This window comes from Oncorhynchus kisutch, linkage group LG10 (genome assembly GCF_002021735.2).
Source record: "Oncorhynchus kisutch isolate 150728-3 linkage group LG10, Okis_V2, whole genome shotgun sequence".
NCBI lineage: Eukaryota > Metazoa > Chordata > Actinopteri > Salmoniformes > Salmonidae > Oncorhynchus > Oncorhynchus kisutch.
Genome location: NC_034183.2, coordinates 56,104,105 through 56,248,283, shown reverse-complemented (window position 1 = coordinate 56,248,283; position 144,179 = coordinate 56,104,105). Strand labels below are relative to the sequence as shown.

Below are 144,179 nucleotides of genomic sequence, written 5' to 3'. Positions count from 1 at the left end.
AAAGACAAGAGCAGAGAGCAAGTGTAGAAAATTCAGTCCAGGGTCAGAGGTCATGTGCTGTATAAGCACTCCTGGTGAGGGAAGATCATAAACCATGGGGTGTTAAATCGATTTTCAGAGTTCCTGTGTGGCCCGTGGCTGAAACAGTGGGGGATAGAAATGTCCGTCATCTTTATGTGTACGTTTATAGTGCCTATGAGAAAGTGTGACCATCTAGACCAAGTAAAAATAGTACAGTAGTTGACTTTCAGTAGACTGAGCCGAATAACAACATTTTGTCTTTGCCATACGGCTATGAGAAAAATAAAGACAGCGATTGTAATGCACTGTAATCATGAAATAGATTTATGAAATTAATGAATATCTAAAATGAATCTTGTGTCTTACCGTCATAACAGAAGAATGATCAAGTAGATTATGGATCGTTGTGACATTGTCATCATGTTGGCTTAGTTTAATCACAGTGAAATCCAATGCCATAGCCGTACCCCAAATGACCTTTTCACATATGCCGAGATGTTCATTGGGTTGTGCTTCACATGAAGGTACAGAAAGGTCAGCGTGGGATTGAGGGTAAAACACGGTAATCCCTGATTTTATGGGATTTCAATGGAAATGAGCTTTGTCTTTCATCCCATAATCAAAATAACAGTGGATTTTTTTCAGCGATTGACTGGCTTCTGTGGCGCATCCCTCCAACCATGCATGCCTCATTGTTTAGTAAGACAGAATGAGATCAAGAATTCAAGCTCAGATTCGGGCTAATTGAGTTTGTGTATTCAAATAAATGCAGGTAGTGGTCTTTGTAGCCCAAGGCTATTGCCACTACTGCCCATGATTGACTTCAATTATAGGCTTTGGGGATTAGGTTGACCCAGGGTGGAAGTAAATCGTCTGGCTCTGCATACATAAATGAGTGATTATCAATTCTTGATCTGTGGGTAGCATCCCAACGCAATTCGCTGAGTGCGTCAATAGAAATGCTGTCACTTTTATAGAGCTATTAAATGTTAGGACTTATTTTCCTGCCTTAGAGCCGAACCGTCAGACTGGGTTTCATACACCACCGTTACTATGCCGTCATCGTTTTCCATCCGTCACCCCTACAAGTGTCCTCCTTTAATGCCCTTTCATAGCAAGACATCAGATGTTATGTCATTAGAAATCGTGTTCAGAAGTCATTAGGATTGCCTGTGCATAAGCGCTAAGTATAGGTATGAACCACATTGCCTCAGTGATCACACAGCTTGGACAGATTCCAAGACTCACTTGCTGCCTACTAAGCAGTCATGGATGGGTGCAGTGACCAAGGATTGGGTTTTACCCAGGACAACCTTTGACTACAGGAAACCTCTTGCACTGCTGCTATTATGGACTTCTGAAACAGGTCTCAGTTCATTTGATATTTCACTTTTGATGTATACCTGAAAGAGGAAAGGATTAGCAGGCTTCAACGGATATAGATCTCTGTGTAAAGCTTTGATCCAAGACAGACGTGAACATAATCTACGATTTGCAGATTCAACACAAAGATATGTTATCTGCCCTTTATGAGTCATTTGGAATGATTTGGACGTTCTCACCTCATGTTTGAAGTCACCATTGGTTGGATCTCAGGTATCTCCACTAGAAGTGCACTTGTATACCATCTTAACCAGCAGGGAGGATAGACATGGTTGCAGGATCTCTGCACTAATTACACAAAGCCTGCATGTTGCATGCAGATATCCAGATGTCTTTATCTCCTCTCCATCAGAGCCTGAATGGAGTTATAGAATGCGGAGGAGCCAGTGCGGGGTCAGTGACGGCAAGTGCAGCTGCACATGTGTCATGAAGTTAATGGAGGCGCCACTGTAACAGATTACAGCAGCTCTGTCAGAGGAAGAGGGGAGGCATTGCCTGCGGCACATCCATCACTGGGCCCTGTCTATGTGCATCCTCAGTCTCCCTAAGCCGTGTGATAAAGGTGCATGTCAGCTCCCCTCTGCTGCTCAACTGCATCCAATCCCTGCAGAATCCACACAGATGCTCAACACTGGATAGGCTGGTACTGTACTGTACCTGCAGCCTGCTATGTGCACAACAGGACAGAAACATATAGGCTTGAGCTCTCACCAGTGCTATTTCCTTCTTCTTTCTTTGGTCCTTAAGATACCTCAGACTCAGACCCTCTGTCCAGATTCATTCCTGCATATTACACGGTTCTCACTGTTACCAAAGGCAATTATAAAGGGTTGAGCTTATTGTGTGGCAAATCCCCATTCGGCTTGTCTGCACAGGGGACTCTAGAATTAATCCTGTCTGAGGGAGAGAGGGAGAGTAGAGAGAGAAGAGAGGGAATAGCAATAGTAGAGAGAGTAAAGAGAGAGAGAGTGAGAGAGAGAGAAGGCACACCGTGTTTTCATGTCATTAGTGTCATGCTAGCAATGTGTTAAGAATACTTTGTTCGGGTTGTCTCTCTCTGCTCAAGATTTCAACATCAGACATTCTTTAGTCCATTAGCGGCACAAGCTTATGTTTCTTTTAGACATGCTTGTGTAGGCCGCTGAGAAGTTGATTCATTTCTCAATCATATCGTTTCAGAGGAGGATAGTATGGAGTTGAAAAACACCAAAAATACATTTTTGCTAATATTCGTTATGACACTACACTGTCTGGACCCTAATGACAGTCATTACCAGCTCAGATGTATGTTTATAGCACAAATACCAATAATACTAGGGAATTCTACTGGTGATATTTCATACCTACTGTAGAGGCTAATGATGATACTCTGTGTTATGTAGATTGGTACAGTGGGCAGGCTTATAGACTCATCTGCACTGAACTCAGATGCCTCTGTAACACACTGATGTGGCATATCACCATTCATTGGAAATGCACCAATGCAATAAGCATTTTGTACAGCTCACAGCTCCTAATATTGTAGCAGCTTTTACAGTTGAATACATGATTACAAATACATTCACAATGCATTACAGGTGGTTTCTCTATGCCGTTACTTACCGATGCATTGAAAACACTCTCAAAAACAGATGACTTATTTCTCTCAAACTCTGCTTGTCAGATATCACTAGTCTTCCTTGACTCCAGGAATACTACATTTATTTTCGCTTGCCTGGCATGGGTTTTTCTGAGAGAGGAGCACATGTTATTTTCTGGAATTCTCAAAGCAAATGGTTTAGTTCAGTGTGTAGGGGCGTAGATTGCACGTACACTGTTTTAAGGAGTTAAGATCAATCATGTTAAATATCTGGCCTTCAAAAGTTTGTGTTCCTTCCACAATTAACAAAAAAAATATATTTCCTTTTTACATGAAATGGGAGGGACAGCTGGAGCTCTACCAAAGCTGTGTGCTGGGAACGGACAGCAAACTTCACCAGTTCAATTAGACCTTGTCGCCGCCAATATCTATTGATAATGTGATGTGAACATGTATCACAAGGCATACCTTTGATCATCAGAAATGAAGGAGATAGCACATCTGCCAGTTACCATCAAACACGGCGTATCTTTAAAGAATAAAGTTTCAACTGGGTCACAGAGAAGCCTTTAGTATTCAGTAAGCCAACTACTCGATGTGGACAGAACAAAGATGACAACTGCCAGGGCTGAATGTCAGCTACAAACATAAGAGCAGTCATAGATTTGAGCTTTTGTTGAATGAACTGCACCGACTTTACTGAGAAGCCTGATGGAAATCTCATAAATCGGAATAAACTGTGTTGCACATTCAAAATGAAGGTATTTGTACAGGAGGTTATATTATTGATTTCGATAAAAAAAAATTATGATGGAATTATATATTTTTTATGACGGTGAAATAGAAGAGGTTGTTTTGATTGACATTACTGTGGACGTGTGTCCAGCGGAGTTATTTATTTTCAGAGAGAATGTCGTCCTGGACGTGTATACATCTCAGTATCAGTCGGTCTGAATTTATATTCCGCGGACGTGTTTTATAAACAGCTTTATTGCGTTAGGAAATGTGCGGTTATAGGCAACAGATGTATGGTCATAAACAACATGGCGTCTGTATACTTTTTGGTGAATATGGATTTTATGTGGCCTCAACGTTATGGTTTTGTCTCTCTCAATAATCCCCAAATGATACATCTGACTACAGCATTGCCACGAGGATATTAATATCCATCCATCCACTATCACGTACCTTCCCATGTATATTTACCTTCCTGACTGACTTAAAAGCCACAATAATTCAAGAATATGAGATATACTGCAATTATCCATTTCCCCTGACAATTTGAATTCTTTTCTGTTTTGATTAAATACGTAGAACACTAACCAATACAGTCATGATTTTCTGTCTAAAAATGTAGTACTCTCAATTATGAAGCATAATTTCCTCCGAGGTTTATAACAACCCGGGCCTCAATTTAATACGAGATGACCAATGTGCTGCAAACCTTTTTCAGATAGCTTTTTAAATGCACCTATTTGTTTTAATCTCCAATCTCTGCCCTACCATTAGGGTTTCCCATTAAGCCCTGAAAGACAGGCAGGAACCTGGCACATCACAGGAGCAAGAGTCCTAAACAGACATCTGTGTGCCACTCAGCCATGCCTTAAATACAGCAAGGCCGTAAATACATTGAATTGAATTAGTTAACATAAAGAATGAAACTTTCCCTCTAATTGGATTAAGTGATGGATGCCCCACTAGCATAGGGACAGATGTATAAAAACATCACTGATTGTTTCCATGGATTTTTGCTGAGGATAAGAGGAAGGCTGGGATATGGATTGGCTTTGTCTCATAATGCAACCTGGTCTCAGAGCATTTCTTATTATTCTGTATTTAAATTCGAGATACTCCATTTAGTATGATATCTAATGTTCGTATGATATGTATTCATTTGTGGATGTCCATCACCCGTTTTGTATGACATCACCCGTTTTGCGTATTATGTGTTACAAATGCACAATATGTTACGAATTTGATAAACTTATGACGTGTACGAATTCTAGCTAGGTGGCTAACGTTAGCTAGGCCAGGGGTGTAACGGCGTTCTTCGTTTGTTGAAAGAGAGGACCGAAATGCAGCGTGGTGGTTAATCATGATATTTTAATGAGAAAAATGACGATACATGAAATAACTATTAAATACAAAACAACAAACGGAACGTGAAACCTAACTACAGCCTATCTGGTGAAACTACACAGAGACAGGAACAATCACCCACGAAATACAAAGTGAAACTCAGGCTACCTAAATACGGTTCCCAATCCGAGACAACGAGAATCACCTGACTCAGATTGAGAACCGCCTCAGGCAGCCAAGCCTAACTAGACACACCCCTAATCATTAGCAATCCCAAATCCTATAAAACCCCAATACGAAACACAACACATAAACCCATGTCACACCCCGGCCTGACCAAAATATATAACGAAAACACAAAACACTATGACCAAGGCGTGACAGAACCCCCCCCCTAAGGTGCGGACTCCCAGACGCACCTCAAAACCATAGGGAGGGTCCGGGTGGGCGTCTGTCCATGGTGGCGGCTCCGGCTCGGGACGTGGGCCCCACTTCATTAATGTCCTAGTTCCTCCCCTTCGCGTCCTGGGATAATCCACCCTCGCCGCCGACCATGGCCTAATAGTCCTCACCCAGAACCCCACAGAACTGAGGAGCAGCTCGTGACTGAGGGGCATCTCGGGACTGAGGGACAGCTCGGGACTGAGGGACAGCTCGGGACTGAGGGGCAGCTCGGGACTGAGGGGCAGCTCGGGACTGAGGGGCAGCTCGGGACTGAGGGGCAGCTCGGGACTGAGGGGCAGCTCGGGACTGAGGGGCAGCCCGGAACTGAGGGGCAGCCCGGAACTGAGGGGCAGCCCGGAACTGAGGAGCAGCCCGGAACTGAGGGGCAGCCCGGAACTGAGGGGCAGCCCGGAACTGAGGGGCAGCCCAGTACTGAGAGGAAGCCCAGTACTGAGAGGAAGCCCAGTACTGAGAGGAAGCCCAGTACTGAGATGAAGCTCAGGTAGGTAGTAGGCTCCGGTAGATCCTGGCTGGCTGGCGGATCTGGAAGATTCTGGTTGACTAGCAGATCTGGAAGATTCTGGTTGACTAGCAGATCTGGAAGATTCTGGTTGACTAGCAGATCTGGAAGATTCTGGTTGACTAGCAGATCTGGAAGATTCTGGTTGACTGGCAGATCTGGAAGATTCTGGTTGACTGGCAGATCTGGAAGATTCTGGTTGACTGGCAGATCTGGAAGATTCTGGTTGACTGGCAGATCTGGAAGAGACTGGCTGACTGGCAGATCTGGAAGAGTCTGGCAGATCTGGAAGAGTCTGGCTGACTGGCAGATCTGGAAGAGTCTGGCTGACTGGCAGATCTGGAAGAGTCTGGCTGACTGGCAGATCTGGAAGAATCTGGCTGACTGGCGGATCTGGAAGAGTCTGGCTGACTGGCGGATCTGGAAGAGTCTGGCTGACTGGCGGATCTGGAAGAGTCTGGCTGACTGGCGGATCTGGAAGAGTCTGGCTGACTGGCGGATCTGGAAGAGTCTGGCTGACTGGCGGATCTGGAAGAGTCTGGCTGACTGGCGGATCTGGAAGAGTCTGGTTGACTGGCGGATCTGGAAGAGTCTGGCTGACTGGCGGATCTGGAAGATTCTGGCTGACTGGCGGATCTGGAAGAGTCTGGCTGACTGGCAGATCCTGGCCGATCCTGGCTGACTGGCACTTCTGGTGGATCCTGGCAGACTGGTGGATCCTGGCTGACTGGTGGATCTAACTGATCCTGACAGACTGGCGATGCTGGGCAGACTGGCGGCGCTGGGCAGACTGGCGATGCTGGGCAGACTGGCGACGCTGGGCAGACTGGGGGCACTGGCGGCGCTGGGCAGACTGGCGGCACTGGCGGCGCTGGGCAGACTGGCGGCACTGGCGGCGCTGGGCAGACTGGCGGCGCTGGGCAGACTGGCGGCACTGGCGGCGCTGGGCAGACTGGCGGCACTGGCTGCTCCATATAAGCTGACAGCTCTGGCGGCTTCTTACAGACTTACAGCTCCTTGCAGACTGACAGCTCCGTGCAGACTGACAGCTCCTTGCAGACTGACAGCTCCTTGCAGACTGACAGCTCCTTGCAGACTGACAGCTCCTTGCAGACTGGCAGCTCCTTGCAGACTGACAGCTCCTTGCAGACTGACAGCTCGGGCTGCTTCATGCAGACTGACAGCTCGGGCTGCTCCATGCAGACTGACAGCTCTGGCTGCTCCATGCAGGCTGACAGCTCTGGCTTCTCCATGCAGGCTGGCAGCTCCAGCTGCTCCATGCAGGCTGGCAGCTCCAGCTGCTCCATGCAGGCTGGCAGCTCCAGCTGCTCCATGCAGACTGACAGCTCTGGCTGCTCCATGCAGGCTGACAGCTCTTGTGGCTTCTTACAGACTGACAGCTCTGGCTGCTCCATATAGGCTGGCAGCTCTGGCTTCTCCATGCAGGCTGGCAGCTCCAGCTGCTCCCTGCAGGCTGGCAGCTCCAGCTGCTCCCTGCAGGCTGGCAGCTCCAGCTGCTCCCTGCAGGCTGGCAGCTCTGTCTGCGCTGAACAGGCGGGAGACTCCGGCAGCGCAGGAGAGGAGAGAGGCTCTGGCTGCGCTGAACAGGCGGGAGACTCCGGCAGCGCTGTAGAGGAGAAAAGCGCTGGCTGCGCTAAACAGGCGGGAGACTCCGGCAGCGCAGGAGAGGAGAAAGGCTCTAGCTGCGCTAAACAGGCGGGAGACTCCAGCAGCGCAGGAGAGGAGAAAAGCGCTGGCTGCGCTGAACAGGCGAGAGACTCCGACAGCGCAGGAGAGGCGAGGCGCACTGTAGGCCTGATGCGTGGTGCTGGAACTGGTGGTACTGGATCGAGGACACGCACAGGAAGCCTGGTGCGGGGAGCTGCTACCGGCGGACTGGAGTGTGGAGGTGGCACAGGATGGGCTAGACCGTGAAGGCGTACTGGAGATCTTGAGAGCAGTGTTGGCACAGGACGTGCAAGGCTAGGGATGTGCACAGGAGGCCTGGTGCGTGAGGCTGGCACCAACTTCACCAGCCGACTAACACGCACCTCAGGACGAGTATGGAGCGCTAACCCAGGTGCCATCAAATCCCCAACACGTTCCGTCGGGCGAATTCCATGCAAAAAGCACCAACACAGCAACTCCCTCATTTCTCTCTCCTCCAATTTCCCCATTAACTCCTTCACAGTCTCTGTTTCGCTCACCTCCAACACTGGCTTTGGTTCTGGTCTCCTCCTTGGCTCCTCACGATAAACAGGGAGAGTTGGCTCAGGTCTATCTCCTGACTCAGCCACTCTCCTTCTGAGCCCCCCCCCCCCCAATACATTTTTGGGGCTGCTTTTCGGTTTTCGCTCTGCGCCTCCGTGACTTTCTTTTCGACTCCATTCGTCTATAGCCCTCTTCGCACTGTTCCAGCGAATCCCAGGCGGGCTCAGGCACTCTCTCTGGGTCGGCCGCCCACCTGTCTATTTCTTCCCACGTCGTATACTCAAAGCCTCTGCTGTCCATAACGTCCTCCCTTCGCTGCTGCCTGTTAACACGCTGCTCGGTCCGAGTGTGGTGGGTGATTCTGTAACGGCGTTCTTCGTTTGTTGAAAGAGAGGACCGAAATGCAGCGTGGTGGTTGATCATGATATTTTAATGAGAAAAATGACGATACATTAAATAACTATTAAATACAAAACAACAAACGGAACGTGAAACCTATCTTTTTTTTATAAAAAATAATTTATTATCTTCAATACCATTCATTCTTTACAACTCATAATTTTCATACATACTCAAATAATGGTATTTTAATTTAACTAATTTAACTAAACATAAACCCCAAACAAAACCTCAGGGGAGCATCTTCCCTCCCGTCACCCTACAAAATACCTTTCCCTATCTCCCCATCCCTAATCTATCCCCTTACAAATCTAAATGACACCCAGCCCTAAACCCCCCTTCCACCTCTCCCGAGCAGCATGCTGCCCCCACTTCCTCTCCTCCCTCTTCATCCTCCCCCTCAAATCTCCTTCCACCCTCCTCACTATCCCTTCCACCCCCCAATCTCTCCCTGTCTTCACCATGTTCTGCCTGGCTTCCCACAGCCCCCGTTTAAAGAGACTCATGAGAAGCCAGAGCAGAAACCTGTCCCTATCCGTCCCTCTCGCTCTCCCTACACCTCTCTCTAACCTGGCCCACGTCAATACAAAATCCCCCCTTACCAAACCTAACAACACCCGTGCCCTAGACCATACTACTCCGGCAAAGGCACAGTCCCAAAAGACATGGCGCACAGTCTCCTCCCTGCCACAAGAGGATCTTGGACAGGTGGGGGATTGCACCAAACTATACCGGTACATGATGGAACGTACCGGCAAGCACCTATGGAGGCTCAACCAATTCAGGTCCTTGAGCCTGTTGTCCAGACCCCGCGTCTGCACTCCCTCCCAGACCACTTCCGAGATGCCCACTACAGGCACCGGACTCCCTGCCTTTCTGGCCTCCTCGTACAGGTGCCTGTGATCTAAACCTACTCGGGCAACTTCAACCTCAGGGTGCGCACGCAGCCACTTGGCCGCATGACCAAAGTGCCACGGCAGCTGTTCTGCCCGAGGACCCGTGTTAGACCACACCATTATGCTTCTCGCCTGATATGAGAAGAACACCCGCAGGAGGTAACCGGATGGGTGTATCACTGGATGAGCAAGCTCCGTTAACAAGAAAGAAACAAAAATTGTGTCCAGCTTGAGGGGGAAATGTGGTACCCCCCTACCTCCCTCCCCGATGGGACAGATCATGCGCGCCCTGGCGACCCACTCGCACCTGCCACTCCACATGAACTGAAACACAAGCCTCACTAGAGGCCTCCTCAGACAAGCCGGCAATGGGTAGATGTACGCCAAATACAAAAGAGACGGCAACACATCCACCTTTAGGACCAGGACTTTGCCCATAAAAGACAAATACCTAGCCTTCCACATTGCTAGCTTCCTCTGTACCACTGCGATACGCATGTTCCAGTTCAGCGTCGCTGAGCCGGAGGTCTCAAAATGGACTCCGAGAATCCTCAGGGCCCCCTCACAGAGAGATAACCCCCCGGGCACATCCGTTCTACCGCGCCATCTACCGAAAAACTTGACGGAAGACTTTGCATGGTTCAGAACCGCTCCCGACGCTCGGGTGAAATCCCCAAAGATGGCAAGGGACCTTGTCAGGCACGAGTCCTTGCACAGCAGCAAGGAAGTGTCGTCGGCGTACTGCGTCATCTTAACACGCAGCCCACCACTTCCAGGGATCAACAAGCCTTCCACCCCTGTGTCTGCCCTAATGGCAGCCCCCAGAGGCTCCATGTACAGAACGAAGAGGAGAGCCGAGAGTGGGCACCCCTGCCTGACCCCAGACGAGAGGTCAAAAACGTCACCCAAGTGACTATTTACACTAACTCGGCACCCCGCTCCGACATATAATGTACGAATCCATCCTATGAACTTCTCCCCAAATCCTAATCGACCTAACACTCTGAATAAAAAGGATCTATTCACGCGATCAAAGGCTTTCGCCTGATCTAGCGCTGCTACCATTAAAGGCAGTCCTCTATCTTCAACCCAAGCGATGGAGTCCCTGATTAACTGTAGGTTCCATCTAATAGAGCGGCCCTCTACCCCGCACTTCTGATCCTCATGAACGACGTAGGGAAGGGCTGTGCGCAACCGGTCTGCTAAAACCTTTGCAAGTAGCTTGTAATCTACGCACAGCATGGTCAATGGCCGCCAGTTGCCAAGGTCTGTTACTTCCCCCTTCTTATATAAAAGTGACAGCACACCAACAGCCATTGATCCCCCCGGGACCCCCGTCTCAAGGATGGCCTTCAAGACTTCGAGGACCACTGGTCCAAGTATACCCCAAAACTTGAGATAAAACTCAGCCGGCAGCCCATCCATCCCAGGCACCTTCCCTTTTCCCATCCTCCTAAGAGCGCTCTCAACCTCTTCTAGTGAAATCTGGGCCTCCATCACTTCTCTAATGTCCTCCGGCAACCGCCTGGACAAGTGTTCTAAAAACACATTTCCCTGCTCTACATCTATTTCCCTTTCCTTAAATAAACCTTGGAAATGATCAGTTGTCACCCTGACCATATCCTCTGGTTCTCTAACTATACTACCATTTTCTTCCCTAATGCCATGCATTACCTTCCTACTCTGTCTGGCCCTAACCGACTTAAAGAACATAGCGGAACAAGTCTCATTGTGTTCTAGAAAGCCACTATGCGCACGCTCCAGGAAAGCTCGAGCCTTCCGCTCCTGCACCTCCCTGAGCTGCGCCTTTAGGGTAGCGGATCTCTCCCAGTCAAACGACCCGCCGAGGTTGCCTGCCTCATACTCGAGTTCAATTAACCTTTGGATACGATCCACCTCCCTCCTCTCCTCCCTTTTTTTCCTCTTGCAATACCCTATTATAAAAGCCCTAATCCTCACCTTAACTAATTCCCACCACTCTAACACCCCCTCGCACATGGACCGGAGGCCTTCAAGCCTCCAAAAGAAATCATAAAACCTGTCAACAAAAGCCTGCTCCTCCAGCACATCCCGATCTAACTTCCAGTACCCCCTACCAAAGAGGCAGACTGGAGACCCCACCTGCAGGAGCACCCCGTCGTGATCCGAAAAGAAAACAGGCAACAGCCGCCCAGACAACTTACCCAAAGACCTGGGTACAAAAATATAGTCGAGCCTCCGCTCAACCCCCCTGGAGTTGCGCCATGTAGGACCGGCCATTTTCGGAGTAGTGTGCAGACCACCATCAACCAGACCATGGCAAGCCATTAGCCTGGTAATGGCGCCTGCACTGCTATCCCCCCCTATTCCTAAATCTGTATTAAAATCCCCCCCTATCACTAATTTCCTATTTGTGACACACAGGGGCGTCAGACAGTCCACCATCTCCCTCCTGTCTGCCACCACCTGTGGCCCATACACCACCACTAATCTAAATTTACAATCCCTTATCGTGACATCCACCCCTATAACCCTCCCCTGCATTACCACAAAAGAATCCTCCACTTTTACCTCCCTGTGCCCACACAAAATCCCTACCCCCGATGAGTGCACCCCCCCAATACCCCAAACCGACTCCCCCTTGTCCCACTCCCTCTTAAACCTACTAACATCCCCTCCATCCCTCAGGTGAACCTCCTGTAAAAAACAAAAATCAAACCCCACACCCTCCAAATAACTAAAAACCGCCCTCCTCTTAACAAAATCCCTTAAACCCCTTACATTTAAAGTAACAAAAGTAAAATTAGACCCCATGAAAGAATCAAATAAAAACATGTAATACACTCAAATTCTAAACCCAGACAGAAAAAAAATCTAAAACAGGAGACTCACCCGATGCTCCCCTGCTCCATATCTACCGGTGAAAACACCATCCGTACTCCCGACATCCCCCCCACTTCCTCCATCTCACCAACCCAGGATGCAGGAATAGTGTTTGGCTCCGGGGTGCCCTGCACCCTGGGTCTACCCCCACAATCCTCCCCCTCCCCAGTGCTGCAGCTGGATTGGAAAAAAATCGGGGAGGCTGAGTCCCCAAACAAAAAACTCCCCACCTCCTGCTGTACCCAGTCCTGAGTCTTGTTAGGTGTGTCCCCACCCAACAGAAGTTGAGGGCCTGGGGAAACCAGCAGCAACCCAGAGGTTTCTCCCACCCCCATCACTCTCTTGGCCATCCCCTCCCTCTCACTGTCGGCCAATCGCACCCTCCTCTTCATTCTCTTCTTTGGTGATGGCGGTAGTGGAGAGATACCACCCTCCCCCCCCACCAGCTCCTCCACCATACCCCTCATCTCTTCCACCAGGGCACTTTCCCCCCAGTCCACTTGCTCTTCCACCGTCTCCTTCTCCAACACTCCTCCCTCGCTTTCTTCTCTCTCATGCTCCTCCACTCGGTTGCCTTCTTCCGCCGCTTTTCCTGGTTCTCCTACTCCCGTGCCTTCCGTTTCCTTCTCTCTTCCATCCGCCGCTTCTTGCTCCTCCTCCTTCCTTGCGGCCTTCCCCTCTGGACCTGTACTCTGGTCATGAGGCTTGCTTCCTTCCCCCCCTCTTCTTCCCCCATCCCCCGCTCCTGCTCCCCCCCCAGCCGCAGACGCATATGACCTCTGACGAGCCGGGCACCCCCGCCACAGGTGTGCTGACGAGCCACACCCGTGGCACGCCTTAGGCTTGTCACAATCCTTCGCCTCGTGTTCCTCAGATCCACAAAATCTGCATTTTCTTGTGCTGCACGAGGCGAATATGTGGCCGTAGGCCATACAGCGCCTGCAAAATGGGGGCTGACGTGTATAAAACAACGTCCCCCTGTCAGCCCCTAGGGAGAACATAGCAGGAGGATGGAGGTAGCCACCATGTCCCTTTGGGTCCTCTCTGAGGAGGGCCTGGAAGCCTCTCCTCCCATTCCAAAACCCAAGGGAGTCTTTGAGGTGCCTTGCTGAGGAGACATTATCCATGTATCTCCCCAGAAAGGCCCTCACCTCTTCATCCTTAACGTATGGGTTGTAAATGTTGACAGTTACAACCCTAAAGTTATTCTTCGCCAGGCTTGTTATTTCATAGTGGCTCATCGGCCTCTCGCCTCCCACTGCTCTTGCCCTTCTCAGGATATCATCGTGTTTCTCCTCTGTATATAGTGCCACATCGTATGCTCCCTCCAACGAGTTGCCTTGGAAACAAAACACGTCCTTCACCGTCAGCTTTAGAATCCCCATCAATATTATCCTTCCAAAAGTTTCCCGTCCTAAAGGCTCCAACTCCTTTTCCTTCCAAGCAAAACGAATCGTGTTGGCCAGCCCAATCCCAGGGACCGACCGTGTTGATGTATTTAGCACCATCTCCGCAAGGAGAATGGCGCTCGTTCTCTTCTCTTCCAAAACAATGAAAAAAGAAAAACCAAAGTGACTGAGGCTATCTGGTGCAAACAAACACAGAGACAGGAACAATCACCCACGAAATACAAAGTGAAACTCAGGCTATCTAAATACGGTTCCCAATCCGAGACAACGAGAATCACCTGACTCAGATTGAGAACCGCCTCAGGCAGCCAAGCCTAACTAGACACACCCCTAATCATTAGCAATCCCAAATCCTATAAAACCCCAATACGAAACACAACACATAAACCCATGTCACACCCTGGCCTGACCAAAATATATAACGAAAACACAAAACACTATGACCAAGGCGTGACAAGGCGTGACAAGGGGATAGGGTTAAGGTTAGGGTTAAGTTTAAGTTCAGGAGTTAGGTTAAAGGGTTAAGGTTAGTGTTAGGGAAAGGGAAAGGGTTAGTTAAATGGGTTAAGGCTAGGGTTAGAGGAAGGGTTAGCAAACATGCTAAGTAGTTGAAAAGTAGCTAAAAAGTAGTAAGTAGTTGAACAGTTGCTAAATAGCTAACATGCTAAAGATGTCCATGATGAGATTTGAACTCACAACCTTTGATTTTCGTTCTACATTCCATTTCGCTTCACTTCTTTGTCCTGGATCATCTGAACTTGAGGGTGTGTTAAGGGAAATGTTCCCTCAGAGCACCTAGGTGTTATGAAGTGAACCATGGTCAGGGCCTGGGCTCATTCTGCTAAGGAAGATCCCTCCTAAGCTCAATGACTTCACGCAAGGAGGGTGCTCTCGGTAATAACACTGCTAGATGATATCTAATCCAGGTACTTGAAGTCTATCTGCACTCGCAGTTGGTGTGTTTTTTTCTCCATTTCCCATCTCCCAACAACACACGGGTCTACGAACTGCAGTACATATCAATGATAGCAAGGGCAATAGAAACATTATTAATGTGTTCATTTACAGGACAGGCGAGGTGACTCAGGAGACTGCAGTTTTTGGGACCGAAGGGGATAAAGCTGGAGGAAACGATTTCTATGATGATGGGGGATCAAATAGGAAATATGAATTATTAATCACAAGCGTTTTGTCCCTAATGCCCCCGAGGAAAGAGACTGCTGCTAACACAATCCCCCATGCCATTTATTTTTATGGAAAAGTTATTAAAGTATGTACTTGAGATCAAATGGTTAGCACAAGAGGAAACAATGAAAATAATGAATGTCATCGCCCGGGTCCGAACATTTGGAGGCTTTTAACAAGCGATCAGACATTTGCTGCCGTCCAGCAATAAATTATGACCTAGAGAGAACTTAAAAACCTCCCTATTTATTTAAGTATTTATCTAAGAGTTCCTTTTCAGAAGACAACGGTTGGTTGCCAAGTGACCGAGACCTCTCTGAGGGATTAGGAGAGTACATACAAAATGATCCAGTCTATTTGGCCCTCATTAAACCAACCTGCCTCAGCTCAGCCATAGTTTCCAGATATACCTAGCCACACCCCATTCGTCTCAATGTAACCAAATGTACAGTATTACAATATTCTGCTGCAAAGCATACACACCATGATGCATTATTTAAAACTCCCTAGCATAGAATTCCATTACAGAAAAATGATCGCTCTACAGTGCCAAATGATAATTAACCTGCTTGAGTGCAACTTTGTCGACTCAGGGTTGTGCTTACAATGGTAATCACAGTAATCTTATGTGAAATATTAAGCAGCAGTAGAGAAATTCAATCAGTGTTGCCTATACAGCAAAAAAAAAGCATGTGTCACATTGCATGGTTCAGAATACATCTCAAATCAAATACAATTTTCTTAATCACATGCACCGATTACAACTGGTGTAGACTTTACAGTGAAATTTCTTATGAGCCTTTCCCAACAATGCAGAGTTTAAACATAATAATACAAATAAAATAGGAACTAACACAAAATACACGAGAATGGAGCTACACTCTATATAGGGAGTACCAGTACCAGATCAATGTGCGGAGGAGGTATGAGGTACTTGAAGTAGATTTGTACCTGAATGCAGGGCAAAGTGACTAGGCATTCGGATAGATAAGAGTCAAAGAATACAGTAGCACCAGCAAATGATGATTGTAAAAGTGTGTGAGTGTGCATCTGCGTATGTACAGTGCCTTGCGAAAGTATTCGGCCCCCTTGAACTTTGCGACCTTTTGCCACATTTCAGGCTTCAAACATAAAGATATAAAACCGTATTTTTTTGTGAAGAATCAACAACAAGTGGGACACAATCATGAAGTGGAACGACATTTATTGGATATTTCAAACTTTTTTAACAAATCAAAAACTGAAAAATTGGGCCTGCAAAATTATTCAGCCCCTTTACTTTCAGTGCAGCAAACTCTCTCCAGAAGTTCAGTGAGGATCTCTGAATGATCCAATGTTGACCTAAATGACTAATGATGATAAATACAATCCACGTGTGTGTAATCAAGTCTCCGTATAAATGCACCTGCACTGTGATAGTCTCAGAGGTCGTTAAAAGCGCAGAGAGCATCATGAAGAACAAGGAACACACCAGGCAGGTCCGAGATACTGTTGTGAAGATGTTTAAAGCCGGATTTGGATACAAAAAGATTTCCCAAGCTTTAAACATCCCAAGGAGCACTGTGCAAGCGATAATATTGAAATGGAAGGAGTATCAGACCACTGCAAATCTACCAAGACCTGGCCGTCCCTCTAAACTTTCAGCTCATACAAGGAGAAGACTGATCAGAGATGCAGCCAAGAGGCCCATGATCACTCTGGATGAACTGCAGAGATCTACAGCTGAGGTGGGAGACTCTGTCCATAGGACAACAATCAGTCGTATATTGCACAAATCTGGCAAGAAGAAAGCCATTTCTTAAAGATATCCATAAAAAGTGTTGTTTAAAGTTTGCCACAAGCCACCTGGGAGACACACCAAACATGTGGAAGAAGGTGCTCTGGTCAGATGAAACCAAAATTGAACTTTTTGGCAACAATGCAAAACGTTATGTTTGGCGTAAAAGCAACACAGCCCATCGCCCTGAACACACCATCCCCACTGTCAAACATGGTGGTGGCAGCATCATGGTTTGGGCCTGCTTTTCTTCAGCAGGGACAGCGAAGATGGTTAAAATTGATGGGAAGATGGATGGAGCCAAATACAGGACCATTCTGGAAGAAAACCTGATGGAGTCTGCAAAAGACCTGAGACTGGGACGGAGATTTGTCTTCCAACAAGACAATGATCCAAAACATAAAGCAAAATCTACAATGGAATGGTTCAAAAATAAACATATCCAGGTGTTAGAATGGCCAAGTGAAAGTCCAGGCCTGAATCCAATCGAGAATCTGTGGAAAGAACTGAAAACTGCTGTTCACAAATGCTCTCCATCCAACCTCACTGAGCTCGAGCTGTTTTGCAAGGAGGAATGGGAAAACATTTCGGACATACCCCAAGCGACTTACAGCTGTAATCGCAGCAAAAGGTGGCGCTACAAAGTATTAACTTAAGGGGGCTGAATAATTTTGCACGCCCAATTTTTCAGTTTTTGGATTTGTTAAAAAAGTTTGAAATATCCAATAAATGTCGTTCCACTTCATGATTGTGTCCCACTTGTTGTTGATTCTTCACAACAAAATACAGTTTTATATCTTTATGTTTGAAGCCTGAAATGTGGCAAAAGGTCGCAAAGTTCAAGGGGGCCGAATACTTTCGCAAGGCACTGTATGTGTGTTTGTCTTGTGTCGATATATGTATGTGTGTTATGTGTGTGTGTGCGTATATAGGGCTTGTGAATTTACGAGGGTTTTGTGTCAGTGTAACAGTGTAGTGTGTGTGAGTGAGTGTGTATATGGTGTGTATATAAAGTCTAGTGAGTGTGTATATGGTGTGTATATAAAGTCTAGTGAGTGTGTATATGGTGTGTATATAAAGTCTAGTGAGTGTGTATATGGTGTGTATATAAAGTCTAGTGTGCGTAGGGTCAGTGCAAATAGTTTGGGTGCCATTAATGGACTATTTAGCAGTCTGGCTATTTAGCAGTCTTATGGCTTTGGGGGACAAAGCTGTCTCGGAGCCTGTTGGTCCAAGAGCCGATGCTCTGGTACCATTTGCCGGACGGTAGCAGAGTGAGCACATTTTTTGAGGGGGGCAATTTTTTGGGGCTTCCTCTGACACCGCCTGATATAGAGGTCCTGAATGGAAGGGAGCTCGGCCCCAGTGATATACTGGGCTGTCCACACCACTCTTTGTGGTCAAGGGCGGTGCAATTGCCATACCAAGTGATGATGCAGCCAGTCAAGTTGCTCTCGATGGTGCAGCTGTAGAACTTTTTGAGGATCTTAGGGCCCATGTCAAATCTTTTCAGCCTCCTGAGGGGGAAGAGGCGCTGCCGTGCCCTCTTCAAGACTGCGCGGTTGACCATGGTAAGTCCTTAGTGGGCACCAAGGAATTTGAAGCTCTGGCCCCCTCCAGAACAGCTCCGTCAAGCTACCAGGCAAAGTAAGTAACTTTCAGTTAAAGTGTCACTTGTAATTTTCCCCCCTAATTTCATAGCATACACTGAGTGTATGAAACATTAGGAACACCGGCTCTTTCCACAACATAGACTGACCAGGTGAAACCAAGTGAAAGCTTTGATCCCTTATTGATGTCACCTGTTTTATGTTTTTTTTAAACCTTTGTTTAACTAGGCAAGTCAGTTAAGAACTCCTGAAACGCACTCAAATACACAAACTACAACACAGAAACTGGGGAACGTAACACGCCCACCACGAAATTGCAAACATACAGTTTGTAATAACAAAAACCATATCGCATCCCCAGTTACTAAACTCGTGATAGAGCGTCGGCAACCACGTTTGCAGAGCCCTTCACATAGGCTATCTTTACATTATATCCTTGTACAATCAGAGCCCACCGCATAAGGCGGCGGTTCTGATTGTACATTTGCTTCAAGAACACCAATGGATTATGGTCCGTGAAGACCATTACAGGCAAGGAACTGGAGCCCACATATACCTCAAAGAACTGTAAGGCTAGCAATAAAGCCAGCGTTTCTTGTTCAATTATAGAGTACCTTGACTGACACGAGTTGAACTTACGAGAGAAGAAACTGACAGGCCGATCCACTCTGTCTTCAACTTCCTGTAAGAGAACTGCACCCACCCCCACTATACTAGCATCTACCTCCAACTTAAAAGGCTTGTCAAAGTTGGGGGCGGCAAGCACTGGGGCACTACAAAGTAGCGCTTTAGCGGACTCAAAAGCATAGTTACAGTCCTTGGACCACTTAAATGGTACCTTGGGACTAAGCAGAGATGAAAGGGGAGCTACTACCGTTGAGAAATTCTTACAGAATGTACGATAGTACCCTACCATCCCTAGGACTCTGCGCAACTGGCGGCGAGTCGTGGGAGCAGGAAAAGCAACAATTGCTTCCACTTTGCCAGATACTGGGCGCACTTGAACGTTTCCCACTTGTTTCCCTAAGTAAGTCACAGTAGCCTTCCCAAACTCACACTTGGCCAAATTGAGGGTTAAAGAAGCATTCTCCAACCGCTGAAACACACTTCTCAAAGTGGAGAGATGATCAGACCAAGTAGACGAATGTATAACCACATTGTCAAGGTAAGCAGTACAATTTGGCACATCTGCAAACACAATGTTAACTAGCCGCTGAAAAGTAGCAGGTGCATAACACATGCCAAAGGGCATCACAGTGTATTGTATGAAGTGTGTCAAGAACTGCACCTGATTCCCGTGTGTATCAAGAATGGTCCACCACCCAAAGGACAAAGGAGTCTGACACAAATTGTGCAGAGCAACAGACGGGCTACAGTTAGTCAACTGACAGGTCCAGTACAGCATTAGTGCCCAAAGACCCTGGAAAAGAATGAACTCGTCGTACCTTGACACGAATGGGGTATGGCAGCCGACGACCTTACAGAGTTCCACTTCTTTCAGGAAGAAACTGCAGTTGCAGTGGGCTAAGGAACGAAAAACACTGGACACTGAAGAATTGGAAAAACATTGCCTGGTCTGGTGAATCCTGGTTCCTGCTGTTTCAAGCTGACAGGAGGACTAGGGTATGGAGAAAACCACATGAGTACATGCATCCATCATGGTGATGGTGTGATGGTGTGGGGTTTGTTGTCATGACTCACATTGGGCCCCTTGATAAAAATGGAGCAACGTTTGAATGCCACAGGATATCTGAACATCATTGCCAATCAGGTGAATCCCTTCATGGCAGCAGTGTATCTATCTGTGAATATATTTTTTCAGCAGGATAAAGCCCCATGCCACAAGGCTAGGATTGTCCAGGAATGGTTCCACGAACATGACTGTGAATTCAGCTTACTGCAGTGGCCTGCCCAGTCACCAGATCTCAATCCAATTGAGCATCTGTGCGATGAGATGGAATGAGCTATTTGAAGTAGAGATTCACTACCAGCCAACTTGACAACTGTGAGAAGCATTGGAGTCAACATGGGCCAGCATCCCTGCAGAACACTTTCAACACCTTGTAGAGTCCATGCCCCGACGAATTGAGGCTGTTCTGAGGGGAAAAGGGGGGTGCAACTCAATATTAGGAAGGTGTTCATAATGTTTTGTACACTCAGTGTATATTCATCATACTGCACGAGAACACAGTATTTCTTGAGGCAAAGATCGCTGAAACAAATCAATGTTTTTTGGGGTCAGTGGAATCCAATCAATCACGTATGGTACTTTGGGCTGTGTCTGTGTTGACCAGGGTGTGCTCATATGCAGTACTGATGTGATGTGGATGACTTCAGCTCTCAGCCTTCCTCTGTGGTTGTCCAGGGGAAGCTAGCTGATGAAGAAGTAGAGAGCCATGGCCACCTGTCAGCAGGGTTTATGACTAGTGTCAACACGCCCGAAAGACTTCCCAGTGGATCATTTATACACTCTCACAGCGAGCGGCACCTGCCCAGGGGGATGCGGTCGCCTGTGGAGGAATGGCGAATTGTTTCCCATGTTTCCTTCATGCCTAAGGAAGCTTGGCATGTATTATGAATGTGTAGAGAATGTTTCTTTCTGAATGTGAAACACATGAAACAACTTTGTACATAACAATATTTTGGACCATTTTACCAGTATCTACTGTTGCTGGATTGTATTTACTGTGCTTTTCACTAATTCTCCATTGAATTAACTTTCCATCTACCACCAATGTAAATCTCCCACCAAAATGTGGCTTACCTCATATCACAGTGGAGAGTTGAGGAATGATTGCACCAATTGAATCTGGAGATGATTAGATGACCATGAAAATTGGAGGAGCCAGGTTGGGCATTTAGCCAGCACACCAGAGTCAACACCTTTATGTTTACAATAAGTGCCATGGTATTTTGTCACCACAGTGCCAGAACTGTGGATCAAATGTCCAATCTCATACAATCCCCTAGATCGTAACTCACATGGAATTTAATGGGTTGCCAACTAAACATTGACAGTGGGAATTCCATGGACGTATGAGGATACAGACCACTCTGGCTTACTTACTTACAATGCATTCGGAAAGTATTATGAGGTATTGTGCGTAGATTGATGAGGATTTATTTGATTGAATCCATGTTAGAATAAGACTGTAACGTAACAAAATGTGGAAAAAGTGAAGGGGTCTGAATACTTTCCGAATGCACAGTACCTACCTACTTACTTACCATGATGACATCCAAAAATTAACACCGTGCTCTGAGATGGGCCTCTTCGTCTATTCATTAATTTTGCAAACTCACATATTACCAAGCGTATTGGGGTAGATCTTTGTTGATCTTTGAAAGTTTGAAGGACAGCACCCTTTGCAGGGCAGTATTCCAATCAGTGCCCTTGGCTACTATGGCCTCCGATGTATGCTGCTTTCTAATGTATGTTACTTTATAATGTACACCACTTTTCTTTCCCTGATATTGCTGTTAATCATAAAAGAATGGAAGAACACACCTACAGGTCCCTGAGGCTTTGTGACAGAGCAGGATCATTTTCATTCATGAAAGCCATCTTTAATTGAAATCTTCGTTTGTCATTTGGAGTATCTTCCACAGTATAAAACAGTCTCTGACATAAGCAGTGCATTGGAATTATTATATCATTAGTAATTAAATAGGTAATACACTCTGATCTTGACTCTGGGGACACTTACATTCTCACATTTCTATCACATTTCTCTTTTGAATGACACATTTTTGTTCTTGCAAAGCACAGATAAGGCTAATTGGACAGTTGAGAGGCTCATGAATTGATGATATGGCTTGTGTTTCTTTCCATTCAGGACGTGGATGGAATTAATGAATGAAAGGTCTTTCTCAGGTTCCTTGAGTTCTGTGTGACCTTGGGGATGTTTATGGAATATTTCTTAGTTTTTTCTTCTCTTTTCCTTTTCTCCTTTTGACAATGACAAAAGAGGCTTTATATGCATACCAATCTGACGCGTGGATGGAATATGGTGACTCCCTGAATGTGAATACTCTGAACGATTTGAGTCATTGCTAAAGTAGTCATTAGTGGTCAAATCAATGCCAATATAAAGACTGCAGTAAGAGGAAGCAGTACATTGTTCTTTAATAAGTCCCATCCTGTCTCTGCCATAATGATGCTTTCTAAAAGTATGAATCTTTTGTCATCCTTGAAAGCCTTGTCCAGACATGAAATGCAAGTTTTAATACATAGTGGATAAGCATTATGGAGGGTTTATTCTGTCATTAAAGTTGGCTGTTAATAAACTGTGTGTAGAACAGCTTGGCAATGCCTGTTCTATTTATGTTGTTGTGAACCAATGTTTCCATGAATCAATCAGCGGCTCACATTGCCAAAATGCCCAACTTGCTCTCACAGTCTCACGTCTGAATGAGATGTTTATCCATGTTTATCAAATGTCACATTTCTAAGTTGTTGGTTAAGGTTAAGTTTAGGCTTAAAACAAAAATCAAAAAAAAAAAAAAATCTTTATATAACTAGAATCAAACTTGCAACCTTTGGAATCAGAGGCATATGCTTATGCCCATCCACTATCCCAGTACACAATGCCATTGCAAAACCGAAACCTACTTGAAGGTGAAAGCGCTCACTGTTGCTCCTCGTGCCAGTTTCCACGTCATCTCCCAACGTCCTCAGACATGGATGGTCATCTCCCAATGTCTTCAGACATGGATGGTCATCTCCCAACGTCTTCAGACATGGATGGTCATCTCCCAACGTCCTCAGACATGGATGGTCATCTCCCAATGTCTTCAGACATGGATGGTCATCTCCCAACGTCTTCAGACATGGATGGTCATCTCCCAACGTCCTCAGACATGGATGGTCATCTCCCAACGTCTTCAGACATGGATGGTCATCTCCCAACGTCTTCAGACATGGATGGTCATCTCCCAACGTCTTCAGACATGGATGGTCATCTCCCAACGTCTTCAGACATGGATGGTCATCTCCCAACGTCTTCAGACATGGATGGTCATCTCCCAACGTCTTCAGACATGGATGGTCATCTCCCAACGTCTTCAGACATGGATGGTCATCTCCCAACGTCTTCAGACATGGATGGTCATCTCCTAACCTCTTCAGAGATGGATGGTCATCTCCCAATGTCCTCAGACATGGATGGTCATCTCCTAACGTCCTCAGACATGGATGGATGTCGAATACTGACTTGTATCACGGGTGACCTGGCTGAAAACGTCATGGTCCAGTATAGTATCACAGCCCCAATACAGTCTCCATTCTTCCATGCCATATCCAATGACCATCAGCAATAGGCTGTAACTCCTAAAGCAGAGCAATCAAAGGGAATCGACAGGCAGTGGAAGCATTATGCCACTTGTTATTGTGTTTCTTCTCAGTAAAGGGATTATGCCTGATGTTGTTGGCCAGAGGGAGGAGTGGGTGTTACCTGAACTGCTCAATAGGAAACTCTAATAATTGCTTTTTTTTTTCAAAACAGAGATGTAGCTTTTTGAGTACTCACAATAGGATCACCAAACAACATTCTTTGAATAATCATAAATATAAAAGGGTTGTTTGGTTCCTGGATGCTGATTGGTTGACAACAACTCCCACACAATATCATCATGTCCCGCAGCCCAGGCAGGAAATTAATCTCCATCTGGAAAAAAACATCTACACATGATTTTTCAATGTTAGTATTTGGTTTGCAACAGTTGGGGGTTGTATAAACCTATCTTTCTGCCTCTACAACCTGTGCAATAATGTATAAATTGACTAATGCGATCTCTCCCATACCAGCAAAGAAGAGGCAAGCACTGGCTGTCACCAACCAGCTCCCGGACCATGGACAGGTCTTACACTCATGTGCCATCAACGGAAACGTTACTTTTAACATCACTAACTAGCTTGGTTAGCTCTGACTCGCCAACCATTATAGTTGTTGCCTATTTAGGCCGATTAGATATTTATAAAATTATTATTTATTGAGGTTCTTGTCTCTCGTCGTCATTGAATCTCTGCTAGCCAGCGACATAATGATTTGTTTAGCAATGTCGAATGAATAGAATTAAGAATTATAAGAATTAACGACTAGGACAAAAAATGAGGAAGTAGCTAACGACCAGCCTGTCTGGGTAGCAACATCAGAATGCAAAAACACATTTACTCATTAAAATCATATTTGTCATGAATATTTGTATAAATATGTTGGCAACCATTTTATAAAAGCCCTCAGGCATTATTGCTTAAATAGTCTTTTATCTTTGTGTTTAGAATAACTGTCTGGTCTTTGGTAAATTGGTTGCTAAAACCGTTTTTTCTTCATCACAAAATGTCACACTTCAACGATAAGAATGCAAAGTATTCTGGGTAGAACTGGAAAAACTAAAGCTTAATCTTTATATATTTTCTCGCAACACAGTGGATAAACTCACCACCTCCGTCCATATGTTATCCAACTCCTGTGGGCAAGATCCTATTTCTTAGTTCGCCATCTGGAAATGTGTATCTTCCCACTCGCCTGGTATACAACGGCTCTATATAAAAAGGTACTGTCATGACGTTGGCCGTGGGTAAGGTTTATGACCCCCCCATAAATACCTTTCTCCCTTCCCTCTCTCTCTCTGACTCTACTGAAGGACTCTTGAACATAGAAAGTCTGGGAACATCAAACAAGTGGGGGCAAGGAACCATATTTCGGTAATAGAACCAGTTGAAAATATGCGTTGGTACTTAATGAATATGATGTCAGTTCAGTTGTCATCTGAGGCATTATGACTAATGACAGGACGACATAAACTGTATCTGGGAAAGTCTACACATTCTAGTTAACAGATTTGCATGGAATTGTTGTGCAATTTAAATGTTTAAATATGACACTATTTGTGAAAAGATTAAATGTAATTTTAGCTTCCAAATGAGAGATTTGGGTTTTCATAAAGTTAGAGCTCTGCTCAATCAGTGGCCCGCCCCTGTGAAGAGACATGGGTTATATCCCTCCACTATATAAGACCTTGACGAAAATGTAACCTTCTGTTCCGAGGACAATAGGACGATAGTCCATACATTGAAAAGGACTAACATGTCAACTACAGAACTAAGCCAACCTCAGCGTGAGCTTTGGTTGTGAATGGTATAAACTTTGACCTCTTATTCACTAAAGAAGTAAGACATCCTAGCCGTTGAGTTAGCAACAGCAGCTGTAAACGTGGGCTAGGAAAGGACGGATAACGTATTCAGTCTAACACACAACGACGATACTATAACGTATCCAATTTACCACCAGTGACATTCATCCGAGGATAGGAAGATCTCTGTTGGCCAACACGACCAGCATCTACGACCAACCTACCAAAGCGACGCTCAGAGTAAATATTTATTGCATTTTCCTTTTTAAAATGGGCGGTAATTTAGAATGCATAAGATACTGTATTTACGATAGCAGAGCTTCTCCCTTTGTTCCTCAGTCTTCCCGCTCTTTCACTCAAACCCAACCCCCTTTTCTTTGTGTAACCAGCTGTCATATCTGTTCCGTCCCCTAGGGCCGTTTTCCTTTATGACATAATTTGTAATCAAGGTATGATTCATTCTGTGTATATGTAATTCTGTGTGATTAGTTAGGTATTTAGTAAATAAATAATTAAACCCAATTTTGTATTGCTGATTCAACTTGCTAGCCAGGGTTCATGAAGATAACCAAGAATTCTACGATGTTCAGATGAGACTGAAATAAGGTGACAATTAATATTGACTGCTAATTGATGTAAAATATTACTAGGTCTTTCAGAGTTTATTGGGAAGATAACAGCTCTATAAACACTCTTCCGTGGTGCCCCGACTTTCTAGTTAATTACATTTACATGATTAGCTAAATCAGGTAATATTAATTACAAAGATAGGATTTTATAGAATAGCATGTCATATCACTTAAGACACGACAGTACTCTATCTCTGTATGCTTAGTGTTTGATGAAAAGCCCCTTGTACATCACATGTCTTATCCATACTAAATACTTAAACAGGGACCACAATGTTCTGTTTCCCTGGAAGTCAAAGAGAATTACGCTCATGGAATTCTGTAGCATATGATACGTAATGCTTTAAATTTGCGCCTGAACGCATCTGCTCTACTGAAGAAATAAAACGTTCTGTGTCTCGTTGTCATCAGGACCCTGCTGATCCCTTTAAGGTCACAGAGATAATTTGCCTGTAAAAAATGGCTTAACACCGACTGCAAATGATCACTGCTAGAGAATGATAAAGCTGATGATCTCTGGTTTCGATTCTCTGGGTGGTTCAGGACGATAAATCTTCCTCACCAAGAAAAACTTGTTCACCTTGTAGTTCTAAGATAACATGAGAAATGATAAAAAGGCCAGGTGGAACTCACCATTTTATAGGACTCCTAGCCTGGGGTCCTGAAAGGGCCACAGATGCCCAATGAATCATACACCTCCATACATTCTGCAGCCCACTACTCCCCCTCTAAAAGAATGCTGTGGCCTACTGAGGCTGTGTAAATGACATAGACTGGAGAACCACAGTGGACATGGCTCAGTGCTCCCTATCTGAGGGGAGAAACGAGACTGGCATCGTGTTTCTGATAAATAAGACACATTCAGAGAGGATGGTAGTTGTCAGAGGCCATGCTCTGGAAGTTCAAAGTGAAGCGCTTCATGGAGTTCTGCAAAGGGTCTGTTGGGAATATCGCCCGCAAAAAAAGATATATCACAGTGCCCTTATACCACACATATTGTGATGCATAGATATAAAGCATAGCCTCCAGACACTGGTGAATCTTTCAACTTCACACATACAAACAGTACAAATTCTGTAACATATGTAAATATGAAATTCTACACACAAGCTGCTCAGTTGCTATTTTCTCTCCTGCTACAAAGAGTCTTTGTAATAACATCACATGCATGAGATGTATACTACACGCATGTGATGGAAGATCATCTTTTTGGTGTATAGCTAATTGTAACAGCCAATTATCCCATGTTGTCATTATACTGGCTCGACAATTTGAGGGTCATATTCCGATTTTCCTGCTGCGTATGGAGAGAGCAAACAAGCTGTGATTTTTTTGTTGTTGTGCAGTAGCATGCCAAGTTTTTGATGTGCGTATTTGTTTATGTCTTGGAGAAATATTGTGAGTATGTATATTTTTAATTGGTAGTGGGGGTGGTGGGAGGCAGGCAGGGGAAGCGGGTTTTATTCAGTTTTTCTGCTGTATGCTTGTGTGTGGCTGCTGCTTTTCACTCCAGCTTGCTGTATGTTCACCCTGATATGCACCCTCAGGCAGTGTGCCTTTCATTATTTCTTTTGAAACTTTCATCTGAATTCTCAGAGGGATTAGCCCTCTTGATTCCTGACACAGTCAATGAAAAACAAGCCTCGTACACTGGGAGGCTTACAGCCGGCAAAGCCGTGCTCAACCCTCCCTCCTTGCCTTCCCTGTGCTGTGTGTGTTGGAGCTGGGATGATTCACACAACGAGTGGATGCTCTTTTTCTCTGCTGTTTTGTTTCACGTCAAAACTGGGGTCATCTTCAGATTTCACTGAAATTCGTCAAAGCTTCAGAGCTAGAGGTCAATTCAGTGGAAAATATGAGCCATTTTCCAATTCATATGAAATAAGAATAATTTGTACAAGTCAGGATTTGTTGCAATAGCAGGTCCAACCCTCACCCTATATTGTTGGTATATGAATCAACTCTCAATATGAAAATAATGAGGGGTGTTTGAAAGGATGGAATTGATGACGTTGAAGAAATAGATTTGGTGGCACTCACACCAAAATGTGACTAAATTAATGTAAGCCAATTGAATTGATCTTGAGTGAGTGAATTGAATGCAAGCAATTATCTGGGGGATTTGAATGTGAGTTGTCGGAATCGACCCTTACTTATCCCTCATGATTAGTATTCAATTCGCATTGTAGCTCTGAGCAACACTGTGCAATTGGTCTTTTGAGCACTGCCATGCTCCATTCTTCTTTAATGAGGGGTACCCATACAGGCTGCAGAGCACCTTGGAGATCTGTATGTGAGATACACTGTTCACTTCATGTCTGAGAATAATAATTAGCCTGTCTTACCTCCGGTGCTCCCAAACCAAGCATGTTCATTAAGAATAGACAGGGCGATATGATCACCTTCTGCGCCTGCAAGAATAATGTTAAGCCTGTTTATGTGATATTCCTGGTAAAATGTTGCAGTCCAGATTCCTACTGAGTCGTGGATTATTAAATAGTGTCTCTGAATCCTTTGGGGTTTTAAATGTTGTGTGTTGTTGACACCCTCCCTCCTCCCAGTTCTCCTTTGTAACTTTTCTTTGTCAGCAGTTTTATTACTTTGCAATGCGCTACTAAGCAGGTGGAGTTAATCTATCTTGTTTGCCCTTCAGTTATGGTTTACTGTCCGGGGGACTGGACACAAGTGTCTCCAATAATCCCTTAATTAGGCGATGATGGACTGTTCATTTAGTATGCAAAGCTGAAGATCTGCCTCTCCACTGATCGGGGAGTGCCTCTGCAGTGGTACGGCAGGCCAGCGCTAATGACCTCAGCAAGTGGCAGCAATCCATTGCAGCGCTGCAGCGAGGACACATTAATCTTGCAGGTGATCTGGTTGATGAATGACCCCGGCCCAGAAGCCCTGGCAGATCCCACCTTAATTATGCTGAGGGAGCCACATCTGGGAGGCACTGGGTTGCACCGCACCCGTGGGGACGTCATGCAGATTCAGGGATGGCTGACTGGCTGGGACTCAGGAGGAGTGGAGCCATTGCAGCACCTTACAGGTTGTTCTCGTCTCACCACAGCATAATGCTGGACGAGGAAGTAGAAGCTCCAAAGCGCCCTGGAAGAGATTAGTGTTTCCTGATGCCACCACTCCAGGGAAGAAATGATGTGTGGGACATGATCCCCAGGTGGGACTTAGCGGAAAGGGCAAATAGAAAGTCATCAATCCCAGACGTCACAATGATAGGTCATTAGGAGCAAAGTGATTTCATGGGGTCTTCTCTCTGAATATGAGACTCTTTGAAGGAGCTTTTTTTTTCTTGTGATGTGCCTTTGAACGGTGCGGTGAGTTTTCATCTGAACATTTCCAGATGAACCTTATTTCTCTGAAAATAACTATAACCATTCCAAAAAAAGTCCATGTTAAGTGACACATGAAGTGGATCAAGAGACCAAATGAGTCTAAAGATCTCTGGTCCATTGTTTTTTTTTGTTTTTTTGTTTTTTTCCGCCTTTATTTAACCAGGTAGGCTAGTTGAGAACAAGTTCTCATTTACAACTGCGACCTGGCCAAGATAAAGCATAGCAGTGTGAGCATACAACAAAGAGTTACACATGGAGTAAACAATTAACAAGTCAATAACACAGTAGAAAACAAAGGGGGGGTCTATATACAATGTGTGCAAAAGGCATGAGGAGGTAGGCAAATAATTACAATTTTGCAGATTAACACTGGAGTGATAAATGATCAGATGGTCATGTACAGGTAGAGATATTGGTGTGCAAAAGAGCAGAAAAGTAAATAAATAAAAACAGTATGGGGATGAGGTAGGTGAAAAGGGTGGGCTATTTACCAATAGACTATGTACAGCTGCAGCGATCGGTTAGCTGCTCAGATAGCTGATGTTTGAAGTTGGTGAGGTGAGGTGTTGGCTTTAGGGATGATCAGTGAGATACACCTGCTGGAGCGCGTGCTACGGATGGGTGTTGCCATCGTGACCAGTGAGCTGAGATAAGGCGGAGCTTTACCTAGCATAGACTTGTAGATGACCTGGAGCCAGTGGGTCTGGCGACGAATATGTAGCGAGGGCCAGCCGACTAGAGCATACAAGTCGCAGTGGTGGGTGGTATAAGGTGCTTTAGTGACAAAACGGATGGCACTGTGATAGACTGCATCCAGTTTGCTGAGTAGAGTGTTGGAAGCCATTTTGTAGATGACATCGCCGAAGTCGAGGATCGGTAGGATAGTCAGTTTTACTAGGGTAAGCTTGGCGGCGTGAGTGAAGGAGGCTTTGTTGCGGAATAGAAAGCCGACTCTTGATTTGATTTTCGATTGGAGATGTTTGATATGAGTCTGGAAGGAGAGTTTGCAGTCTAGCCAGACACCTAGGTACTTATAGACGTCCACATATTCTAGGTCGGAACAATCCAGGGTGGTGATGCTAGTCGGGCATGCAGGTGCAGGCAGCGACCGGTTGAAAAGCATGCATTTGGTTTTACTAGCGTTTAAGAGCAGTTGGAGGCCACGGAAGGAGTGTTGTATGGCATTGAAGCTTGGTTGGAGGTTAGATAGCACAGTGTCCAAAGACGGGCCGAAAGTATATAGAATGGTGTCGTCTGCGTAGAGGTGGATCAGGGAATCGCCCGCAGCAAGAGCAACATCATTGATATACACAGAATTGAACCCTGTGGCACCCCCATAGAGACTGCCAGAGGACCGGACAGCATGCCCTCCGATTTGACACACTGAACTCTGTCTGCAAAGTAATTGGTGAACCAGGCAAGGCAGTCATCCGAAAAACCGAGGCTACTGAGTCTGCCGATAAGAATATGGTGATTGACAGAGTCGAAAGCCTTGGCAAGGTCGATGAAGACGGCTGCACAGTACTGTCTTTTATCGATGGCGGTTATGATATCGTTTAGTACCTTGAGTGTGGCTGAGGTGCACCCATGACCGGCTCGGAAACCAGATTGCACAGCGGAGAAGGTACGGTGGGATTCGAGATGGTCTCTTTCAACATTCTTCTTGATCCTCTCCTGCTGTTTTACCAATGTGCCAGACCCTTAATACTGTAAAGGTATGCTTGTGTTTAGGGATGGTATTATGTTTATGTCTCTCAAAGACAGATTGACCATACAGAATGTATTTCAAATGGCCATGAAGTCTGTCAGGCAGAAACAATATGATAAAGTACAACCCATAGCATAGTCCTTAATGAAGCAAGAGCTGGGATAAAAGTTCTGCCCCCCAAGGACCTGCTGATGTTGGCCCTACGGTGATCCAGTGGGAGAGGCCTAATACAGGTAACTGCCAAAATAAAGGAAACACTTGAGGGATACAAAGTATATTGAAAGCAAATGCTTCACACAGGCGGGGTTCCTGAGTTAATTAAGCAATTAAAATCCCATCATGCTTAGGGTCATGTATAAAAATGCTGGACATTATTTTGGCTACCATTGCTATGCCCCCATAGGATGACATGTATAAAATTACCCAGTTGCCCATTAGTTTGGCTACCATGGCTAGAAGAAGTATTAGGCGGAGCGAAAAAGGGGAACCCAAGAGCAGACTTGGGAAACAGGGATGAACGAACCAAAATATTTCTTGTTACACAGGGAGATATGGAGTGCAGATCTGGGGAAGCTCAGATGAGTTGCAGAAAAACCAAATGTGGAGACTGAGGTTGGAGTTAGCTGAGTAGAACAGGGTAAACAGGTCCTGAGGGGAAACCAAGGTAGTGGTGGTGAGTAAAATCTAGAGCAAGGTAGTTGGGTGCTGAGATGTGGAACAGGAGCCAGAGACAGAGTGGTAACTGCAATGAGAGGATAAACAGTGTCAGGCAGGGAAACAGACACAGCAGAGTAACAGGATCTTGAATAATAATAAATGGCTAGAATAATGAACTGACTGAGCAGAGATTACGATCTGGCATAGTGGAAGTGGCAGGACTGAGTATTTGTAGAGGTCTTGATTATGGAACGAGTTGCAGCTGGTAGGGATCTGCTCTGACTCCAGCACACCTGTCTCCAACCACACAATCACACAGAGAGGGAGAGAGAGAGAGTGTACAGGGGGAGTAACAGCAGGTCAGGAAGACATCGGATGAACACCAGAGGGCGTAGCAGGAGCAGATGTGACAAGAAGAGATCTCAATTACTTTGAAAGAGGGTTCTCAAAGTGTGTGTGTGTGTGTGTGTGTGTGTGTGTGTGTGTGTGTGTGTGTGTGTGTGTGTGTGTGTGTGTGTGTGTGTGTGTGTGTGTGTGTGTGCGCACGTGCATGTGTGTGTGCATGTGTGTGTGTGCGTGCGTGCGTGTGTGTGTGTCTCAGTCACCAGATCTCAACCCAATTTAACACTTATGAGAGATTCTGGACACTTGTACAATCTATACCAAGGTGCATTGAAGCTAGTTCTGGCTCTATTAAGACACTTTATGTTGGTGTTTCCTTTATTTTGGCAGTTAAATGTACATCTCAACTCTGGTGCTTCGTGAGTATCAGACCGCCTCTGTCCTCCCTCTAGGTTTGGTCTCTTGGTCTTCACTGGTTGCTATATCGAACATACAGTATGACCCATTCTGAGGTTATTGGATTATTTCGCCCAACAAACTCCACTGTGGATAATTTATCCCTTTTCTTGCAGTCCTAGACGGAGAGTTTTTTATCAGGGCAAATTTGTGAAACCTCATTATCTTGTGCGTTTGAAATGAGGATCAATAGAGATTTATCTTTTGTTGTATTTATTACAATGGAATAGAGGAAAATACCCATTGTCCATTTTCCAACTGCTTTCCATGTAGGACGTTGCCTTATATTTACACATTTAATTGTTCTGCTGTCTTCCGTGGGCTTTTCAAGCACAGAGAGGCCACTCTTATCCGGCCACAACCTTGGAGCCAACTGCTGCATTGCAAACATCCAACAAATTGATTTAATTGCATTCACATACAATAAAGTGGGGATTTAAAAGGTCAGCAAGAAATGATGATCCAAAGCCCAAAGGAGGTTGTTTTAATGGGCCAGCTGAATTTAATTCACATCCATCACTTTTTATCATCTAATTAGTTCACAGAATGGCAGGCTGGTCAACATTATCGATCACATAAAGGCCTGATATCTATCACTTCACCTTCGCATTGACAGACTCCAGCCATCTTCTAACCATGGGAGTCTTATGTGGCTTCAGCAAAGTGTTCTGAGCATCTCACTGAAGTGACGCTTAGCCAGACAGCATGTCTCTACAGCCCGGTGCGGACATCCTCTTGTGATAGTTTACAATAAATACTGTGTTTACTGACATTAGCTAATTATTTATATCATCGATTGATTTCAATCAAAGAATGACCTTTGGTCTTGGACATGGCTGCTGCCATTGCATTTCTTTTGCATACTGCATCTGTGACTGTGTGACTATGTGGTGCTTTTGTGGTGCAACACATCAGCTCATTATGTCAGTGTGAGGCTAAAACATGCAGGGAGTTGTTTAATGTAAACCACCTGTATCGATGGGAAATTATGTAAATTCCAGTAAGCTCATAATGACTTCAAATAAGGATTTGCCACATCGATGAGTTGAGGTTACGACCCTGTACAGCAAGTATTTTTCTCTAATGAATGCATAGATATCATTTGGTAAGACGGGAACTAAAAATGAACTGTTCATTTTGAAATATGGACTCCATTTTATGCCAATTTTGAAGAATGCAACCCAAATGGATTTACTGTAAAAAAATCTCTCCCTAATCTTAAAACACAGACATTCTGAGACAGACTGTCTTCCTCCAGAAAAAGAAAAAGCACCCAGGAGACAATGAGTCCTGGATATGGTGATCCCCTTAGGCCGGCTCCAACTACCTCCACATTCCACAACCCACACTGTAACCAAAGAACTTGAGAACATTTCATACACATCTCCTGTTGATGCCAATACATGCATTATGCACAATGGATGATTTCAAGTTAGGTGTTATCAACCAGTTGTTATATATAATGTTGACTTACATTACCAATCAATAATTATTATGTCAACAGTTATTAGAACTTCTAGACAACCAAATGTCTCGTATGTGTGTGGACTGCAGGATCCCTTATACAGTACTTTAATGGCAGTGGATATACAGATGACTGACAAAATAAAGGAAACACCATCATAAAGCGTCTCAATAGGGCGTTGGGACACCACAAGCCAGAACCCCTCCTGTCTCAGCCTCCCCTATTTATGCTGCAATAGTTTGTGTCGGGGGACTAGGGCCAGTCTGTTATATCTGGAGTATTCCTCCTGTCTTATCCGGTGTCCTATGTGAATTTAAGTATTCTTTCTCTCTCTCTCTCTCTCTCTCTCTCTCTCTCTCTCTCTCTCTCTCTCTCTCTCTCTCTCTCTCTCTCTCTCTCTCTCTCTAATCTCTCTCTCACTCACTCTCACTCATGAAGGAATGTAAAGTGTTAGTTCAACCAACAATCAACCAGTTGTCTAAATTGCTCAAAGGTGCATCTCATGAAGAATCAATTGGTAAGCATATATAGACAGACCACAACACAGAGTTGCAATTTTCCAATAATGGATGGACCAGGAAACGAACAGGGTCAACAGCCAAGAGGAGGAAGAAGAGGAGCAAGGATGCGTGGTGGAAGGCAAAACAGAGGAAGAGGCAGAAGAGGACATAGGCGCATATCTGATGACATAAGGGCCACTATTGTAGACTATGTTGTCAATCATGGCCTTACACTGGCTGAGGTGGGTCGAAGGGTGCAGCCGAATATTGGGAGATCAACCGTATCCTCAATAGTTCAAACATTTCGAAGAGAGAACAGGTATCTCCACCAATGTACAGTGCACTGTTACTGTATATAAGCAGTATACTGTATACTTCCTACAATGCTTCATATTACAGTAGTCCACTTGTATTTCACAGCATAAAGAAATATACTCTATACACATACATACTGCACCTTACATGCACCCACATGTATGTTTTACAGTAAAATGTGTGTTCGCATAGTTTTTGTCTATGTGAAAGTGTACTGCATTTTTCCCCACATAGGACTGCAAGATTACCTCAAACCGGTGGCAGAGGACGCCTTTTCACACCTCAACAGGAGGAGGCTATTTGCACCATGGTCTGAGCAAACAATGCCATGAGACTCAGGGAAACACAAAGGACCATTATAGAAGACAACAATGTCTTTGAAAACATCCATACGGTTAGCATCTCAACCATCGACAGGGTGCTGCATAGAAACCAGATGAGTATGAAACAGCTGTACCAAAGGACAGAGTTAAGGAGCTACGGTACCAGTATGTACAGGTAAAACATATATCTATGTAACTACTTTACAGCAACAATTTATAGTGATACATAGTACAGTAAGCATAAACTGCATACATGTCCATTGCTGTGGAAGGAACATGCAATATATGTACATTTTATGTCACTCTTCCTTACCAAAACAAATTCAACTGTGTGTACTTGGTATACGTGGATGAGGCTGGCTTCAACCTGACCAAATGCAAAAGGCGGGGTCGGAATATCATCGTTCACAGCTACTGTGGATTTGCCAGGCCAACGGGGAGGAAATATCACCATGTGTGCTGCTATTTCGGAGTATGGTGTCCTAACCCATATCCCCCTTATAGGGCCATACAACACCCAGCATCTACTCAACTATTTAGAGACTCTCTACAGGGCTCTCATCCCTGATGATGAGAGGGGTCTGTTTAGAGATAATTTGCCAAAGTATGTGGTCATTTGTGATAATGTGAGTTTCCATCGATCAAACATCATAAGGCAATGGTTTGTGACCCACCCGAGGATGCTCATAGAATTCCTCCCACCTTATTCACCATTCCTTAACCCAAGTGAGGAGTTAATTTCAGCATGGAGGTGGAAGGTGTACGATCGTCAGCCACACACACAGATGACCTTGCTGGCTGCAATGGATGCAGCATGTGAGGACATCACAGTAGACACCTGCAGAGGATGGATAAGGCATTCCAAAAGATTCTTTCCACGTTGCATTGGAAGGGAAAATATCCGGTGTGATGTGGATGAGAATATGTGGGCCGACAGACAGGAATGTCTGAATGTGTAGAGACAGCACAACAGTGCTGCGGGCAAAGTTGTGCCTTAGGGGTGGTTTCCTGTGTTTCTTTCTAATTTAGTTTTTTTTCCTTTGTGCCCCTTGGGTTGTCCAGTCTCTTTCAATCAATAACCCACATACAGTAATATGTAAATAGTACTGTTGAAATTGATATATGCCATAGAAGTGCAGCCGTGTGCATTTTCAAGACAGTAACTGTCACCCAAACTGCAGCCTAAGTTTACAGGTAATACTGTCAAAGTACACAGTTACATTGACAACATGCCTAAACATTTTGAAGACCTTGTTCGTGAACAATGACTCAATGACTTATCATTCTGATGACACTGACATGATCATTGGCATGAATATTCACTTTTAAGAGATGTACTAAGGATTTTTAGTGACTGACTAGCTTTAGAAACATATCTATTGTATATTGCAGTTTGTACAAATTGTTCTGAGAAATGCACTTATTATTTTGCACGTTAGGGATGATGTGAAAAATGCACCAAAGCGACTGAGAAAAACTGTAACAGTACTGACTGCTCAATAGATTTTGACTGGTTGCAGGTTCATATCAACAAAGAACAAGAATTACAGTATCACAGAGACAAAGGACAAGTTTGTGAGATGCAGGGTACAGTACTGTAAAAATAGGGGTACAAGGAGGAGGAAAAACAAAACACAAAATTGCAAAGAGCAAAACAGAGTAGTAATTTCTGATAAATGTTGTGCTACTATGATAGAACATGTTTTCATTCATCAAAGACAATTACGGAAAAATATGAATATTTTTTTAAATAAAAAATATACTTCTCCCTGAGAATTGTATGTTTTGAACAATGTGTTTTCTATTTTTCAGTGTATTGTTTACTGACTGCTTGAGAGTGTATATCATTTCTATCACTTTGTTTATGATTTGAGAGAAGTGTTTGATTTTGAACACAGGTAAAACTGTTTTGAGGCGAATGTTTCATTTTGCAAGAGGGGTCAGAGGTTATGTAAATAGTGCTTGAAGATGAGGTTTTGTGTTGAATGTTTTCAGGAAATGGAGCAACTTTCAGAAATTGTGTTTTAGCAATTGAGAAAAACGGTATTATCTGACCCTGCTGGTCATCTATGAACATTTGAACATCTTGGTCATGTTCTGTTATAATCTCCACCCGGCACAGCCAGAAGAGGACTGGCCACCCCTCATAGCCTGGTTCCTCTCTAGGTTTCCTCCTAGGTTTTGACCTTTCTAGGGAGTTTTTTCCCTAGTCACTGTGCTTCTACACCTGCATTGCTTGCTGTTTGGGGTTTATGCTGGGTTTCTGTTCAGCACTTTGTGACATCAGCTGATGATTATAAATTAATTTGATTGATTGAATGAGAACAGTTTTAATGCTGCACCTTGGCATAGATTTGACACGTTTCTGAAACTTTATTGGAGGGACACCATTCTCTCACAATAAATTCCATAATTTGGTGTTTTGTTGAAAACAGTTCGAAAACGCTGTCCAAGGTGCTGCTCATACTCATCAAGCCATTCAGTGGCCACTCGTACCCTGTGGATGGGTGCATTGTCATCCTATGGGGGCATAGCAATGGTAGCCAAAATAATGGCCAGTCCAGCATATTTATACATGACCCTAAGCATGATGGGATGTTAATTGCTTAATTAACTCAGGAACCACACCTGTGTGGAAGCACCTGCTTTCAATAGACTTTGTATCCCTCGTTTACTCAAGTGTTTCCATTATTTTTGGCAGTTACCTTTACATAACGATACTATAACAAAACATACTTGTATGCTGAAGTGGCTGTACAGTATGTACCACAGCTGCTAAGAAAAAAAAGGAAGGGTGTGATTTATCTGCCTTTCTCTGTTGTAAGAGATGTCCTATTGGATTGTTCAGCATTTCCTGTCCTGTGGGAGGCCATGGGTCTAACACAAAAGAGCCGTACTTTGATTTTTTTTGTTCACTACTCCAGGATTATTGCGTTTTGGCAATAAAATATCTTTGGTCTAACTTTTTTTCCTCCTTGCTCAGTAATTTCAGCCACTGTTTGATTTGCCAAACTGCTGGTTACACGATCTTAGAGATGTGATGGGAAGAGAAATCTGGCCAAATAAGCATATTCTCTCATACTTCCAGATGCTGTAAAATGACCCCTGACATTCTGCTTTGAGAGCGATGAGCCCTCCATTTATTGTTGTCCAGGCATTGCTGTGGCACAGATATTTTGGGTGTGTTTGAGGAGTATGATGAATGAGACTCTCTAATAAAAGGAGACATATCTCAGTGGTTCAACATCTAGAATCTCTTACTTTACCTCCCAAGAGGGCATAAGTCAAATTTGTCAACATTTTTCAATTCAGAGAACAATACTGACTGTCACCTTGTGTAATACATGTGGTACAGATATTTTCTCCCTACATAAGTATCTTCAATGCAAAATACCTCAGTAAGGCTACACAGCCTAGTGTCCATTCCAGCTCACTTACATTGCACTCTCTAGCACTGTCATGTAACCCTCCTTTGTATCAGGCCAGCATGCACGAGAAGCAACAACCTCTTTGATATGAATTGGTGGAGTGAAAGGACGATTTTTATCACACATAATTTCCATCGAAAAAAAATATTGATATATTCTTCAACCACCCCACCTACCTTCTTGTGTAAAATCTCCCAAGATCACGGTTACAATTATTGCAATGTTCCAGAGAACACCAGTAGGGAGCAGCCATGAGCTGCTTGTATAATATTTATTTAGTAGTAGTAGTAGTAGTAGTAGTAGTCGTAGAATAATAATAATAATAATTATTATTATTATTATGACACATTTTATTCAGTAAATAATTTGAGGCAAGTCAGATGTAGCCTACATTAGTTGGGCAAATTATCTTTAAGATGTATTCTTAAGTGCATACAGGGCACTACTTTTCCCTACTCACCCTTACATTCATCCAGCAACATCTTTGCTAATCATAAGGCATAGAAAAAGGAGGAGGAGGAACAGTCATCCCGCCTTCCCAATGCCATCTCAGTGCTATCTGGCTGTCGTATCTGACGTCTCATTGGGTTTCCTACACTCTGGCACCGATTGCGAAAAGTGGGTGTTCACTTACTGAGCTTGTGGTGCTCCTACTAATATAATAGTGCTTCGGTGCGGGAGAGCTCACACAGTTGATGCGCACATCGTATCTACCAATCAACAGAAGGCATTAGGACAGCAAGCAACATTCCTGGCCACTGAGAGAGCGGAGTCAATTAATATTTATGCAAAGGTTGTTCACTTTCTACTTCACAAAGTTAGCAGTGAGAGGTCCAATGTGTGGCAGTTTTTTCACCCTTGTTGGGAAGATCCACCGGATTTGTAATTGGCCGTCAGTGTGTCGGGATGAAGACGTGCTTTGCACACTACTTCAAACACTTTGGCGTTCCCTTTTTTCTTACCGAGACTTCGTCCATCACACTCTGCCCATTTCAAACCAGGCTGCTGGTTTCAAACCAGGCTGCTCATTTGGAAGGACGCCAGACCGCAGGCTTTCTAATCTGCAAATTCAGTCCAATAAATGGTGACATTGGCTGTCAGCGTTGGAATAAGAAATCGATAGGCTACTCAAAAAAGGGACGCGATATTCTTTCGGAATTTTAACGATCTATTTCCTGTATCCTTATAACCATGCGAATTGGGGGTATGCTGGAGTGGTTCAACTACTCACATTTTCAAATGGAGCAATGCTGATAGTGACAGATTATTGTTGTTGAGTGTCCATGCAAGTATTGGGGTGGAAACATGTCTGGCCACTTCTTTGAGAGGATCACTGCTATCAGAGATGGCATTTTGGTCCAGCACTTCGGTTTTTACCTCTAAAGTGCCCAGGAAAATTTTATTCATGTTCACCCTCTCTCTTTCTGTCACCTACTTGTTCTATAGCTTGATGAGCTGTTACAACTCGTTACAGTTCCCCTTGCAAGAGAACTACGTGTACCAAGGGAGGCTGGTGACGGAGGAGACAACTTTCGTAACATTAAGGGAGAAACTTTATTCCACTTCACCCCAGGGCTATTTGGACGAGGAGCTGATAGAGGTTACTGCCGCCGCCGAGCAAACGGTTGCAATTTCCACTGTCAAAGATAATGTGGAGACCGAGCAAAGAACATTGGATTGGGTTAGGAATCAGGCGGCTCCGACTAAAACTGCCGCGGTGTATCAATCTCCCGCTCTGGAGAGGGAGCACCAGGAATTCAGCACCACGGACAACGAACTCAGGGTGAACTGCACCTCGGATTATGGGGTGAAAAAATTACCCCAAGCCATTATAATTGGGGTGAAGAAAGGAGGCACCAGGGCTCTGCTCGAAGCTTTGAGGGTCCATCCCGATATCAGAGCCGTTGGGAATGAGCCGCATTTCTTCGACAGGAACTACGAGAAAGGGCTGGATTGGTACAGGTGCGCGCATCCACTCTCACTTAATAACCCTATCTGGTTCAGAGGTCTCATTACCCCACATAACATAAACCATATGTTGGTAGATAGTCTAGATTTGTTCATATTTCAAATCCATTAGATTACCACTAATAATAAGTCGGCCTATACCACTATCAATGTCATTATTCATTATAATCATAATAATCATAATCATAATCAAAATATCAACTGCTTAAAAAATTGCCTACCTATTAGATTGGATATCTGCCAAGTAATTCGGCTTAAAAATGTTTCTAGTCTAGTAAAATATCCCCCACTTGTTTTACATCCAACAATACAAAACAGTTGATCAGTGCTTCTGAAGTAGGGTGAACCTAGTTTTACAATAATATACCGTGTTTTATCACAGTATGCATGTTTATGAACATAGCATGCAGCAATAGCCAAACTATTCAGTCGACCAGGTGTTCATGCGAGTGCATTCATTGGAACAATACTCAGATCCCACCTACAGTTGTGGTATTACCTTTCTATAGTGTTCAGAACTGCCCCTGTGCAACAGGCCTGGTACTTTAGCAGTGTACTCTGGGTTTGGGATGTGATGTCGAGTTAGTATTCATACTGTACCACATGTTCTGATAGTGTCACAAATATAGACAATCTTGTCTCATTTAGACAAAATGTATTTCCAAGTGTATTTCCATCTGATAATAGCTTGTTTCCAACTATGGAATATTGAGTTTATTTAGCAAATGCTTTGTAATATCCACCATTTTTTTTCCCACCATTGCAGAAAAAAAGTCCCGTAGCTTGATAACAAAATGAAAACATTCTGCGCTCACCAAGATCCATATCGGATTCAGAATATATTGGAGGAATTGTGAAAAAGTGGTAATTTTAAAGCTATTTAATCTGACACAGAGCTGAAACCAAATGCATGTAGCTAAAGGCCTATTTAAGTCCATCTATCTAAAAGCCATATTGCCAGGCTTTTGCTGTATGACTGCATGGGGGTAGAGAGATCATCATTTTGATCAACTAATCCAGATGTTTTTCTACTGATCCTGAGTGTTGTGCCATCCATGTCTTCTCACATGCAATACATTCAAGGTAAAGATTCCCCCAGTCAGGTTCATCACCCAGTCAGGTTTTTTTTCTATTTGTTTTCCAACACTGCACATCTCACGGCCTCCTTTGTGAATTTATTCTTCCTGTTTATTAAAAGATAAACAATCATGGCATTAAACCACAGTCTGTTTGAGGGTTCGTCCGTCCCTCCGTTTGACAGTGGCACTCGCTCAATAAAGTGGCAGCATCTAGCAAGATGATGGTCTGACCAACCAAGGGAATGCTGGATTTCAAATGGACTCGGTGAGCAGATAATGAAAATGAAGCCAGCCAATAGTACACAGAGTCCCTGACTCCATGCTTGTGCCCAGAGGGATGAGGTGCTGTGCCTGTGAACCCAGTCTAGTACAGTGGCTTGGGGCTTTGGGTATACAGGGGACCATCTGCCTCAACTCATTGCAGTGTGGATGGGAGCTATGCTCTCCTCTGTCCTCAGCTGTTGGCTGTTCATTTAGCCCGTGTTAATGTGAGACGTTTCATTACGCTTTCGGTGTCAGGCTCGTTAGACGACAAGATGACAGGCTTACATAAATAACACCAAAGTGTGCTTGTGTGTTTTAGTGCCCCTGAGCCAACCAAATCCCTTAAGCGCTCTTAACATTTATTTCCGCGTTTCGTCCTCTGAGTAATGTTAACCTCAGGATGACGTATGCAGAAATGTAAGTATCGGGTAGCGGTGTTTTTTACACCCATGGGGACGATATAGCAATGTGTCTATTCTGTCTGCCAAATTTGAACAGTGTTGTAGTGTGACAAGGGAAAAAAAAGTTCCACTCAGAGCTATGTGATCTGCCCACGTCCTGATGCCACAGACAAAGCATGTCATTTTTGTGGATTTTTTTCTGTTAAAAAAAATATATACTACATCACGTCTGTGTGCAGGCCTACTGTGTAGGCTGTGTGCCTAATCCTATGACTGAAATCATGATCACAACCATATAACGTTGGCTTCCGAGGTTGAGTCTGATAATGTCATCACACGCGCTGAATCAATTTGGTTGTGCAGCGGTGGCCAGTTTCATACTTTGTTATGGCTTGGAGAGTTAGACACTGGCAGAGGATGAATGTGGTACCGTTGTAAAAGATTTAAAAGAATCCCGTACAAATGCACAGCCTGAAGAGGTGTGCACTGAGAGAGCTTTTCTGTGCTTGCCACAGTTATACGGTGCTCCAGAATCCCGGTACGCATACAGAATTCATCTGGTAGAAAATATCAAGTGAAAACATATTTTTATACCCCATCCGCTGGGCATATATTTCACAGGGAGTAAGTTCATCTTCTTGTTCATGAAATATGATGCAGCACCTCGTTGACATCTGTTTTACCTGGGTTACACATCTGGTTACACAATGTTTAAAAGGCTTGCCAGGGAGGAACTTATGCCTTGTTAAACTCCTTACCGCTTGTGAAAGGAAGCTATCGTCTTTAACCAGCAGGTCATTCTTTCTGTGTGTCGGGTCATAATAGCTCTACCATCATTAGAAGAATCACGCCGTTGCCTGGAAGCCTATCTCGGGTTTAAATAGGTGCTGCAAAACAGCAGACGATTCATTGAGCTGGTATTTAGGAACAACTCTATTGCTTGTGATGCAATTGATTTCCCCAGGAAGATTATCTGGGTTGTACTACTATGCTGATCATATTGTGTGAGTTGTCAATGAGATGCATAGCTCTAAGGTCTCCGAGCACTTTATCATTGTGTTGGGAGAATGACACTTGGACCTTGTAAGTGATAAAAGCTGAGGCAATGGGACTGTAAATCTTTTCAGCTGTTTTGTACCTTTGCAAGGCTATGGCCCTGTGTTGCACAAGATGACAAACAATAATGTGAAATTACAGGGGTGCTTATAACATGCAGAATGGTGTTTGAATGTGCTCTCCTTCCCCAAGCTATTTCACCTCAGGCGGAGGTCTTAGTTGCTGCCTGCTGGCTTTTATATGAGGTGGCCTTTAAAAAAGATGCCAAAGAATCAGCCTTGCCATCACCAAGGACTTTCTCTCTTTGTGTGAGTTGTAATGCATTCTGATCAATAGGGACCTACACAGCTCAGAAGCCCACACAGTGCAGGCTCTACGCTCTGCCAAGGCCTTGCAATGAAGTGCTCTCATTCTTTTATCTACTTTTTCATCGAGGCTCTGTTTCCCACTGAATGGTGGACAAAGCTTAACGAAAGAATTTCCAGTTTGCTGCTTCTTCTTTTTCAGCAAATACGAAATGCTAGTAGTGTAGAGACCATGTCAGAGCACCATGTCTTTGCACTGCTGCAGGCCCGGGGGGACTCTGAGGAGAATAGCATGAATTCCAGCCCCAGCTTTATCCGCACCCTTCAGTGTAGTAAGACAGGACCCTCTGACAGGAAGTGTGTGTCGGAGACAGCGATCTACTGCTGAGAGTAGCGTCAGAGAGTCTAAATCCTGTGTTTATCCCTTGTTTACCCCTCCGCTCCCACCTCAGCATGCCGCTCCACGGCTCAGCTCCCTGAGTCTTGCCACCAGACTAGGGGTCCGTGACTCCAGTCAGCGGGGAGATGGGATGGAGGGAGGTGGGCCTGATCCCTGAGCAGCAGGCTGGATGCCATCCCTCCATCTTCCAGCTGGGCCTGTGTTGCTGCTCCTGCAGCGCCTCCACGTCCTCCGCTCCTCCCCGGCAAGCCGAAATCTGTCTATGTCTGATAAGATGGCGCCAAGGCTCGCAAGGACGCACCTCTGGGTACTTGGTTGCCAACGCGGCAGTCGTGGAATTAAACTTTTTAATTAGTAGCATGCCCTAGTGCCTGTCAAGAGAGTGGACCGCTGCAGTCAGGTTGGTCTCAACATCCCCCCTCCCCTTTTCCACTTGATTAAACTCCCAAGCACCACAGAGCACAGAGATTCCACCAGTGTCCTCAACAGAAACATATTTATTTCCCATTCCAATAACTTTGACTGGATGCAGACATGGCACAGCGCTATGACACAGACGGTACCTTCCTGCCAGAAAGCCTTTGTGTCATCTCTGTCTGGCTGTTAAACATGAGTTTATGAAGGAGAATAATCAGAACCTTCAGATTGCTGCACCACCAATTACTGTCAGTCTGTATAAATATGGATATTGGATCACACTTAAAAAGCCAAATGTAACTCACTCTGTAGCAAGTTCCTACAACTGTGAATGGCAGGTTTGTGTAGCCATTTACTCGTGTATAATCACATGCACGATACAGTTGAAGTCGGGAAGTTTACATACACTCATTAAAAGTAATTTTTCAACTCCGCCAAAACTATAGTTTGTTCACAAGAAATTTGTGGAAAGTTGGTTAGGACATCTACTTTGTGCATGACACAAGTCATTTAAAAAAAAAATGTTTACAGACAGATTATTTCACTTATAATTAATTCACTGTATCACAATTCCAATGGGCCAGTTTACATACACTAATTTGATTGTGCCTTTAAACATCTTGGAAAATTCCAGAAAATGATGTCATGGCTTTAGAAGCTTCTAATAGGCTTATTGACATAATTTGAGTCAATTGGAGGTGTACCTGTGGATGTATTTCAAGGCCTACCTTCAAACTCAGTGGCTCTTTGCTTGACATCATGGGAAAATCAAAAGAAATCAGCCAAGATCTCAGAAAAAAATAGTAGACTTCCACAAGTCTGGTTCATCCTTGGGAACAATTTCCAAACGACTGAAGGTACCACATCTGTACAAACAATAGTACGCAAGTATAAACACCATGGGACCACGCAGCCGTCATACCTCTCAGGAAGGAGACGCGTTCTGTCTCCTAGAGATGAACGTACTTTGGTGCGAAAAGTGCTAAATCAATCCCAGAACAATAGCAAAGGACCTTGTGAAGATGCTGGAGGAAACAAGTACAAAAGTATCTATATCCACAGTAAAACAAGTCTTATATCGGCATAACCTGAAAGGCTGCTCAGCAAGGAAGAAGCCACGGCTCCAAAACCACCATGAAAATGCCAGACTAGAGTTTGTAACTGCACATGGGGACAAAGATTGTACTTTTTGGGGAAATATCCTCTGGTCTGATGAAACAAAAATAGAACTGTTCGGCCATAATGACCATCGTTATGTTTGGAGGAGAATGGGGGAGGCTTGTAAGCCGAAGAACACCATCCCAACCGTGAAGCACGGGGGTGGCAGCATCGTGTTGTGGGGGTGCTTTGCCGCAGGAGGGACTGGTGCACTTCACAAAATAGATGGCATCATGAGGAGGAAAATGATGTGGATAAATTGAAGCAACATCTCAAGACATCAGTCAGGAAGTTAAAGCTTGGTCACAAAGGGGTCTTCCAAATAGACAATGACCCAAAGCATACTTCCAAAGTTGTGGCAAAATGGCTTAAGGACAGCAAAGACCTCAATCTGAAAAAGCCTGTGTGAGCAAGGAGGCCTACAAACCTGACTCAGTTACACCAGCTCTGTCAGGAGGAATGGGCCAAAATTCACCCAGCTTATTGTGGGAAGCTTGTGGAAGGCTACCTGAAACATTTTACCCAAGTTAAACAATTTAAAGGCAATGCTACCAAATACTATTTGAATGTATGCAAACTTCTGGCCCACTGGGAATGTGATGAAAGAAATACAAGCTGAAATAAATAATTCTCTCAACTATTATTCTGACATTTCACATTCTTAAAATAAAGTGGTGATCCTAACTGACCTAAGACAGGGCATTTTTACTAGGATTAAATGTCAGGAATTGTGGAAAAACTGAGTTTAAATGTATTTGGCTAAGGTGTATGTTAACTTCTGACTTCAACTGTACCTTGGGTGTGAGCTAGGTAGCTAGCTAGCTAAATGTCTACTAGCTAGATATTTAGGTGTGTATAGCTATCTTATGTGTATGTCTTTACAGCGGAACTGTGGGAACAATTCACAACACTTTATCTTTCCAGTTAAACAATATCAGCAGGTATTATCAAAATAAGTTTAGTCATGAACACCATCCACACAGTATTGCACTGCCTGGTATTTTTTTTCTGCAATGGAATCAGTGTTTTCTGTTGGGAGAATGTGGATTCAATTTGTTTTGTGTTACTCTAGGGTCAGCCTTGGGGGGTTATCTGGGTCTATTTCTATTGTGACACTAGAATTATGAAAGAAGTAATACTGCTGCATCCTTTGTGGCTTAGAGAGAGGACAAATCACTCTGGCAGACATTTTCATTCTACCCCAGCTTCTTCTTGCTATTCACATGCAATACCTTACCCTCTCTCTTTGACATTCATTTCCTATTCTGTGTCATGGACAAAGCTACACCCAAACACCTAAAGTGATCATTCTCCAATTCCAGTAAAGTTGACTTTACTTGAGCTTAGAATTTAATTTGCTGATTCAATTTGCCAACACAATCAATTGGCATTGGGGCATGGTTGCCATCAAGACTCGGCCTCCCTTTAGGTTTGTGTCTGTCAAAATAGAACTGGATGGAATTCTTCCTTGCGTTCTTTTCCATTCCATCGCCAATGGGAAAACAGGGAATTCTTAGACCCCTATTTCAGTTCCATGTCATAGATGGATTGCCTGAAAATGACAGCCCCAGTCTCGCCTGTTAAATGATTTATTTTGGACCAAAAATAAAGTATAAGCACAAGTCATTTTAAGCTTGAAAGGATTCCTATCTCCCAGGGATTATTTACTTGCCGCAGAATTGCCGCGATGTGCTTCTAGTCAGAAGGAACAATGATTCCATTTGGCAAGAATGCTGCTTTACAGCCATCTTTAAATCTCTCTGAATAAGACTTCCTTTTGGGACAAATAAGCATGTCAATCTTACTGGTCAAGATTCCAATTTTCCTTTCGTCTCTCCTGGAGCACTTGGTGCTGTGCATACATGCCCCTTATCGGTTGTGAGTGATGCAGTCTCATGACACAAACCCAAAAGCAAGCTGATGCATTGGTTCAGTCAGAGCAGGGTTCTCTCTGACAGGGCTGGCCATGGAGCCAAGACGTCACGCAAGGGCTGTTGGGAGCATGTTTCAAATATGTGGCCGTGACCTGACATGTACTCCAGGAGTGTGTTAAGCTGAGGGATGTGGGGAGAGTGGAAATCATAACTTCTCCCTCCATGCTCCACCAGTAGCATTATTCCGCCTGAATGCCCATGACATGTTACACACAGAGCTTATTCATAGGAAATACATCAGCTTGGCTGTATCAAGATGTAGGAATTACCTTGAGATATAGTCTGGGATGACATGGAAAGCAATTGTCATTTCTTTTCAAGGACTTGCCAAAGAACAGAGCAGAATGAAAAGGCAGTTCTAGCTCTAGAAATATACAGGTGTCCTGTGAGCCCACGTGCACCTCACGCCACTGACGCCATCCACAGCTCACAACAATCTTGACAGGCTTAATTCAATTATGGCAGTGCGATGTGCTGAGACTCCGGAGGTGTGAGCTAATTCCTCTGTTTACACCCCTGAGTCACTGTCACAAACAAAGACAAACACATTCATTGGCTTCCAGGAGCTTGTTTGCTGCGATTGCCCCATTGCCTTTGAAGTTTCTCATCGCTTTATGTTGTTTATTTATTCATGCTCTTTCTTTGCCTGAAATCACCATGGGGTATTCCGCTAGAATATTTTAGCACAGTGTGAAACAATGAAGGAGCTGAGTATTAGACGTGTAAACTACGCACAACACAGTCCTTACATTGAGATGGTACTCTGATTCAGAGGGGATGGGTTAAATGGGGAAGACACATTTCAGTTGAATGCATTCAGTTGTACAACTGACTAGGTATCCCCCTTTCCCTTTCCATGTTGATTGGGACTTTCAAGTAGGAGATCTTCATTGGGAGTTGTGTTTATAGAAACCCTTTTATAAGTATTTAGGTTTTCGAGTTTCAACCATCTGTATCAAGAAGACTTTATTAATCAGACCTCCACCGTGAGAATGCTGTCCTCCTATTCTCTGTATAGGCTGGTGGAAGTGATTTTAATATAGAGGCTGTGGCATTGTGCCAAGCTCCTTTGAGACTTGGTCTAAGCCGATGAAATGCAAAAGTCTGCTTTTAGGGATTATGCTAATTACTAATTGGTGTATAAGAAGGTGATTGTTTTTCCTTGGATAATTTGGATTATTGGGATTAGAGATTTAGTTGCAAGTTAACGTGCTCTTCCTGTTTTAATGGGGCAATTAGCTCCTCCCAACCATGTGAAGCCAACTCTTAGCTAATGTGGCTGAGAGTTTTTCTTTATGCCTGTAACATGCTCAGCCACACACGTGTGCAGGGCAACACACGAGGAAATGTGTTTCATTGAAATCACGTTTAAAGATGCTTGTGTGTTGAAAAGAAAAGTTACATATCCCATAATCCTCTATGTATGGGGGTACAAAGGGGTACACAGTCAGACATCACAGGTACAATCATGTTTCCCCATGGTCTTGTTTTTCTGTAGAATGTCAGGATTTAGCTTTGTATTTAGCTTTGTATCGTTCCAAAAAAAGATAGATGCCAAACTGTAGTTACAGTGTATATATATATATATATATATATATATATATATATTGTTTTTCACCTTTATTTAACCAGGTAGGCTAGTTGAGAACAAGTTCTCATTTGCAACTGCGACCTGGCCAAGATAAAGCATAGCAGTGTGAACAGACAACACAGAGTTACACAAGGAGTAAACAATTAACAAGTCAATAACATAGTAGAAAAAAAAGAGAGTATATATACATTGTGTGCAAAAGGCATGAGGAGGTAGGCGAATAATTACAATTTTGCAGATTAACACTGGAGTGATAAATGATCAGATGGTCATGTACAGGTAGAGATATTGGTGTGCAAAGAGCAGAAAAGTAAATAAATAAAAACAGTATGGGGATGAGGTAGGTAAAATTGGGTGGGCTATTTACCGATAGACTATGTACAGCTGCAGCGATCGGTTAGCTATTCACAAGATATGTTTCAGAGCAGGAAGAAAAGATAGGAGTGAAAACATGCCAACCCATACCCAGGGCTATAGCAGGATTAGACTCTCTTTTTGTCTGAGGTTTATCTTTGGATATGTGAGCTACACTTGGTTATTCATCCCGTTCATTTTCAGTATGCCTGGGATGACTCTACTCACGGTCTCCTTCCACTCCCATCGACCTCCAGTTTGTTTCACATCTGCATGACTCGAGGAGGGAGAATGTTAAGTATGAATTGATTTTTAAATAAGCATACATTTACCTTCAGACACCTGCGACCATATTGGGCTCGTCCTGTATTGCAAAACAGGCTGTTTTAATTGATCTTTGTGATGAACATTGAGGACAGACCACCCTGTCTTTGCAGTCAAGGTGACTTTGGCATCACAATCCTATACCGAGTCCCTTGTTTTTTTTCATGATGGGACAACTTACCATGAAAGCGCATCTGGGCAGAGGTGAGAAGGTAACAGTGCTGTAACTAATGGGTTTATTTAATTTAATTTACTGGCTGTGGCCCCCAGGTCATTGGAGGCATGCTGGCCACAGTGAGATTTGAGGTTGCAGTGGGAAAGAAAGAAAGATTAACCCTCTTTTCAAAAGGGCAAATTTCACTCATGTCATGCTGGATTTTCTTGCCGAGATAGCAGGCCAGTATAAATCTGCAGAACTAAATGAATACAGGTTTGTGGTGAAATGGGCCTCTCAAGCTTATTTCGTACAAGCCACCTAATCAACGTCACGCTGGGGCCATGCTCGCTGGGCTGGGGAATCGGTCATAAATGAAAGCTTTGTCAACATGTCCTCAGATGGATGCAAGGGAGCATTTGCAATAACAATTGCTTCTTGATTCGAAACGTTGACGTGCCAACGGAAGGTTAATTGGGCATATCTATCCCGACTGAAGTTTATTTGGGGGGATAGTTGTGAGGGCTAGTATTTTCCTAATGATTAAAGGTATATAATTCTGTAGAACAGCATGGTAGGGTTGTTGCTGTCATCACTAACACCGGCTTTTAGCTAAATATTATCTTTGATGCCATTGTTGTAGTCACATGTCTCTCCGTATCTATTTCTGGCCACATTGTCTCCAATTAACAGTCTCACAATTTTCTGATGCAATCAGTGGAATATAAATGAAGCAATCCCAGCAGCCTCTGGCTCTGCGTCGTCTCAGCCTCACGCTGAATCACTCGCTGTTAGATCTGTGCTGTAATAAACCCACTTTTTACAGGGCTAAACACGTACTCACTGCACCTTGGGTAAACTCAACAAACGCTTCAGGGTTTCAAAATTAATGTGGCATAATAATTTGTTAACCAACAGTGCGATGCAAGAGGAAGGAATTTACACCTTGTGTTTAATAACAGATAGTTAAATTTGTCTTGCTACTAATGTTGCATGTGTTTCTTCATGCTATTTAATAGTTGGGACTCACTTAGCTGGCTCCTTCCCTCCACAAAGATGGATCTGCACAAACACACCCATTTGATGTTTTTCCTTTCAGTAGATTTTTGGTTTGTGGTGGCAAGACAGTGTAAAACACTGAAAACTGCCTACAAACCACTGATGGTTGCTCATGGCGGAATCCGATCGAAACAAAGACGCTGTGTTTGGTTAGTTCACTCAGCCAGCTATTGGCTGCTTGATGGGTCGATCTGCATTCTAGTGGATGTTATTGAAGTAAATTTTTTAGAACTGAGGCATTTTCTCTTATAGGCTACTCCAGGTGTAATATGATCACTCTCCTTCTCGCCTGTCTGTTGGCCTAACCCAATTCTAAAGCTGTGAGAGGGGTGTGTGTTGTTGTGCGTTCGAGACGAGTGAATGTCCAAAGTCAAACCAAAAAGGCGATAGACATCCCACGGTACCACCCGATGAAGAGACTAACACTCTTAAAAGCCTAGTGCAGTCAAAAGTGTGATTTTACAGTGTTTTATATACACTGCTCAAAAAAATTAAGGGAACACTTAAACAACACAATGTAACTCCAAGTCAATCACACTTCTGTGAAATCAAACTGTCCACTTAGGAAGCAACACTGATTGACAATACATTTCACATGCAAATGGATTAGACAACAGGTGGAAATTATAGGCAATTAGCAGGGCACCCCCAATAAAGGAGTGGTTCTGCAGGTGGTAACCATAGGCCACTTCTCAGTTCCTGTGCTTCCTGGCTGATGTTTTGGTCACTTTTGAATGCTGGCGGTGCTTTCACTCTAGTGGTAGCATGAGACGGAGTCTACAACCCACACAAGTGGCTCAGGTAGTGCAGCTCATCCAGGATGGCACATCAATGCGAGCTGTGGCAAGAATATTTGCTGTGTCTGTCAGCGTAGTGCCCAGAGCATGGAGGCGCTACCAGGAGACAGGCCAGGACATCAGGAGACGTGGAGGAGGCCGTAGGAGGGCAACAACCCAGCAGCAGGACCGCTACCTCCGTCTTTGTGCAAGGAGGAGCAGGAGGAGCACTGCCAGAGCCCTGCAAAATGACCTCCAGCAGGCCACAAATGTGCATGTGTCTGCTCAAACGGTCAGAAACAGACTCCATGAGGGTGGTATGAGGGCCCGACATCCACAGGTGGGGGTTGTACTTACAGCCCAACACCGTGCAGGACGTTTGGCATTTGCCAGAGAACACCAAGATTGGCAAAGTCGCCACTGGTGCCCTGTGCTCTTCACAGATGAAAGCAGGTTCACACTAAGCACATGTGACAGATGTGACAGAGTCTGGAGATGCCGTGGAGAACGTTCTGCTGCCTGCAACATCCTCCAGCATGACTGGTTTGGCGGTGGGTCAGTCATGGTGTGGTGTGGCATTTCTTTGGGGGGCCGCACAGCCCTCCATGTGCTCGCCAGAGGTAGCTTGACTGCCATTAGGTACCGAGATGAGATCCTCAGACCCCTTGTGAGACCATATGCTGGTGCGGTTGGCCCTGGGTTCCTCCTAATGCAAGACAATGCTAGACCTCATGTGGCTGGAGTGTCTCAGCAGTTCCTGAAAGAGGAAGGCATTGATGGACTGGCCCGCCCGTTCCCCAGACCTGAATCCAATTGAGCACATCTGGGACATCATGTCTCGCTCCATCCACCAACAGGTTGCACCACAGACTGTCCAGCAGTTGGCAGATGCTTTAGTCCAGGTCTGGGGGAGATCCCTCAGGAGACCATCCGCCACCTCATCAGGAGCATGCCCAGGCATTGTAGGGAGGTCATACAGGCACGTGGAGGCCACACACACTACTGAGCCTCATTTTGACTTGTTTTAAGGACATTACATCAAAGTTGGATGAGCCTGTAGTGTGGTTTTCCACTTTAATTTTGAGTGTCACTCCAAATCCAGACCTCCATGGGTTGAGAAATTTGATTTCCATTGATAATATTTGTGTGATTTTGTTGTCAGCACATTCAACTATGTAAAGAAAAAAATATTTAATAAGAATATTTCATTCATTCAGATCTAGGATGTGTTATTTTAGTGTTCCCTTTATTTTTTTGAGCAGTGTATATTACCACACTATGAGTGACTTAAAAAATAAATAATTATAACAGATTATTTTCCCTTTCATGCGATATAGACAGTGGTTTGCATCATCTCTTGTTTTGTAGCTTTTTTTTGTGCGCTTTCCTATAAATATTGTGAAGCGGAAAATGTCTTTGTAGATCTCATTAAATGTTCCATGAATTTTTCCATACAGTATGGCATTTGGTTCAACTTGAATGATAACTGCATTTGTTCCCCAATTGTCTTCATTTTACTACGTTCTAGTTATCCGTATTCAAGTGTTTCATCATCAGTGCATGATGGGAAGTTTTTAGTTTGTAGTTTTAACGTAACTGCTCCGTTGGACTACAGCTCTCACCGGGAGCCTTCACACTCAGATTAGCCACACCGTGTTTCTAAATTGTTCTGACAGGTGATTTGCCCATAGTCTTTTGATGAGTTGTTCACATTCTGATATAGCAAAGTTTCTGTGCATAAAAATTCCACCGTAAATGCGATTCACAATTGAATCATAGATGTCTTTGCTTGACTGAGTGCACCAGTTTATTTGTAAATGTCTCAGCTTTTTGGTATAATCGCCTTAGGTATGGTTGAAATACTGGATGCTGCTTCTTGCTCCCAAACCAGTTCACCCAGGCCACCGTCAGACTGCAGCTGAAGTGTAGGTTGAGTTTAGGTTATTGTAGTGTAAGTCAAAATGATCTGTACCCCGTATCCTCACGAGTTTGAACAGGAAAAGAGAAGGTAGGTAAGGTTTCATATTGCGACAGCGTCTTTAGAAAGGCAAAATTCAAAAACTAGCCCTAGTAATACAGGAGTATGGTAATGAATATCAGTGAAAAACAGTATAGTGTTCAGACAAACCTTGACATTGAAAGGGCATGCCCCCCCCAACTCAAATAAATGGTGCCCCACAGAGCCAGACATGGCCCTGGCATTCCCCGATTTTAGTTCCTTTTGTTTAACGAGTCAAGGGCCTTTTTCTATCAGACTTGTCCATTATCTGAGTCTGAAAGACACAGCAAAGTCCACCACATGGTCTGTCAATTTGTGAACCTCACCAGAGCAGTCCTGGTGTGATAATGAATGTAATTTCTTTCCTCCTATGGCACAGACCCAAGTATTTAAAATGCAGTCAGGCCTGTGGACCTGTGCATGTGGGGAAGTGTAAGATACACCAAATAGTCATCTTCACCCACTCCTAGATGAAAATAATTGTCAATGATAATGTATTTGTTTATTATAAGGAAAGTAAATGTTTTAATACAGAAACATGTTCCAGTAGGGCTTCAATAGGGACAGGAATATTTCCTAATAATGTCACGTGGCTAGGAAAACTCCTGGCCCCAGCATCAACCATGCATTTCTTAACATTCTACAATGCTGCCCGCTGTGCTGGTTCATCTATTTGGCTTGCACCCGACCAGAACTGACAACCCACTGGATTGACTGACTGTCACCAAGGCACCCCCTATAAAACCGTATCAGCCCAACCTGAGGTTGTGATCCCAGCCTCGTGTTATGTTTGTTTTGGAGAGAGCACTCTGCCTTCCTTGGCTGTCCTCTTTATTGCAGCGGCCCCTAATAGCTTGATTTAATGCACTCTCAGAGGTCAGATATTGCGCTGGCAGCCACAGACCACTTCCTTCCTCACTGCCCCATTAATAGCAGCAAACAAATCAGAGATGCACTGTAAATTCTCTCCCTGGCATATTGGAGCTGTTTGGATGGGAGACGTGGACAGATTTATTATGGGGAAGAAGGATATCTCTAGAAAAGACTAGCCAGAACATGGGCTGTGTGAACACTAATTAAATGTATTATTCCCAGTAGGATAGCTTAGCTAGTGTTCCGTCACACATCCTCTGATCCTTATGGTATGTCTGTGCAAGATGCGTACTGTATGTAGAGTCATGTGCAGGGTCACACATCAACTTCTTCAGTGACCTCATAAAGACTTGTAGTAAAGCCTGTTTATCCTGACCTGCTTTTCACAGGACTACTTCCCCCAAAGAAGAAGCTCGCTCTCAAGTGGTTTCGTTCGTCAGTGAGGTTCGATAATTGTGCCTTTATAAAAATACCAGATGTGTACAGTGACAGTCAGAAGCATATCAGTCCAGAATATTTGACATTGTGCATCTTGGCTTTGTAAAGTCATGTGTTGTGTTTTCATGGACTATCACCTAAATATTCACTACCGGTTAAAAGTTTTAGAAGACCTACTCATTCAAGGGTTTTTCTTTATTTATACTATTTTCTACATTGTGGAATAACAGTGAAGACATCAAAACTATGAAATAACACATATGGAATCATGTAAACTGCCCCTTTTTCAGGACCATGTCTTTCAAAGATAATTAGTAAAAATCGAAATAACTTCACAGATCTTCATTGTAAAGGGTTTAAACCCTGTTTCCCATGCTTGTTCAATGAACCATAAACAATTAATGAACATGCACCTGTGGAACGGTCTTTAAGTAGGCAATTGTCACAGTTATGAAAACTTAGGACACTAAAGATGCCTTTCTACTGACTCTGAAAAACACAAAAAGAAAGATGCCCGGGGTCCCTGCCCATCTGCGTGAACCTGCCTCAGGCATGCTGCAAGGAAGCATGAGGACTGCAGATGTGGCCAGGACAATAAATTGCAATGTCCGTACTGTGAGACACCTAAGACAGCGCTACAGGGAGACAGGACAGACAGCTGATCGTCCTCGCAGTGACAGACCATGTGTAACAACACCTGCACAGGATCGGTACATCCGAACATCACACCTGTGGGACAGGTACAGGATGGCAACAACAACTGCCCGAGTTACACCAGGAACGCACAATCACTCCATCAGTGCTCAGACTGTCCGCAATAGGCTGAGAGAGGCTGGACTGAGGGCTTATAGGCCTGTTGTAAGGCAGGTCCTCACCAGACATCACCGGTAACAACGTCGCCTATGGGCACAAACCCACCATCGCTGGACCAGACAGGACTGGAAAAAAGTGCTCTTCACTGACGAGTCGCAGTTTTGTCTCACCGGGGGTGATGGTCAGATTTGCGTTTACCGTCGAAGGAATGAGTATTACACATAGGCCTGTAATTCTGGAGCAGGATCAATTTGGAGGTGGAGGGTCCGTCATGGTCTGGGGCGGTGTGTCACAGCATCATTGGACTGAGCTTGTTGTCATTGCAGGCAATCTCAATGCTGTGCATTACTGGGAAGACACCCTCCTCCCTCATGTGGTACCCTTCCTGCAGGCTCATCCTGACATGACAATGCCACCAGCCATACTGCTTGTTCTGGGCGGGATTTCCTGCAAGACAGGAATGTCAATGTTCTGCCATGGCCAGCAAAGAGCCCGGATCTCAATCCCATTGAGCACGTCTGGGACCTGTTGGATTGGAGGGTGAGGGCTAGGGCCATTCCCCCCAGAAATGGCTGGGAACTTGCAGGTGCCTTGGTGGAAGAGTGGGGTAACATCTAACAGCCTGAACTGACAAATCTGGGGCAGTCCATGAGGAGGAGATGCACTGCAGTACTTAATGCAGCTGGTGGCCACACCAGATACTGACTGTTGTTTTTGATTTTGATCCCCCCCTTTGTTCAGGGACACATTATTCCATTTCTGCTAGTCACATGTCTATGGAACTTGTTCAGTTTATGTCTCAGTTGTTGTTGAATCTGGTTATGTTCCTACAAATATTTACACGTCAAGTTTGCTGAAAATAAACACAGTTGACAGTGTGAGAATGTTTCTTTTTTTGCTGAGTTTAGTAGCCCAAAAATTATTAAACAAATCAAAATATATTTGAGATTTGAGATAATTCAAATAGCCACCCTTTGCCTTGATGACACCTTTGCACACTATTGCCATTCTCTTAACCAGCATTATGAGGTAGTCACCTGGAATGCATTTAAATTAACAGGTGTGCCTTCTTAAGTTAAGTTGTGCTGTGTTTGAAACAGTCAGTTGTTGTGACAAGGTAGGGGTGGTATACAGACGATAGCCCTATTTGGTAAAACACCAAGTCCATATTAGGCAAGATTAGCTCAAATAAGCAAAGAGAAACGACAGTCCATCTTTACTTTAAGACATGAAGGTCAGTCAAGAACTTTGAAAGTTTCTTTAAGTGCAGTCACAAAAACCATCAACCGCTATGGTGAAACTGGCTCTCATGAGGACCGCCACAGGAATGGAAGACCCACAGTTACCTCTGCAGCAGAGGATAAGTTCATTAGAGTTGCCAGCCCAAATAAATGCTTCCCAGAGTTCAATTATCAGACACATCTGAACATCAACTGTTCAGAGGAGTCTGTGTGAATCAGGCCTTCATGGTCAAATTGCTGCAAAGACACCACTACTAAAGGACACCAATAAGAAGAAGAGACTTGCTTGGGCCATTAAACATGGGCAATGGACATTATACCAGTGGAAAGCCCAAATTAGACATTTTTGGTTCCCACCACTGTGTCTTTGTGAGATGTGGTGTGGATGAATGGATGATCTCCGCATGTGTATTTCGCACCGTAAAGCATGGAGGAGGAGGTGTGATGGTGTGGGGGTGTTTTGCTGGTGACATTCAGTGATTTATTTAGAATTTAAGGCACACTTAACCAGCATGGCTACCACAACATTCTGCAGCAATACGCTATCCCATCTGGTTTGCCCTTAGTGGGACTATCATTTGTTTTTCAACAGGACAATAACCCAACACACCTCCAGGCTGTGTAAGACCTATTTTCCGTAGAAGGAGAGTGATGGAGTGCTGCATCAGATGACCTGGCCTCCACAATACTCCGACCTCAACCAAATTGAGATGGTTTGGAATGAGTCGGACCGCAGAGGGAATGAAAAGCAGCCAACAAGTGCTCAGCATATGTGGGAACTCCTTCAAAACGGTTGTAAAAGCATTCCAGGTGAAGCTGGTTGAGAGAATGCCAAGAGTGTGCAAAGCTGTCATCAAGGCAAAGGGTGGCTACTTTGAAGAATCTAAAATGTATTTTGATTTGTTTAACACTTTTCTTGTTACTACATGATTCCATATGTGTTATTTCATTGTTTTGATGTCATCACTATTATTCTACAATGTAGAAAATAGTAAAAATAAAGAAAAACCCTCGAATGCGTAGGTGTTCTGAAACTTTATACCGGTAGTGTATACCCGATATGAAGCCGTAAATTGGAAATAACCTATTCTCAGACAGCCCTTTCCTTCCAATCACATCTCGGCTTTGCTGCGGTATGATGAAATATTTCCTTTCATCAAATGATGCGTATTTGGTCAGACAGGATAATTATTATTCTTGTCAGCATGTGTTTATCTTGATGTAGCCCTCAATAATCAACTAGATCCAACAAGCACATTTCATTCAGGTGCCACTGCCCTTGCATTTCTAAGGAGCACTGCACAACATCATTTTCAACAATAGTGGTAAAATGAGTTCCTTACACAATGTTAAACATTTTACTTATATTTCACGCTGTAAATATAGCACAAGGGTGTATACAGTGGGGCAAAAAAAGTATTTAGTCAGCCACCAATTGTGCAAGATCTCCCACTTAAAAAGATGAGAGAGGCCTGTAATTTTCATCATAGGTACACTTCAACTATGACAGACAAAATGAGAAAAAAATCCAGAAAATCACATTGTGGGATTTTTTATGAATTTATTTGCAAATTATGGTGGAAAATAAGTATTTGGTCAATAACAAAAGTTTATCTCAATACTTTGTTATATACCCTTTGTTGGCAATGACAGAGGTCAAACGTCTTCACAAGGTTTTTACTGGTATTTTGGCCCATTCCTCCATGCAGATCTCCTCTAGAGCAGTGATGTTTTGGGGCTGTTGCTGGGCAACACGGACTTTCAACTCCCTCCAAAGATTTTCTATGGGGTTGAGATCTGGAGACTGGCTAGGCCACTCCAGGACCTTGAAATGCTTCTTACGAAGCCACTCCTTCGTTGCCCGGGCGGTGTGTTTGGGATTATTGTCATGCTGAAAAACCCCGCCACGTTTCATCTTCAATGCCCTCGCTGATGGAAGGAGGTTTTCACTCAAAATCTCACAATACATGGCCCCATTCATTCTTTCCTTTACACGGATCAGTCGTCCTGGTCCCTTTGCAGAAAAACAGCCCCAAAGCATGATGTTTCCACCCCCATGCTTCACAGTAGGTATGGTGTTCTTTAGATGCAACTCAGCATTCTTTGTCCTCCAAACACGACAAGTTGAGTTTTTACCAAAAGGTTCTATTTTGGTTTCATCTGACCATATGACATTCTCCCAATCTTCTTCTGGATCATCCAAATGCTCTCTAGCAAACTTCAGATGGGCCTGGACATGTACTGGCTTAAGCAGGGGGACACGTCTGGCATTTGAATCCCTGGCGGCGTAGTGTGTTACTGATGGTAGGCTTTGTTACTTTGGTCCCAGCTCTCTGCAGGTCATTCACTAGGTCCCCCCGTGTGGTTCTGGGATTTTTGCTCACCGTTCTTGTGCTCATTTTGACCCCACTGGGTGAGATCTTGCGTGGAGCCCCAGATCGAGGGAGATTATCAGTGGTCTTGTATGTCTTCCATTGCCTAATAATTGCTCCCACAGTTGATTTCTTCAAACCAAGCTGCTTACCTATTGCAGATTCAGTCTTCCCAGCCTGGTGCAAGTCTACAATTTTGTTTCTGGTGTCGTTTGACAGCTCTTTGGTCTTGGCCATAGTGGAGTTTGGAGTGTGACTGTTTGAGGTTGTGGACAGGTGTCTTTTATACTGATAACAAGTTCAAACAGGTGCCATTAATACAGGTACCGAGTGGAGGACAGAGGAGCCTCTTACAGAAGAAGTTACAGGTCTGTGAGAGCCAGAAAACTTGCTTGAAAATTACAGGCCTCTCTCATTTTTTTAAGTGGGAGAACTTGCACAATTGGTGGCTGACTAAATACTTTTTTACCCCACTGTATATCAGAGCCTTCATTGTTCAATATTTTTATTGTCATGAATACATTTGAGAATCATCGACTATGTTTCCTAGGATAAATGGAATAAAGTCAAACATGTGGTTTCCATATATTTACCATTCCATTTATTCCATTCCAGTAATTTTTTTTATTTATTCATAATTTTTTTACCAGGTAAGTTGACTGAGAACACGTTCTCATTTGCAGCAACAACCTGGGGAATAGTTACAGGGGAGAGGAGGGGATGAATGAGCCAATTGTAAACTGGGGATTATTAGGTGACCGTGATGGTTTGAGGGCCAGATTGGGAATTTAGCCAGGACACCGGGGTTAACACCCCTACGATAAGTGCCATGGGATCTCTAATGACCTCAGAGAGTCAGGACACCCGTTTAACGTCCCATCCGAAAGACGGCACCCTACACAGGGCAGTGTCCCCAATCACTGCCCTTGGGTATTGGGATATTTTTTTAGACCAGGGGAAAGAGTGCCTCCTACTGGCCCTCCAACACCACTTCCAGCAGCATCTGGTCTCCCCTCCAGCAACTGACCAGTACCAACCCTGTTTAGCTTCAGAAGCAAGCCAGCAGTGGTATGCAGGGTGGTATGCTGCTGGCATACAATGAGCCCGTCCCCCTATAGCTCCTCCATCCAGCTTGCTCTGATCCCAGGGTGCATTTACTGTAAAGGCATGACTGTATTTGAAGCATTTCTCAGAATCCTTTCATAACCAACCTTCCCTGTAGATGTGACACGAGCACAGCTGCTTTGAAAAAATTACCCAGAAACCCTTTTTTTTTACAAAGTTATTGGGAATTGGCCACTACACTTGTCAACAATCACTTAGAGAGACATGGAAAAGCTACATAACTGTCAACCCTTCTGTAGCTTATCTTTAAAGGCCTTCATTATGGGTTAGAGCCATATACATAGGGTTTTATAAAATGTATGAAACCAACTGGCCGGTGATCGTAAATGAATCATGTTGTGGTGTATAAACCCGGGACGGTAGTGATTTTTAGGCAGAAAGAGCTCCAGTAATGCTGAATCACTGAGGCAGATGTCTGTATTTAGACAGGACAGGTAGCATATTTGAGCAACAGATACTCTAGGGAGTAGAAAACCTTTCAGCAAGCTCTCTGTTTGAGCTTGTGATTTACAGTGTTTCTGACAATTACAAAACTTGCCTTGGAAATGCACAGTCCTCTTCTTATACTCTTCTCCATATTGTTCCTACACCAATCTCCCACTGCATTCTCACCTTCACTTTCCTTATGAAGCATAAACTGCCTTGGGGCTACTCTCATGCAACAATGGTTCACACTGTCCATAACACAGAAAAGCATTCACCTTACTCACAGGAGACCATGACTATTTCAACAGTGTGGACCTCTTGTCGCAGAAGAGCAGGAGCGAGGGAGGACGGTAGTATTGTATGCGATTGAAAAGTAGAGATGTTGCCCATCCCTGTATCACTTGATTATGTTGTGGAGAAAGAGAACTTCACAAGGAGTGGAATATCAATTTTCTCTCCTGTTCTAAAAATGGCAGTAATCAAAGACTTGGTATTAATTACACACATAAACAAAGCAGCCTTTTTAATGGTGATCAACATCAAAGGTAGTGGCGGACTCAACAAAAAATAGTCCTTGGAGAATTGTGTGTGTGTGTGCGTGCGCGCGCGTGTGTGTGTGTGTGTGTGTGTGTGTGTGTGTGCGTGTGTGTGCGTGTGTGTGTGCATTATGTTTTGTGTCAGCCTGTCAGTCTGTCTGTGTGTTTTTGTTTGTGCTGAATGAGAATATTTTCAATTTGGAAAGTCTATGATGATTCATCCTTTACTCAAGGAAAAAGGCAACATGTTGGTCTGCCCCACTAAATAACCAACATCATTATGAATTCTATTTCTCTCCCCTCGCTATTAAAAATGAACAGGCCCGCTATGGCTGCAAAACTTGGCAGCAGGGACTTGGTCTTGATTTGCGGGGGAACCAATAAAACGGCTTGGCGGGGGCGGCCATTCTCAGATGTTAAGACATATGAATTATGCAGAAACCAGCTGTTCCAATATTTATCACTATGTGTGAATATTCTTTAATGCATATGGGGGAAGCCAAAGTCATTATATCTGTTACATATTTAGGCATACATTTGGTTGATGGATGCTAAAGGATGAAATATGAGGGTATTAAGAATTGCACTTCATACAAATCCTTAAATACGGTTTGCAGTGTTCGGTATTGTGCTAGCATAACAATATCCCAATAAAATGTCCTCAGCTGCTCAATGGTAAGTGATCTCATTATTTAGAATTGGGCTTTATAGTCAACAGCAAGGAATTTTGAGGCAACCAGGAGAGTGAAAGGATCTCATGTTTCCTTTCTTTTTTTTAACACCCTATCTAAATTATGCACCATAGCATTGTTTATGCGTCAAACCAGGCCTCGTTCCAGAATCCTCACAAAGAAGCTCAGTATTAATTGGCAACAACAGAATGGAGACACAGCAAACAGACACCTTTCTCACTTGGTCCACGATGCAAATCATATTCAGTATGGGAAAAGCAGAGCCAACAGTCTTTTAAGTTTCATCCCCTCAGTTCTAATGCCAAATTCAGTTGAGTTGTGCAGTGTTTAACCTCTCCACCTCCGGATCCCCAAGTCTCCGAAAGGAATATCCTGACCAAAATGAATGCAGGGGTAGACGGCGATTGGAGAGGTGAATGAGGGATTGTGAATGACGCTGAGATAATTGGGGTCTGCTGCAGCTCTATATCCCCCTCTCAGATCCAGGGACAGCCAATGGAAGGGGAGACAGGGGAGAGAAGAGGTCAAAAAGACTTATTCAGCAGTGGAACATGTTTGAGGTGGGCATGCACACACCCTCTACTTCCTTGTACTCTCATAGTGGCCCCTTTAGTACACAGGGAGTGAGTTAGGTAGATAGATTGCGTGCATCTCATCTATATTGAGAGTTACTCCTCAGCGGTGCTATCGGCGGCCCCGGTGAAGAGTGCTGACCACGCTTGAGGGGGAATTGGGGGAGTGGCTAAGTGGTGCACCTTGGCGAGGACTGGGTTTACCCACGAGACACTCACAACACTGACACATGCTTTCACTTTTGCTAATAAATCATTGAAGGTCTGATGTGCACCGATGGGGATGCAGTGTCAGTTTTGATACTTGATTAGCATTTCTGTCACTTCGCTTTATGCTTAACATAACTCCAGCTGTGCAACCAATTCCCACTGCCCATCGGCATGACAATGGCGAGCCATTTCTCAAAGTGACAGGCCGTCATGACAACATGTCCACTAAAGGGGAATTGCACTGAACGTCCAGAACACACCTGCAAAAAAAAATGTTTTTCTTAGAGACGTTACACATCTCAAGTGTCACAGTATAAGACTGTGTTGGTATCTGTGTGTAGAACACTGCCAACGGATTGGGGAGTCATGATAACTGCACAACATGAATACAGATTTATGGTTTACTAGGTCCTTTACTGTAGTTTAGTTCTATACTGTGAATGCTCACTCACACTCCTATTGGACGGAGAAGCTGATGCCGTGTCACACACAACTCACCAGCACTAAAATCTCTGACTACCGGTGGAAAACATGGATATAAACTTTATATGAGTGTGGCTTATTAATTTATCAGTCCCAGTTGTAAAGCCTACTCTACTGGAAACTTCTCCGCTCAGGGATGGATCTGCAGAGCACAGGCCAAGTAGCATGTCATCCTTGTTTGATTGCTACCGTTTTAATGGTGATCCTGACTCTGCTCATTAAAAAATGTCATTGTCTAATATTATCTCATTAGATTGATTTAGATTCAGTGTGGAAGATCAGGCTTTGACTCTGACCTTGGGCACCCACCTTGCTCTGGTCTGTGGCAGTTGCTTAGTCTAGGTCTTAACACACACTCTTAGTATGGTAATGATCGATGTTAATATTCCCTGCCTGACCTCCTGGTTCACCATTGGTATGTTGAAATCTGTCAGTCGGCTGCATCATTTCGGATAGCACCCAGTCAGTCTGCTCTGACCGTTCCCTGTCAACTAGGAGATAGTTGCGTTGCTCTTTAAAACCGGGCTGGCTAGAAATAGATGATTATACTTAAATGTATTACTGTGGACTTTACAGGACAATGTTACATTTAATTTAATCAAGCTCTTTTGATTTTATGGTTCACTGCCGTTTTGGTGATATAATTCAACTTGAAACAATCAAAAGATTGCTGTGCCTTATTGTTTAACAATAAATTGCATTTCTCTTGGAATTGTTAAAAACACTTCTACTACACAGTAAATAAAAATGAAACAATAACCGAAGCGTCATTCTCCATCTCTGCACAGATGAGTAGCGTCAAAAAATAGAAATACTCTGAAAAATAGTTGTTACATAACAGCCTAATGTAATTGTGACTTTTTACATGGTTTTGTTTGTTTTATTACTGAGTGTCTTTAACAATGTATAACAAGGCCAAGCTGTTCTCTGTGGGTTTGGTGGGTACTCTCTGATTCTCTTCCAGAGCATGACCATAGTATCTATCCACTGTGGGGCCTGACCCTTGCTTGAAGGCGCATGGCCTACATTGTACTGAATATAGTAAGTCCTCTTTGTCTTCTCCTCAGAGGGCTTCTGATTCAAGAACATAAAGGAATAAAGAAACACATGGTTTAGAGCAAGAAAATACACTCTAGGGTATTTTGCTATTCTTGGGCTGGTTTTGCCTGCCCATTATGATTCAATTTTACCATGTCTTTATGCTGTGGAAATGTAAATAGCTAGCTACAAAGTATTACGCGTTATGCTATTAACATTCAGCTCTGTGCATATCTTGGGAAAAGCAGTGTTCCACTTTCAGATAAGATATTGAAGATAGCTTGACAGTACGATACTTAGCTTTCAGAAGTCATTTCGCCCTTCAAATGACAACAGACCTGAAGTCATTACATTCTTCCTGTATCCTCTATCCACTATGAAGGTCTGGACTGGAGAGCAGATCATGGTTAGCATCAGCAACAGAACGATGATGAAAGCCTTTCTAAAACTTGTGTGACCTGACTAACCTGCACAATGACTTTGACTAATTAGATGTCATGGAGCGTGGTGCGCTGGTTCAGAATGCTAAGCCTGCAAATTAATATTCCATCATGTTGTGCTTAACAAGATAATTAAATGCTAATATACGCTAACAAGCAACTCTGTTTGTATAATTGGTGCTGGTGGCATTGTGCTGTATGTGGAAATGATTTGGATGGAGGGTGAAGATTGTAGGATTTAAAACATGAAATAATTCTAAGGAAAGTCAAGTTTAATACGTATCATAGCATTTGTTGTGGCAAGGAACCTGTTCAGATTATGGTCTGTCTTTAGACTAATTGATAAACAATAGATATAGATTCAACCTATTGTTTTGCTTGATAAGTAAGGGGGTGTTTTTGTTTTCTACTTCCAGACAAGATGAGCGTAAGTACAGTAAATTATTGAATCTAATTCTAGTTTTGTTTGACATGGATTGCAGTATATTATTATGCATCGTTCCTGTCGCTGTATATTTTCCCATCACATCTTGGCTGTCACTCTGGGTGTATCCCTGCCTCTCACTCCATCATATTTGTTGCTGTACATATTTGAGTTTCACAGTAGCACCAGTAATAGCCTTTTAGTGCTGGCAGCTGTACATCTGCAGTGCTATTACACGTCCTGACAGCTTTAGTGGCACAGCTGTATTAACCCAACACTAAGGGAAAGAACTGAGAGTCTACCATGCCAGTCCCTCCTGATCTCACCCGATGCCATTTATCCGAGTTGAGCTCACACCTGTCGAAACGCCACACATTAATCTGTCAGAAGTGAGTTCCGTCATAAGTCTTGTCTGCAAATGCGTGACAATGGAATAGTTTTTTCCGCCACACGGTAGGTTAAGTTAGGAACGTACATGTGGTTTTCAACTGGTCCAACTGACTAAGGAAATATTTTCTGGTTGGCATGTTTCTAGGTTGTTGAATTTGTTCATTGCATGGGAGCTATGATTTTTCCTCCCTGAATGGTTTCATTGGAGTCATTAATGTTTGGATGAAAACCAAATTGTTCCTTTAGAATCATTAGTCAAGGTTAAAGACAAATATTTTGTGTTTGTCTTGGATGTTGGCCCATGTTTTCAATATTAATTGGCACACAAAATTGACAGTTTTACTGGCACGGCAGACTTGGTTCTGGCCAAAGACTGTTATTCGGGAGTCAAATCAGAATCAATTTAGACATCTATGCACCGAAGGTAATGGTGGGTCTAGAATGTTGCTAGTGATTTAAAATACGCAAATTCTCTGCCCTTTAATGCACCATACCAATATTACTACAATTGGCAATGTACTGATTGTTTGCTTTAGACTAGAGTACACTAAATACACATGGTGATTAAAGTACACTGTAAGAGCGCATTCCCACAGAGACATGCAGATGCAGTCAGTGACACCCGGTCAAGCCTGTTCTATTTAACCTTAGACGCCTTGCCAAGACATGATTTTTAGCTCCAAATGAACAGGTTTGCTGACAAGTCCGAACTGAACTTTTCTAAATTGAAAAAGTCCTTATTCTTCATTGTTGATCTCAGCTGTAGCCGTATCTTACTATGCTCTATATACAGTTGAAGTCGAAACAATAGTACGCAAGTATAAACTCCATGTGACCACGCAGCCGTCATACCGCTCAGGAAGGTCTCCTAGAGATGAACATACTTTGGTGCGAAAAGTGCAAATCAATCCCAGAACAACAGCAAAGGACCTTGTGAAGAAGCTGGAGGAAACAGGTACAAAAGTATCTATATCTATAAAACGAGCCCAATATCGATATAACCTGAAATGCCGCTCAGCAAGGAAGAAGCCACTGCTCCAAAACCGCCATAAAAAAAGCCAGACTATGGTTTGCAACTGCACATGGGGACAAAGATTGTACTTTTTGGAGAAATATCCTCTGGTCTGATGAAACAAAAATAGAACTGTTCGGCCATAATGACCATTGTTATGTTTGGAGGAGAAAGGGGAGGCTTGCAAGCCAAAGAACACCATCCCAACCGTGAAGCACAGGGGTGGCAGGATCATGTTGTGGGGGTGCTTTGCTGCAGGAGGGACTGGTGCACTTCACAAAATAGATGGCATCATGAGGTAGGAAAATTATGTGGATAAATTGAAGCAACATCTCAAGACATCAGTCAGGAAGTTAAAGCTTGGTCGCAAATGGGTCTTCCAAATGGACAATGACCCCAAGCATACTTCCAAAGTTGTGGCAAAATGGCTTAAGGACAACAAAGTCAAGGTATAGACAATTTGTGGGCAGAACTGAAAAAGCTTGTGCGAGCAAGGAGGCCTACAAACCTGACTCAGTTACACCAGCAGTGTCAGGAGGAATGGGCCAAAATTCACCCAGCTTATGTGGGAAGCTTGTTGAAGGCTACCAGAAATGTTTGACCCAAGTTAAACAATTTAAAGGCAATGCTACCAAAAACTAATTGAGTGTATGTAAACGTCTGACCCACTGGGAATGTGATGAAAGAAATAAAAGCTGAAATAAATAATTCTCTACTATTATTCTGATATTTCATTCTTAAAATAAAGTAGTGATCCTAACTGACCTACGAAAGGGAATTTTTACCAGGATTAAATGCCAGGAATTGTGAAATACTGAGTTTAAATATATTTGGCTAAGGTGTATGTATACTTCAGACTTCAACTGTAGTTTGATATAACAAGATTGTTTTCTGTTAATGGGTTTCACACCTGTCATTAAAACAGAAGGTCAACTATTAGAAATGAGTGTTGTTCAAATCCTCTTTAATTGAATAGTTGAATGGCCAATTAAAATCCCTGTTGTAGGGTGAGATAAGGGAAATTAGCCTTCCTTTATGCACCTGCTCTGAATATGCCTCTCCTTTTCCCTTTCCATTCCTTTCTATGTCGTAATAGAACGATTCCTTTTCCTCGTCTGTCACGCTGGTTTTAATAAAAGATAGCCTGGAATTAGATGAAGACAATACCCAGTGTTTGCACCCCCCCCCCCACCCCCACCACCCCCCGCTGAGGTAATGGCCTGGGGAGCCTGATTAAATACCACAAAAACCTCTAGCCAACCAGCTCGCTCCGCTCCATCCCATAAACTGCTATATGTGGGTGAAGCATCACCATTCCGTAGTGTTCACACCCGCCCCTAGAAAAGAATGAAATTAGCCACACATCCCACATATTCCAGGAAAGGCTCCTCCTGCACGCTTTATCTTTAGATCCCAAAGTCTCTTTTCTTTCTATCCTTCTGTTTTTTTTTCTTCCTTTTTTTCTATCGCAAGCAATCAAGTCATCGAATGTATTTGGTATTTTGTCTTAACGCTGCATGTTGGAGTATTTATAGAAGTGCAGTTAACAGTAGCACAGAGTTGGGGGGTGAAAAAAAAACTCTGAATGCGTCAGCTTCTGTAGCTAGTATCAGCTGTGTGAATCCAGTCCCCTTGTGGGATCCATGGAAAGACGGGGGAAATTTGCGCATCTGAAAATAATTTTGCTTGCTGTGAAACTAAACAGATTTTCAACTCCCACTAGTCCTGACTGAGGTCTCACTCAAGTTGCAGGAATCGTGATGACAGTAATGTGTCTTTATTCATTTATATGTGCCAACCTAAGACATCTCAGTGACTAACGATTAAGCATATATCCATTTAGCCATGAAGAAAGGCAAAGTAAACTGATGTTAATGGCATGGTTACCATGATTGATTGATTGATTCATTGGCCACTACTTGCCATTGGATTTATTGGGTAACCTCCCTTTTTGCACGGTCAATGAGAAGGCAGTAGTAATTCAGGATGATTTAAAGAGAACAATGCTTACAGCACACACATGTAGCAGATGATGCAATTACTTTTGGTAAGATCTCAGCTAGATTTCACACTGGGAGAGCTGTTTAGCCAACTTCCAATTATTGCCAATGGATGCTATTCAAATGATAAGATCAAAGTGGGCCATAATCTGTCGCACTGCTGAGCATAAAATGGCAGCCTCAAAGTGAGAGGAGTTCAAACACACAATGTCAAACGTTCCCTCACTTTCATATACAACCGCATACATCTACCCTACAGTCAGTTGAGCTTCATTTTATGGAATGCAATCCTGGTGAATATTGTGTCATATGCACTGTATAAAAACAGGGATTAGCCTTGGACTAGTCAGTAAAAAAAATAGCATTTCAGAGATCACTGTTTGATGTGTGTCCCAGTACTCTGGTACTGATGTACCATTCCAACGTGTGCCCGTGCTGTGGAAACTGCCAGAAAGCTCCGGTTGATTCTCTCTCATTTCAGTGCACTCAGCACGTTGGGCCCATAATGCCTTGAGTGCTTGCCTGAGCCACATGACATCACTCTGTGTAGCCACTCTCTCCGATTCTAGTTTGTCCTCCATTATCCAGGGTAACAAGAGCAGAGATAGGGTGGGGGTGGGGGGGGGGGGGGGTTCCCAACTAAGTCCCAGAGCAGCCTCTCATGCAGAAGGCAAAAAGCTCGCCCGGGGCATGATACACCAGAGAGCTGTCTGGCTGCACGCTAATCTCGCCAGCAACCGACCAGCTCTGACCCGTGTTTCCAGTGTCAGTAGCAGACTTCAGGACAAGCCCACTTCTCCATCACTGTCAGAGCCAGGCCTAATGAGTGCCAGAGGGCACAGGGTCAATGACTAAGCTGATTTGCCTACTGATACGCCGTCACCAGGAGACACAGCAGTAAGGAGCAGGAAAAGGAGACTTCTCTGCTGTGTCTAGGCTTGGTTTCTTGCGTTACAATGGGTCATGTGGTTTCCCATTACCTGGGCTGGCGGTGGATGTCTACACTGATCATCCAACTCCCCCTCACAATATACGCATGACCTACTGCAGAAAATCTCAGGGACACCTGGAACAGACTGTGAGAATCCAATGCGAGTGCTAAGAGCACAATATATATAAACGAGGATGAGCACAAAGGGGGATTAACTCAAAGAATACCCCCTATAACATCCATTGCAGAGTTTGTAATAAATGTCAGAGATTTCCTTCTCAACCTCAAAAGAGACACATTTTGTCTTCCAGGCTGCATGATACATTAATGACTTAACACTTTTATTTCTACCTGATCTGTTGTTATTCTTAATGCTGCAATAAGTGATGTGAGACTGAAACTTCTCCTCTGTGATTTTAAGAATGCCATTCAAATATGTCCGCGATTATATCCTCCGAGCTAATTTACATGTGATTATGCAGCTGTTTCTGTGGAAGAAAAAAAAGACTGGATGGCTGTAATTGTCTAACTTTTAGCATGTAATTATACAGCAATTTGCCCACTGTAGTCTTAGATGCTATGGTAAATGCCGTGTGGCAGAATTAATTTCAGAAAATGGGTGCTGTTGTCTCAATTTACACTTTCCTTTTTGTTCACTTTTCATTGTCCCTCATATTCAGTTTTCAATAACGATCACCTGGCCCTATTTTCTCTGTGGAAACGTTCCTTTGTGTGGAGACACAGGCTGTATGAACTCTGTTTCATTTCTTGAAGTATACGCAAGTATCAGGCCCCTACACTGTGTCTAAACCCACATCTAACATAGCAGGGGACAAAAAGTGATGAACAATTATCCCCATACCTTCTCCTCCTTGTGTTGCATGGATAGCTCCTTATCAGCCGGTCACTTTGCCAGCTTATCTCCCATCTCCCTTTTAACTTCACTGAAAGCGCCATTGAGCTGCTGATTACTTGAATCTATTGGAAATGAGGCCTATATTTAACAGCGGAGCTCAGAGCATATGACATTTCAGGCTACCAGGGCTTATCCTCTGTCAGTCAGCGGTTGGATCCATCTGCTGGCCATGCCTCTCTGTCTGGGGGAGGTAGGCTTGGTAATTCTAGATACACACTTGATGCCTTTATTTTGGCATGGCCTTCCACGTCTGACTCTTGATAGGGAGTATTGGCAGTTCTGAGGAAGACTGGCAGCAGGCGTAATCAATCGGGCCATCCTGTGTCAGGGGGAGACAGCTGAGCCTAGAGGCTGGCTATCCATCAGGGAGAGCAGGCAGAGCCGGCCTCCACGAGTACCTGTATCTCCACCGGACTTGTAAAAGTTCAACAGCCGTGTGCATAAATAAAAAGGTTGTTTTAATTAGGTAGTGCACTGTTGAAGTTTATTCAATCCTCTGTGCCTCCTAAGTGCCATTAAGATGTGGTTAAATAATGCATCAGGTAGAATGGTGAAAGGTAGATTTTTCACCTTCTCCACTCCGTGGATTTGAAAAACATTGTTACTCTCTGAGACATCAGTGGAGTGATTTGGCCTCTTAGCCGCCCCCACTAGAGGCTGGAGTTGTGCGCGTGGGAGTTGTTGCTCCGAGGACAGGTACAGCGGTTCTCTTAGCTGCTGGAGACGAAGGACTCAAGAATGGTGTAGAACTGATCACTGACCTTCAGTTCTACACAATTCTGTGGCTATTCAAACTGAACTTTACAGTGTGAGGGTGAAAGAGTTCAGTTGGAGGTTCTCTCTATGTCTTACTTGGTCTGAGTAAGACACCGATATATAGCGGGCAAAGTTTGGTGAGATTGATTTCTGCTTCCACTTTTGTATTCTATCTATTTGTTAAGTACTTGCCTGCAGTGGGCATGGTATTTGTTTGTCCACCTTCCCACAGTGTGAGTCACTCTCCACTAGTAGAGCCATAGGGGCTCGGGCACAGTGTCTGCTGCCCCACAGAGTGTGCCCCTGCCTGGCCTGACTCTGACTGTTGTATGGCCGGAGGGGGCAGAGTGCCAGGCTCAGGCAGCTTACTGAGGTGACATTTGTAGTAAGTGATCCGGCACCACAGTAGAGGGACATTAGCAGAGTATCAGTCAGCGTCAGCCTTCCCTCTAACCCTTGCATCCTGCCCCCTGCTATGACCATGATACAGGCAGGTACACTGACATCAGTGAATCATAGGACATGACCCCAGTGCTCCCAAGTGCATAGGTCAGATCAACCCACCCTTTTGTACTGCGTGGGAAGTCATGCGGAAAATTGTTTATCATTAAAAAAGGACACATTTTCATGATGAAGATCGAAGCAACGATTCCATCCGCCATAAACATTAAACAACAACAGACCCTGCCAAATAACCATTATCATCATCGCCCCCACCAAACAACACTCATTAAGAACAGAGCTTTCAGTGACACTCTAACCCTGTGACTAATGTGCTCCTACTGTGTGAGAGCCATAATGGTGAATTAAGGCTCTGGTTGCACAAACTGTGCATTGTGAAAGCCAGCCGCTGTGAGTTCAGTAATCAGTGTTTGCATTTTTGTGTGCGAGGCTTAAACATTGATGCAATGTTTACTCAGGACCCACTGTGCTCATCCCTGACAGCTGATGAGGTTTATTAATACAGGGACATGTAATTACAGGGTAAAATTAGACTGGATAAAGTCATTTGAATGGATGCAGTACATTCTTTGAACAACAACAAAAGAGAGATACCAGTACCACTGTCTCCCCCACTGTTCTTCAAAGCATGGAACGGATGCTATTAGCATCTATGAAGTATGATTTTCTCGAGTCATAGCAAGAAACATGTTTAATGCCCTTAAAATAATGTGTATTCCCCCCCCCCCTTGCTGCATAATAGGGATGCAACTGCAAGTGTTTTCATGTTCTTTCCCCACATGGCTAAATGTGTCAGCGTCACTTCTGATCTGCTTTATTTAGATCAGTCATTTCAATTATGTCATGCAATACATCCTGGGAAGAAAGTCAGGATAGAACTTATGACGGAAGCAAGTGTTATCTCTCTACGTGTGGAAATAAATACCGCCCTCCTCCGTTCATGCAGACTAATAAAAGCTGTGTTGAGTGTAATCCTGCCAAAAGGTCCAGCAATACTAATTACCTGCTGTTTACTGGGCTCTATACACCCCACCTTTCTCGGGACAATCGATGACTACACACAAAGGCCGGAGGAATCAAATCATCGCTGATAACCATTAGAATGAAATTGGATGTTGGAAGTTCATTAGTGATTCCTAGGGCATAGTCTGGTCTGCAATATTGGAGAGACAACCCTCCCCTCCTATCCTTTGGTCTTTTGTTCTCGCCCTGTGTGGAAAGCATACAAGTCGGGACTTCTAAGACAATTAATTCAACTCGCAGACGATAGGCAACCTCATGCACTGCCTGCCTCACAGCAATCTGCAGGAAGATTAGCTGAATTTGATTCTCAATGTTTTTCCTGCTGTTTGGTTATTTGCACACGCTGTCTCCAGTGTTTGTCATCTGGCATGACTGCACTGATGTTGCCGTCCCATCGCTGTGTGTGTTGTTCAGCAGCGTCTTCATGGGTTGGTCTAGAACAGCCTCCTCTCTGTTGCCAAGGCGCAGTCTTAAGTCCCTCGCCCACCATGGCACAAGCAGCACTTTGGGTTGAAATCGCTGCCAGAGATGTTTAAAGAGAGCAGATTTTTTGGGTCAACAATGTGGCACCATGATGTGTTTTGGTCTAATTATTATTTATACATTTTTGTGAAGTGTGTTGCGTAATCTGGTAATTGCTAGGTTCGATCCATTCTTTGGCGACTCTGTTATCAGAGGAAAAATAACATGATGTGTTACTCTCAGACGATCACAATAGCTTTGGGATTATGAAAGATGCCATCTGGCCAAAATGTCAGACTTGAATCATCAATTAAGCATCAGTAGAGTTTGCAGTCAGATAGTGTCTAGCAAGTGTAAAAGTGTTTCAGTACGTTTAGTACGTTTAAGCTGGGAGAAACAAAGTTTGCTCTACTGTGAAGTCTTGAATTCCTCTAAAAGTACTTCTGCAACCTGCACAAAGTGAGGTCACTGCAAGGTTTACAGACAATCTTTTCCAACCTTTACCAAAGCAGAGATTGTGTGGTTGGTTGGTTGCACTGATGCTTTTTATGACCAGATGTATGTGCTGCTTATAGTTCACAGTTCTGCTGTATAGTACACTGCACTGTATAATACTGTACATCTCTGGCATATCCAAATAATTACCTTATATTTACTGTGGAGGGCTATTTGCATGTGCTGAATATTTATAATGAATGGTAATGTATTAAAATCCTGTGACTTTTGTTTTTTACTAATTCAAGTAATTATATGCACAAGCTACTTATTAAACCATGTCAACTGCAAGGCATGACAGAAACACAATTAAGAGACAATCTGTGTACCTTTGAATCGGTTCTCTTACAGTGCCTATTTTCACTTGAAATGGGTGGAGAAATAAGACTGCACTCTAACTACACCGGCACAGAACACAAACCGTAATGCTCTCAATTACACTGCATCATTTTGAGCAATGAACATGTGTTATGACTTGTGCATTATACACTACTTCATTCTGCCTCTCCTTCATCTCACTATTGCATTTGAAACAAGTAGCTGTACGAGGTAGATTAGTGTAATCCACACAATACTCTGGCTTCCATGATTTTAAGACAGTTCATTTCTCCATTGGACCCTCAGATTAGATGAGTTGTATTGGATAGAGTGGCCCCTAACCTATGGCCTTTGCCTTCATCACAAAATGTATTAACTCACATGGCCTATCTAATTAAGCATGCAACAGACCATGAGCATCGAGCCAACAAGAGTGAAGCGGGAACAATAGATTGGGCAATATCAGCTAGGGATACGCTGTGGATGTTTATTGTATAAAAGCCCTCTACAGCTCTCACTGGTCTTTCGAGCCGGATAGGAACGATTGTCCTGGAACATTAATTTAGTCTTTCTGTTTAGATGTTGACTCATTTGTATTTTCACATGGAAGGCCTATTGTACTGAAGTCCACCTTTACCAAGGTGGAAAGGAGCATTGTGGGTATCTGTATGCTCTAACCCAGGCTCCCTACACCTCAAATATTCAAGAGGTGTCCGGAGGCCATTCTTAGCAGGTTTAGTCCAAGTGCATCACCTGTCAAACGGCATCGATTCAGCCTCTGACTCAGCTGAAATAAAAACAGAGACGCATGTGTACCTAAGCACTGCTACTTTCCACGTACACGTGCTCACTACTCCAGGAAGGGAGCGTTACGCGATGTGGCCAAGCCATTTGCTCTGCCTATAAAATGCTTGGCTGGTTTTCTCTTTCTCTCCCCTTTTACTTTGGTGAACGTATTGGAAACCACAGTCCGTATAAACTGTTAAATGCAAGGAGTGTGGAGCATGTCAGAGAGAAGATAGGGCAACCTTTATTTATCACAGGAAAGGCCTTCTCACCTCTGAATACTCACTTTGAAACCATTGTGTGTATTGATTTTAGCAGTCATCGAAGGTCTCGTGCAGTATCTCCTTTTTTTTAATACAACTTTTTAAAAACAATACTCAATTCATCATCAATATTGCAGGTAGTGGTTAGAGCGTGTTGGGCCAGTAACTGAAAGGTCACTGGTTTGAATCCCTGAGCCGACAAGAGAAATCTGTCAATGTGCCCTTGAGCAAGGCACTTAACCCTAATTGCTCTAGGGTTGCCGTTGATAATGGCTGACCCTGGCTGTGACCCCACTCTTCGTGGGAGTGGGATATGTGGAGAAAAAAAAAAAACATTTCCAATTCACACATGAAGATTGTGGAGAAATGTAAGCAACTCACCTAATAATGGTTGTTAACAGTTGACGTCGGAAGTTGACATACACTTATGTTGGAGTCATTAAAACTAATTTTTCAGTCATTTTTCCAAAAATGGTTTAGACAGATTACTTCACTTATAATCCACTGCATCACAATTCCAGTGGGCCAGAAGTTTACTTACACTAAGTTGACTGTGCCTTTAAATAACTTGGAAAATTCCAGAAAATTATGTCATGGCTTTAGAAGCTTCTGATAGGCTAATTGACATCATTTGAGTCAATTGGAGGTGTACCTGTGGATGTATTTCAAGGCCTACCTTTAAACGCAGTGCCTCTTTGCTTGACATCATGGGAAAATCAAAAGAAATCAGCCAAGACCTCAGAAAAAATTGCCTAAAGGTACCACGTTCATCTGTACAAACAGTAGTATGCAAGTATAAACACCATGTGACCACGCAGCCGTCATACCGCTCAGGAAGGTCTCCTAGAGATGAACGTACTTTGGTGCGAAAAGTGCAAATCAATCCCAGAACAACAGCAAAGGACCTTGTGAAGAAGCTGGAGGAAACAGGTACAAAAGTATTTATATCCACAGTAAAACGAGTCCTATATCGACATAACCTGAAAGGCTGCTCAGCAAAGAAGAAGCCACTGCTCAAAAAACGTCATAAAAAATCCAGAATACAGTTTGCAACTGCACATGGAGACAGATTGTACTTTTTGGAGAAATATCCTTTGGTCTGATGAAACAAAAATAGAACTGTTCGGCCATAATGACCATTGTTATGTTAGGAGGAGAAAGGGGGAGGCTTGCAAGCCGAAGAACACCATCCCAGGAAGTTAAAGCTTGGTCACAAAGGGGTCTTCCAAATGGACAATGACCCCAAGCATACTATGGCAAAATGGCTTAAGGACAACAAAGTCAAGGTATTGGAGTGGCCATCACAAAACCATACCTCAATCCTGAGGAGAATCCTGAGCAGAACTGAAAAAGCGTGTGCGAGCAAGGAGGCCTACAAACCTGACTCCGTTACACCAGCTCTGTCAGGAGGAATGGGCCAAAATTCACCCAACTTATTGTGGTAAGCTTGTGGAAGGTTAACCCGAAACGTTTGACCCAAATTAAACAATTTAAAGGCAATGCTACCAAATACTAATTGAGTGTATGTAAACTTCTGACCCACTGGGAATGTGATGAAAGAAATAAAATATTAAATAAGTTATTCTCTACTATTATTCTGATATTTCACATTCTTAAAATAAAGTGGTGATCCTAACTGACCTAAGACAGGGAATTTTTACTTGAATTAAATCTCAGGAATTGTGAAACTGAATTTTAATATATTTGGCTAAGGTGTATGTAAACTTCCGACCTCAACTGTATTTACAAATTGAGAATCTCTTTTATATATATTTTTTTACATTCGTAGTACTAAAATGTATGTATGTTAATGGAAATATGTCTGAAGTGGAGGTTTGAAGGCCATCATATGGGCTGTTATTGACATATAAACACTCAATGTTCGTATCCCTTCTCAGCTTCTCTCACCACAGGTTTCTTTTAACTGTGCTATGTGTCACAGATGTCCAACTTGCTCCCCAAAGGGGATTTTGGTGGTTCTAGTTCTACGTATCTTTTTCAGTAAGAAGGATTATTTACTGTGTGCCGGGGGAAACCTTACTTCACTCTTGTAAATGTACATCTTTCAAGTTTCTTCTCTGCAGTCGGTGCTCTAAATCAAATGAGCACAGACCTCTTTTTTCCTCCCCCATCTCCTGAGAGATTATTTTGTTTCAGGGTTCAGAAAATAAAACAGTTTAGTCAGGGTTTGAGGGCATTGTTTACTGCATTAGCAACACTCCTTGGAAAGAATTCTGACATCTTATGATTTGAAACAGAAGGTGGTTTGTTTTGTTGCCTCTTGTCTCTTGTACATTTACTGCCATGTCACCCTGCTGTGTCTCTCTGTGTACAAAGTGTTTGCTAGGGGAGTTATCTTCGATAGAGATCTGTGAAGACCACTGATAACCTTTTAACATGCTTGTCCATGTCTGGTTGGGTGCTTGATGAAAAGAGAAGAGTGTCTCAAACAGTGGATAGGTGAAAGTGCTGCCTATGCCCTTCCAGTGACATTATCTCAAGTGCGACACTACTGGGGAGCGAGTGGACTGGAGTGCAGGGAACGTCTCAGAAGAAACTAAAGATGACATTGATCAAGGAGACAAATAGGATGCCTCCACAGAGCCATTCATCATTAGCTTTCGCTAATACTAGAACCCCTGTACGTTTCAAAAACATGTTAGTCCGATACAGTAGAAATAAAACGTGTGAACTAAGTGCACACTACAGATTGCAGCTCAAAATAGTGGAATACAACAACCCTCTTTCATGAGATAAGAAGCTAGCGATGAAACTGTGGACTTTAAAGCTGCATCGATCAGGTCAGGATGGATGGAATACTGGTCGTCTGGAAAGGGATAAAGAGAGTTTGTGACCTTGTTAATAATTCCTTCCCAAACCACTGGAGACCCTCCACCATTACCAACACAAACACCCTAAAGAAACAACTGCCAAGGCCTTACTTGTTTCCATGCCATTAGGTATATACTGGTGCAGGCATTAGCTTTGAGCAAACCTTAGCTTATTGCCTTTTCACCCAGGGCATATTGCTTACATGGCAGAACACAGTATTTCCATAAAAAAATGCCCTGGCTTATTCATCGGAGTGTTTCAGGCCATTATGAGAAGTGCCCTCTGTGAAGATGTTTCCTGTCCTTTAACAACTAAAACAGCACAAGGAATAAGTCAAAACCATATGTCTGGTATACCCCCGGCCTGCAGTGAAATCACTGGTAGTTTCACTTCTAAGGAAAAGACAAGTGTATGAACATCCCTCTTGCTTCTGGGGTGGGGGTGTTTGCTTTAGGACATACTGAAGCCCCAGCTAAAATGTTTTTCTCAATTCCATCCACTCTTTATCCATCAGGCTTTTCCCTCCCACTCGGATTAGTTAGAAATCCATGCGCCAGTTTAGAGGGGTTAGCCTACTTGACGGCAATTGCCATCAATGAATCTGGAGGGTATAGCCGTACTGTTTGGCTTGCAGTTCTTTCAGGTAATTAAGAGGGGAAGCCAACCGCCTCCCCAATGTCTAAAGGATTTCACTATCAGCTTTGCAAAGAGCTAAAATGAAATTAGTAGGCTACCGGCGGTTAAGTCTAGTCTATCTCCTTCTTCAGACACTGTCCTGCATTGCATTTTTAGACAGGGGGTGCTGTCCCGTGTCGGGGACGCGATCATTAGAAGGTCAGCGGCACACAAAAGAGGACAGCTTGCACAGCCACCTCTCAACAGGACTCATCTAATCTCGTTTACAGCACAGTGGGTTCTCCGCTCCGCTCACAGGGCGCTATGCTAGCTAAGGAATGTGACGTGGCTAATACTGACAACTACTGGAAACTAAATACATAAATAAATAAATAAAACACCTCCAGACGAACGACAGAGTGGCCTGCCTGTGTTTTGAGATGCAAATGTGCCATTAAGGATGAGCTTGTCACCTTGCGCTCCTTGTACCGTTGTCACATGGCCGACTGCTGCTGTCTGAACATTCAGTTTAATGATACCACCGGTAATGAGGCAGCTTTTGATGAAAAGCAATTGCGCCGATGTTGATGTCCACTGGATGTAAACGGGGTTACATCTACCTTAGGTAATGTAATCAATGCTGTGCTTCTATACCACTTAGCCTGCTTTGAGGGCTCGGAAAGTTGTCATGAAAGAGATATGCTATGTCGCTACCTGTGCTGTTGTGCTGCAATGGAACGGTTCATTAAAATGGGGTTGAGCTTTGTGCTGCATGCTATGTTGGCTATGTCATGTCACTGACCAGCAACTGATTCCAATGATTCTACTTATTATGTTTCACACTAACGCTAACACCTCGACTTACTGTCTTGCACAAGTTATAACAGGATCATACATGTAATTCCTTTACATTATTGGTAAACTAATAAAGTTGACCTTTTTAATAAGCTTTTGCTCATTGTAAATCTAAGCTTAAACGATTTTTCCAATTGTCTTAAATTAGTTTTCCAAGCTCCATAGTACCATTGGTGTGTTGTTGGCTGCTGGACATGAATACAGAGCCCATTGTGATCACTATATGTGTGTACAGTAATGTGTGTGCCTCACAGGCAGCTCTTAACTGATGGCTGTGATTGACATGACGGCTGCCACAGGGCTCTGGATCTCAATTATGACTCACGCCCCATCCCTCTGTGAAGCACACACACCCACAGACTCTCCTCTCTGAAGCACACACACAAACCCCCGACACACACACACACACTCTCCCCTGTGAAGCACACATATCCACAGCCTTCTGTCATACACTGTGTCTGACTGCACACTAAATAGCAGGGTAGTCTCCAAAATGTTGCGAATTCTAACTCACTAAAACGCTAGCAATACATTCTTCATCCACAGCTTTGGGGAGCGTATTTAGTGACCGAGTATTTAATTACAGCAGTTGTACACTGCAAGGCAGTTAGTTATTCGCAGTGCTGCTTGTCAGTTTTAGCGCAATGTCCAGGCTATGAAGAGACACTTTGTATGGTGCTTTTTGTTCGGGGCACTAAGGGCAAAGCATTCTGGGAATGTCTGTGTTCTTTTAGCCATCCATTTTTCATCCATTTTTCATACTTTCATATTTTTAGCTTTTAACTGGAGAGAGAGGAAGTTGCCTACTGATTTGCTAGATTTATACAACGCAAAATGTGTAAAATGTATGACCTACTTTATATTTCTGGAATAAGATGGGTGAGAAAAATTAATTGAAACAATTTGACCACCCTCATCTCTTCCTTTTCGAGTGCTTAATTTTTCCCTCTTCCTCTCTCTCTCCCACGATATTACCTTCTTGCGTTCTCTCTTTTTCTTCTTCTAGCTTTGTATGTACACCTTGCCTTTTCACTCCCCCTCTTGTTCAGCTTTTAAACATTGATAATACCTGCAGAGAACATGGAGGCCCATGTAGGGAGAGTGTTGGTGACCTCAGGTGACGCGGAACACCTGCCTCTCTGAGGAGATGTGAGGAACAGCTATGTTCCTCTCCTCTGCTCTCCGAAAGGACTCGTACAGACCCTCTTTTTCTGACTGATGATAGAGTTCTCTTTCCTGGTTGCCAGTCCCAGATGTGCCTTTGATCGCTGTGTCTATTTTTAGAGCCTTTCATTGTCGCCAAGGAGTGAAATTTATAGAACAAATACATCGTTAGAACAAATACAGCATTGTGCAGCATTCAAAATATGTAGAACAATTCAGTCTCATTTTTCGTACACATCTCAGATGTTTGACAGCAGGCGCTAAATTAGCGACACATGTGTTTCCATTACTGGATCTTCCTTGTGATTGGTTGTGGCTCTAGCTGTTTGAAGTTGAACACCAGGCACTGCATCCATAGTGATGAAGAGGATGGGCATACACAATTTGCACCTAATTTAGAATTCCTATTTTAGCACCACATGTTTAAGCATCATAGATTTTTTTCTTCCTGGCACCCAGTTTTGCACTGATTGCTGTGTTTATGGAACTGACACGGAGCAGCATGTCCCTGTATATTATCGGATGTGGTGCGCAATGTCATGCCTCTCTTTGCTTGCCCTAGTAAATGGAGCTTTCTATTTCCAAGGAGACGTTTAGTCATAGCTCATTTGGTTTGAGGATACTCATCACGCTCAATTAGTTAAGTGTATGCTTTTGCTGTCACCCCTTTTAATAATAATTATTGTCTGTTTTTATGGTCAAATCAAATCATGACTGCTTGCTGTAGAGAGCTAGCCGCGCTGTAGAACTAGCCTCTCTGTGGAGCTAGCCGCGCTGTGGAGCTAGCCTCTCTGTGGAGCTAGCCTCTCTGTGGAGCTAGCCTCTCTGTGGAGCTAGCCCCTCTGTGGAGCTAGCCTCTCTGTGGAGCTAGCCCCTCTGTGGAGCTAGCCTCTCTGTGGAGCTAGCCTCCACACTAATGTTTAGACAAAATATTACGCCTGTATATAGAGAGGTCTCTAGTGAATTAACTGGTGTAGTTGCACAATGTCAACGAGTACAGATTTAGCCACACATCACCTGCTGGTCTGCATTGATCTATGGAACTGGGATTTACTGTAGATGCTAAGAGCACTGTTGGACCATAATGCTTTGTAAAAGCAGAAATATACAGACAAATAGTGGATGAAAGTGGTCGTGCTTGGTGATTATTGTCCTAAATTCCCTGAAATGGGTGGATTTTGGAGGATTAATATAGAGCTGTTGTGTGCAGCCATTTCCAGATGTTGCAGCTGTAATGATTGATGCTTACTGCCTCCTAGTCAGTGGGTGGTTTTAACTTTTTATTTCACTTTATCTATGGAAATGTTCTTTCCTAGGGAGTTGAATTGGAAACTCGTCAATGTCCATGATGGTATATCACCGCCAAACTGCTTTGATAATGCACTAAAAAGGGATGTCTGTCTTACCTGGGACTTCTGACGGCATGTCTTGAGATAAAACAATTTCCCAAGCTGACAATCTGGCAATGACTGAGAAACGTCCTATTCTAGTTGTTAGTGCCATGTAAATGTTTTTGTCTTGATCCTTTTATCTTTACACCCCGCTTAATGGAAGAACCTACAGTGACTTTAAGGATAAAATAAAATAATGTCCACATGAAAATCACATTGCACATCCTGTACATACACAAAACATATAAATATATACACATACTGAGATGCTTCACATACACTATATACACACATATATGAACTCAGCAAAAAAAGAAATGCCCCTTTTTCAGGACCCTGTCTTTCAAAGATAATTCGTAAAAATCCAAATAACTTCACAGATCTTCATTGTAAAGGGTTTAAACACTGTTTCCCATGCTTGTTCAATGAAACATAAACAATTAATGAACATGCACCTGTGGAACGGTCCTTAAGACACTAACAGCTTGCAGACGGAAGGCAATTAAAGTCACAGTTATGAAAACTTAGGACACTAAAGAGGCCTTTTTACTGACTCTGAAAAACACAAAAGGAATGATGCCCAGCGTCCCTGCTCATCTTCGTGAATGTGCCTTAGGCATGCTGCAAGGAGGCATGAGGACTGCAGATGTGGCCAGGGCAATAAATTGCAATGTCCGTACTGTGAGACGCCTAAGACAGCTCTACATGGAGACGGGACGGACAGCAGATCGTCCTCGCAGTGGCAGACCACTTGTAACAACACCTGCACAGGATCGGTACATCCGAACATCACACCTGCGGGACAGGTACAGGATGGCAACAACAACTGCCCGAGTTACACCAGGAACACACAATCCCTCCATCGGTGCTCAGACTGTCCACAATAGGCTGAGAGAGGCTGGACTGAGGGCTTGTAGGCCTGTTGTAAGGCAGGTCCTCATCAGACATCACCGGCAACAACGTCGCCTATGGGCACAAACGCACCGTCGCTGGACCAGACAGGACTGGAAAAATGTGCTCTTCACTGACGAGTCGCGGTTTTGCCTTACAGGGGGTGATGGTCAGATTTGCATTTATCGTCGAAGGAATGAGCGTTATATCGAGGTCTGTACTCTGGAGCAGGATCGATTTGGAGGTTGAGGGTCCGTCATGGTCTGGGGCGGTGTGTCACAGCATCATCGGACTGAGCTTGTCATTGCAGGCAATCTCAATGCTGTGCGTTACAGGGAAGACATCCTCCTCCTTCATGTGGTACCCTTCCTACAGGCTCATCCTGACATGACCCTCCAGCATGACAATGCCACCAGCCATACTGCTCGTTCTGTGCGAGATTTCCTGCAAGACAGGAATCCCGGATCTCAATCCCATTGAGCACGTCTGGGACCTGTTGGATCGCAGGGTGAGGGCTAGGGCCATTCCACCCAGAAATGTCCGGGAACTTGCAGGTGCCTTGGTGGAAGAGTGGGGTAACATCTCACAGCAAGAACTGGCAAATCTGGTGCAGTCCATGAGGAGGAGATGCACTGCAGTACTTAATGTAGCTGGTGGCCACACCAGATACTGACTGTTACTTTTAATTTTGACCCCCCCTTTGTTCAGGGACACATTATTTCATTTATGTTAGTCACACGTCTGTGGAAATTGTTCAGTTTATGTCTCAGTTGTTGAATCTTGTTATATTCATACAAATATTTACACATGTTAAGTTTGCTGAACAAAAACGCAGTTGACAGTGAGAGGACGTTTAGTAAGAACATCAGTACTCATATCTTAGACAGTCAGTGAGTATGGTTACATGCACACAATAACACGATTATTGTGAATAGTCAGATACATTTTATAGTTTGATTTAAACGTTTACATGCTTTGCAAGAAGGACAATTTCCCTAATAATCCTGTTGACATGGGCACATCTGAAATCAGGCTTCCCTAATGGACTTTGAGAAATGCAGAATAAACATTCTACCACAGCGACTATGTTATTTTTGGGAAGCCTAGTTCGGACATATAGCGTTTGTATGTGAAAACTATTTCTAAGATGCATACTTTTTTTTCCCAAACTCACTTGACATAAGAGGGAGGTTGCTGGTGGCACATGCGCAGGACAAACACACCGCTGGAACTCTGAACTGTTATACATGTCTTAATAATATGAAAGATTGCTCAGTAAACCAGGCGTTTTAATCTGTGTTTCGATGATTACCGTATGCTGTTAAGCTAAGCAGAGCAAGGTGTTTACATGACTAATGCTGTGTTGGGCCTACTGCCCTAATCAGTTTAATAGTGAATGATTAGTGTGCATGTAAACATACTAGTTTATTATGTATACTTATGATGTGTACTGTATGAGGGTAACTCGTCAGCTGAATGCCAGCTGAATGACATGTGTTCGTTGCTTTAAACCTCCCAAACATGCAAATGGAAAAGGATTACAGCCATTTCAGTTGGATTTAGGAGAAAATATGAGCTATAACAAATCTTGCTCTATGCCCTGCCTAGTCCTTGACATAGAATCTGATAAGATGTACCACATGCAATCCTTTATATTATATTGGCTGTACAGTAAAATCATTAACTACTGGAGGTGAAATTGATTAACACTAATCGAATCCCCATTGGTGCAGGAAGAAATGGCATCAGTTTTACGGGCGCCGAACCAATTGTGCTATTCTGTGTTTTTTCTCACGTTATTTGTAACTTATTTTGTACATAATGTTTCTGTCACCGTATCTTACGGCAAAAAAAAATAGCTTCTGGATATCAGGATATCACTCACCTTGGATTAGACAGGATGTACTTCGAACACCCGACAAAGCCAACATCTTCGTCATTGGCAAGAGAAAGAGATGCAGGGACAGAGCGGTGTGCCTCGTAAGGGTCTGCAGACGGCGAGTGGGAAAGCTGCCATTACCGTTATTATTACTTGCCAACTGACAATCATTGGACAATAAATTAGACGAGGTACGATCACGAATATCCTACCAACCGGACATCAGAAACTGGATATTCAGCTAGTGGGATATACGCTGCACCAGCTAGATAGAACAGTACACTGGTAATGCGAGGGGGGGCAGTCTGTGCATATTTGTAAACAACAACTGGTGCACGAAATCTAAGGAAGTCTCTAGATTTTGCTCGCCTGGAGTAGAGTATAATATTATTAGCATCTATACTTTTCGTGGCTGTTTATTTACCACCACAGAGAGATGCTGGCACTAAGACTGCTTTCAGTCAGCTGTATAAGGAAATAAGCAAACAGGAATCCACTCACCCAGAGGCGACGCTCCTAGTGGCCGGGGACTTTAATGCAGGGAAACTTAAATCAGTTTTACCTAATTTCTCTCACCATGTTAAATGTTCAACCAGAGGGGAAAAAATATAGATCACCTGTACTCCACACACAGAGATGCATACAAGCTCTCCCTCGCCCTCCATTTGGGTAAATCTGACCACAACTCTATCCTCCTGATTCCTGCTTACAAGCAAAAATTAAAGCAGGAAGCACCAGTGACTCGGTCTATAAAAAAAGTGGTCAGATGAAGCAGATGCTAGACTACAGGACTGTTTTGCTAGCACAGACTGGAACACGTGGTGGGATTCTTCTGATGGCATTGAGGAGTACACATCAGTCGCTGGCTTTATCAATAAGTGCATCGAGGATGTCGTCCCCACAGTGACTGTCAGTGGCCCATTTTGCCCATCCTTCAAGTCAAAACTGCTACAGCTCCTTGAAGTTGGATGGGTTCCGCTGGTGTTCAGCAATCTTTAAGTCATACCACAGATTCTCAATTGGATTGAATTTTGGGCTTTGACTAGGCCATTCAAGACATTTAAATGTTTCCCCTTAAACCACTCGAGTGTTACTTTAGCAGTATGCTTAGGGCCATTGTCCTGCTGGAAAGTGAACCTCCGCCCCAGTCTCAAGTCTCTGGAAGACTGAAACAGGTTTCCCTCAAGAATTTCCCTGTATTTAGCGCCATCCGTCATTCCTTCAATTCTGACCAGTTTCCCAGTCCCTGCTGATGAAAAACACCCCGACAGCATGATGCTGCCACCACCATGCTTCACTGTGGGTACGGTGTTCTCGGAGTGATGAGAGATGTCGGGTTTGCGCCAGACATAGCGTTTTTTTTTTCTCATCTGACCAGAGTACCTTCTTCCATATTTTTGGGGAGTCTTCCACATGCCTTTTGGCGACACCAAACATGTTTGCTTATTTTTTTCTAGCCACTCTTCCGTAAAGCCCAGCTCTGTGGAGTGTATGGCTTAAACTGGGCCTATGGACAGATACTCCAATCTCTGCTGTGGAGCTTTGCAGCTCCTTCAGGGTTATCGTTGGTCTCTTTGTTGCCTCTCTGATTAATACCCTCCTTGCCTGGTCCGTGAGTTTTGGTGGGCGGCCCCCTCTTGGCAGGTTTGTTGTGGTGTCATATTCTTTCAATTCTTTTTTTACAATTGATTTAGTTGTGCTTCATGGGATGTTCAAAGTTTCTGATATTTTATAACCTAACCCAACCCTGATCTGTACTTCTCCACAACTTTGTCCTTGAGCAGTTTGGAGAGCTACTTGGTCTTCATGGTGCCACTTGCTTGGTGGTGCCCCTTGCTTAGTGGTGTTGCATACTCTGGGGCCTTTCAGAACAGGTGTATATATACTGAGATCATGTGACAGATCATGTGACACTTAGATTGCACACAGGTGGACTTTCTTTAACTAGTACTGTCATGTCTTTGGCTATGCCGGATTAAGTGATATGACATGCTATTCTATATAATCCTTTCTCTGTAATTAAAATTACCTGATTGAGCTAATGATGTAAATGTAATTAACTAGAAAGTCGGGGCACCACAAAATAATATTTATAGAGCTGTTATCTTCCGTATAAACTCTTAAAGACCGGGTAATATTTTACATCAATAGCATTCAATATTAATCATCACCTTATTTCAGTCTCATCTGAAAGTTGTAAATTCTTCACGAACGAGTTGAATCAGCAATATAAAATTGGGTTGAATCATTTATTTACTAAATACTTAACTAGTCACACAGAATGACATATACACAGAATGAATCATACCTTGATTACAAATTAAGCCATAAAGGAAAACGTCCCTAGCGGACGGAACAGCTATGACAACTGGTTACACAAAGAAAGTGGGTTGGGTTTGAGTGAAAGAGCAGGAAGACTGAGGAATAAAGAAGCAGAGAAGCTGTGCTATCGTAAATACAATATCCTATGCATTCTAAATTACCGCCCATTTGGAAAAGGAAAATGCAATAAATATTTACTCTGAGCTGTGCTTCAATAAGTTGGTGGTAGATGGAACTTAGTCCTTTGAAGAGTGTATCTGGTGATGAACGGGATACGTTGTAGTGTTGTTGTTGTGTGGTAGATGGGATACTCTGTCTGTCCTTTCCTTGCCCACGTTTACAGCTGTTGTTGCTAACTCAATGGCTAGGATGTCTCACTTCTTTAGTGAATAAGAGTTCAAAGTTCATACCATTCACAACCAAAGCTCACGCTGAGGTTGGCTTAGTTCTGTAGTTGCACATGTTAGTCCTTTTTAACATATGAACCGTCGTCCTCACGTCCTCGGAACAGATGGTTATATTGTCGTCAAGGCTTTATATATGAAGGTAGAGGAGGGCATATTTCATAGTTTATAACCAATGTCTTTTCAAGTGGGCAAGCCACTGAGTCGGGCCTAAATCACTCATGAAAACCCAATTCTCACATTTTAGAAGCTAAAATCACATTTCATCCCCTCACAAAATATTTTCATATTCAAACATTTTAATTGCACAACAATTCCATGTGAATCTGATAACTATAATTTGTAGACTTTCCACTATACCATTTATGTCATCCTGTCATTGATAAGAATGTCTCAGATGGCAACCGAACTGACATCATATTCATTAAGTACCAACGCATATGTTCAACTGGTCGGATTACCAAAATATGGTTAATTTCCCCCCACCTTCTGATGTTCCCTGAATCTCTATGTTAACCAAGGGATTTTCAATAGTCACATCAGTAGGGTAGATAGAGGAAAACAAAGCCATATTCCCCCTCAGGAAATGAAACAGCTGCACCATCGAGAGCATCCTGACTGGTTGCATCACTGCCTGGTATGGCAACTGCTCGGCCCCAGACCGCAAGGCACTACAGAGGGTAATGCGTACAGCCCAGTACATCACTGGGGCTAAGCTGCCTGCCATCCAGGACCTCTACACCAGGCGGTGTCAGAGGAAGGCCCTAAAAATGATCAAAGACCCCAGCCACCCCAGTCATAGACTGTTCTCTCTACTACCGCATGGCAAGCGGTACCAGAGTTCCAAGTCTAGGACAAAAAGGCTTCTCAACAGCTTTTACCCCCAAGCCATAAGACTCCTGAACAGGTCATCAAATGGCTACCCGGACTATTCGCATTGTGTACTCCCCCCCCCCCCCCAAGCCCTCTTTTACGCTGCTGCTACTCTCTGTTTATCAAATATGCATAGTCACGTTAACCATACCTACATGTACATACTACCTCAATTGGCCCGACTAACTGGTGCCTGTATTTAGCCTCGCTACTGTATATAGCCTCGTCACTGTTATAGCCTTTCTACGATTATAGCCTCGTCACTGTTATATCTTCGCTACTGTATATAGCCTTGCTACTGTTTATTTTTCACTGTCTTTTTACTGTTGTTTTTATTTCTTATCTATTGTTCACCTAATACCTATTTTTTTACTTAAAAATTGCACTGGTGGTTATGGGTTGTAAGTAAGCATTTCACTGTAAGGTCTACACCTTTTGTATTCGGCGCACATGACAAATCAACTTGGAATGTTTCATATCAAATCAGACTGTATATGATTTTTTTGTATTAACGGCTGAAACAGTTTTCTTTGTACATACTCAGAATGCATGCTGAACAATAGCTACTGTATTCCAGGAGATATGAATCACTTGTTTTGACCAGTTTAAATCTTCTTGAGAGTTAAGAGTCTCTTCATTTTGAGTTGGGGTCCTCGGTAACTCAAAGCATATGACATGTCTGCTGTGGAGACAGTATTATTTAAATAACTCGAGTGCATGAATTAAAAGGGATCTGATGTGTTCAGCGAGCTAACTTTTAATTAGCGTCAGCTGTACAAGTTGAGCCGAACAAACCCCTGCTATACTGAGCTTAATTAGACGCTGACTTGTTTTTATTTATTTACAAAGCCTCGCATAGACACTCAACTCCCCTGCTGACGACTCATTGTGACCAACGGGAACTCACTCACTCAGTGCTTTGCCTGCTGGGGGGGGGGGGCCTGGGGGTCGGCATTCTCATCCCCATATCAGCCATGCGTGGAAACAGCAGAACTCATGCCTGAAAGAGTTTTTCCATTCCTCTAAGCGTTTTGCCTTTTGACACATTAGTCATTTGGTTTGTGGGGTCCAGATTAAGTCAGCACACTATCATCCAAATGAGGCAGGAGAGATAAGTCATCTAATTTACATTTGTTGTTCTGCTTTAAGCATAAACAGCCAGATGCTCTATTTGTGAGACTGTCACAATTAGCAAATAAACATTTTCACATTAAACCTGATTCAAATTCATAGTAGGACATTGGGTATTCAATCAAAAGTAAGGTGAGGAGCCTCCCGGGTGGCGCAGTGGTTAAGGGCGCTGTACTGTAGCGCCAGCTGTGCCACCAGAGACTCTGGGTTAGCGCCCAGGCTCTGTCGTAACCGGCCGCGACCGGGGGGTCCGTGGGGCGACGCACAAGAGTTTGGCCGGTAGGGATATCCTTGTCTCATTGCGCACCAGTGACTCCTGTGGAGGGACGGGTGCAGTGCACACTAACCAAGGTTGCCAGGTGCACGGTGTTTCCTCTGACACATTGGTGCGGTTGGCTTCCGGGTTGGATGCGCGCTGTGTTAAGAAGCAGTGCTGCTTGGTTGGGTTGTGTATCGGAGGACGCATGACTTTCAACCTTCGTCTCTCCCGAGCCCGTATGGGAGTTGTAGAGATGAGAGAAGATAGTAGCTACTAACAATTGGATACCATGAAATTGGGGAGGAAAAAAGTAAGGTAAGAGAGGTACTTAGTGGTAGCCCGATACGGTGTCTTTTCCTAAGGCATTCTATTCAAATTTTAGGAATAACCTGTTCATTCTAGTACTCTATCTGTAATTAATAGGGTTGATGGCAAAGAAAGCACACTTGCATAACCCACAAACCCGTCTATGGTCATTGTAAGCCACGTTGCTTCAAACTGAAACTAAAATAATTTTACGTCATCCAGAAACAATGCTTCCTTTTCAGCCCTTTAAGAGCCAGTCCATGTGACCTGTTGATAAAAGCTCAAGATGTGACCAGTACAGTCTGATTATATGTTAGTAAAATTGATTGAAATACTGTACTTCAAAAACTGCTAAAAAAAAATATTCTAATTATTATGAGCTTGAGTAGCGTTGGTGCAATGCCAGAAATGGTATATAATTTGCACAGCTCTCAGATCCCTCCATTTAGAATGTTCAGGACTATGCGTCATTGCAGATATGTCTGTTAGTTGGTAATATTCATAGGATGACATTGTAGTCGCCCACCTTTTTCCAATACATTTCATTTTCTACAGATTACAATAGCTAGAAACCTTCTACAGTACATACATTCTACAGTTCATACATGGTGCAGTATGTACATTCTACAGTCCATACATGGTACAGTATGTCCATGCTACAGTTCATACATGGTACAGTATGTACATTCTACAGTTCATACATGGTACAGTATGTACATTCTACAGTTCATACATGGTACAGTATGTACATTCTACAGTTCATACATGGTACAGTATGTACATTCTACAGTTCATACATGGTACAGTATGTACATTCTACAGTTCATACATGGTACAGTATGTACATTCTACAGTTCATACATGGTACAGTATGTACATTCTACAGTTCATACATGGTACAGTAGGTACATTCTACAGTTCATACCTGGTACAGTATGTACATTCTACAGTCCATACATGGTACAGTAGGTACATTCTACAGTTCATACATGGTACAGTATGTACATTCTACAGTTCATACATGGTACAGTAGGTACATTCTACAGTTCATACATGGTACAGTATGTACATTCTACAGTTCATACATGGTACAGTATGTACATTCTACAGTTCATACATGGTACAGTAGGTACATTCTACAGTTCATACATGGTACAGTATGTACATTCTACAGTTCATACATGGTACAGTATGTACATTCTACAGTTCATACATGGTACAGTATGTACATTCTACAGTTCATACATGGTACAGTATGTACATTCTACAGTTCATACATGGTACAGTATGTACATACTGACAGCATGTTTGCACAACTGGCCTATGCTTCCCTTTTCAATACAGATTTGATACTTCTATTGAATCTAATTCACCAACACACCACCCGACTTTATCAACAGTATTCAGAAAAACACATTCAAAACTACGATTATTGCGTGGTCATTGTCCTACCATTTCGTATTTAATTGATTCCTCACATTTCACATTTGCTTTCCCCGTGGTTTGGTGATTACTTTTGAGTCCACTTTATTAAGTTCTTCCAATATCCCGGTCATTTTTTTTTTGTGTGTTTGACGTGAGCCTCTCCTTATCGTTACCATGGTACCCACTCTGAGCAGATGAAAGTTTGCCGTAAACACGTCCCCCCACAATAGCTCTGTGTCTCCCATTAGAGATGAGGCTTTAAATACGGGGAAACAAAACGAGTATACTGTATATTGTTCTGTTTTTAAACATTAGCTGACTCCAAGGCCACACTTGTCAAGGGAAATGTCAGTGTGCTCCTCAGCCTTTTATCCTGCTCGCCGCTACTGTCATAATGAAGCGCCATTTCATTTCTCTTCCCCCAGATGAAGTGATAAGAGTTGAAAAGTGGTTTTGACATGTAGATGATGGAGGAGAGAAGTAAATAAGTCCCACAGCTCTGTGGAGCTCTGTACACTTCAGACAGTGTCTGGAAGCAGGATTGCACAAGGGTTATGTCTCCTCCAGAGATGAAAGAAACCAGGCTTGATTTTGTCTGGGAAACACGTTATATAAAAGCCATATAGCGTGCAACTGCAAAAATGTTGATCAAGAAATAAGGAGACAAAACTAATTGAGACAAGGTTGTTTTCTGTCAAGCTTGTTAAAGATGACATGAAGAGGGAGAATATTTTTAATTGCAGTTGATGGGAAAATACAACAAGCATGTCTCATTATTATACATGAAATTGGAGAACACAGAAGACGGCCGAAGTAGCTACTACTGGATGGTAGCTACGAACTCCTATGGGATGATAGTGAGGTTTAGTTCTATATACTATCATTAATAATGATGAAGGTGATGATGATGGTTATGATTCGTAATGGCTGACAAATCTAGCATTAATGCATATGAGATATTGTTGGCTATAAAGTGGCAATAAATAAACAAACCTCTTCAAACAAAAGCCTGTGCTGCCCACTGACATTAAAGGATGTGCCTAGTGCTCAGCAACTCTTGTGCCAGTGAGGAGGAAGGCCATGACAGTTAGCTACGGCATTATGTAGAGAGGATTAAATTGCAAAGCAACTGTAATTGATTAACCATTCAAGAGTTGACTGCTTTCAAAGCAGGAAAATTGAATTCTGACCTCAATGATGTAGCATTTCAAATGACCTGGCTTATAGAAGTGACTTTGAATGTGTGCTGTGCGAGGCCCAGTTTTGTGCCTGTGGTTTGTGCACAGAATCTCAGATTAGTTCTCAGAAATGTAGACTTGATAAAACTGTATAGCTAATATTCCAGATGAATTATTTTGACATTACATTTCCACAGACGAAATGAAGCCCACTGACTAAAAGGTCTTCTCATTTCATGTTTTCATCAACCGTTTCCATTTTTTTTTTAACTTTCTGATACACTGTAAAAGTATGCCTGTGTTGTAGTAAAGGCTTAAAATGCATTTGTAGCTCTCCTTCAGTCGCAACTCTCCCAGGGCTTGTGTATTCCTTCTCTGTGGATTGTTTCTCTTTAATAGCCCTGTCTCCATGTCTCTCTGGATTACCATGTAAAGGAACCATTTACTTGGTCAAATACTGTATGTTAGAAGAAAAGACAATCATGCATTTTTAATGATATTGTTTGTTTCTGTCTCTCCTTTTTCTCCCGAGTGCCATCCACCCTGAGCCAGGGTAGTTCTGGCGTCAGTTCATCCAACATCAAGTGCATTTTTCATGGGGCAATCTGTGTGATTCTTTTCATGTGAGCAATTCCTGCCCCCCCCCACCCTCCCACCACTCTCCCCCACCAGCCTGCTTCTCTGTGCCTAAGCAATGTGGCATATGAAAGGAACTCATCAGAAAGGAATTGTTTTGTGTGCAGGAGAAAAGAGGCGAGAGGAATAACAGTGTCTGCAGGTCAATTTAGATGTCCATGACAAGGCCTCAGAAAGGTCATCTGTGGCATTTCTTTATTTTGCCAGTTTATAAAGGGCATGTGTTGTAGGGCATGAAGGGCAGCAATGAGCAAGGGGGATCGTGACTGGCAGATTGGCACATTGGTTCAACCCCTACCCATGACATGTGCTCACTACAATTATATTAAGGACTCAACCCAGCAATATTGGAGGTAGCAAAGGTCATGGACATTGATTCCAACTAACCGATTTCATGTTACAGGTCTGTGGAACTCTTCACATGAAGCTGAACTGCTCAGCAGTCGGAGAAGCTCCCAGTCTTCTGCAAACTAATTGCTGTAAAATGGAAGTGCCCTGAACCGGATGGCTCTCAAATCAATCCATGGCATATTTATCTTTAATTGGGCGCAAGAAAGTTTTAGGGCCCTGATCTATGCCATTTTTCAGATGACATTTAACTGCTTTTGACTGCCATTTTATTCACAATTTTTGTTCACAAGTTCACCAAGACACCCATCAAAACACTTCTGCCTACAGTATGTGGGTTTTTTCCCCTGGCAGTATTCTTCTTGGTGCAAGCTTTAGAAATGGCTTTACAATAATTTGCAACAGACAGTAGGCAAAGATAACATGGTATTGAGAGTAGAATGATCAAATCAAAGTTTATTTGTCACGTGCGCCGAACAAGTGTAGACCTTACAGTGAAATGCTTACTTACACGCTCTAACCAATAGGGCAAAAAGGGTATTAGGTGAACAATAGGTAGGTAAAGAAATAAAACAACAGTAAAAAGACCGGCTATATACAGTAGCAAGGCTATAAAACTAGCGAGGCTCCATACAGACACCGGTTAGTCAGGCTGATTGAGGTAGTATGTGCATGTAGATATGGTTAAAGTGACTATGCATATATGATGAACAGAGAGTAGCAGTAGCGTAAAAGAGGGATTGGCGGATGGTGGGTGGGACACAATGCAGATAGTCCGGTTAGCCAATGTGCGGGAGCACTGGTTGGTCGGCCCAATTGAGTATGTACATGAATGTATAGTTAAAGTGACTATGCATATATGATAAACAGAGAGTAGCAGCAACGTAAAAAGAGGGGTTGAGGGGGAGGCACACAATGCAAATAGTCCGGGTAGCCATTTGATTACCTCTTCAGGAGTCTTATGGCTTGGGGGTAAAAACTGTAAAAAACTGTTTTTTCATCGTTATTCTAACTTCCGCAACACATATAAAGCCCTCCCCCACCCTCCTTTTGGAAAATCTAACCACGATTCCATTTTGTTGCTCCCAGCCTACAAACAGAAACTAAAACAGGAAGTGCCCGTGCTCAGGTCTGTTCAACGCTGGTCCGACCAATCAGATTCCACGCTTCAAGATTGCTTCGATCACGTGGACTGGGATATGTTCCGCATAGAGTCGGACAATAACATTGATGAATATGCTGATTCGGTGAGCAAGTTTATTAGCAAGTGCATCGGTGATGTTGTACCCACAGCGTCTATTAAAACATTCCCCAACCAGAAACGGTGGATTGATGGCAGCATTCACGCAAAACTAAAAGCGCGAACCACTACTTTTAGTCAGGGCAAGGTGACCGGAAACATGACCAAATACAAACAGTGTAGCTATTCCCTCCGCAAGGCAATCAAACAAGTTAAACGTCAGTATAGAGACAAAGTAGAGTCGTAATTCAATGGCTCAGACACGAGAGGTATGTGGCAAAGTCTACAGTCAGTCACGGACTACAAAAGAAAAACCAGCACCGTCGCGGACTACGATGTCTTGTTCCCAGACAAACTAAACAACTTCTTTGCTCACTTTGAGGACAACACAGTGCCACTGAAAAGGCCCGCTACCAAAACCTGCAGGCTCTCCTTCGCTACCAAAACCTGCGGGCTCTCCTTCGAGACCCTGGGTCTCGACCCCACCCTGTGCAACTGGGTCCTGGACTTCCTGACGGGCCGCCCCCAGCTGGTGAGGGTAGGTAACAACTTCTCCATCCCGCTGATCCTCAACACTGCGGCCCCACAAGGGTGCGTTCTCAGCCCTCTCCTGTACTCCCTGTTCACCTATGACTGCGTGGCCATGCACGCCTCCAACTCAATCATCAAGTTTGCAGACGACACTACAGTGGTAGGCTTGATTACCAACAAGTTCCTCAGTGTACACTTCACGGATAAACTGAAATGGTCCACCCACACAGACAGTGTGGTGAAGAAGGCGTAGCAGCGCCTCTTCAACCTCAGGAGGCTGAAGAAATTTGGCTTGTCACCAAAAGCACTCCCAAACTTGTACTGATGCACAATTGAGAGCATCCTGTCGGGCTGTATCACTGCCTGGTATGGCAGCTGCTCCGCCCACAACCGTAAGGCTCTCCAGAGGGTAGTGAGGTTTGCACAACGCATCACCGGGGGCAAACTACCTGCCCTCCAGGACACCTACACCACCCGATGTCACAGGAAGGCCATAAAGATCATCAAGGACAACAACCCCCCGAGCCACTGCATGTTCACCCCACTATCATCCAGAAGGCGAGGTCAGTACAGGTGCATCAAAGCAGGGGCCGAGAGACTGAAAAACAGCTTCTATCTCAAGGCCATCAGACTGTTAAACAGCCATCACTAACATTGAGTGGCTGCTGCCAACATACTGACTCATCTCTAGCTACTTTAATAATGAAAAATTGATGTAATAAATGATTCACTAGCTACTTTAAACAATGCCACTTTATAAAATGTTTACATACCCTACATTACTCATCTCATATGAATATACTATACTCTATACCATCTACTGCATCTTGCCTATGCCGTTCGGCCATCGCTCATTCATATATTTTTATGTACATATTCTTATTTGTTCCTTTAGACTTGTGTGTATAAGGTAGTTGTTGTGAAATTGTTAGGTTAGATTACTTGTTAGATATTACTGTCGGAACTAGAAGCACAAGCATTTATCTACACTCGCACTAACATCTGCTAACCATGTGTATGTGACAAATCAAATTTGATTTGATTTGTCTATATGTTTCGATGGTCAAGGATTACAATGATACCATGCACAACATCAAAAAAGACTCCAGACAGCTGTGGCAGACATTTTGCTATTCAGCCATAAACATACAATGTATTTTTCGTCATGTCTGTAGAACCAACCATGATAACACAGAAAAGCTGATGTTTACACCTCTGTTTTGATGGTCAATGATTACAACAGTGACATGTGCAACATCACAAACAGGTTAGATGATTATATAATGGTGGCCTGCCAAGTTAAGCCATGGGATGAAATTCAATAAAATCGTTGTTTCTGACAGCGTGCCCTATTGAATATTATTTATGTGGCACACAGAGCCATACAGTTGTCTACTGCTGTCGTCTTGTCCCTGGTTGTGAATGTGGATACTGTGTGACACTGTGTAAATTCATGGAACACAAGGGAGATTTTAGAAATGGTCTGGACCCAGGTATTTGGTGATTTCATGGGCACATATGTACCTCAAGTGCTTGTCGGTCCCATGTGCGGCCCACCACTCCTCAAGTAATATTTCTGAAGAGAACATTTCCATTTTTGAGCACTTCACAATTGTCCTTTTACGCACACGCCATAACCGGACAATGTATTTTCCATCATATCTGCTGAACTAAACATGACAACAAAAATATGATGTCTACCCCCGTGTTTTGATGGTAAGAGATTAAAATGGTACCATGTACAACACCATAAACAGTTCTGATTATTATATGGCAAGAAATCCAATTAAATCGGTGTTTCTGACAACCTACCAAATATAATATTATCTCTGATGTTGATTAGAAAGTTGTATTACATAATTTTTTTTACATAATGCTTGAAAGTGAAGCTCAAGGGTAATACCACAGAGGCTTCAAACCCAGAGTTACAAGTGGCCAATACTACTGGGAACGTCTCAAGAAGCAGACTCAACAGACCAGACGGGTTTGGGGAGTCTATGGGAGAAGTGAAAATGTCTTCCTTACTAGTTACTTTTCTCTGAAGGCACAACCTAGATTCAAGCCAATGTCTCAAATAGCTGAACATGTAATTACTACAACCTCATAAAAGTGACAAACTGACACGTTTGAATTTGAGTCAAAAACAACTTTTTTTCAAAGTAGTGCCTTTGATTTGATGGCCTGCACATGCGTAGACCGGCAGGACACTGACCTGATTATGTGTTTCTGTGCATGAGCTTAGTTAGCCAACGTCACGATGACATTGCCCACAAGCGTGATGAAGGATTTCTATTAGAGAAGCAGTTTCTGGACAGTTTCTCTTTGGCAGTACCCTCTAAGTGATTCCCTGTACAGTGATTCCTGATGAGTGATTCCTGTAAGACAGGCCCGGGGTCACTCATCTCTCCTATCCTCTTTCTTATTAACATTGACTCGATCATGACCAAAACCAATCTTATAAACCCAGTGGTATTGAGTGTTCTCCCAGCTGGAAGATCTCTAGACAACAATCTCTCATTGTGCATTTGCCAAACTCGTCCCATTTGAATTTCTTAGCAGAACAGCCTCAAAACAAATATCCATCTAGAATAGAACAGAACTGTCAAATCTGTTCTGTTGTATGGTTTGTTGCCGTGTTGTCAAGAACACGAGAAGGGTGGAGTCTTTTAGCAGTGGTTGTCTCGAGAATCTGCTGCGTCTTCTGGACGAATAAAATGCACTACAGTAAGCTATACAAGACCAGTTGCCAAAATGTCACAGCATGACTCTGATGTTTTGACCACATTCTCAGAATGCCCAGATATAGACTCATTATGGACTTATGTCCCAATGGGGATGAAGTGGATTGAGCGGATTGAGGCCTATTTAGGATATGAGATGTTTGTCGGCCTATGTGGACAACTCTCTGGCTAAAGTGTCTTGTACACTCTGATCTACTATGGTCATCCATGGCGTGAATATTGCGTAAATGAACAACTGGTTAATTAATGGTCACATACTTTACATGTACTCTCGTCTAAATTGACAATTTGTCTGGCCTAGATGGTCATATGCACTCCAACCTTTGCTGCGTGCTCTTTGTTCGTCTAGACCAGGTTGTTGTAAAAAGGACTATACAAATAACTTTTTATACAAATAACTTTTTATCAATTTTAATGTGCTGCACCAAAGTATCATTTGTGGGAAGATCTGCACCTTTTCTCATCCTTTCTTCATGAACATCGCAAAATGAGCTTTAATAGTAGAGAGACTTATTTCAGCTTTTATTACATTCATTACATTCCCAGTGGGTCAGAAGTTTACATACACTCAATTAGTATTGCCTTTAAATCCTCAGTTTTCACCTATCAAAGCCATTAAACTCTTAACTGTTTTAGTCACAAATGGCATCATATTGAAATCCCTGAGCTGTTTCCTTCCTCTCCGGCAACTGAGTTAGGAAGGACGCCTATTTGTTGTGACTGCATGTATTAATACTCCATCCAAAGTGTAATTAATAACTTCACCAAGCCCAAATGGATATTCAATGTCTGCTTTTTTAAAATTTATCTACCAATAGGTGCACTTTGCTAGCCATTGGATAACCTCCCTGATCTTTGCGGTTGAATTTGTGTTTGACCTTACAGATAATTGTATGTGTGGGGTACAGAGATGAGGTAGTCATTCAAAAATCATGTTAAACACTATTATTGCACACAGAGCCCATGCAACCTATTACGTGACTTGTTAAGCAAAATATTTTAACTAACTTATTTAGGCTTTAATAGTACATGCAGTCACAACAAAGATAGAGGCGTCCTTCCTAACTCAGGTGCCGGAGAGGAAGGAAACAGCTCAGGGATTTCAACATGATGCCATTTATGACTTTAAATCAGTTACAGTGTAACGTCAGATTTCCTCCTATTCGTCTGAAGAGGAGGTGTAGCAGGGATTGGACCAAAACGCAGCGTAGTAAGTGTCGATGTCGTTTATTATAAAACATAAACTGAACACTAAGAACAAAACAATAAATGTGAACATGAACGAAAACCAAACCGAAACAGTCCCGTGTGGTGACAAACACGGAAACAAACACCCACAAACCAACAGTGAAACCCAGGCTACCTAAATATGATTCTCAATCAGAGACAACTAACGACACCTGCCTCTGATTGAGAACCATACTAGGCCGAAACAGAAACCTAAATATAGAAACACAAAACCTAGACTGCCCACCCCAACTCACGCCCTGACCATACTAAATAAAGACAAAACAAAGGAAAATAAAGGTCAGAACTTGACAGTAGGACCCCCCCCCCCCCAAAGGTGCGGACCTGAACCTATAGGGGAGGGTCTGGGTGGGCGTCTGTCCGCGGTGGCGGTTCTGGCGCGGGACGTGGACCCCACTTCACCATAGTTCTAATGCGCCTCTTCATCCGCCTCCGTGGCCTCTTTGGAACGGCGACCCTCGCCACCAACCTAGCACTGGCCACCCTACTAAAGGGCCCCACTGGACTGAGGGGCAGCTCCGGACTGAGGGGCAGCTCCGGACTGAGGGGCAGCTCAGGACTGGCTGACGGCTCTGGCAGCTCCTGGCTGGCTGGCAGCTCCTGGGTGGCTGGCGGCTCCTGGGTGGCTGGCGGCTCTTGCAGGTCCTGGCTGACTGACGATGGCTCTGGCAGGTCCTGGCTGACTGGCAGCTCTGGACAGACGGGAGGCCCCCGGTTAGCTCTGGACAGACGGGAGGCTCTGGCAGCTCTGGACAGACGGGAGGCTCTGGCAGCTCTGGACAGACGGGAGGCTCTGGCAGTGCTGGAGAGGAGGAAGGCTCTGGCAGCGCTGGAGAGGAGGAAGGCTCTGGCAGCGCTGGAGAGGCGGGAGACCCTGTAGGCAGAAGACGGAGAGACAGCCTGGTGCGGGAGGCTGCCACCAGAGGGCTGGTGCGTGGAGGTGGCACTGGATAGACCGGACCGTGCAGGCGCACTGGAGCTTTTGAGCACAACCAGACGGGAGAATGCTCCCGGTAGCCAGGCCAGGCCAATGCTCCCGGTAGCCAGGCCAGTGCCACGAGGTGGAATAGCCCGCACTGGGCTGTGCTGGCGAACCGGGGACACCATGCGTTAGGCTGGTGCCATGTACGCCGGCCCAAGGAGACGCACTGGAGACCAGATGCGTAGAGCCGGCTTCATGGCACCTGGCTCAATGCCCACTCTAGCCCGGCCGATACGAGGAGCTGGAATGTACCGCACCGGGCTATGCACCCGCACCGGTGACACCGTGCGCTCCACAACATAGCACGGTGCCTGCCCGGTCTCTCTCGCGCTACGGTAAGCACAGGAAGTTGGTGCAGGTCTCCTACCTGGCTTCGCCACACTCCCTGTGTTCCCCCCCAAGAATTTTTTGGGGCTGCCTCTCGGGCTTCCTACCGCGCCGCCGTGCTGCCTCCATGCGCCGGGATCCCTCCTCACACTGCTCCAGAGAATCCCAGGCGGGCTCCGGCACTCTCCCTGGGTCGACCACCCACCTGTCTATCTCCTCCCAAGTAGTGAAACAGTCCAGATCACCTTCCCATGTCCACAAAAACTGACATCGCTGCCGCTGCTTCTGCTGCCCATTACCACGCCGCTTGGTCCTCTGTTGGTGGGTGTTTCTGTAATGGCAGATTTCCTCCTCTTCGTCTGTAGCAGGGATCGGAACAAAACGCAGCGTGGTAAGTGTCCATATCGTTGATTATAAAACATAAACTGAACACTAAGAACTACAAAACAATAAATGTGAACATGAACGAAAACCAAACCGAAACAGTCCCGTGTGGTGACAGATACGGAAACAAACACCCACAAACCAACAGTGAAACCCAGGCTACCTAAGTATGATTCTCAATCAGAGACAACTAATGACACCTGCCTCTGATTGAGAACCATACTAGGCCGAAACAGAAACCTAAACATAGAAACACAGAACCTAGACTGCCCACCCCAACTCATGCCCTGACCATACTAAATAAAGACAAAACAAAGGAAAATAAAGGTCAGAACGTGACATACAGAGATGTAATGGCTTTGATAGGTGAAAACGGAGGATTTAAAGGCAATGCAACAAAAAATCGGTCCGCTGCTGAATCTTGTTGATGATCCCTGCTTTACATACAGCTAGTTAAGTCTAGGGTCGTTAAAATTGCTAGAGTGTACAACACACAGCTTGGCATAGCTTGACAGGTATTCAGAAACTCCCCATACCTCTTTTTTAGACAGCCAGGAGTTGCTCCCAGGGCCTTCTAACATAGCTCATCCCACATGAGATGGACTGTCACAGTCTGAGGCAGCAGAATCAGTGCAGGGGGAAATGTGTGAGCTGCCTGCAGCCTTATGCCTCTCTGTCATCGTCAGGGCCAGTGACAGCCAGGCAGGCAGACAGGAGCTGGGGGTTTCTGAGACTCAGCTTTCAGTGTCAGGATCAGGAACCCAAAGGGCCCTGTGCTGTGTTATCTCATATAGGAGTGGGAAGACAGGGAGGAGGGAGGAGAGGGAGGGTGAGATGGGGAGCTTTGGTCAATGATGAGCAAACTGCCCATGGCTAGTTTATGCAATATGCATGCAAGCTGTCAGATCATAAATGTCACTGTGAGTGAAGCTGTTGAATTAGAATATTATTTAAGTGATAAAATGTTGGGGAAATTGAAATTGGGGCTGTTTCTTTTTCCTTTTTATTATATATATATTTTTATCAGAACATGTGTTTTGTGATTTAGAATGAGTACGAAATCAGTTCTATGTAGGCTACAGATCTTCATTTGAGCCAGTTTGCTACAGCAGGAAGATAATCCTGTAGCAACAGGAAATGTGAATTATTATGTGGATTATAATGAATTGATATTTTTGTAGGGGTAGATACATTTGGGGGTGGGGGTGCTGCAAAAATAGGTTTGTCCGCGCTACAGATGGCTATATCGGTCCACTAATACTAGTAAAGGCCCAGGGCAATACTTTTGTGATGTAGATAGATATATATATATATATATATGTAATTTTTTGTAACATATTGTTGTATTGTTCAGATTTTTCTTGGGTTGCTGCATCACCCTCCTCACCCCTGTTTCCCACGGCAATGTAAAATACACTACAAGTTTAAAATGTCCTGCATTGCAGGAAAATTCTTCTGCAACAGGGTGATACAATGAAGATCCAACATCTGTACAGGATATTTTTGTCAGTCCTGCTCTTGAGTCTGGACTGACTGGTAAATGGAATGTTTAGGCTAAACAGGTGCTTGAAGAAAAGAGAAGGTTTCTCTCTTTTTGGATCTCATCTCAAGCAGCAATTTCAAGTCCATTGTAATTCACTATAAGGAGAAACGAAATACCCAAGTCACTGACTTTCTCTTTGAAGCAAGTTCCACCTAACAAATGCTTCCAATGTCTGGTTCAGAACACTTAAGAAGCATGAATAATTACACTCTGTGGTAGGATGGGGCGACAACAGCTTGTATGTGCGCATGCTGTAGGGATGACCAGGGATGACCAGTAGGGATGAGTAGGGATGACCAGTAGGGATGACCAGGGATGTTTTCTTGAAGTCTGTGAATTGGACCAATTTAAAGTAAAAGTTGTCAAAAATATAAATAGTAAAGTAAAGTACAGTGCCCGTTTGCATAAAACATCAAGTGTTTCCCTTAAGGGTTTACCTTAATAAATAATGTTCCCTTACCTAAGGGAATTGTTTAAGGGCGTTGCATAGAGCCCCTCAAATATTTCCTTAGGTAAGGGCATACTTAAGGGGTTTTACGGTAGTTTGAAGGCATGTATGGCAGAAAGAGTATCTGGCTACCATGGAGATGGACTGATTCACTGACTAAACGTCTCCTCAAAGAGATCCCTTTCGTTTTGTGAGATTGGAAAAAATATAACGTCTACAATCAAGACAGGACAACCAAATTTCTTCAGAAGATAGTAAACCATGTTTCATGCTACATTTTTTTTTAAACCAACTTGTTTATATTACTTTCTAGTACGTCAAGCTAGCTTACAGAGTAGCTACAGTATAGCTAACTAGCCAGCTATCTTTGTAGCCAGGGATAGTGCACCTTCCATTGTTTATCTAAATAGCTATCTAGTTGAGGTTTTACTTTTGTAACCACATCAGAGAATCACAGAATGGCTTTGGGTACCGTACAAACAAGAGGAGGCTAGTGGGAGGTGCTATAGGAGGACAGGCTCATTGTAATGGCTGGAATGGAATAAATAGAACCGAGTCAAACATGGTTTCCATATGTTTGATGTGTTTGATAACGTACCATTAATACCTTTCCAGCCATTACAATGAGCCTGTCCTGATATAGCTCCTCTCACTAGACCTCTGGTACAAACGTACTAATAAGACCAGGGCCGGCTCCAGGCATAAGCCAAACACCTCATGTTGAGAGAGAATAATCTAATTACAGGGGGGACCAAGGTGCAAGTTCGATATTTGATTGTGCATCAGCAATTAAAAAATAAATAATTTGGTCAGTCATTCTCACTCATATCATTAGCATGGCATAAATCATGGCTACATTTTTTATAAAATTCTAATAATGAATTTTTGATGCCTGTGTAGAATGTGTAGAATTACAGGGGGGACCAACCAAATCTCGGTTAGGGCCCCCAAAAGGCTAGAGCCGGCCCTGAATAAGACACCTGAATAAACATTGCTGTGAATCCGAACTCCTCCTCAATACAACCACAGATTCAGACACTATATTGGTGTAGATTGCAGCACTGATGCACTGAGAGATAATCCTTCCATGGAAAGTAATGTATTGCTGAGTGTGCAACTGACATCAGTTGCACATAACAGTTTAGCTTCCTCCACTGTCCCTGTCCACATGGGGCGGCAGGGTAGCCTAGTGGTTAGAGCGTTGGACTAGTAACCGGAAGGTTGCATGTTCAAATCCCCGAGCTGACAAGGTACAAATCTGTCGTTCTGCCCCTGAACAGGCAGTTAACCCCTGTTCCTAGGCCGTCATTGAAAATAAGAATTTGTTCTTGACTGACTTGCCTGGTTAAATAAAGGTTAAAAAATATATATATATTAAATACTGCACTCAAACCAGTGTTGCTGTGCTCGCAGACACACATTACTGCCCTCCTCGACAATGTTAACTTTTTGAGCTATCGAATTATATCAAATATCTAATTTGATAGCTCCTTCGGTGACATTTCAAGCTATCCGTGTAGTGAGCTTACGGTACGCTCTTAACTCCGTTACACATGGTCATTGGGTATAATGGTGCGAAAGAATTCCAAGCTGCGTGATACTAATGTCAACCCTAACCATGCTGTGGACATGCGAGGAGGCAGGACACTTGGGAGGACTGTGAGATGCCGGCGTCCTTTGCTCAAGGAAATAATGAACAGTTAAAAGGATAAAATAAGCTCGTAATAGCTCACTGCCTGTGTGAGGCAAGAATTAATGTAGAAACCATTTATAATGAGTCCATCAGGAGCTTGGACCTCATCATAATACCCTTCTGCTTATTTGGTGGACAGCAAAGCCATTTACTCACAAACCTTGCATGGACGTGTCATGCCCCTACCCTCTGAACTGAATTGTTCACCATAGTCTTGGATAGTCAATATACACATTATTCAAGCTTACAGTGCTCTGTGTATGTTGATTCCATCTTGAACGGTGCAAACAACTACCACTCGTATACAGCACATGATATTTCTGCCTGTAGTTTTGAATCTGCTCATTTGAGATGTGATCATGTGAAATAAGCAAGCAGGGAATTAATTGCCTGGAAAATTCCTTCGACAAGCTTTTAACTGCTGTGCTCAAACTATTAAAAACAATAATAACTCCAATGTTATTCATCAGTAGATGTGAATGATTGAGATCTGTTTTCAATGCAAGATGAGTCAAGACAGAATTAATTAAGCCAATGTTGAAGAAAAATGTACACACTTTGCTAAATGGTTGTGAAACTAACTGTACACAACCGTAGCTAGCTAGCTAACCCTCTTAGCTAACTGTGGGGTTAAATAATTCACTTGTGTGTGTGTCTGCACTTATTTGCTGTTAGCTGCACACCACTCTTTGCTAGCAAACAAAAGCAGTCTAGTCAATCAATATACAAAGTTGTGTGCTATGCAGATGTCCTTTAACTTTCTTGTTGGTCCACATTTTCAGTTGCTTCTGTGAGGCATTATGGATCGATGGCCCTAACCAAATTATTCAAAGCAACTATTCATTCCTCTCCTAGCAGGAATGCATCCAACACACCACCTGTGTCAGATGCAGCCTTCAGTAGGAGTTCAAGGGCCGGTCATCTTACCGCTGATGGCTGTTGCTTTTAGATGATAGTTTCTACTAGATGATAAATCAGTAAAAAGCCCAGCAGTTAATGACGTATACAGATGGACCACTTACTGTAGTGTTGATGAAGACATGGGGCATTGTTGTAGTGAGTGTTTCATTTTCAGCCACATAGACATTGAAGCCATTTTCACGGGGAGTTTCGGGATTAGTAGCTCTGTTTCAGGTAGAGTAGCTCTATCCATGTGTCTTATAGGTTTAAAAGCAACCAAATAAATGTATACCCAGTCATGCTGACAGTCTAGACCAGAATCCAAATGTATTCTGAACTAAAGTCTGCAAGTTCTCAGACAGGTGAAAATAAAAAAACATGTATCCTCAATATAGGTTGACTCCACTCCCTCCTTCCTCCCTCATTATAAAGAGTCTTCTCTTTGAAATAACATCTGTTTCGGATTCCTCGCAGTAGGGGAGACGCCAGAAAGCCGCAATGCAGTTTGCTGTGTCAAATCATCAGATCACAGTACTTAATTGAATGTTGTTCAAGAACCAGGCAGCAAGGAATAGCCAGCCAGCTAAATTCAAAGTAATTCAAATATACAGTTCAGTTCATAGCAAATTATTTTGATCAATTTACACTTAAAACCTCTGTACCGCTCCGTATAAGCACTTTGTGACAGCTGCTGATGTAAAAAAGGGCTTTATGAAATAAATGTGATTGATTGATAGATAGATAGATAGATAGATAGATAGATAGATAGATAGATAGATAGATAGATAGATAGATAGATACTTTGGTTGCAGAGGAATAGGCCTGATATCATTATTGTGTAGGGATACAGCCCTTCCACGGTCAGAGGTGTATGGTGATGAACTGTCATTGAACTTTCATGGAATGCAAATCTATTGTTATAACCTACAGTTCCGCGGCATGACAGGTCTTGACAATGTGCTGTGGTCTCAGAAACAGGGGCTTATTATAACAATAGTGTAGATGGGGAACATGTTCCTGATGAGTGGAGTACCCTCCACTTAAGTGCTCTCTGGTAACCAAGCTGGAGCACGGGTAGCAGTCCCCATGAGCTTTCCAGGGCTTTACTGGGATGTTTTATCCTTTTGTACCCTGTCTCACTCAACTTAATGAGGCCCAGGGACAGTCTCTGGCACTGGGGTGACTGAGGTTATAGGAAGTTCTCAGGTATCAAGTGTAAGGTATAAAGCTGCTAGTGAACCTTCCTTGCTCCCCATGATTCAGAAGTGCTTTGGAAGGTGTTTATCTGATCAGCAGAATGATTCCTGCCAAGGCGGTATTATGTGATTATACATATTCAGTACCACAAGTAGACAATGTAATGAACAAGAAAAAAAGTCCACAATTCCTGGAAAGGTTTTTTAAAAACTTGTAAAGTCGTGAAATTCTCTGTAATGTTTGATCACATTAAACAATCTTTGGTCAGATATGAGATCTGTTATTATATCCAGTGATTCTGACACTCGGGTTAATTGACAGGCAGTGGATCGTCCTTAAACAAAAGAGACTCTCACAGCATTTGAGGAAAACTAAAGTGGGTCATGAGGGAGCTGTTTGAGGGTCGAGTGTTAAAATGAGGCTGATGGAACTACAATGGTGCATAAGAGGGAGGCTGTACTATTACATGGAATATATCTGCATGTATTATAGGAAGGGAAATCAGCCTCAGTGGAAATGATGCCAAAGGCCATCATTTCATTACCACACAAGTAAGATGACTTTCCCCTCCTAATATGTCTTCATTCCATTAAAAGGATGTCTTATTTTCTCAAATATTTGCAGGGTTTGGTTGCTAAACCGTTATCTTGTTCCGTATATATCAGGAGATGACATGGACTGACACTCTACAGATGATAAGTACAGACATTCAGTTGCATCGTGAAATCGGTGAAACACATTTACTCGAACAGTTTATAAGGTAAAAAAAATCTAATCTGCAGAAGCGGAATATAGGCCAATAAAATAGAAATTGTGTAATGTACTGTAGCTAGCTGAGGAAAATAAACAAAACACCAAATTCATACTCGTTTGTAGGAAAAACTTGTGCCTCTCTTTTATACCATCCCAGCCTTTCAAGGAGCTAACTGTCATGGAAAATTGTAAATTGGACCATTTCACTTCTCTTCAAAGTATTTGTATTTTTTTATTCTCCTGAGCTACTGTAGAAAATATAGTATAACTGAAGCAGTATATGGATAAAAGTGGGGACAGTAAACTCTCCAAGAGGTTATTCATCGGCCAGACACCTTTTAGTCCACATCCTTGCCATTTCGGAAAGTGGAGTAGGCCTTCTTTGTGGCAAGCTTCAAAGGCTCTGACTGTGCTGCATACCGTCCCAGGTCAATCACTCCATCACACAGGCACAGAGCCAGAGATATGCCCCTGCTTTAACTGATCAGGACCATCACCGCCCACAAAGTCATGCAATCATAACAGTTCGCATTTAGTATTGGACATTTGTATTTTTGTATTTATGTGTATTTCTGCAACTACTTTGGGATGAAAGATAACCTGCGTAAGTACAGAAGGCCACCTGAAGTTTCTGTTTCACTGCACTGCTCCACCCAGTAAAATGTATTTTGTTTACATTTTTGAGGGGATGTAAGCTGTTGTTTAGCAGTAAAATGTTTTATATCGTCCTGCCTGCTAAATGAAAAAAAAAATCAAGTTTGGCTGTGCAGCTGGGGATCGAAGGACAGGATCCTCCATCAGTGTCTGAAGATGTATCTTATTTCCAGTTAGGAAATGCTCACTGATACTGGAACACTCTTTCATCCTGCAAAATCCTCTTGGCTGGGTTATCTTCACTCACTTCACTTGCTTGAAACGCCAATATTTGGTCAAAAAGGCACATTTAGGCACAACTTAAATCCATCAAAAGGCCTTTAGAATAATAGTCCGGTATCTCAGACTGTAAAACTGCTGCTGATGATGGTGAATAAGTCAGTTTAACCTCGGCAGTGTGAGCCAGCCCACTGACATTCTGGAAAAGATTTACCCTAGCACTCATTTTTCTCCATAACCTTGGTGAATAGTACTGTTAAATAGTTTATTTCAGCTGTGGTCAGAGAAACATCGCTTATACTTAGCGTTGTTATAACCCCGGGATCACAGTCATTTGTCACCATGGACACTGTTGGTAAAGTCAGTAAAGTCCTTCAACTATTCATTTTTAACCCTCTTGTTCAGCAAAGGGAGATTCTCAGTTCTCTTGAGAGGGAAAATATTTGTCATTGATCTTGCAGATACTCCTAGAAGAGAAAAACATCTCAGATTAGAAAAAAAAGCCCCCGGAGCTGAGATGAGGGTTTAATATTTTGGTTTTATTTTGTCCATAAACGTTTGATACGTTCCTTTTTAAGCTCCCCCTTTGGCAGCGAGGATTACACGAGTTAATCTGTATATCTGTAAAACACTATCCTGCATTTGCAATGTGTGTTTATGGCAGATTCACTCACAGTGTCAGACTACCTCTGCTGAGGAGATTAAGGATGTGTACAGTGGTTTATTGGAAGTGCTGCTCATTGGCTCAAAGCTGGCCTCAGAGGGATGCACTGAGATCTATTCCAGGATAACAAACCTATCGCCCCCCCATCTTTAGCATTGCAAGCCAGTGAGTCTGCTCAATGACTTGGGATGGCCATTTCACAACTGACATGTTCCCTGTCCCTTTTCCCAAAGATAAAGAAGGACTTTATATTGAGTTGGCTCAGCATACTGTTGAGGAGACATAATGCTAAACTTCAACAATCAATCTGTACTGAGTGCTCTACCAATGTGGAATATTGTCTAAGATTCTCTTTATAACATGGTTGCAAGTGGGGTACTTGGGCACAGTTCAATTGGACTGCAGGTGCTAAGCTTTGATCCTGAGAATCATAAAATATACAGTGCCTAGTGAAAGTCTACATACCCCTTGTAGATTCGTCACATTTTACTGCCTTAAAATGAAATCTAAAAAAGGATTACATTGAGGGTTTTAATATAGAGCTACACAACCTACTCCACATTTTACTGCCTTAAAATGAAATCTAAAAAAGGATTACATTGAGGGTTTTAATATAGAGCTACACAACCTACTCCACATTTTCAAAGTATAAATTATGATTATGTATTTAAATTATGATGTCTTGATTGTGTATGTCTTCACACCTAATAATACAGTGCATTGGGAAAGTATTCAGACCCCTTGACTTTTTCCACATTTTGTTACGTTAAAGCCTTATTCTAAAATGGATTATATCGTTTTTTCCCCCCTCATCAATCTACACACAATACCCTATAATGAAAAGGTTTTTAGAAATTTCTGCAAATGTATAAATAAATAAAAACTGAAAACAGACCGGTTACTCACTACTTTCTTGAAGCCATGGCAGCGATTACAGCCTCGAGTCTTCTTGGGTATGACGCTGCAAGCTTAGCACACCTGTATTTGGGGAGTTTCTTCCATTCTTCTCTGCATATCCTCTCAAGCTCTGTCAGGTTGGATGGGGCTGCACAGCTATTTCAGGTATCTCCAGAGATGTTTGATCGGGTTCAAGTCCGTGCTCTGGCTGGGCCACTCAAGGACATTCATAGACTTGTCCCAAAGCCACTCCTACGTTGTCTTGGCTGTGTGCTTAGGGTCGTTGTTCTGTTGGAAGGTGAACCTTCACCCCAGTCTGAGTTCCTGAGCGCTCTGGAGCAGGTTTCCATCAAGGATCTTGCCGTACTTTGCTCTGTTCATCTTTCACTCGATCCTGACTAGTATCCCAGTCCCTGCCGCTGAAAAACATCTCCACAACATGATGCTGCCACTACCATTCTTCACTATAGGGATTGTGCCAGGTTTCCTCCAGACGTGACGCTTGGGATTCAGGCCAAAGAGTTCATTCTTGGTTTCATCAGACCAGAGAATATTGTTTCTCATGGCCTGAGAGTCCTTTAGGCGCCGTTTGGCAAACTCCAAGCGGGCTGACATGTGTATTTTACTGAGGAGTTGCTACCGCCTGGCCACTGTACCATAAATGACTAATTGGTGGAGTGCTGCAGAGATGGTTGTCCTTCTGGAAGGTTCTCCCATCTCCACAGAGGAACTCTGGAGCTCTGTCAGAGTAACCATTGGGTTCTAGGTAACCGTGCAGACCAAGGCCCTTCTCCTCGATTGCTCAGTTTGGCCAGGCGGCCAGCTCTAGGATGGGTCTTGGTGGTTCCAAACTTCTTCCATTTAAGAATGATGGAGGTCACTGTGTTCTTGGGGACCTTCAATGCTGCAGACATGTTTTGGTACCCTTCCCCAGATCTGTGCCTCGACACAATCCTGTCTCAGAGCTCTATGGACAATTCCTTCGACCTCATGGCTTGGTTTTTGCTTTGACATGCACTGTCAACTGTGGGACCTTATATAGACAGGTGTGTGCCTTTCTAAATCATATCTAAATCAGTTGAATTTAGCACAGATTTTCTCCAATCAAGTTGGAGAAACATCTCAAGGATGATCAATGGAAACAGGATGCACTTGAGCTAAATATCGAGTCTCATATCAAAGGGTCTGAATACTTATGTAAGTAAAGTATTAGTTTAAAAAAATATTTTTAAAATCCAACAATTTCTAAAAACCTGTTTTTGCTTTGTCATTATGGGTTATTGTGTGTAGATTGATGAGGAAAAACATTATTTAATCAATTTTAGAATAAGGCTGTAACGTAGCAAAATGTTGAAAAAGTCAAGGGGTCTGAATACTTCCTGAATGCACTATAATTACTTGGTCAAAGCACCTTTGGATGCCATTACAGCTATGAATCATTTTGAATAAGGTTCTACCAACTTTGCACAGCTGTTAGGGCAACATATATCAATCGTTTTTGTCAAAATTGCTCAAGCTCAGTAAATTATGTTTGGAGTCATTGATACACAGCAATATTGTCTCTGATTTTCAAGAAAATGTAAGTCAGGACTGAGACAAGACCACTCAGGAACACTCAACACCTCTTGGAAAGCTATTCTGGTGTCTTTGGCATTAAAATGTGTGTAGTTGTCCCGCTGAAAAATAAAACTCTATCCCAGGGTAATGTTTTCCAAAGACTGGTGTGGATTTTCCTCTCACTTTTTACCTAGGCTTTGCTCCTTTCATATTTATTTTGATCCTGATAAACTCCCCAGTCTCTGCCAGTGACAAGCATACCCATAACATTATGTCAAAATGTGAAGACCTTCACTAGGCACTGTACATGAAAATATAACCTATAATGAAAAAAAGACTCTTTGTGTTACGTGAACCCTGTCCAGCGCAGAGAGCGACATTAAATCGAGTGGTCTGGCCATAGCATTTTTTTCTCTTGAGTTGTTTATTTTGACAGTGTTGTTAACCCTCTTGCCCTTATGTTGTTGAACAAGGGTCCCTCCCTTAGGGATTCTGGATCAGAAACAGGGCACACTATGGGGTTTCCTTTAGAAGCAATCTTTTGAGATTAAGTTGTTCTCTGCTATTTTTGTGAGATCAGATTGCAATTAATGATATTATATCAACAGAAAATTCAAGTAGCCAGTGGCATGTTCACTCAAATGTACTCAAACTGAACACTGCATCAACCCATCCATAAAGAGCCTGGCTTGCATAAACCAACCCACATAGAGTAATGGTAATAAGACTATTCCCTGAAGACAGGCCAGAACTCAGTACAACAACACATCTGCCCATACCTATTGAATGATTTTAAACCCATTTCAAACCATTTTGTCAGACATTACCAGGGAAAACAATCCCTGCACTAACTGTCGTTCTTATATAAGCATGCATTTCCTGTGCTTCACTTACTCTACTATCGTGCCTGTGAAAAGGTCTGTCGCTCAATACATCTGTGTGTGATGTAACTATACCACAGCTGTGGAAGAACTATGAAATGTCCAAATGATAGCATGCTAAATTTCATAGATACAGTCAGATCCCATATTATTGACACCCTTGATAAAGATGAGCAATAAAGACTGTATAAAATAAATAATACAAATACTGTATTGTATGTAAAAAAAAATATTTAAAAATCTATTATTTTATACTAATACAGTTCAGAAACACACATTTTGTTTCACAAGTAATACTTTTTTCTCACTGTTTTTGTCTCCTTGTTTCTCTATAGAACTTTCAGATCTTGTTATGATGAGAAATCAGGTCTGTGCGCACGGTAGAAAAATGAACTCTGTAGCTGATTGGCCGATTTATGGGCAATTGAGAAATAGATGCACTTCCTCAATCAAGAAAGCTAAATCAGGCTACTTTCTAAGTTCTATCTCAGACTCTCCTGGTGATCCGTCAACATTTTGGAAAACAGTTAATGCACTGAAGCATGGACATTCCTCTCTTTCCCTGCCTAAGCAAGATGTGTCAGACTTGGGCATCATTACTGAGAAAAACTTGATAAGTGATGCTTGTAATCAACATTTGATATTGGCAGGCTTTTTATTTGAAAGAAATGGTGGTTTAATTTACCCTGGTCAGCCAATCGACTGACTGCCCTTATCTCAGCCTCTAGCTGGCTCGATGTAAGTTTTGTTAACTTCTAGTGAATCTTTGTTTTCATTTCAATAGTTGATACTTATTTTCCAAATCACTTTGTATGGTGCCCTCATTGATTGTGTCCCTGCATATACTGTAAATACCTGGGAATCCGGATTCAAGAAAAGCTATCTGTAATGCAGGCGCTGGGAGTCAGGAAGCAAGTACAGGGGGTGAATTTAATTATACAAAAACCATGGCGCAAAACAAGAGTAGTGTCTGGACATGAGAAACATAACTAATACTGCCTGGAGAAAGAACCAAGGGGTGTGACAGATATAGGGGAGGTAATCACAGAAGCGATGGAGTCCAGGTGAGTCTCATGGGGCGCAGGTGCGGGTAGTAATTAGCAAACTAGCGACAATGAGTGCCAAAGAGGGGGAGTGGGAGTAGACATGACACTATCTTTCAATAAAGCAGGTTGATGACTTAGTTAAGAAATTAAGAATTAAAATATAGGAATTCCTATAGAACTCTTCTATAGGAACAGGTTATATCTTTCGTGAAATAGCTGAAAACAAATCATTCAGTCGACATTCATTCCCATTATTGACTATTGCAATATTGTCTATATGAATGCAGCTGCCACTGTATTGAAAACATTTGAACGCAGTTTATAATAGAGCATTGCATCCTTATTTCGACGCCAATCCCCACCACTGATGTGCGTGGCCTCAGAGCTTTATTTTCATGTCATCCAACAAATGTAAATGCCTGGAGTTTGCTAAATGCCATTGGTACTTGGATTGGAACCAGTGTTATGTTCAGATGACATGAAAATAGAGATCTTTGGCCACGCACACCAGTGTTGGGTTTGGCATCAAAATAAGGATGCTTAAGCAGAAAGGAACCCCATACTTACTGTAAAATAAGGATGCTTAAGCAGAAAGGAACCCCATACTTACTATAAAATAAGGATGCTTAAGCAGAAAGGAACCCCATACTTACTATAAAATAAGGATGCTTAAGCAGAAAGGAACCCCATACTTACTATAAAATAAGGATGCTTAAGCAGAAAGGAACCCCATACTTACTATAAAATAAGGATGCTTAAGCAGAAAGGAACCCCATACTTACTATAAAATAAGGATGCTTAAGCAGAAAGGAACCCCATACTTACTATAAAATAAGGATGCTTAAGCAGAAAGGAACCCCATACTTACTATAAAATAAGGATGCTTCAGCAGAAAGGAACCCCATACTTACTATAAAATAAGGATGCTTAAGCAGAAAGGAACCCCATACTTACTATAAAATAAGGATGCTTAAGCAGAAAGGAACCCCATACTTACTGTAAAATAAGGTGGTGTATCTTTGATGTTGTGGGGCTATTTTGCTTCCACTGGTCCTGGGGCCCTTGTTTAAGATCACCCGCTTCATAAACTTTATCCAGTACAAGAACATTTTAGCCAAGAATCTGGTTGCCTCTACCAGGAGGTTGACACTTGTCCACAAGTGGATCTTCCAGCAAGACAATGACCCCAAACACACATCAAAATCCACTAAGAAATGGTTAATTGACCACAAAATCAACATTTTGCAATAGGCTTGGCCAGTATTCAGATTTTCATAACATCACACCGTTCTTCTGCCATCACGGTATTACCGCTGGACACCACACAAGGTGGCGCAAAGAAAACACACAAAAAAGCCCATTGAGGGTCTACTATTAACCACAATGCTAACAAAATCAGCACAAGTAATAGCGAAGTCACATAGACGCTGTTTGCTAAATGCTAACGTGCGAAAGCGAACATAAACTAATTGCAAAGACAGGTGAATCCAGTTCATAAGGTTATACAAGCATAGCTAGGCGCTACCGGATGTCATGTTCGATGAGTGTCGACATTTACAAGCGAAGGTGTACGAGAGAAATTGTGCAAATGAACAAAACATGCTGTTTCTGAAGGAAGAGCCTCGTGTGTACACGGAGCAGAGGGGAGAAGAACAGAGGAGAAAAAATGCACAGGGGGAAAAAATGGCAGCTGTACAGATAATTCACCTCACGGCAGAAAGCCGTTATAAGATAACTTATGGCAAACATGTAGCAGTGAATTGCACACAAGTGTAGCTTCATGAACTCATATGTGCAGCACAACAGAGACTCGCTGATAGATACTGTATAGAACGCTATGGACTCACTAGCTGCTGCATTCTCCATCTGTTCTATTAACAAACAAACACGCGACTAGCTCAACTGTTCTGGGGAACTAAGGTACTGTGAGCTTCATAATGTAAAATGAAGAACGCAATCTGTTTTATCTCGTAATGTATTGCACAAGTTGACTGTAGGTGTTAACTTAAAAAGGAGCTAGAAATATTCAAATGTCAAATACTTTTGACGCCAGTGACGGTATTGAAAAAACATCCCGTGGCTTTTTCCAAGTACCCCGGTATATGGTTCAGTATTTTGCAATGGCAATCTCAGTCTCCGGACTTGAAACCGATTTGAAAACCTGTTGTTTGAATTGAAGAGAGCAGTCCATAAGCGCATACAAAGTATCCCTCCTTCTTCAATCTCATAAAACTTTTTTTTTTACCCCCTTTTTCTCCCCAATTTCATGGTATCCAATTGTTAGTAGCTACTATCTTGTCTCATCGCCAATAACACTCCCGTATGGGCCCAGGAGAGACAAAGGTTGAAAGTCATGCGTCCTCTGATACACAACCCAACCAAACCACACTGCTTCTTAACACAGCACGCATCCAACCCAGAACCCAGCCGCACCAATGTGTCAGAGGAAACACCGTGCAGCTGGCAACCTTGGTTAGCGTGCACTGCACCCAGCCCGCCACAGGAGTCGCTGGTGTGCAATGAGACAAGGATATCCCTACTGGCCAAGCCCTCCCTAACCCGGACGACACTAGGCCAATTGTGCATTGCCCCACAGACCTCCCTGTCACGGCCGGTTACGACAGAGCCTCAGATTCTCTGGTGGCACAGCTGGCACTGCAGTACAGCGCCCTTAACGACTGCACCACCCGGGAGGCCTTAGTATAAAATAATTCTCAATTTGTTTAGCATACAATTTGTTTAGCATACAACATAGCTCAGTATTTGTATTATTTATTGCAGTCTTTAAAATGGTGCCAATAATTCTGAAAATGACTATATATGTCATCAAATGAACATTTGTATATCAAAAGAAAAAAGACTGCCCTTTGTGTACAGAGATAATCGAAAGGATAACTATTTGCATAAATGGCTATAGCCGTTCACGAACCTGGTCCACCATTTCAGAGTATTTTCAGCTCACTGGTTGAATTGAGCAATCTGTGCCAGCTAGAGCACAATTTGGATTAGCAAAGGTTCCACTGATAGGTCAGCTTAGTCCTTAATGGAGCGGCTTAGGCCTTCTGTACATGATTATAACGTTCTTAGCAGCCTATTTTCTTGTAGCCAGATGTTCTGGGAATAAACACCAGGGTGTAATCATGTTGCTTTTCCCCTTAAACCCAGACCTGGTGTGCTCTTTTTTTGTGACAGGGAAACTAAGCCGTGCATACAGATGTCTAAGTAACTTTCCTAATACAAATAATATAGGAAGAATCTACTGAAATAGGTGGGCAGGTTAAGCGCAGACATTGCGATTTAGCTACCGAACAGTGCTGACATGTTGTGACACTGCAACAGAATTATAAAAACTCATTATCTTCTGACCAAGGTTCACCCCTCTTCCTCTCAGGACTGCTTAAGAAACAAATACTTTCCATTCATATATTTAATTTAGTCAAACATATATTTTTGAAGCGCCTCCTGCATGTGAAGAGTTTCTGTGAGTGGCATAGGATTTTGAAATATTATTCAGATTCCTTAATGAATGTGGACACACATCTGACATCTTCGGATTGCAGCAAATAGCTTTCATTCTAAGTGACCACCTACTACTGCATGTTTAAAGGCTTTCTGGCAGCCCTTTGCTGAGTAACTTTATAAATAGTTGCAGAAAAGAGCTCAAGATTTTGAAGGGAAGGCTATAGCCTACCACACTTAGAAATGATGTATACAAAACTCAGGGATTTCAATTTTTTTATGACATGCTATAATAGAGTAAAGAGACAACTATGACTTAAACCCTATTCATAATGCTAATTTGATTTGATTTCAGTATTTCAAGTGTCATTCTGAGCTCTATTGAACTGATCATGCTGGTTTAATGGAGCAGATTGATAGGTGAGTGAATTATCTCCACATTCTTTGCACAGGTATTTACTCTACGTGATCTTTTTGTGTCTACAAACCTCCGTGTGATTTCACCCAGACACCAAAAAGGGATGAGTATTGTGAACTATCCCATGTGCGTGATTCCATTAATGACTCCATATCCTGGGGGTAATTAATAAACCGACAACAGAAAGAGACCAGAGGCGAAATGGAGGTTCAATATCGTGATTGGAGTGTGATTGTACAATTTGAGTCAGATTAGGGGTAAACCAGGTTAAACTGACAAAAATTAGATACAATTCTGACCCCCAATTAAATTGATCACGAATGAAAGGAATCTGCAGTAGCTTCTCTAACTTGACATGTCCTGATTTCACAACTTCAACGTCAAAATCATGCCTCAGCAACACAGTAAATGTCTGAGGGTTCCTGCAGGCCAGTTCTTTTCTCACAGATGAAGAAAGTACATTGAATCATGAGCTCATTTGAAGACTGGGGGAACAATTGACAAGTTAGAAATACGTTTAATGGAGATTCATTGGTGGGTTTATTCAAAGCAATACAACCTCTATATTGTAAGCACTCATCAACACCCACTACAACACAATACAATAGGAAGGAAGAAAAACAGTACAGTATATTGGAGGCCGATGATTAAGGCCGATGATTAAGGCAATTCCAAAACGTATAACTATAGAATTATCTGCAACTTGGAGCAGATACTGTCAGGGATATCATCAGCATTATTTGTATTAAATCCATACACTATGAACAGTAAACAAGTGTTTAATATTAAGTTTGTGGGCGAGAGGATATATCACATCAGTCATATTACACCAACAAATTGACAGTCACAGAATGTGAGTTGAGTCTTGGCCAACTCCAAATTCTAGTTTGGACAAAGCAGTGCTGTGGACAATTATAGTTCTGGCGAGGATTGCTGACTCAAACCAATAGCGGTTTCCATGGAGTAGTGGGGGATATCGTGGGTTTGGCATCTCAACCTTCCTGAGAGAATTGCACAAGCTATTAGGGGCTCCCGAGTGGCGCAGTGGTTTAAGGCATTGCATTTAAGTACTAGAGGCACTACAGACCCTGGTTCAATTCTAGGCTGTATCACAACCAGCTGTAATTGGGAGTCCCAAAGGGCAGTGCACAATTGGCTCAGTGTCACCTGGGTTAGGGTTTGGCTGGGGTAGGCATCATTGTAAGTAAGAATTTGTTCTTAACTGACTTGCCTAGTTAAATAAAAATCTATACATAAAATATTATTATATTCTACAATCTAAAAGACATTCTGTCTTTGCTTTTCGGGAGCTAATACTCACACTTTACTTTTTCCTACTGGCACTGACTTTGCTGATGGATAATTTATTGATGATTTTTTTTTACTATGACTGAGATGTGGTTGTCCCACCTAGGGCTGTTACGGTGACCTCAGTACTGCCACACCGGCGGTCACGAGTCATGATGGCAGTCAAATTCCATGTGACCATTTAGTCACGGTAATTAGGCTTCTCCAAGCTCTGGTGCTGCTGATGGTCATTAGTAGCCTACCAAACGTGCTAACTTCCTGGTGCTCCGCACTCTATTGTCCCTGTAATCACTCTGAGATCAATGCAAATGTGGTCGAAAATTTAATCAAACACTTCATGAGAGCACAAGAGCTCATGTTGCCTACTATATTTATTTCTCAACCGTCCTAATATTAAGCACATCACTTGGCTGGCATGAAAATTAACCAAGGGAAAAGCGCCCTCATTCGCTATTTAAGTGCATAGATTACATGTATTTTTTTCCCACTATCCCTGTTTCGAGAGAGCTGCATGACAATGGTCCATTCTAAATCAAAACAAATTTCTCACACATATTATTTAGTATATGTAAAGACAAGATGAAATCAAGAATAGTGTGATGGGTGACAATATTAGCCTATCACTTGTAAATGATGTATTGCCACTTGTGAATGATGCCCAGCTAAAGGCAAACAACGCATTCTTTTTTTTGCAACTTTTTCAAATCATTAGTCGCACACCTCATGTAGCCTATCCCATAGGCCTATATGTTTTGATAAGGTTTGTATCACAACTAAATTGGCCAAATAACTTCTTAAAAGGAAACACATTTAGAGCCTATCGCGTGAGTTTCAAATTTGGGGAAGATAATTTTCACCATAAAAATGCACATTTATAATAAAAGCATAACATGAATAATCGCATTTGTGGTCACTTTTAAGAATCATGACTTCCTGCTAATGGAACATTTGCGCTTATAGCCTCTTACCATGTGCGCAATAGCCTAATAGTTTATCAACATTTTAAGCTAAACGTTCTCATCTGTTGCGTCAGGTTCATTGCTTAAAACAGCTTTTTTGATGCTAGTGGTTGTATTAATTTGGGATCTATCGCATCCTACAACTGTTCCGGACTATGTTTGGAATATTTATTTCTCGCACAGAATAGAATAGATCAACTTTTGTGCTAAGGGGGATAGTAGATTGACATAGGCTAGTGCTTTTGCTGCTCGTTAGGCCTACTTATCTTGTTGGCTGACGAAAAGTAAATGTGAACGTTCTTTCAAGATGTGTCTCGGAATTAGATAAGGACGCGCGCAGTTGCGTCCCCGAATGTGTCTGTCTTCACTTGTAGCCTGTGAGAAAGACCTGATACCGTGACTGAGTGTCATGTGAGTGAGAGGTGGTTCAGAACACAGCGGGGAGAAGGGAATTTTAATGATTATATTCAGCACAAGGGCACAACGGCCACTGGCCGCATAAGGCATGGATTATAGGGGGAGTATGGCCACACAAAGGGGATTCAGCCGGGAAATGTGAGGCATCAAGTGCTTGTTAAATTGTGAACAAGTGATTGATGAAGTGTGTACAGCCTGTTCAAAAAATCTAAGCGGAGCTCATGCCTTTCATGCAACTTTAATCATTAGAGTCGCATCATGCAGCCTTAGAATGTATTAAAAAACAAAACATATATCCCAACATTTGTATCACAACTAAATATCTCTAAATGAAGCATATCGGAGTGCCTGTTTCTTTGTTAACTGCTCAACACAGAATAGCCACATGTGCGCACTCCCTCAAATCATTTGGAGAAAATGTTGTTTCTATTTTATTCAGCTATGTTCAATTGTATTCTTCATACCTTAAAATAACAGATAATAATGCCACGGAATTCTAAGCAAATCTTGTCTGCTAAATTAACTAGTGTAGCCCACAGCCATATGGCACAGCCAGATCAGGGCCTAACATAAGGACAGCTCAGAGTACGTTATTCTGTTCTTCTGAAATATACTACATTTTCTTCATATCATGATTCTTTAGACCTGTCTAAAATAAATAATGGATGTACTGTGATGGTGTAGGCTATATTACATGGATTTATTAGACTTGTTAAAATGTAGATGTTCCAAACGTCTGCATCAGTGTCGTGTAGGCTATGCGTGGAAGCCAGGAGATGCTAAATGTGTTTATGTTAATTACAGTTAATTACCGTGAGACTGGCAGTTATTACCTTGACGATCACCCGGCTGACAAAATTTCATGACCGCTACAGCCCTAGTCCCACCTGGCTACAGTATTTTAAGATGAATGCACAAACTGTAAAATTACTAAAATGTCAAATTCAGAATCTAAAGCCATTTGAGTTATTAAGTCAAACATATATTTTAGTTTCTTAGCTTTTTGGATTCCATGATTCCTGGATCAAGAATTCAACTTAAAACTTCCTGTAGTGAAACATGTATAGTACAATGACAGTATGCACTGTACTGTCAAACAGCACTCTGGGTTGATGACAATGTCTTAACATGGGTAACCCATATTGAATGTTATCCATGGATGGTTTTATGTCATTTTGTTCGGACGGTGGTGTGAGCCATATGGGGCCTTCTCTGATGTGAAGTGGTTTTCTATATTTTACGCCCACATGCTTATCCACGCACAAATAGATGTCCTTCACTCATCACTCATGCAAAGGCCTTAGTATGAGAGAGATGTGTGGAGTTTCTTACATCCATGATCAGCTGCAGCCGAATCTCCTAAGTGGCCAGATGAGTGTTCCTAGCTGTTATTCCGATGCAGGATAGGAAATCTATCAAGTTCAATCTGTCATATTGTTAATTGGTTCTGCATAACTGAACCAGATCTGCAAAAATGCCCTGAATACACATTTTACTCTTTGCTTCTGGTATACTCAGGTGTGACCAGCAATTACTGTCTGGGCTTTTATTTTATTCCAATATATTCTTGACTGTGTTTGGGTAAGGTAAATAAATGACATTGAGAGACAATGAGGGTGACTGATAATTTGTACTTGTCTATTCACTGTGGTGCTCTGAAGCAGAATTACAGGCCATCACATCTGCTTGTTGTTGTAATTGCAACACCAATCGTATAATATAGAGGGCTATTGTGAGCAAATTGTATGTGTGTAGCCTGAAGCACTCTCATCAGTTCATCCAAATGCACATAAACAAACACAAGAGAGGAACATTTAGAAGTAACAGCATATATATTCAAATGAGTGGCATGTTCCTAGTATTGTAGACCTGTGTATTTGAGTGCTGATAAAAACAGTAATGTTTGAAAATATTTTTTTCTTAGGGATGGATCTGCAGAGTACAGTTTCGGTTCTGATCTAAGCCACTGAACTTAAAAGAGTGACACAGAAAATGAACTTGAAAGCTGCCGATAATATCTTTAGAATCCTTGAAATGCGATTGCTCCTACTCCCCTCCTCTGGCTTTAATGTGAAAAATAGGCTAATTTACTGGCCAATGTATAATAATAATGACCTAATCATGCAGTTTATTATGATATTCCAAGGGTCCATAAAGTTTTTTTCCCCTTGCCTTTGTTTTATTTCACGATGTTCAATGTCCAAAGAGAATGTGAACATTGCTTCAGATCTCAGCGCGCCAGTCTGCTGTTGTGGGTAGAGAAAGTGCCTGGCTCCCCCACTGTTGGAAGTGGAATGGTCTTCAGGGGATCTCAAGAAGAGAGCGGGAAAAAGTTTTTGATCAGGACCAGCTGTCAGTTCTCTCCTTAACTGTTCCATTGAAGCACACAGTTCATCTGCAGTATAATGGGCTTATTTACAGCGGGGAGGCTGTGTCATGTTTTAATTCAACTCACCTCTCCCACTTTTCGCACTAGCAAATTGTACACCAATGTTGTGCTCATTACACATACCAAGTAACATGGCAAAGCTGGGAGATGGAAGTGTGCCGGCACACAGCTGCTACAAGTGTTTTGCAACATAACCCGCTTTTCTTCTCAAAATAATGCCTTCATCCACTAACAAAGACAGAATAAGTCCATTTGCAGTATTCCTCATGACAAAAAAAACAAATGTTGTTTTCTCGCTGGATAGGACCCACTGTGTGTGGATTGCTCAGGGATTGTACAAATGCCATTGACATGACATGGCTTTGTGAGTTCGATTCAGTACCAGTGCCACGATGAAGCCAAATGAGAGATTGGAGCAGCTTTTATTACTGTGCCAGTGTTTTATTAGAAATGACCAAGCCTCTCAGCAGCAATGTTTTCTATGCTCCAAGAAACAGCTTGGCCTTATTAGTGTCTGGGATGCAAATGAATATTATCCCCAACTCGTCATGCCTCAACATTTTCTTCTTTAATGGTTTTGACAGGGCGTAATGAAACATATTCATTGAGGGAAATGCATGGGCATGTTCCAGAGCCCACTCATAGTGAGTGTAGCAGAAGACTTCCTCAGTAGGCGTTTAAGAGATGGTCATGAAATGGCACTGTTGGTAGTCTGCGTGTTGAAAGAAAATCTGCATTTCCTGAATCTTTTATAACCACTCCAGACGTGTGAATTTAGCATTCATTTTTGTCTCTATGTGAAATGGTTCAAAGCTGTGATGGTCAGTGGAGTGAACCTATACCCAGTTCACAGTGCACAGATAGTGGCACCCAATCTGGCGAAGCAACTATATTATAATAGGTGTTTGTCTGAGTCTGGGCTAACATCTGTAGCTCTCCATTGGTTGGAGGATTCAAAGGACATTCCATTTGCATGAGTTTGAAACACCTGGCAGAAATGATCAGTGCTGTCATCCTCCTCTTTTTTTCTCTGTATACTAGAAATCATGAAGAGAAGGAATTGCAATTGCTTTTAACTTCAAAGCAGCAAATGAAAATGCATTTTAAAGATCACTTTTTCCTGTTTACATTGTACTACTTCAGAACTACTTGCTTTTCAAAGTACTTACCGAAATGACCTTTTCTACCCTCTCATGTTGAGAACTGCAGCTTTGTTGTCATAATATGTAGTAGTCACACATTTTTTTTCTCCTGTCTCTAAGTTGGTACAAGCACGACCACCATGTACTCTGTCATACAACCACTGCATCCCCATATGCTTCAGGAGCAGGACGTGAGTGACTCACTTGTCTTCCAGGAAACGGGAAGTCCTTACACATATGTTAGATAGGACTGGATTCAATCCGTATTGCCGAAGTTCCGCGTTGTAGCCCTATTGTCATGGAGCGGAGACTGCATTACACTGTAAACGCTGCATATGTTGGCTCAATCAGATGTTACATTTACATTTCAAGCGAGCTTATCGCTGAACGACAGCGATAGGGATTGAATCCAGCCCTTAGTGTATACATTAGAGGGTCTGCTGTTATGGTACAAGAGGTACATGTTAAGAGATGTGTTATGTGGTCTGACTGAGTAAACAGCAGATGGTTCGCCGGGCCTCTTTAGCGTTCTGTGTTTTATTTACTTACCCACCTGAATGACCCACGTTGAGCTCAACAGCTGATGGGTAGAGATATGAGAGTTAACTCTTTGCTGTTGTTTGCGCCAGACTGCAAGGCCAGAGGAGCAATCTGCCTGGCGCATGCAGGACAATTAGCTTGTTTATCAGCATTGTGATTTCTGTTCCGCCTCCCTGTTCCACTGACATTTTCGATGTACACGATCCATGACGGATTCCTTCTCAATCAAAATGAGTTCGACCTCTATCAGAGATGAAGGTATCGCGCACTTGTTCAACCTCTATATTTTTTTTAATGAAGCCTGATGAGGACAGTAGCTTATGATGTGGCTGACGTATATAGAAGAGGTCACCTTGAGAATCATTTATCTGTCCTGTCAATGGGATGTTTGTGTCAAAGAGGCATGACACATTACTGTTGAGACATGCTATTTTGTGCTTATGGTTCTATATAGGATGTGCAGTACATAGGTTGTTTCAAGGCGATTCATTGTGGTGTGTTTTATTGAGTTTCCTCTCTCTGTGCTTTAGTTCTCATACACAGTGATGGCACACCCTCGCTACCATCTAACATGCTTTAGACTTGACTTTAAATAGCCATCAGCTGAAGACCTTGAAGGGAGAAAAAAATCTTTAGCCATTCATTACCCCACTGAGGAAGTGTGGAACATTGATGGAATGTAATGAAAACTAATACTCCTTCCAGTCACTATGCAATCTGTAGGTATGTTTTAAATCCCATTACAGCCTAAGAAATAGCCATAGCCTCTATAGTATCTTGAGCCAAACAGAATCCAGGGGGAAATTACCCATCAGGAGTGCAATATTGTTACAGAAATGACATCACCAGGCCACTTGTGTGTCTTGAGGGCCAGTGTCCATGTGTGTGTTTATGTGGTGTGAGGGTGGAGGGGGGGAGGGGGGGGGGGGGTCAATATGTATGTACATAACACTTGATTTGTTTCTCCCAGTAAATTGGATTCTTTGCAAAGAGAACAGTCCCTATAGAATGTGTCCAGGATGCAAACGATTGATGTGGCTACATTGTACCATCTTTAAGTCTATGCTGATGAATTGAGAAATCTAAATTGAGAAAACATTGTACTCTCTGTATCTGTGAAAGCGGAATCATTTGTTTTGAAGGAATGGAATAGTTACGAGATGTGGATTTCACAAATATTCAAAGAAAATATAGCATGACTAAAAACAGAATGACTCTTATACAGCAAGGAGATTGTAAAACATGATCAAAGCAGGAGCATTTATTACAGTGTTCATACATTTGTATTGTATTTCATGTTTCTATTTGGTGTAAGTACATACAGGCTACACCATTCACAGCTTTTAATGTGGCCAATTTAGACTGTAATCATGTCTAAACAAATAGAACATGGATTGCAATGAAAAACAATGCAAGCATTTAATATCGATTTGCTTGAGGTACACATAATGCTTCATTATCCATAGAGGAAAACAGAGAAACAGTAGGAACTAATCTCTCTTTCGTATGTATGAATTACATTTGCTTCCACATTGATTTATCCCCCAACTTAGTCCCAGAGACAAAGTTGAACATAATATTTGCGGCACTGGCAAATGGTTTCCTGTTATCCCTGAGATAAATCTCTCAAGGCAGGGGCATTTCTGGTCTACTACAAATGATCACAAGGAATCGTATAATTAATCACTATTCCCTTCAATGAACAGCCTCTAACCTTAAGAAAGAAAAGGAATGAGTGTGTTGCACACAACGCAGAAGTGGAAGTGAATGCTAAGGAATGGAACTCAAGGCAGGCACACAGTTTGGAGCACACAAAATAAATGTATGACAAAACAATACCCCAGGCACCAGCAGTATTAATGATATGCAGTGAACTCATTATTAAAGTTCCAAAACAGCTCCTGGAGTAACACAGATGGAGCCAATTAGGCAATGAGCATACTTGCTCACTTGCCGTTACATCTTCCGTTTCTTTTATCTTGCACATATTACTCCACGGATGAAATAAGCTGTATGTTTCTCCTCGCTACATAATATCCAGTGATAATAACAGTTATTTTCACTTGTAATTTCAAATAATTTATTGCTCCATGAATACCAAATGTTCTTTTACACTTTCCTTGAGTACCTCATTTGTGTTGCAGTAGGTGCAGAGAGTTCAGTATTAACAGAGCTGAGCTAACTGCTGCTTTGTGTTCACAGAGACCTGATGCCTTCGACGCTGGAGGGACAAATCACCATGGAGAAGACACCCAGCTACTTTGTGACTAGCCACGCCCCCAAACGCATCCACACGATGGCCAGGGACATCAAGTTAATCATTGTGGTTCGCAACCCTGTCACCAGGGCTATTTCAGACTACACACAGACTCTGTCCAAGAAACCTGAGATCCCAACCTTTGAGGTTTTGGCCTTTAAGAACCGGACGCTGGGCCTAATAGATGCGTCGTGGAGTGCTCTACGTATAGGGATCTACGCGCTCCACTTGGAGACATGGATGCAGTACTTCCCTCTCGCCCAGATGCACTTTGTCAGTGGAGAAAGACTTATTGTTGATCCCGCTGGCGAGATGGGCAAGGTACAGGACTTTCTTGGGCTCAAGCGGATCGTCACGGATAAACACTTTTACTTCAACAAAACGAAGGGATTTCCTTGTCTCAAGAAACCAGAGGACAGCAGCACCCCGAGATGTCTCGGCAAATCTAAGGGGAGAACTCACCCTAAAATTGACCCGGACGTTATCCGCCGACTGCACAAGTTCTTCAAACCCTTTAACATGATGTTCTACCAAATGACTGGCCAGAACTTTGAGTGGGAGCTGGAGGAGGGCAGTGACTCTCGGGGCTCTCAGAACTAACAGACTGTTGCCTCACGTCAGAGCCACAGCTACACCACCAGCCTTTCTCAATAACACATCCACTGTCTGTCCCTACCGCTTCATCCTCCGAGAGAGTGCTTGAGTACGTCAATCAATCATGGCTGTCTTTGAGAAGGTGTCTGTATCCATAGGGAAAAAAAGAGTTTACCGATATGCTTCTATTCTCGCCCTCAAAACGAATGTCGTTGATGGTGGCAAAACATTATTGTACATACTATACATAAAATGATATTTATATTTGTGAAGAGGAGAGGATTTATTCCTTTTGTTTTGAAAACATAGAGCTGATACATGAATCATGTCGACTATGACGATGCATGCGATAAGTTAAGTGTCCTTACCTCCTGAGCCCTGAGGGTGTATTCTGCCTGCTTCTTCTCCTTTTACTTTTCATGCAGTTTGTTGCCCTTTCACCCACACACACCAGCGTACAGTACAAAACAGTCATACTACTCAGATGACTGAGGCCATGAAGTATTCTGGATGATTTATTTCAACACTCTGTAGTGAGATAAAAAAAAAGAAAAGAAAAATGAATCTTACAGTACAATTATCCCTTGTCCGTGTATGTATTATAAATGGAGACAATCCCTTCTTTGTCAATCCAAGTTTACCAAAGCAGAGCTTTAATTTCGTCAGAGTCAATATTGTTGTTGACCTGCGCTCGTAGGTAACATGTTTTAAACAAATGTACAGTACATATATTTCAAATAGTTTTTGTATATCATCCTTTGTGAGGCTGGAATTGGCATATGGTGTATCAACTAGAATGTATTTCTCACACACATCAAGGGGATTACTGCAAATGTCCCACCCATGTAAAGTATCCTATGCCCACTAATCTGAAGTAACAGTATTTTGAGGTGTACACAAAGTATATTATAAATGGAGGAAAACTATTCTAAAAACTATTTTATATAGAGCTATTATATGATAAATGTGACAGAACTACTACGAAAACAAACTTTGCAGTGAGATTTGCGAGCCAATGGGGTTCTCCTGTTATTGTTAAGTCGATGAGGTGAAGAACAACAGAGGAGGACCCAACAGAAGGGAGTTAACAAACATCTGGTGCCACACAGTCTTCTGTCATTAAGAGACAAATGGGTTAATTAAGTAAGCCTGGAACATCATTGTCAATGTCAAATTGAGGATTTGCTTCAGACAAAATGTTATTATGCACAGTTTTACCCAGTAAATCTCCCATATTGTTTTGACAGTATCATGTATCTGACTGGAATATGTCTACTTGTTAAGGAAACATTATGTACATCATCGCATTGCAACCCACTTGTGCTCATCTTCATCCAGGTTTGTATACATGGCACGGATTATAATAACAAGAGTTTTACAGTCCTTTTCTGCTTTTCTATAAATGTTACTTTATGTTTCACTCCATGAAATAAGAACCGTCATCCTTTTTGCATAGCTTGCTGTGCTTCTGTCTGCTGTCTTACTACTGTCTCTGGACTTTTCATCAATTGAGACAATCAATACAGTCAATGAGTCAATAAATACAGTCTTCTACACATCAATGGTCGCCCACAGCTATAATGCATTACACTGTTCATCTTCCCTGTTTCCTGGTCGGCCATGACAGGCTGGATTGGTTCACTCTCTGCCGGCCCCCCTGTCACCCAGGGGAAGCTGGGTGCAGCAGCTCGTTACACAGAGCAATTGATTCAATCAAGGTAAGAACTCTACTTCCCGTTCCAGCACTGAGCATGAACACTTACCTCAGAGCCTCAGTTTTCCAGTCACACCTTCCACTGAGGCTTCCCTGTGCCGATATCCCCTGGTGTCTTCCTCTGAACCTCTGTCTCTCTCTCCGTCCCCGGAGCACACTCTCTCATTCCTCACATGATTCTCTCTGTCTAGCACTACTCTCTTTGTTCAGTTTAGAACAGAGATGCGGGGTCATAAATAAGATTGTTTATAGTTTGACTACTTTTGGGAAAATGGTAGGTCGCGTCAAATCATCAAATTTGAATGGGATTCTGCTGCCTGTCTTAATAGTGTTGTTTTTTTACTCAGATGAAGAAACTGCATTGAATGCATATGCTTAGAGGTGGAGAAATGGGATTTCTTGCAAAAAGAATACTTTCCATTTGCCAAATAAACACAAACAAAATATTCTAGCTAGCGAATCACTATATTGCACACAAAAGCAATTCTTTTTCTGGCAACTCATTTAAACATTTTCCATTCTAAATATGTAGCAAACCTTCAGATATTGCTTGCAGAAGTTCTTTCCTTTTAATTAGGGTCCATGCTATTAAAGTTTTTTGAAATTCTGCTGAGTCAGTGTGCTTGAGAAACTAGGGCTGCACAACTAAGAGATTAAACAAGAGGGTTGAGAGGAAAAACATATCAATCATACTTTTAGGGAACACCTACTTGGTTTCTCAGTAAAAACCAAATCTAATAAAAAGATGTAAACCCTGGATTTGACAAAGTGGCAACAACAACTTTGGTATATGTAGAAGTACATACAGATGTAGGATCCTAATTTGAGCCAGTTTCTACAGAAGGATAACAATCCTGCCGCAACAGTGACATTTTTTGTAGGGAAGTTTTAAATGTCCTGATTTTCAAGGAAGTTATCATGCAACAGGGTGATCAAAGATCGATCCAACGTTTGTGTGCCTCAAATTCCCCTCAAACATTGTTCAGAGATGCCTAAAGTGTCATGAAAACAGATACAAATGTTAACAAAGCATGTAAGTATCTTCTCTTTGTGCACCAAAGTACAGGCCACAGTCGGTGGAGTAGTGCAGTGCTTTGAGACGCCTTGCGAGAGTTCCATTGTATGAAAGGCATGCAAAGCTGTCCTCCACATGATTCTCCCTATGGGGGTCGTGGGGTGCTTTTGGCTCGGCGCGGCGGTGGTGTGAGGAGATAGAGGAGAGAGGAGCTCTACTTAGACAACGGGAGGAGCCTCGCCCACTCATCACAACCACTATTGTTACGCTGTCATCATGCTCCCCGAATGTACAAATGAAAATGAATGTCTGTCACTCAATACCTGTAAGGAGATAAAAGAGACCCTGTATAATTTCCTCGCGAGTGGCATCTGCAGTACTTCACAGTAGCCTACTGTCCAATGAAAAAAGCTCTTTATACATATAGCCTAGCTCGCAGAATGACGGAGAAGAACATTAAGGCATGATCGTAAACAACAATGATGCAAATCTACCCTGGGAAAAACAATAAACTAAGGGCTGGATATCAAATCAAATGTATTTATATAGCCCTTCTTACATCAGCTGATATCTCAAAGTGCTGTACAGAAACCCAGCCTAAAACCCCAAACAGCAAGCAATGCAGGTGTAGAAGCACGTAGATACAATCCGGAGAGTGGAAGATCCGAGTTATAGTGAAATTGAAATGTAAAGGTAATTTCTGACAACATTCTGTTTGCAGTTTTTCGAAGACGTACTCTGTTTGTATATATTTTGAATCATGCATCGATGCAAGCTTTAACAGAAAGTATGCAAAGACATATGCCGCAACCACTTAAAAAAATTACCAAAATGTTATTGAAATCAAAGGCGGCCATTATTTGAGTTGAAGAGAGAAAATACACTTTGACTTTGAAATGTTGCCTATTCACATCTCATATGTTGCCTGACTACAATATTTTATCTTGATACGTTACTGAATATGCTGTGTTCAGTTTAGCATGTTTACCTGCCTTCGTACCGTAGATCGCAAGCCCATAATAAGTCAATAGGGCTAACTGGCGAGCTACTACTGTTACAATAGCTAGCCATGAAGAATTGTTAGCTAGCTACCCACAAAGAATTTACATCTATCTTGCATAATATTAGTTTTAGGTCATTTAGCCTTTTAAACTATCTGGTTAGCTACATTATTACGTTTCACATATAGCTAACTGACAGTTATGAAGTAAAACGGTTGCTTTGTGTATATGTTGTTTAGTCTACTGTTATCCATTGTCCTGGCTGGAAGAAGGTTCAGTGAATGGGGAGGTGTAGCCTGAGGTAATACAGTAGGGGGAGTATGAGTGCTTCTCAAATGTAATGTTTTATGCGTTCTCCACACTCTCGTCCTCACAAGAACGTATTCAAGAGAATGTCGCCAGAGCATGCACTCGGAGCATGAGAGTGTGGAGCGCGGTAGTATGCATATTGAGAAACACCCTCTGACAACTTGGGAACAGTGCCTTTAAATTTAAATCGTGCTATAGCGCGCATCTCCCACACTCCGGATTGAATCTAGCCCTTACACTCTCTCTCTCTCTCTCTCTCTCTCTCTCTCTCTCTCTCTCTCTAGTGAAATTGTTACATCATTTTGTTTTGTTATTCAAGATTGGGCCTTTTAAAAATATGAATTTGTCATCAAATATGTTAGGAGAAGGGTCCTTTTTAACACAGTACAGTAGTTTACCATGTCTAGAAAGAATCATAGTTGTTAGCTACGTTGCAGTCCAATCTTACTCTGACTGGCTAAAAGCGAAATGTAATCTCAAATGGAAACAAACAATTCCTGTAAAGTACAATAGAAAGCATCTCAACAGGATCCAGCATATCATTTACATGACCTAAACTGATCTTGTCGAGAGCCATTGAACGTGTATGATCCATCTATCACTGTAGGATTGTGTGTGTGTGTGTGTGTGTGTGTGTGTGTGTGGGGGGGGTCTAAATAGGTAAACTGTTGTTGTAGAGGAGGGGAAGGGGTGAGCTTGTTTTTCATCCTCGTCTCCGAGTATCAATTACAACACCATTTATAGTGCATGAAGGCCTGTATTGTCTGGGATCACCCTTCTGATGCCAGCAGGACAAAGTGTTGTCTATATAAAAAGCATTATTTTTCCAATCAATATCTCTCTGCATCCAATATGCTCCTCGTCCTAAAGGAGACTAATTTCTTGATCCATCATTGGTAATGGGCTCATTAATACACTGTTGATTCATTTTGTGCTGAGTGGATATTAACCTTTTGCCAGCAATCATTAATTATGTTTGTCAGAGGTGTAGTCAGTATGTATTGTGAATTAGATTCTTGGAGGCCACATAAACAAACCTCTTAAAGAGCGACTGAACACATTGATTCTGCATGGGTTTCTCTGTTGCTCATTAAGAAAAAAAGGGATTTCATTCTTGGGGATGTGGTTCGATGTGGCTGTTACTGATTTTTGTCCCCAATGAGACACCATAGAACAAAGACAGTATTACTTCCTCAAAATAGTCAGCATAAATCTAATATAACTCCAAGAAATCTGTAATGAATTTTGACGTGTTTTACCAAGGGTTTAGTCATACAATTTTATGTCTAGCTAAGATGTTTATTGCAATATTTGTTATGTAATTTTTTTTGCAATTAATCGTTTTATGTAAACAAAGTCAGATCCAATATCCTGATGGGCAGGCCTGTCTCACTGTCTGTGTGTTCTGAGGAAGGAATGGAGAGAGTGCAATCATTTCAGCTGTGTATCGTGCTAAGCCTGTCGCATGCTTCCCAGTCAAAACAGTTCGCACATATATTATGCCAACATTTTGTGACATTTTTGTTCGTTTTGGTGTGTGGCAGGGTTTTTTTCGTCTGTTCAAGCACATTTTTTTTTTCTTAAGGCAACTCGAAGTTCGGTAACCGAAGTCTACGCCCCTTCGTCGATGATTGGTCAACAGTACTACTCCTAGTAGGAGTGGGAACTATGGATGGGATTCTTCAATGATGTGGTTGTTGTCATTCAATGAGAGATGACTAGTTTTCATGCAAAAAAATTCACCTGAGAAATACTGCACCAAACATTTTAGTTCGATGTAAAATTGCGCGTCTAAGACCTCTGCAAAAAAGTCAAAATGAATTACAGATTTCTTGATTTATTAACTATGACTATTTTGAGGAAGTTGTTTGGCTATGTTGTTGCTACGGCATCTCAACGGTCATTTTGTTGCTTTTTTTTCTCGTTTTTTCAAGCGAAGGTCTTTTAAAGGAGTATGCGAGGCACCGATGTTCGCTTCGCCTAGCTTAGTTCTGCTGGGAGCAAACCGAATCTAGTATGCCGTGCCTTTAAGGGCAAGTGAGCATTGTCGGAATCAAAACCCAACCCTCAAGTAAAGTCATGAAGAATTCACTTACGAAACTGTTTTGGACAAGACTAACTTTATGAACGATATTATCCTTTACACTTTGTAGTCAATACATGTTTCTGACTATATTACAGATCACTGCATTTACTGTCTGTTGATTTCAGTTGCCATACCGATAGACTCGCTACTCTCTCCCTGTCCATGTTCTGTTTTCCTTTGTACACAATCATGTAAGTTTGCCCTGAAAGTGACAACAGTGGTCCCTCACGTTGCTTTGTTCAGTGATGCATGCCTTCGGGGGCAATTATTATGCTCTGAAAATTCTAAAACTCGTGGTACAGTAGGTGATCTAAATGTCTGGCCCGATGCAGCTGATAACTGCTTCATGTAAGGGGATAGGGTAATGTTAGGTGTAGACATGCTAGCGATTGGTCAATGTAAGGGTTTGAGGAAGCCTGGGGTGTTAAAACTCTGCAACTGGAATATAAACCACTTAAGTTCTCAAAATAACTTTTCACCAATTATACACTCACTAGATATCACATACGATGCAGAACTTCTTTCTTTTCTTAATTAGGCTTAGTGCCCATTGGTCAATAGCTCCTATTCTCCTATGAGGGTTTGGTCTCCACTCTCATTTGTCAGCAAAGTAAAAGATTCTCAGCCTAATTAGAAGGTATGTTTTTCATGAGAGTATTGAGGGTAACAATTATCAATGTTTGTTGATTTTTAAAGAAAGACATCTTGCTCGCTACAAGACACTCACTCCGACGTCATTGCAATGACATGGAAGGCCACAGTTGGGTGAGTTGGACAAGGTTGTTAATCTTTTATCAGATGTGTAATATGAATGACTTAATTATTGCATCTGAGCTCCTAGAGTGTGCGGCTCTCCTTTTGTTTTTCATATGCATGACCTAAAACTGATTCACTATTCCGACAGCCTTATTTCAATGTGTTTATGATCCATTTGTGCCATGGGGGAATGTCACTAATGAGAGACCTACTTCACGTTGTTCCTTGAATCATCTATTTTTTATGAAAGATAAAATTGTATTTTTATATGTTGTTTGACTATACACCTCTGACTGTAACCTAAGTGATACATTTATTCATGTGTTTTTTCACCAATCTATAATGTATACATTTGCGTTGTGATCACTATCAAAAGCCTTGCAATTTCCTCTCTATTTTTCTCTTGCATGCAATGAAAAGAAAAGACATCTCTGGAGAATTGTCTACATAATCTTCATATTCTGTGAGGTACGGTAATTTTGCATGAACAATAAACCCTAAGTAGGAGATGAATTAGTCCTGTGTAAGAGAGGAATTGTAATGTAGTCTGTGTGTAGCTGGTGTAGAGGAGTCAGGTGCAGGACAGCAGAAATGAGTAAATAAACGTATTTTACTCAAAATAGCCAAATACAATACAAAATAAGTGAGCCCACAATAAACAGACCGTTTACATAAAAACAATCACTCACAAACAAACAAGAGGGAACAGAGGGTAAAATAATGAACAAGTAATTGGGGGATTGAAACCAGGTGTGTAAGACAAAGACAAAACAAATGGAAAACGAAAAGTGGATCGGCGATGGCTAGAAGGCCGGTGACGTCGACCGCCGAACGCCGCCCGAACAAGGAGAGGGACCGACCTCGTCGGAAGTCGTGACGGGAATCTAAGTAGGAGATGAATCTGTTCCCACTAGGCCAAGTCAACCTGTCTCCCTTGGAGGTAACTGTACAGTAACAACTTCCTTCAAGTCACATGTAAAGACCAGCTTTCATTAGATTTGTCTAATCTCCCAACAGTTTCATTTACATGTAATCAGCTAACATCATTCACAAAAAAGTCTGAGGAATTAACTTTTGATAAAGGTTGGACAATTTCCATTTATCAGGTATGCATATTGTTTTGTATAGCCTTTTAATTTGAATGCTTATTGGGTTCGGGATTGCTGGTGTGTGGTTTGTAACGTAAACATATAGCACACGGTCAAGTATGCACAGTAGAATGGATTTTGTGTATTGGGAGGAGTTATCTGCCAGAATGTAACTATGGTCTGCTTTATGCAGTTTGTCATCCAAGCTCCCCCTCTTAGTGCAGATCATGCATTAAATTATTTGGAAAGCCTCCATTATTAAACAGCCTCCTGTCCTATTTCTGAAAGTGTTACTCGAAATGAACAATGGTAATGGAAACGCTTACCCTCATGGTTAACATTTATTTAGAATTGCCCCAGGTATTATTTGAATAATTGATCAAACTTTTCTGGGAGGTTTTATGCAGTTGTTAATCATAACACGTACATATTTGCTCAACATTGTTATGATTCTCCATTACCAGTGATACAACATGTGTTGATTTAGCTAGTTACTTACATTGTAAGACAATTCAATGCACAGGATTTACCACGATCATAGGGTTAGAAATCTCTGGTTGGCATTTCAGCGCATTTGCAGAAAAGGCATGTCACTCTGGACGTTTCCAATGCATATGTATTCCACGTGTTTTGCAAGTGACAGAGTGAGAAGGGTACAACATGTTCAAGAACCTAATTTCGAAAGCCTACAGGCAATACAAGAGGTGACACGAGCTGAGGTGCACAGGCAAAGTTTAAACGTATTAGAGCTCTAGTCAATCTGTTAAACTGACACAAAAGCTGAGGTACACAGGCAAAGTTTAAACGTATTTGGGCTCTATACAATCTGTTAAGCTGACACAAAAACTGAGGTACACAGGCAAAGTTTAAACGTATTAAGGCTCTAGTCAATCTGTAAAGCTGAAGCATTACAGGTTCCGCGATAGAAATTTCAAAGGTAATTTCAGATTGAGCCAACATATGGAGAGTTTACCGTGAATGCAGTCTCCACTAAAGCGGGAACATTGCCTTTAAATTTCAATCACGCTGTAAAGCTGAACTTCCACGATGCGGATTGAATGGAGAGATAACCTGACAGAAGGCAGGATGCTAAAAGTTGCACCAGGTTTTCTCATGTTTGGACATTGGACTGTTGTTCTGTTCCATCCTAACTCTGACACCACATAAATGATGCAAAAATAAAGTAATGTCAGTTCTCTGAGGGAAGAGTGCATAATGCATGCTTACTTGACAACCCCCACACACCTAGCACAAACAAACAAGGTAAGAAGTGTTGTCAGTGAACAGAATCGGTGACCGCGTCTTACCATCTCAACATTGGTGGCTGTCATCTATGTTTGTTGATCCACATTTTACCAGTCATTATTATATTTTCCTTGTTAGCTCAACAGCTTTGAAGATTTGCATGCAAACTGTCATACATTTGTATGAATGGCATAACTGGAAAACCTTGAGACCGTGAGTGGCATGGGCAAATGTGTGGCTGAAGGACCCTTCAGCACCATGGACAGGGCCACAAACTTTTCTTCATGGGGTCCGACACATAACGAACAATACATTACAGACAAAAGTACCTTACAATTTACATACATTTACATGTCTTACATTAGCAAAGACATTACAGACTTATATATATAAAAAACTAAAGACACAAACACACACACAAAATAAACAATAATGTGTGGGTGTGTGTAGAGTGCATGTGTGTGTGTGTGTGTGTGTGTGTGTGTGTGTGTGTGTGTGTGTGTGTGTGCATCCATCAGTTACACATACACTACATGACCAAAGGTCATGCTCATCAAACATCTCATCAAACATCTCATTCCAAAATCATGGGCATTAATATGGCGTTGGTCTGCTATTGGCTGCTATTGTAGGAAGGCTTTCCAATAAAAGTTGTAACATTGCTGCGTGGACTTGCTTCTATTCAGCCACAAGAATATTAGTGAGGTCGGGCACTGATGTTGGGCGATTCGGCCTGGCTCGCAGTCGGCATTCCAAATCATCCCAAAGGTGTTTGATGGGGTTGAGGTCAGGGCTCTATGCAGGCCATTCAAGGTCTTCCACACCAATCTCGACAAACCATTTCTGTATGGACCTTGCTTTGTTCATGGGGGCATTGTCATTGTCACAAAGTTGGAAGCACATAATCATCTAGAATGCCATTGTATGCTGTAGCGTTAAGATTTACCTTCACTGGAACTAAGGGGCCTAGCACGAACCATGAAAGACAGCCACAGACCATTATTCCTCCTCCACCAAACTTTACAGTGGGCACTATGCATTCGGGCAGGTTGCATTCTCCTGGCATCTGCCAAACCCAGATCTGTCCGTTGGACTGTCAGAAGGTGAAGCGTGATTCATCACTCCAGAGAACGCATTTCCACTGTTCCAGAGTCCAATGGCGGCGAACTTTAAACGACTCAAGCTTACGCTTGGCATTGTGCATGGTGATCTTGGGCTTGTGTGCGGCTGCTCTGCCATGGAAACCCATTTCATGAAGCTCCCGATGAACAGTTTTTGCACTGACGTTGCTTCCAGAGGCAGTTTGGAACTCGGTAGTGAGTGTTGCAACCCAGGACAGACGATTTTACACACCACGCACTTCAGCACTCGGCGGTTCCATTCTGAGAGCTTGTGTGGCCTACCACTTTGCGGCTGGTCCGTTGTTGCTCCTCAACATTTTCCACTTCAAAATAACAGCACTCACAGTTGACTGGGGGAAAGTTGACCGGGGCAAACTGAGTTGTTGGAAAGGTGGCATCCTATGACGGTGCCACGTTGAAAGTCACTGAGATCTTCAGCAAGGCCATTCTACTGTCAATGTTTGTCTATGGTAATTGTATGGCTGTGTGCTCGATTTTATAGACCTGCCAGCAATGGGTGTGTCTGAAATAGCTGAATCCACTAATTTGAAGGGGTGTCCACATACTTTTGTATATATAGTGTACATGTCAGTACATACACACAACAAATGTGTTTGTTTTTTGCTGTTCACTTGCGCTATATGAGATTGAAGGGAATTCCATGCAATGATGGCTCTATATAATACTGTACATTTTCTTGAATTTGTTCTGGACCTGGGGACTGTGAAGAAACTCCCGGTGGCATTTCTAGTGGGGTCAGTATGTTAGAGCTATATGTAAGTTGATTATACAGACAATTTAGAATTTTCAACACATGAATATTTCTCACAAAAACAAGAATTGAGCCATACTGTTGGCACTAGCCTTCTGTGTATAATGAAGGGTAATATGTGCTGCTCTGTTCTGGGCCAGCTGCAGCTTTTCTAGGTCCTCCTTTGCAGCACTTGACCATATCACCGCCCAATAGTAAAGATTAGATAAAACTGGGGCATGCAGCACATGTTTGGTCAACTGTGTTTGGTCTGTCTGTGCATCTATCACAGACAGACCTCTCCCCATCTTTACAACAATTAAATCAATATGCCTTGACCATGACTGTTTACAGTCCAAGGTGAAACCAAGAGGTTTAGTCTCCTCAACTTGCTCAACAGCCGCGTCATTCATTACCAAATTCAGCTGAGGTCTAGAATTTAGGGAATGATTTGTACCAAATACAATGCCTTTAGTTTTAGATATGTTCAGGACTAGTTTATTACTAGCTACCTATTCCAAAACTGACTGCAACTCGTTGTTGAGGGTTGCAGGGATTTTGCTAGCTGTGGTTGCTGACGTGTATAATGTTGAATCATCAACGTACATAGACACACAGGCATTGTTTAATGCTAGCGGTCGATCATTGGTAAACATATAGAACAATATAGAACAGTATATAGAACAGTATGGGCCAAGAGATATACCTAGTTCAGAACCATGGACAAAGCCACCAACCTCAGCACAGGAGACAGATGCGCTCACTTCAGCACTGCAGCATTCAGTTTAGCACTGTGGAAAGCTGCACTCCCTTCAGCACCAGGCCAACCTGAAGACAGCACCACAGCTCTGCTCACCCAACACAGGATTACTAATCAGCACACCTGCAAGGCATTCCCTAATCAACTGACTGGCACAAGAGTGCAGGCTGGATCTCACTCAATTGGAGCAGTTAGGAAGACAGCCACAGCATGCCTACTCTCCCACTTGAAAGGCCTCTCAGAGGAAATTGCTGCCACTGTTTTGATGCAATTTCCCATCCTAGGGAGGAACTGCATGTTTAGGTTTCACCTCAGAAGAATGACAAAGGCTACGTATACATATTCACGAATTAGGTGTGGCAATTTCCACTTGGAGTTGATAAACATCAACAAATAGGGCACTGACAGCTGTCAGTGTAGCTTAGCTAGCTAGCTTGTAATCTAATGTTATCTGATGTAACTCTTTTCTTATTTTTTCTAAAAAGATTGGCCGGTTTTGGAACTGGATTTATCATATGCATTGATTTAGGGTAAACTTTGCCTCAGATGGAAGTCACTGGCCTATCTTTGACTTTGCCATCTATTGTTATTGCCAATTTTTTGGGGCACCTTCCATAAATTGCAGTTGCAAATCAGCCATAGAAACAGTTTGAAAGAATGAGATGAAGCTCGGGTAAGATAGCTTGAAAGATAACTGATATACACTCCCAGTAGGATGGGGAACTACTGTATGGATGGTATTCATTAATTAAGTGTTTGTCATTCAACAAGAGATGGCTAAGTTTTAATGCAATTTTTTTAACCTCAGAAATACTGTACCAAACCTCCTCTGCGTAAACGAGGAGCTCTTCTTGATTTATCTTTGATTAATTTACGCTATTTTGAGGAAGTGTACACTGGCTACATGTTGTTGCTATGGAGTCTCAAGAGGGACAAACAGTAATATTGCTTTTTTTCACATCAAAAACTATAAGGAGTTTTAAAGGAGTATGCGAGGAACAGGTGTTTGCCTCGCCTAGCCGAATTCTGCTAGGAGCAAACCGAACCTACTAGTATGCGGGCGCCTTTACACTTACACTATCTCTCCTTCTATAGACTCCTCAAAAGGAGAGTTACCAGTGAAGCCACGCCGCCACCGATGCAAGAGACTACAGATGGCTGCCATCTTTAACCACACTCTTGCTTTGTGGACTATGTCTCCAGAGACACTGAAGAGCTTAGCAATTGAAAGCTGTAAGAGTAAAAGCTCAAGTTAAAGCATCTGGAACTTGAACTCTTTTCTCGTGTGTTTACTCATTGTCGCTTGTGTATAGTGCCACACGCCACTCTTCTCAACATTTAATGGGGGCAGTTAATGCTGGGCAATTGAGTTAACAAGAACTTTTTGTCCCTCTTTCTTTTTGTGCAATAGTGAAACCATGTCTAACCCTGGAGGAGGAAACTTGGGAGAGGCTGGGACAACTCATAATCCTTCATGTTGTCAGCCAGCAGACCTCCAACACCATGGTGGAAGGAGGTGAGAAAGTTACACTGGTATACATATCATACCAGCCCAACAAATGCTAAGCACCCCTGTTATTATAATGATAACCATCTCTTGGGGGTACGATATTTGTGCATCTGTAACTTTCTCACTCATCATTATTCATGATTCATTATTCTATTCTATTCTTATTCATTATTCTATTCTTATTTACAATAAAAGTGACTCCAAAATGACACAATACATTATTTACCATTAATGTCTCTTGGGCACAAAATAATCTGAAACACAAGTAAAACAAACATTCAACAAGTGTGTAGAGTCGCAAGATTGATGTAGTCATTGCATGCAAAGAATACGGGACAAAATACTACAGTATACATTTGACTACTTTAATACACATATAAGTGAATTTGTCCCAGTACTTTTGTTCCCCTAAAATGGGGGGGGGGGGGGTTATGTACAAAAAGTGCTGTAATTTCTAAACGATTCACCCGATATGGTTGGAAATATGTTTGATTTCAAATCCAAATCCTTTTGGAGTATAGAGACTAAATTTGTTCTCAATATAAAATGTTTAAAATACAGAAATACATCCAGTATGATGCAAAAGAAAACTTCTACATTTAAGACAGGAGAAACAAACAGTTACCTTTTTCTCAACTTGTTTCTATTACTTTCTTACTTTCTAGCATGTCAAGATAACTTACAGAGTAGGTAGCTAGCTAGCCAGCTGTCTTTGTAGCCATAGCTTGTGCACCTTCCATTGTTTAGCTAAGTAGCTTGCTAGCTATGCACCTAGCCAGCAGGGCTAAGGGGCCAAGGGACACCCTACTCACAAGTGTTGATTAACAGATGAGCCAATGCCTACAGACCCAGGGGTGGTTGGTCAACCCTTCATTGCCACCTGTCAGACCTGAGCGATGACGGAAGTGAGGTACCCGCTTGCAAGTATCCAGTGCAGGTGGGCTCCCATAATCTACTCTGGACTCTGGTAGTGCCATGATTCGAATACGGACAGAATAGATTCCTGTATGGTCTCTTCGAAACCACAACACCATACCCCTCACCTGCATCCATAGGGACACCAGGCACAACACGACAGCCTGCATCCGGCTCAACACTGATTGTGGGGCATGGACTGTCATTGCAGGGGTGATGCCAGAATTGATGGCCCCTCTACTCCTGGATCGAAACTACCCCAGATTTTTACAGTTTTTAAGGCTGCTGGGGTAAGCAAAAATCCCTCTTGCACTGTTGCTGGTGTTCACATAAACACAAGCCTTTGCTGCCTGTTGAGAAGGGGAAACATACTAACACCCATTCTTGCCACTAGAGGTCAATGGAGGTGCTGCAGGGTGATGCCCCACAACCAGACCAGCCTGACCACAACAAAGATCTCGCCGATGTTGAAGGTGAGCCTCCCTACCTATCAATGACTTCTCCATTTGGTTGCAGGGCCATTTCGGCACTACCCAACTGAGTGACCAAAATCTTGCCAAGTGCCCTAGAATGGTCCAGGAGGTGGATGGTAAAGCCCTGGGAGACCGGCCTTTGGTGACTCCTTACTTTGCCCTTTGTCAAGGGCTACTCTATTGGGTTACAGAAGTAGGTGAAAGTCTTACATCACAGCTCCTAGTGCTGTATGTTGCAGTTCTTCTCCTGCTGGTCCACTGTCATGTCTTGGGTGCTCATCTGGGCAAGGAAAAGACAAGGCAACAAATTGTACAGAGGTTTTACTGTCCCGGAATCTACACGGCTGTCACACACTACTGTCAGAGGTGTCCCACCTGCCAGTGGACTGCACCAGTAGGGTGTACCCAAGCTCCTCTCATTCATTGAGACCCCATTTGTTGGACCCCTCCCAAATTCTGTGTGAAGATACTGAGATATCCTGTTGGTGGTAGACTATGCCACCAGGTAACCTGAGATGATTCCCCTGCGAATCATTACCACCAAGGCCATAGCTTAGGAGTTGGTACATTTCCCCCATTCAAGCTATTCTATGCTCACCGCCCAAGAGTACTCCTCAATGTTGCCATGGAAGCCTGGGAAGACCCAGCGTCTGCCCTGGTAGAACATGTGGTTGGGATGTAGACCAGGATCACCTGGGTGATGCCCATTGTGCACTAGCATGAGCAAGAGTCACAAAGAGCAGAGGACTTACAGCTGCCCTGCAGAAGCACATGAGTTCAATCATGGTGACTGTGTGATCATCCTTCTCCCCACCACAGAAAGTAAGTTCCTCACCCGGTGGCAGGGTCCCTACGAAGTTATGGATCAGCAATGTACTAGTAAAACCAACCAGATTGCCATAAGCAGGAGAAAGTGTATCACATCAACCTTTTGAAGAAGTGGGAGGAGGATGATGTTACTGTGTCCTTTGTCCCCACAGAGCTTCCCAGGAAATACCCTTAGATATCGTAAACATGGCGCAAGACTTTACTCCCCAATAAGAGGTGACACTTTGTTGATCAGTACATGGGTGTATTTTCCTCTTTCCCTAGAGGACAGATGTGGTAGAGCATGATAGGCGTACTCCACCTGGGAAGACTGTACACGTGAAGCCGTACAGGGTCCCTGAAGCTCATCACAAAGCCATCCGTGCTGAGGTCAAAAGGATGTGGGAGTTGGATGCCATATAGGAATCAAAATGTCCATGGGCCAACCCCATCATCCTGGTATCAAAGCCAGATGGTACACTGCGCTTCTGCAATGACTACCGATGACTAAATGAGGTGTCAGAGTTTGACTCCTATCCCATGCCAAGGTTTGATGAGCTCATAGAGTGGCCTGGATGAGCTTACTACATCACCACACTAGACCTTACCAAACTGCCTTCTCCAAAACTGATGGGCTCCTTTTGGCCTTCACGTGGCCCCGGCCAACTTCCATCCGCTGATGGACATTGTCCTACGGCCTCATCGGGACTTTGATCTGTTTGGAGACCTTGGAAGATTACTTGGAGAAGTTAGGCTGTGTCTTGGGTTCTCTCTGACAGACAGGCAGGCCTGATCGGCAACCCAAAGAACTGCTACATTTCAGAGAGTGAGGTGCAATATTTTGGATTCACCATTGGTCGAGGACTCATCAAACCACAGGAGAAGAATGTTGAGACAATCCACAACTTATCCAACCACCAAGACTCAGGTGAGAGCCTTCATGAGGCTGGCCAGTTACTACCAGCGGTTTATTCTGTAGTTTTCTGCTCGGGTGTCTACCCTGAAAGACATGACACGAAAGGCCAAGCCAGAGAAGGTTAACCCTTTGACGCGTATGAACACACGTGTGATCATTCTACAGTGGTCCCTGCAGTGTACGCTCAAACCGGTATGATTAGAAGACTTCATTAGAACGTCTAGATACAATTGACGCAACAGTCAGCGTTTGAGTTTGCAACACTGTTATTTCACAGAAACATTTTTGCACAACCGCAGTCTTTACAACTTTGTCCTCAATGTGAGAAGTTTATTTTTGGATGCAATGTTCAGAAATTCGCAGATGTAGCAACAGCATAACACAATTCTCGTCC

At 42.9% G+C, this 144,179-nt stretch overlaps 1 protein-coding gene and 1 long non-coding RNA gene across 2 annotated transcripts; both read left to right on the top strand.

The window, feature by feature from the left end:
- Window positions 1-39,351: 39,351 nt before the first annotated feature.
- On the top strand, window positions 39,352-128,874 carry LOC109897604 (heparan sulfate glucosamine 3-O-sulfotransferase 4-like). The gene is made up of 2 exons (XM_020492121.2): window positions 39,352-40,647; window positions 126,670-128,874. Exons 1-2 carry the CDS (start codon window positions 40,031-40,033, stop codon window positions 127,322-127,324), a joined length of 1,272 nt encoding a protein of 423 aa, XP_020347710.1. The 5' UTR covers window positions 39,352-40,030; the 3' UTR covers window positions 127,325-128,874.
- A 10,486-nt stretch (window positions 128,875-139,360) lies between these two features.
- LOC109897650 (uncharacterized) lies at window positions 139,361-140,851 on the top strand. Its single transcript, XR_002256251.2, has 3 exons — window positions 139,361-139,518; window positions 140,260-140,397; window positions 140,576-140,851. It is a non-coding gene; the product is annotated as an uncharacterized LOC109897650 (long non-coding RNA).
- The last annotated feature ends 3,328 nt before the right edge of the window (window positions 140,852-144,179 follow it).

What these genes read in the sequence shown, in the direction of transcription:
- LOC109897604 (XM_020492121.2), top strand. Translation starts at nt 40,031, where the DNA reads ATGGCATTTTGGTCCAGCACTTCGGTTTTTACCTCTAAAGTGCCCAGG. An exon ending in AAAGGGCTGGATTGGTACAG is followed by an intron (nt 40,648 to 126,669) that starts GTGCGCGCATCC and finishes TTGTGTTCACAG; the next exon opens with AGACCTGATGCCTTCGACGC.